General features: G+C 39.7%; 1 protein-coding gene across 1 annotated transcript; it reads right to left on the bottom strand.

Moving 5' to 3' along the window:
• Nucleotides 1–31,917: 31,917 nt before the first annotated feature.
• On the bottom strand, nt 31,918–133,868 carry SUCLG2 (succinate-CoA ligase GDP-forming subunit beta). Its single transcript, XM_054281196.1, has 11 exons — nt 133,659–133,868; nt 113,444–113,585; nt 88,493–88,592; nt 88,273–88,363; nt 83,141–83,293; nt 82,088–82,177; nt 79,576–79,672; nt 76,118–76,279; nt 74,586–74,728; nt 41,142–41,262; nt 31,918–33,855 (listed from the first exon to the last, which is right to left on the bottom strand). Exons 1-11 carry the CDS (start codon nt 133,866–133,868, stop codon nt 33,740–33,742), a joined length of 1,425 nt encoding a protein of 474 aa, XP_054137171.1. The 3' UTR covers nt 31,918–33,739.
• Between the last annotated feature and the right edge of the window lie 10,311 nt (nt 133,869–144,179).

Below are 144,179 nucleotides of genomic sequence, written 5' to 3'. Positions count from 1 at the left end.
ACAGCTCCCTTCACTGGTTATAGAATATTTTTTCCTCTTTTGTTTTGGATATCCACAGAATAACTGAGGGGAAAATGGTCCCATGGGAATTGGTCTTGAACACTGCTAAAAAATTATCCCAACTGCACAGCCAGCACTCGAGCTGCATGAGGATGAATGGAAGGGCAAAAGTCTCTAATATTCCCTGAAAGTTTTCTGAGGTTTTTATGGAGAAATTCAAGCCCATGTGTCTGCTAAAAAATCCATTGTTGTGAGCAGTTTACCTGACAGAGAAGTTCAAATGCTCTTTTTATTTTGTGACAGGGCAGAAGTATTCACACCCATCAGGTTTACACACAGACAAAATCAATTTCTGCTTTTCTGACAAAACTCCATCACTGTAAAAATGCTCCATTAAATGCCTGGTAATAACATTCTATAGATGTTTTATTGAAAAAACAAGTTTCTCTAAGCCAAACTGCACACAGCATACTGGTAAAAATGGGAAATAAAATGTTCATGCAATGGAAATATGTCCAAACCAGAAAACACTAGTGTAGAAAACACAGAGAAGAGCTCAGTAAATAAGTTTGCTCCAGACTATAAAATTCTAGTGGTAATAAAAAAAAAAAAACTGGTTCAGGTGGTTTGCTGCAATGATATCAGGGAGATTGGCACCAGGAAAATGACCTTTGGTGTTCTTTCTCCTTGAAAGCTGTGCTCCCTTCTCATATTTACTCTGCCAGTAGCTCAGCTCCCAGAGGATCTGTGTCAATATTTTTTGATAAATTTTTGTTAAGAAAAGTCATACAAAAATGTTATCTCAAACCTGCCAGATTTTTTCCACTGAAAGCACACTGGAAATATTTTGTCTCTTTTTAATTGCAAAAATATTTTGGTTTTGGAGAAAAAGCTCCATGTTTTCCACAGGGGAAAACAAACCTATTTTCTAGACAGCTATCCCCCATCAGCTGTGTCTCACCCTCCTGGGAACTGAGCTATAGGAGCACATCAAAGCAGACAAACCCTTCTCTCCAGTTGTAGGAATTGGTTTGGGTATTTTCTCTTACTCTGCTGACAATTTTCAAGCTTCTGTTTTTAGTTTCTTTCTTTATCAGTCTTCGGTTTTTAGTATAAATTGTCCCTGGTCTCCTGGTTTATATTTCATTCACTTCTCCCCAAGGTGGTTATATTGTTGTCTCCTGTGCTGGTCACTGAACCTTGCCTCTTGCATTATTTCTGACCTTCCTGCTGTAGTAAATTCCCACACAACCTTTGGATCCTTGAGACAGAAAACAGAGTGTCTTGAGGAGACTGTCCAGGCTGTCACATTTTGGATTTAGGAATGTGGCAGCCTGGTGATTAAATCCCTGCTCTTGTCCAAGGTCTTCAGCTTTGCCACACTTACCTCTGGGACCCAATTTTAACATTAAGTTACAAAACTCTGAATTATCTCACCACTTAAGGGTTATCATTATCCCACTCCAAATCATGTATATATTTTTTCTTTTCTGGAAAGCCTTTCCTATTCAATTTATCCCAGGAAAACGGGGCAGTTCTTAATAATCAGGCTGGATGCACTGGGAAGTTAAAGATTAAATTCCAGGGGACTGAGCTGGTACTGGTGGCTCTTGAAATCCTGGACGTGGAGCAAAAACTCAGACTCATTCCAAGGCTGTGGAGATTATTCCTCTGGATATTGCACAATGCAGCAGACTGTGCTCCAAGATCCTGTTTATTCAGTGTATAAAATTTACCTCTGGGGGCCCCAGCTGAAGAACAGACAAAAGAATCTTCCCCATAAAATTTTACAGCTGCTGCAAGGGTCCTCCACTAAAAGCCTCCACACTTGTGAAAGGGAGAAGAAAAGGAAAATACCTATCAGTTCCCAGTTCTGAAATGGGAGTATTCACATTTATTTTCTTTCCTTTTATTAAAGACTAATGCTCTTTAGAATAGAGACCACAGTGCCAGGGAGGTCCCTCATGATGTGCGCAAGGGATTGCTAAAAAAATTTGGATTACAGCTGTGAGTAGGATGAGAGAACCAACCCTTGAGTACAACCACCACTGTGCACACCTTGGAATTTGCTCTGGCTGTGGAGGAATTGGCTCTGCCATGCTCAGGAGAATGGAATGGCCCAAGAATGGGGCTGTGGAGCTCTGCCTGGAGCTCAGCCTGAAAGATGATGATATTAACCCCTGTGGGTTAATATAACTGATAATGATGATGATATTAAAGATGATGATATTAACCCCTGTGGGTTAATATAATTGATAATGATGATGATATTAACCCCTGTGGGTTAATATAATTGATAATGATGATGATATTAAAGATGATGATATTAGCTCCTGTGGGTTAATCTAACTGGCATGGCCACTCCCCTGCTGTGCATTCAGCATCACTTTACTGCTCCTAAACCCACATTTAGCTCAGGGTGCTTGCAGGGGCTTTATTCAAGTGGCTGCTCCAGGAAATAAAAGCAAATCTGCAAAATCACAGTGTATAATATATTAGAAATGGAATACAATTCTCAGGGGGATCTTCACTGAGACCAGTGGGATGATTCAGGGGAATATGATGAATGGGTACTGCCCTTTCCTTCTTCCAAATAAACATTTTTGTCCCTCTCCACTGGAGCTGGGCAGCAGATGCAAAATTACAGCACAGAAAAAGAGCATAATTTGGCCATAAAAACGTTGCAATAAGTTGTTATATAACTGAAATGCCACCACCTTTAGTGCATCCACCCACTCATTTTACAACCAGTTAATATTTTTCTGAACTTACATGTTGTATTCTATCCTGCCACCTCTGCAATCTTTTTTGCCTATTTTTCTGCCAAAACCACAAGAATAAAGCTGTCAACATTGCAACTAAGCCATCTTTCTTGTCTGGCAAATTGTCTAGTGGAGACTATAACCTCCTGGCTGCTCCACTGCATAATGTAAGTACCCTATCTTAACAAAACAGAATTTAAATATTCTTTAGATACAAGATATCTGCAGGCTTCTGTGCAGAATCAAGTTAAATATATTTCCGTGACATTTTTTACTTTTCTCCAGTGGGAATGGCACAGGCATTCATATTAAGCTGAACACGTATTGACATGCTTAGAGAGATGTTATATGGCTTCTCAACTGAAATATCTCCAGGTATTTGAACTGCAATAATAAATATGGCCACTCCTGGGGGAAGGAAGAAGCAGCAAGAAAATTCCCCAGAAGAGTGTGATTAAGAACTGGAGCGAGCCTCTGGCATACAGTAGTTATGCTTTGAATGTGATTGGGATTTATGATTTCAATTAATGCTGGAGCACAATTTTAGAAAGTTATTAGCAAGCTCCTGGCTGAAGAGAACACAGTTCATTTGTGCATTCCTCCAGATGAGCTTTATCATTGTGCTGTTTACAAACACCAGGCTGGATCCTCTGAGATGTGTTTTGGGGAGGCACAGATGACTGTGAGGAGCCACATGGACCAAAAATGTGGCCTCATCTGTGGGGTGGTTTTTAGTGGACTGGAAGAGCTGTAATTTTACATTTGAGAGAGCAAAAGAGAGAAACTTATAAGAAAAGAAAGACCAATCTCCTTTTCTTTGCTTTTCCCTGCTGTCCCAAGAAAGGCTCTGGGCTGTGTGTCCATATGATGTGAATCTGCTGGATGTACATCACCAAGGAGCTGGGCACTGCTGAGGTTCACTTACAATTTACAAACCAACCAAGGCCTGATGTGACTCTCTGTGTGAGCCTGTGCTGCATGTATCTATATACATTTACACCTTGGTATTTATATATTGATAAATATAAACATCTCTCAGCTTGCCTTTTTTTTTTTAAATAGACTTTCTTTTCCTCCCCATCTGCCTCCTGATCTCAGAATTTCAATGTCATCTCTATTTGTTGAGGCCCTGTCACCTCAGGCAGGGTCTGCTCGTGGGGATCGCTGTGCACCCACAGAGAGCCCAGGAGCTGCAGTCTGGGTCCTAAACTTGTCCTGGCTCACTGAGCTGAATAGAGCTATTCATAAGGGCAAAGAAAATCAGGTGCAAGCAGCTGAAGGCTTGGAGATTAATGAAGCATTTGGGAGGGAAACAGCAGAGTTTTCTCAAGGCAGTCCTGCTCCAGACAGCTGGGGAGGGGCACAAATGCCCCCAGCAAACACAGAACCTTGTCCTGCCCTGCCCTGGTCACTCACTGTCCCCTGTTTCAGTCACACCTCTTCTACAAAAAGTAGTAAAAGTCCCTTGTTCACTTCTGTCAGGTACTAACAAATATTTATTCATGCCTCATTACGTAGCTAGGTCAGTGTAAATACTTTGGTTTCTGAGGATGGCAACAATCATTCTTTCTCAGAAGAAATACCCAAATCTCCATTTAGACTGGGTGTTACATAAATCCTCTCTGTCTGGGTTGAAGAAGGAGTGCAAGGGACAGCAGAATTACACCTCCTCGTTTTGCTGTTGCCAGCACTGCAGTATTTCAGACAGAGCAGTTTTCTGTGAGAAGCATTTTCCCTTTCATTTCAAAGAGCAGCATTTCAAAGCCTGGTGCCAGGCTTGAACCAACCCTGTGGCTGCCAGCACATCTCACAGCCACTCTGGCAAAGCAATATGTGCCAGTGAGGAGAAAATCTCACTGATGCTCAGGCCCCACTCTGTCACAACAATGGAGTAATTAACTTCTGAAACCAACCTTTCAATCCATGCATAACAGGAGCAGGAGAAACCTTGCACCTGCATTTTCTGCTGTGTCCCTGAACCAAGACATGCAAGTGGTTTAAACTGTGGTAATTAAGATTAAACTACAGAACACACAGCTGATCTGTGTAAAAGAGATTCTGCTTCACAGTAATATGTTACTGGTGATTCCTGTCAAGGCTGTGGGAGGTAAAATCTCTGAAAAGCAATCACTTCCTTAGAAAGGTTGGCATTGTGAGAAGCATAGCAGAGAACCCACCTTTTGAAGTTCTGCTCTCAGTGGACGTCACGTGTGTCTTGCAGCTCAGCAAGGCTCCTGGACACAGCCTTCACAATTCTGGGATCTCCACTGAGGCTGTGAGCATGGAGCAAGAGGGAAAGAGGCCAAAGGCAGCTCTGTTTCCTTCAGGAGTCTCTGTGCCAGCTGCCTCCCACCCACAGCAATGAGAGACCCAAGACAAAGGTTTTGGAGTAAGTTGGGAAATTTCTGAAGCATTTCAGGGGTGTCTTTGGTTTTACCCAACAGAATCATTGGAAATAGAAAGGAAAATGAAAACCACCGCTTGTGGGTGCTCTAAAAGCCGATGTTAATCCTCCATAGCCTCCAGCACGTTCTTACTATTACTCCATATTATGTTTTACAGTTTCAGAAAATTGTGAGTAAAATGTTTTTTGGCTTGTTTGCTTTTCCATACGTCAAAGGCAAAGCTTTCCCCTTTGCTTCCATTGAATCTAAAACTGACAAGGCTGCTCTTCTTTAACAAATCATAAAGCACCTTATTCTGCCAAGACATCTTTGTTTGTGCACCAGCCACATCAAATGCAGTTAGTGCAGGGCTGGGAATACTGTTTATTAGTTAACCACAGCTGCAGAACTAGCAGATGGAGCAGAGCACATTTTTGTTGAAGATCACAAAAGTAATGACTACTGTTCTTTTCTTTTTCATTTTTAATCTGTCATTGCTTCACAATGGAGTTGCAGATTTCACAGAGACTTCACCTTCTAACTTCTTCGTTAGAGACTTCACAGACTGGTACAGAAGCCACAGTATCCATTACATTTAATTATTCCCCCATTTGTTTAAACAATGAGTGATTTTATTAAATTGAATTATTTTCCTCTGCAGCTTACATGAGAAAGGGGCCGTTGTAATTACAATCAGGTTGGCATTTTAAAGTTATAACATTTGTAAGCTACAGCAAAATCTTCCAAAGCCCTGTAGAAATTGTACATGCATGTTTAAATGCCAACAAAATTTGCTCACATACCACCTTTAAAATTCTTTCTCAGTTCTGTGAGCTGAAACTGAGATCCCAGCTGAGGGGTGACAAATCAAAATGACCAAGAGGGCTGCAAAACCTGCATCCTCTGAGAGCCCCAGAGCAGAGACAGGGATGCAGTGCCAAGGAGGCAGCAGCAGCACTGGGGCTGCTCACTGTAACTCAGAACAACTCCTGCTGGCTTAACTAAAAACAGCAAGAAAAACAATAAACAAGTAAGAATTTTTAGTCTTTTCATTTCTAGCATCCTGTCCAATGAAGCAAGTGCGCTACCATTGGTCTTACTCACCAGGATTTCAGGTCATACCACTTCTCTTATTCTGATGAAAATAAGAACTGCAGAACTGCTCTGACAATGGCTTGCACTGGGGATTTATGGCTTGTGCCACGATTTCATAACCAAGTCTGTCAGTGCTTCAAAGAACAAATCATTTTAGTGTTTTAAGTCTTCAACCAGATGAAGATGTTGAGAAATAAATGCCAAATGCCATCAGCCATTGGAGCTACAGCCAAGGCTGAGTGTCTGTCTGGAGCTGAGGCTTTATAAAACTTGAAGGGAATCAGCCATGGCAAGCAGAGCCACAACAATGACAATAAAATTCTTCACTGCAAGTTTGTCACTCAGCCACTGGACAAGAACCACCAAGATCAGTGGTGGGAGCCATCTCTGTGGGCAACTTTTATTACACTGAGATCTATTTATTACACTGAGGTCTATTTATTACACTGAGATTTATTGCGCTGGTCAGGGGAGGTGAAGATGCCCTAAGCCTCTCTCCCCCAGAATTATCCTAAAATAATAAATAAAACCCTTTCAGCTCACAGCAAGCCTGCAAATGTGTTTCTGCACCAGCTAAATGTCCCTCCATGACAAGAGAAACCTTTGCTGTCCATTTGAAGAAGCTTTAGCCAGCACCAAATAAAGGCCTTTCTCCTCAATAAGAAGATAATGTAAATGCAGATTCCTTCCATAAGGAGCATTTTTCAACCTGAGTGTTTTTCTCTGCTTGAAGGTAGTGGTATCTTGAAGAAAAATGGGAGAGGATTCCCAGACTCAGAATTCCAGGAGCTGCTAGGATTGAGGCTGTGAAACCAAGGCTCTGAATGCACAGAATCAGACCCTGCCAGCAAACTGCTGCTCTGTGCTGTCCTAGGGATGCTCCAGCCCAGCCCAGACAGTCACTTAACCACAGCCAGGATTGCTTTGCTGTGAAAAACAACCTGCCTGCACCTCTGGCCTGCAGTGCATGGCTTATATCCAATATTGATGTGTTATTGATGTGGAGATTCACACCAATGATAGTCATAAAAAAGGTGGATCTTTTATCACCTGATGGGTTTGAAGGCAGAATGAATCCTCCCATCTCTCTGTGCCAGGCTTTCCCCCTCACCATGCTCTGACATTGCAGCTGAGCCAAGTGAGGCACGGAGCACCACAGCTGCCAAAATAATTCATTTTAATTAATTCCACAAACCAAATAAGGCAGCTCCACTTTAAGAGTGGGGGAAATGCTGAGGGTGAAATCCAGCAACCGTGTTCCAAATACTGTTTCCTCTAAACCTCAGGTTTAGAGGTTTAGTCAGGTAGTTTTTGCATCAAATAAACTTTCCTGAGTAGCAGCTGGATCTGCTCTGTAGAACCTGAGGATGGAAAACTCAGTAGAAGGTTGAATCCATTCATCTCTCCAAGATAATTTCTTAGAAAGAAAGATGAAGCTCTCTTAAGCATCCTAAAAGAGGAAAACAGCACTAGGGTCAAAACATTCTTTGAAGACTCCTGGAATTCAGACACAGTGAATTCCTTCTGTTTCTCCTCCTCATGATGACATTTGTCACAGACACACTCAGCCTACATCTCTCTGGATAATAATCTCTGTGGTGTGAATTTGGTTTGCATTCCAGCAACATGTCCTCAGCAGATACGTCCAACCTTGACTAAACCAAAGGAATCCAAAAAAAAAAAAAAATCAGTGGATCTACATCCAACAGATAAAAAATTCTACATTTTTCTTCCCACATGCTGCTTGCAATTGCCACCCACTTTCTAACCTTTCCTGTTTTGAATCAAAAAGAGAACACAGTAGTCAGAGAATCGAATTACAAAATAGTGAAATAAGTCAGAAAGCTGCAAAGCATCAGTCAGAACAGAACATTGTGACACAGGAGATTTTTGATGCCTCATTTTCATGACAAAAAAAGTGCAATCCTAGTGGCACCCAATGTTTTCACAATGCACTGGTGACTGCAATGATGAGTGCTGGGCACTTCACCTGTCCTCAGACTGGACTTCACACCAGTCACACAAAAAGGGCCACAGCAATTCTGCCAGAAGGAAATTCTTCTCTCTGAAATGAGCAGAAAAGGACAAATCCCTTCCACACAAAAATCTGTAAACAATGAACCCAAACCAGTCAGTTTAAAACTATTTGTGTTTTACTTCTGTGTCTAATAGGATCCCAAGTGTTTGTACAAGCTGGGCTTATCACTTTAAAGCATCTTTAACTCAGGAATTCTAGAAATCAATCAAAAACTAACTCAGTCTCTAGGGCAGATAAATCTTAGAGGACATTTATGGAACTCTATGCTCTTGAAATAAAATCATCTTATATATCCACATACCAAAATGGGCCACCATGCATCCACATTTAATGAGGTCTTGGTAGACAAGCTGACAGAGGAATATTTTCCAATTAAGATATTTAGGTGTGTCTTTATCTGATATAGATAAACAGACATCAGATATTTATATCAGGTGTAGTTACAGAGAAACACACACTAGAATTTATTAAATGATCCCACTAAAAGTTTATAACTGCACAGCGTTATGTACATTCCATGCACAGCCTGGACATAAGACATCATCAACACATTCTCTAAAAGTGTCATTTTAAATTTGAAAATAATTACTGGTACTACACTTTATCTGATTTTAAATAATTTAGGACATCAGCTAAACTTCAGTGCACTCTTAAAAGTTATAGCTCCAGTAATTTCCAATTCATAAAAAAAACCAAAAAAAACCCAAAAAAACAGCTGAAGGCTTTATTATGCTTTGGGCTCCCAAATACTAAGACTTACTCCTTGCAGAAGAACCTAAAGGGTCTGGGATGAATAAGAGATATGTCTGATTTATTGACTCAGAGAAGTATTTGTAAAATAGAGTTGCCTGCACTGATTGCAGATATGTCAGATTATTGTTGTCAGAGGCACCCCCAGGCCACCAGGTTAAGAAGGGCAAACATATTTCTAAATTTCCAGATGTATTTCTTAGCACTTATGCATGCTTTTGGCTACTTGGAATTGCTGTCAGGGAAGGGAATCCTTGAAGGAGCAGTGTGGAATTCCACAGAGCCCAAATCAATGGCTCTGGGAAGGGAACCTCTCACAGGATCAGCGCAGATCCTTGGCTGATTTGCTCCTGAAAACCTCCCACAACAGTTTCTCATCTCCTCTAAGCTGGTTTATTGCGTTAGCTGGGAATGTCCCAACAAAGGCAGGAATGATGCATCTGACTCCATGTTCGCTGAAGGATAATTTATTACTTTACAGTACTATATTATATTAAAGAATACTATACTAAACTAAAGAATGCAGAAAGGATACTTACTGAATGCTAAAAAGATAATAATGAAAACTCGTGACTCTTTCCAGAGTCCTGACACAGCTTGGCCCCAACTGGCCAATGAGTGAAAACAACTCACACCAGAATCCAATGGAACAATCACCTGTGGGCAAACAATCTCCAAATACATTCCACATGAGCACAACACAGGAGAAGCAAATGAGATAATATTGTTTTCTTTTTTTTCTGAGGCTTCTCAGCTTCCCAGGAGAAAAATCCTGGGTGAAGGGATTTTTTTCAGAGAATGTGAATGCCACACTGGTTTTGCCTTGTTTTGCTGTACCCACATTCCTGGTTTGCAGGGGATTCAGCAGGAGGATGTGCAGCACTGGGGAGCAGCTCCCACAGCCCTTGAGTGATGCTGCCTCCTCCTCTCTGCTGTGCCTGCCCAGGTCACTCTGAGCACAGTCTGGGAGAGGGGCATGGAGAACAGCACCCAAAACCTTCCACAAAAGACTCAATTTTTAAAGACTCTCACAATAGGCTTTTCCAGAACTCTTGCCAGTGACTCAGCTGGGACCCCCCAAAACTCAGCCCCTCAGAATGACACATAGCCCTGGAGAGTGCATCATACGTGCTCAGGGAAGTCAATGCTCATTGAGGCAATTAAATATCATGCTTTATATTGCTGTCACTTGTAATTTAGTTATGCTGGAAATGAAGAATGAGTTGTCTATGCAATTGCTATCATAAACATCACCGGGTCTGTGTGGAAGGATTCACAATAAAACACTAAGTTGCCATTATCTCAGTGGCAGGTCTGTCCTCTCACAGAGCAGTAAGTAATAACTCTTTCACATTTGCAAAAGAAAGCAATATTTGCACTGCAAGGATGTGTCCTGTTAGTTTGAAAATAATGTCAATAAGGTGCTCTCCTTAGAAACATCTCCAGCATCCAATTGTTTCCCAATCACAATTCATTTACTCAAGGACTGCACTCTGCTAGAGAGCAGGAGTGATCCTGCTCTCATAATTACTGCTCCTATGTGCAAACACTGACAGCACAGAGGCAATTCTGCCTGATTTAGCCAAGTGAAAGGTTAATGCTCCGGAGCTGCAGCCAGAATATTTCTTCCAGCAGGATGACATTCAGTGTGCAATAAAACTTTCTCCCCAGCTCCTGGTGAGCCCTTGTGCCAGGGCTTTGCTGAACATGGTTCAGAGGGACAGCAAGAGCTGGCACACAGGGACAGGAGCCTCCCTGGACCATCCACACCTGACACTGCACAATAAAAACCCCACGAACCTGTGAAAACCTTTAACAGTGCTGATTCTCCTTTTTGTGCTGAAATGTGCCTTCTTGGCACTGCACCAAGAGGGATTTAAGATAAAAATAATTACATTTTATCCACTCCAAGAGGAATTTCAGCCAGAGAGAAGAGATTTTACAATCATTGGTTTGGGTTTTTTTTTTTAATCTGTGGCCTCAAATACAGCACTCTCACAGTAACAAGGCAGTTACTGAACACTGGTTTAGACTTTTCAAGATGCTCCATCGAAGGAAAAGCACTCAAGAGAGTCAAGTTACAAATTTCTTGGTGGACAGTTATTGATCTTGCTCAACTTTTAAGGTCATCATTGGAAGGTACAGGGTATTTATCATGTCTGAAACTTACTAGACAAAAAGCCTAAATTGAATGATTAAAAAAAATAAAAATAACCAAGTTCTTGTGCTGTCCCAGACTAGAAATAAATTGAACCAACAGCTATGGAGACAGTCAGGTTATATATCACACACACATATCATATCTCCCATCTCACCTGGTGCAGGTACAGGGTTATTCACATTCACCCTGGAGCTGCACTCGCACAAGACCCACACTGAATTTCAGATGCTGCCTTCTTAGGAATACAATCCTGTCCTTCGGGAGGTGAAGGATCCTTTGGGATTTCATTCTAACCAAAATTTCTCCAGGCAAGAGGAGATCTGTGGTGCCCCACATGTGATGGTTTGGAGGGGACTGATCTGTAGAGAGCATTTTCCACTCCTCTAAAACCCCTTTGTGTCGTGAGAAGCCAAAAATGGAAAGAGCTCAACCCTCCTCATTCCCAGGCTGCATCTTGAAAGACAGAGGCTAAATCCCATCCTACCTTGGGAAGCTAATTCAGGCTGTTGTAAACCAAAATAAACAAGGGTAGAGGTGTAATATTTTGCTATGTTTATTGAAATTCTCAGCATCTTTCCAAGGAGGTGATGCTCTCCTTTGATAAAAGGCAGCAGTAATTGCAATAGGTGTTAGGTGGCTGTCTGGTGTATCAATTGCTCCATCCTTCTCCAGTGAGACAAAGTGAAGGGAATTGAAGCTGCTAATGATCATGCACATGAATACATTAGGAAACAACCAAGTTAGTCCTCATGTGCATGTGCTGCAGCACAGCTGTGAGCAAAATGAGCTTTTTCTTTTTTTTTTAAACAGTAACCCTATTTACTCTGCCATCAGGCCAGTATTTTTTTATATCATTCTTCCATAGCCACTGATAATTACCTAATATATTTTGTAAACTGCAGCTCTGTTTTCAGAGCAGCAAAGGCACTTAGGCACAGATTGACTCCAATTGGCTTCGCTGGCTGCTCCACAGAGGACCAGCCATCATATGACTTTTAATCTCCTATGAAACAAAATGATTGAAGTGTCAATATCAGCATGAGCCACCATGACGGCCACCCTGATGGAATGGTGCCTCCACAGTGCTCCTAATAATATGTATGCAAGGAATAGATTTTTCTTTATAATGCATGTAATTAGAGTACAGGACAAAATGTTCTGTTCAAATTCATGACATGCACAACTAATAGAGAAGGAGAGAATGAGGCCCTTGGCTATTTATTTGCATGAAAAGGCTCTAATATAGGATATACTTTGGAGAAATTAGTTTTTAATCTAGGTGACTAGATGAGATTTTAACCCTGAACTGGTTTTGAGCTGACCTGGGAGAATTTATGCAGTCATAAATGTGATGCCCTGGAAGCCAGACGGGTGTCACTTTTCCATTAATTTTTGAATATCTTGTGCAGTCAAGGGGAGCAGGAAATCAGTATTTTTAGAAGCTCACCTTATGTGAATTTGCTCTGGTGAGACTGAATAAAAAAAAAAAAAAGCAGATAGAAATTTTAGAAGGAATGTATTCTTTGTAAATTTGGGCGTTGGAGGAGTTAGGTACATTGATTCAGCAGTGATTCCCCCTGCTTGACCTGCATAAAAGCAAAACCCACAGCTGTAGCTTTCCATGAATACATTAAGGAGGGCAAGTTCCTCTCCCAGCACAAGTCTATTACAGACACTATTGCTCTGCAATTTTAACATAACTGATCCAACAAGTCCTTGAAGGAGCATTTCAGACACAACTGCTGCTTAAACGCTGCTCATTTAATGGCTGATACAGGAAATTTGTGGTTTTTACTGTAGATTTTGTATCAGGTCAGGGCACACACCTCTCATCCCCTGGGAAAAAGAAAGTTTGAGCACATCTGAAAGGGACCTGCAGCTCCACCTCATCAAACCTTGATGGATCAGTGCTAACAGCATGAAGTACGGACAACAATAATTTCCACTATGTCAGACCATTAAACAATTGCTCATTCAGCATCTTATTAGCAGCTCTCAGCTTGAGTCAGATCCTGCAAGCTATTTTCATACAAAAACAACCTTTTAAATAATCAGCAGGGACTTGGGAGGCACCCAGTGGTTGCTGGTGGTGTTTGAGGTGTTGGGTGACCCTGGGCATCAGGGCTGGGATTTTCCTTCCCCGTTCCTTTCCTTCCAGCAGAAACTCAGACTCCACCAGTTCTGGAAATTCAGCATCTCACCCTTGGGAGTGCTCAGCACAGTTCTGGCCACCTCTGGAAGCAGCAGCCAAACATTTCAGACAGGGAAGGAGCAAACCCAACGAGCACAGGAGCCTCACAGCGGTGAAGGACATGGAGACACAAATTATTTCTGTAAAAGTCATCACATTAATTAGGGAGAACGCATAATTTCCTTCTGGTTTTAGGCTTTGAGGAGGGCAGAGAAGAAAGAACCTTTGATGAGCGGGGAAAGGCAAGGACAAAGCGATTTTTGGTGGCTTTTTGAATGAGCAGGTCACAGCAGCAGGGGCAGTCAGGGTTTCTGTGAGCACTGCAAGGTGGGAGCAGGCCAGGGCCATTGTGGACTTTGCCTCAGGCTTGGGCAGTTTCAAAGCCAATCTATCCACAAATTTCTGTGCTAATTGCTAAATCTACTCTTCTGGGGGAAGCCCAGCTTCCAGTGTGCCATTACTAAAAAGTAATAAAGTTTTTTCAATATTTGTCTCTTACTGAAAACTCTGCCAAGTCAAGTTCTGCTGGAAGCTCATGTAAATGAATGTTTTCACAAATGACTGTCCAGAAAACTGTGTTAATTCTCATTCACTTTCCCATCTTTATCTTGCAGCAATGCCAAGAGCTTTTGTAAACATACATATTTTTTATCTTGGAAAATAAAAGCTAATAAAGATAACAGGTAATTAGAGAAAATAATGCAATGATTGATTCCATATAACATCAGACAAGGAAGGTGAGTCCTGAAAGCATTTTATCTTTCTTGAGGAATTGAGTCAAGTCTTACATAAGAAAATAAACCCATACAAAGAACCTCAAAAATGACCATGAAAGAAAGATAAAAACTCTTCTCTGATATTTTATCTGAGCATGCGTGAAGAGAAGGAATAATATTTCAATATTCAATAATATCAAAGGAGTAATATTTCAATATTTGATAAATACTGAAACTATGTGAGTTCAGAGGGAAAAAATAATGGGAAAATAAAAAGAAAAAAGGAAAATACCTGTATTATATGTTCTTCAGGCACTGTGAGACCTATGAGTGCCCAGAGCAAGACTGACTTACTTATTCCAGAGAGCCCCTTGAAGCAGCATCCAGCTCTTCACACTGCTTTCCTGGAGTTCAGCTTTTATAACAGGCAACCCTTGAAAACTCAGTGCAGCTGAGTTTCATCACCTGGGAACCCAGAGCTGACATCAGAAAAAGGGGCCTCGTTACCAGGTCCTTTACATCTTTATATCTGGTGCCTGTGTGTTCCCAGCTCAGTGCTCACCCTCTGCTGCTCTGGAGAAGAAACGTAAAAAACCCAACAAAGTAATTTTGTGAGCAAATCCACATTGTGCAGAAACTGGTGGGCATTCCCCTCTGATCCTGGATGGAGGAAAAATCCCTCCTGATTGCTGTGAAACCCAGAGGCAGCAGCTCAGTGAGCAGCTCCAGGGCTCTCCTGGGTGCTGAGCACATCTGCACAGCACCTGGCACATCTGTAATTTCCTGCAGTGATCATGCCTCGGCTGCTTGACACAGCTGGATTTTTTGTTTTGTGTTTCTGTTCTGTAATTCTATAATCTTGGCTGTTGAAAATGGGAAATGCAGGCAGAAATGCTTTTAGGGAATGGTAATGAGGGGCCATAAACACAAGTTCATACTTTTCTTGCATCCCCAGCTTCCTTCATGGGCTAATTACTATTCAGGCTCATGTTTTGCTTTCTGAGCAGTTGGGAAACTTGTTGGAAGGTGTGTGCTGAAGCTACACTGTCTCATTATGCTACTTGCTTCCTCAGTTGGAAAAATCATCTCTGACAAGCCACTTTCCTGGGTGCAGAGCTCAAAAGATGCCAAGAGGCTTGGGGCTCGATGAAAGGTATTTGATGTCAATTGCATTTGACATATGCAGGTTTGATATGTTCCTGGCTTCTAAGTGATGCCAAAAATGCAGTTTATGAGAATAATGTGAAGGCAGAGGACAGAGATCTAACCTCCTCCAGATAATTGCTCTGAGTTGTTGCAAGGTGACCTTCATCCCCACACAGACAGCTTGTTGGTGAGAGTGCAAAAACATTTATCTCTCCCAATCTTCCATGGGCACATCAAAACCAGCCTGTGCTGCTAAATAAGCATCTCTGACCCTGTGTCTGCTGGGCAGCTGGGGAGATGGTGGCCTCTATCCAGGCACAAAGGGAGCTGTCCTCTGGCTTCCCAAGCAGTTACTGCCTGGGTGGCTTCTTAGTCCCCTTGCTAAGACCAAACATTTGGTTTGTAAGGAGAGAAACCTGCAGTATGAAACATTCCAGAGGTGTAAATCCAGCTCTCCTGGCTGCCTTGTCCTTCTGTCAGCAGCTGTCTGGGGTCTGGGCACTGACAAACAGGGGCTGATGGCCAGCACAGATCCCTTGTCCTCAAAAAGGCAGGGAAGGAGGCTGTGAGAGGTGGATCCTGCAGAGCTCCACTCCTGAGTGCAGCCCCTTTCAGAGGGCTGATTGCCCCAGCTGAGCCCTGAATTGCACCATGATGTGGTTGTCACAGACATCTTTCATGGAAAATCCTTTCCTTAGGATTTTTCCTCCTGAGAAGCTGGGAGGCCTCAGGAACAAAATGTAAACAATGGTTATCTGCTGCTGTGGAATGCAACAGGTGCATCTGGGATTGGTCTCATGTGGTTGTTTCTAATTAATGGCCAATCACAGTCAGCTGGCTCAGGCTCTCTGTCCAACACACAAGCCTTTGTTATTCATTCTTTCTTTTTCTATTCTTAGCCAGCCTTCTGATGAAATCCTTTCTTCTCTTCTTTTAGTATAGTTTTAATATAATAAATATGATAAAATAATAAATCAAGCCTTCTGAAACATGGAGTCAGATCCTCAAATCTCCCCTCATCCTAAGACCCCTGTGAACACCATCACAGACACCTGTAAAGGCTGGGGAGCACACAGAATCTTCCTGCCTGAACATCTGGATATTTCCACAGAATTTTGCTCCAAGGTAAACAAGAGCTTTTCATACCATGCTCCCAAATGTAGAAATCAACAGGAAAAACCAACAGGAAAAAATCAACAGGCAAAACAAGCTTCCCTTTTACTGATGCATTTCCCTTGGTGTCAAAGCAGCACAGAGCCCCAAGTCAGGAATATCAATGATGTCCTGTGTGGGCTGGGCAGCACTGACAGCCCCAGAGCTCCCCATCAGCACCAGGAGGGCAGAGAGAGGGAGTCTGTGCCTGCCTCTGCTCACTGAGCATTTCCATGGGTGTTTTCCTGCTTCCAGCACTCCAGGAGTGACCTCACCTCTCCCCAGATCTCATCAGCTGCAGTTTGTTCTCAGCAAATTGCTTTGCTGCTTAATGAGGGCGATTTCCGTGCTTGCTTAGATTCTGCATCTCTTACTGTTGGGGGCCAAAATGAAATCTGCCCTTCCTTTGGGAAGAATAGCTCCTGTACCTCCTCTGGGAAGAACATTTTCTGTCCTCCAGCTGTCCCTGCTCTCACAGAGCTGCCTGCTGGAAGCCCATCTTGCCCTAGTGAGATGCCCAGAAAACACACAGACAGTTCAGAGATCTCTTTGAAGCCTAGCTCACTCCAGAACTTTGGAAAACTGCTGCCCTAAATCTCACAGCTGGAGTCTGGCTGTGGCTGGGATGCACCCACAGCTGCTTTTTAAAGCAAAGTGTAAATACCAGAGCACACTTCAGAATCCAGCCCTGTACATGCCAGAAGTGGTACTGCATTCCAGGGATATTCTGCTAAAATCTCCAGAGCAGGAAATTGCTATTTTCTACAATAAAATTCAAAATTCTGGCCTCTTTTTGCAAGCTGCAGTTCCCAGCTATTCCAATCCATTTCTTTTACCCATCATTGCAGTATTTTACTGAGAGTGTGTGCACTTGTAAATGCTACACATCATCCAACTGCTCAGGTTTGGTTTGGGCTAGAAATTACATGTGCACATAATAAGCCATAATCCTGGCTTGAGAGCTGCAGACAGATCAATGGTAGGGTACAAAACTCCACAGTGGAACTGCTGCAGACATTTTATTTATTTCACACAGATCCTCCAGGAGCTCCCCAGCTGGAAATGCAAACATCAAACCTCAGGATGACTTTTGAAAACACAGGCCAAAGAGAATGAGCAATTTGCCAAAGACACAGAGGGAATTTTCAGAGCACCAAGAATGGCAGCAAGATATCTGAAGAGAAATTTAAAATGCTTGTCCCAAAACTCTCCCTGGTACAACACTACACTGCTGATTCTCTGCTTTCTTTCTCAGGTATCTCACCCCAGCTTCTTCAATATCTTTTAATAACATTAAAAAGAATGCAGGTGCTTCTATTTATGAGTAGGAAACTTTCTTAGAAGTTCACAAGAACAAAAAAAGGCAATGTGTGTTCCCAGGCACAGTAAGATTTCTGAGCAAGCCTTTTTTATTATTCAATTTAAGCCCAAGTAAAATATATAGCTGTTTCAGATTTGGTTCCTCTCTGAAACCTGCCTTGTAGAACAATGTTTCTCTCCCCCTGTAATTCTGACTCCACAACACCAGTTTTATTTGCCAGGCCTGGCAAACAATGATCTATCCATCCATGTCATGCATATTATGTCAAATTTATGACGACAGCTTTCCAGCATATTTCCAGTCAAGGTTTCATTCTTCTTACAGATTCTGCAAATGAGCAACAGTTTTAGTTACAAATGCCTCCCCATGAGGCAGCACTCCTGACAATGGAACAGAACTTACTGTATTTCTTGCAGAATTGTGACACCCGTACAACCAATCATTGTGGCACACTGCTGAGGAGCACGGTTTTGCTCTGTGGTTGATATATTCCCAACTCGAAATGAACAGGAGGGATCCTGGGAGTCATTCAAGCCTTGATTAGCACTTGGCTGGGTCACTCATACATCTTCATGTCCAGACAGGAGAAGACAACCCAAAGAATCAGCCAAGGCCCTGAACCTTGGGAGAGGTTTGACCACAGGACAAAGGATGGTTGTGGAAATATGAATATCAAGCATGCATGGAGCAAACCATGGGGCAGAGAGAGCTGCAAGGTGCTCCTGACAAATGGTGGCAGTGCTAATGAGCGTCTGGATTAAAGATTCTGTTCGCTTTTTGTTGGAAAGCACTCAGAGCTTTACTAGCTCTGGCCCAGCAAAGCTTTAGCACCTGCTTAGAGTGAGGCTCAGACTCATGTGCAGGTAGATAAATGAACTGGGGTTCATTTGGGCAGGAATATGCCCTGTGTGGTTCTTCCCAGCTGGGGAAGCACCCAGATGTCGCAGACATCTTTTGTGAAAAATCTTTTCTTGGGATTTTTCTCCCTTCTGAGAAGCTGGGGCCTCAGAGACAGAATGTAAACAATGGTTGTCTGCTGCTGTGGAATGCAACAGGTGGATTTTTGACTGGCCCCTCTTGGATGTTTATAATTAAGGGCCAGTCAAGGCCGAGTGATCCTGGACAGAGTCTGAGAGAGCTGCCTTTTGTTATTCATTCTTTTCTATTCTTAGCTTAGCTAACTTCTGAGGAAACCTTTCCTTCTATTTCTTTTTAGTATAGTTATAATGTAATACATATATCATAAAATAATAAATCAAGTCTTCTGAACATGGAGTCAACATTCTCGTCTCTTCCCTCATCCAAGAACCCCTGTGACCACTGTCACACCCAGTGGAACATTATTTTCAAAGAGGAAATTAAATTCAGTCTCCACTTAAGAATTTTCAGCTACGAACACTGCGGCAACCAGCTCTGAGCTGCACCAGGAGTAAAACAACTGTCACAGCATCCCCACACAACACTTACAGTCTTCTCCTCCCTGCTCACAGCACTTTTCCCATCCATGCTCTCAGCTCTCCTTTGGTTTTTCCTGCAGAGGAGCCTGGAGCAGCCCTGGCCTCTCCTCTCTGCTCTGTCCAGGCACCAGGCAAGGGGAGAAATGCTTGGGAAAAGCTGGTTTTGCTTTTGCTGAAGATTTCCCAATCCTTTCAACACTGCAAACCTCCATGCAAATTGTCACAACCCTGGAATTTCTGTTGGCAGAGGTGGAACAGGGGGCTGGATGCTTGGGAGCATTATTGCCCAGCCCAGTCTGTGCTGCTCTGCCAATCTGTGTGTCATGAAGAGCCCAGAAATGCTGCAGGATCAGCATCAGAGCCAGAGAAGAGGATTCATGTGATTAGTCATAAATGGAGCGAGAAAAACTCATTCTGGAGTTTAGAGGAGTTCTGCTGGAGAACTTGCAAGTGCAAAGATATTGAGCATCCAATAGCTATTTAGCCTAGTGTGCCAACATTATTCTGCTTTGGAAGTTTATACCAGCAACTGAAAAAAGCTAGATTTAAAGGGCTGTCAGAGAAAATGAAAAGGCTTCACAGCTCGAAAGGTCTGAAGAAAATAAATGCAACCACTAAGGGTATTTTTTAAATCATGGGAAAATGACATTGAATAAGCTAACAATGGTGAATTTCATACAGCAGTAAATAGGAATATCACTCTTCAGCCATGGGATTTACAAAAGAAACCAATGTCATTTGGCAGATAGCAAAGTGAGGTACAAAGAAATAAAAAGAGGTTTTGTCCTGGTACTCCAGGAGGCCAGCTGGGAGCCAGGAACAAAGGGCAGGTGTGGACAGCACCCCAGTGCCTTCCCATGGGCAGCACTGCCCATCCACACAGCTTTGTGGCTGCTGCTGGTGCTCAGGAGCACTGCAGAGCTCAGGGCTGAGGGGACTGAAGGGGCTGAGCCCCTCCCCTGCCCTGGCATGGGCTGAGCCCTGAGCTCTGGTGCCCCTCCAGGGGAGCCCTTGTGTGACGGTGTTCACAGGGGTCTTAGGTTGAGGGAAGAGATGAGGATCTGACTCCATGTTTCAGAAGGCTTGATTTATTATTTTATTATATGTATTACATTAAAACTATACTAAAAGAATAGAAGAAAACGTTTCTCAGAAGGCTAGCTAAGCTAAGAATAGAAAGGAATGAATAACAAAGGTTTGTGGCTCGGACAGAGAGTCCGAGCCAGCTGACTGTGATTGGCCATTAATTAGAAACAACCACATGAGACCAATCCCAGATGCACCTGTTGCATTCCACAGCAGCAGGTAACCATTGTTTACATTTTGTTCCTGAGGCCTCCCAGCTTCTCAGGAGGAAAAAATCCTAAGGAAAGGATGTTTAATAAAAGATGTCTGTGGACACCCTCCCTGCTCAGAGCCATCTGCAGGAGCAGCCACACAGGGGCTGGCAGTGACTAACCCAGCCACAGGGCAGCACTGAATTTATCTCCCAAATCCCAGCCCTGCCAGGACCTGGAGCAGATGTTCAGCTCCCTGGGAGGGTCACTGAGCCCTGTGGATGTGCTTCGAGGGGTGCCAGAGCACACGGTGTGGGCACATGTCACAGACATCTTTTATGGAAAATCCTTTCCTTAGGATTTTTCCTCCTGAGAAGCTGAGAAGCCTCAGGAACAAAATGTAAACAATGGTTATCTGCTGCTGTGGAATGCAACAGGTGCATCTGTGATTGGTCTCATGTGGTTGTTTCTAATTAATGGCCAATCACAGTCAGCTGGCTCGGACAAAGAGCTGAGCCACAAACCTTTGTTATCATTCTTGGCTATTCTATTCTTAGCTGGCCTTCTGATGAAATCCTTTTCTTCTATTCTTTCAGTATAGTTTTAATGTAATATATATCATAAAATAATAAATCAGCCTTCTGAAACATGGAGTCAGATCCCCATCTCTTCCCCAATCAAAAACCCCTGTGAACACGGTCACAGGCGCAGCCTAAACTGTGAATGGGAATCCCACAGGTGAGATCAGGGTGCAGCTCACCAGAACCAGCTCTCCAGCAAAAACAGCACCAGGGTCTAATCCTAGAACCTAAAGAGTGCTGGGTGACAGTTCTGAGAACGAGATCCAGGGGTGCAAGGTGCTCTCCCAGGCTGGTGTGAGCCACAAACTCCTCTGCAGGTCCCCATTACGATACAGCTGGAAGTAGGGGAAAGTCAAATAAACCCCTCCTGAGCTACAAAACCCCATCAGCACCTATCCCTGGCTGCTCAGGGAGCACAGCTGCTCCCTTCCATCCCTGCCCACAGCACAGCACACGCTGAAGCGCTGTCCTGCTGTGGGATGTGTTTGCAGAGCTGGGCCTGCATTGATCACATCCGTGGGTAAACAACCTTGTTTTTCACCAAGCACAGGATGCACGGATGCAGAGATGCAGCCTGGGAGCTAGAGGGGTTTGCAGCCAGCAAATTCAAGGAATAACTCAGTATAAAATTAAAAACAAACAAAAAAAAAAAGTAAATAAGGAAAGAAAAATGTTGACTCCACCTCTCTCTGAAATTCCTTGGAACCCAACAGCTTCTTGTCCAATCAAGGACACAGAGCAGCTTCCAAAATGTAACATCACATGTTGAGTACAGTTCATGCATCCAAAGTATTTTTATCAAAGCAGAAAAACAGCAGCAAAAAATTCCAGGAAAAAAACCACCAGGCATTGGCTCTACCACAGGAAAATTCAGGTTTTGTCACATGAATCAATCAAACCAGGACAATACTCCTTTGACTTCAGTATAAACTGCTATTTCCTAACTTTCAGTGAATAACTTCCATTCCAAATGGTCATTTATCTTCAAGAGCAAAAATAAGTCTTCAACCACAGTACTTCAAGTGCAGATTATTTTCCTCAGAGGGGAAAAAACACCAAGTCCCTTTTCCAGTCACCTGTGAGTAAAATATTTTTTCCAATTCCAGAAAGGACTCTACTGAGCAGAAAGCTACCTGTGCTGCCAGATCATGGATTTCAGGTGGTTTAAGGCTGGGTTTTTTGGTTTTGGTTGGTTGGTATTTTTTGTTTGGTTGCTTTTTTGGGCTTTTTGTGTTGTGTTTGATTTTGTGGTCTTTAAATGTGGTGGGACATATCTAATTAAAAACCCCATTAATGGAAAATTCAATAATTCCAGGGTCAAGAATGACTATTAATTTGCTGAATATAACTGGCATAATTTAAAATACTCTCAATTTCTGAAACAATGGAGAATTCTTAGCCCTTCACAGGATTTGCCTCTAACGGTTTTTTGTTGTTTGGGTTTTCTTTTTATTTCTCCAGATTTTCACATTTTTGGATATTTCCAAGACTAACAAAAATTTCCCAGAGTATGAGAGCTACAGGAAATCAAGGCCAAGGAAAATCCATTAAATCCATGTTTTCATATAGACTTTTTTTTCCTTCAGCTTCAGTGAAAGCAGCAGATTGACCTCTCACTTTAACAACCATGGAGTATTTAAGAGACCATCAGGAATTTAACAAGCCAAGTGCTTTATTTATCCCATAATTAAAAGCTGCCCTTCCCAGAGGGCACTCCCTTGAACACATAATTTTTTTCAAAATACATGTCAAGATGTTATTTTCTCTTAAATCCCCTTTAAACTGTCCCTGGGTGCAATTCTCTCACACTCTGGGGAAAGGATGTAGCTGTGTTTTGGTTATCCCTTGTTACACCAAAATTGCAATGTGCTTAAACAGCAGAACACTGTGATTTTCTGTTTCACATAGAAATTGGAACCTGTGCTATTGGAAGTTAAAACCACAGCATTATGGACAAGAGCTTGGCTGACTTTTTTTCCTGTTGGTGCCACCTCATCTTTTCTCTTGTGGAGATGAGGAAAATACGGAGATCAGAAAAAAAAATCCAAAAAAAGTAAAAAGAGAGGAAAAAAAAATCTCAGGTTTCTTGAAATAGATTCTGCCTTGCTTTGGGCTGGTTTTGATTGGCTTCTGTATAATTAGCTGTTGCTCACAGTTTCTGTGATAATTGCACTCTCTATTAATTGAGCATATATTGTACTCCATGCAGTCAGCAAGTGATGAAGCTGTCAGTATTTTGTTAGCTATTACACTGCCTGATTCTTATGGGCTGTTTGATATTAGTAACAAATTAGCCAATTTATACGTCATAAATAAGATTCAAAAGCCCTGCTTTATCAGCTGGAGAGAAAAATACTGTTATCTTGGTTGACAAAATGCTTGTACTAAGATTCCAAGTGCCTTTTGGCAGGAATTCATCAGAGCAGATGTATTCCTTCTATCAGGCACCATTTGGTTCAATTATTCTTAATGTTTAATGGCAGAATAATTGAACCAAATGGTAATATATACCCCCATAAAATACTTTCATCAAATGCTTTAATTGCTGGATCTCTATAACTGCAGTGTCTGAGTGCTTTATTCTGCTTATTGACACCTGACAGACCATGATGTAAATACATTACTTTAATAAATCTCTTGACGAGCTTTACCAGAGTGAGCACTAAACCCATGCAAACAGGTTCTGCACTGGTAAATGGGCTAGGGAACTGGAACAAACAGGGGGGAAAGCAAAGTGCCCCAAAGCTGTTTCCTCTCCATCCCAGGCACCCTGAGCAGCCAGGAGGAAGGCTGAGGGTGGCCATGCCTGGTCTGTGCTTTCAAACCCTGTTCCAGACATCTTCCCCCTTGCTAGGGAGCATCCTGGTCCAAATGGTAAAGCAATTCCTTGTTTTCCACTTACCAGGCTTGTGCTCAAACAGTTCTTCCTTGGGCTGACTCTCCCAACACCCACAGGAGTTGTGACAGCACTAACCTGGGGTCTGACCCACACTCCATGGAATTGGCAGAGGCTGAGGATGGGGATGATGGCTCCACACACTCTGGAATGCCTGGACAAAAGCAGCAGGAGGATGGGGTGATGCAGGGCCAGGGGAGAAGCTGCAGGGAGAGGGTGGGTGGCTGTTTGCTCTCCCTGCTGGATGCAGGGAATAAATCTGGAACTGAGGGGTGATCGTAACAGCAAGGAATGGGGAAGATTTACAAAGCAGAGGGGGATCTCTGGCCCCCCAAGGCACTGCCTGGCTCTAGTGTTGCATTTTTGGCTACTGCTGGGTACAATGGTGGTCACTGATCAGGGTTTCTCACTGCCAGGCAAGGATGCAACAATCCAGGTACTGTGCACCCAGAAATGGCCAGGAGACAGTGAGGAGATGAAGCCACCTTCTCCCTGCTCCTGGGAAATTCCCAGAATCAATATCAACAGAATATCAATAGCAACAGAATATCAATAGCAACAGAATTCAGTATTAAGCTGAGGTAAGGAAAAGCACAGAAACACCTGCCAGTGTTGCAGATCCATGTCCTGCTCTCCACACCACCAAGATCAGTGCAGGTTCTGGACCAGGACACGCTTGTGCAGGCAGGTGCCATCCCAGTGTGTGCCAGAACAGAGTGCCCAGGAGGACAGAGCAGCAGAGAAAAACAAGAGAAGTGAGTCCCTCCCTGCCCAAAGAAAGAGCCCCACTCTGCTGAGACACCTGCTTTAACTGCACACACTGAGCAAACACAAACACCTGCAAAATCCCCTGTGCAGAATTCTGCTGGGATTCTGAGAGGATTAAACAGAGCAGAAGGAATGGGGAAGAGATGCATTTTGAAAGCTTCTCAATTAATTTCTAATTGCTGGCACCCAGCCAGGCTGGAGATGCAGGGAAGGGAGGGGAACCAAGGGGCCACAGCAGTTGCTCCCAGCCCAGAGTGCCCCCAGTGCCAGCAGATCAGAAACACCAAGGACAGCCTTCACCCTGCACTCCTATTTGTGCTTTAGGCCTGAGAAGTCAAACATTACACTATTATGGATGCATTCACTATTCTGTTTTTATCAGTCTGGGGTTTTTTTTAGTCTTTCAGGGTAAAGAATTGAATGAAGATTCAAGGGGTGAAGTCTGTGGAAAAACCCTACCCACTGAAGTTTCATCATGCTATGGCATTTATGTACACTACAATAAAAAGCCCCTTCCAGTGCCTGAAGGAGGATACAGGAAATATATATAGGACTATTCATCAGGAAGTGTAGGTTTTAAACAGAAAGATGGTAAATTCAGACCAGATATTGGGAAGAAATTGTTCCCTGTGAGGGTGGTGAGGCCCTGGCACAGGGTGTCCAGAGAAGCTGTGGCTGCCCCATCCCTGGAAGTGTCCAAGGCCAGGCTGGATGGGGTTTGGAGCAGCCTGGGACCGTGAAAGGTGGTTGGCAGGGAAGGTTTGGCTGGATGATCTTTGAAGGCCCTTTCCAAGCCAAATCATTTTGTGATTCCGTGAATGGGAATTATTGCAAGCCATTAAAGCAGCACCTGCTCTTGAATTGCCAAATAAATGTTTAATTGTGAGTCACATATCCTGAATTAGGGATGGGGATCCTGGGACATCACAGAGACACTGCCCTGCTCTGCCCTGAAGGCTGGGAGTGATACAGGCACTTTCTGAACCACCTGCCTTTAATACCCATCTTAACACAGTGTGTGTGTGGTGCTGGCACACAGAACAGACAGCAGAACAAAAGGAACCCCACACAAATCCTGCAAACGTGGGCTCTCCTGCTGTTACTGCATTTTCAGATCTTTGAATGATCTGGAAACAACCGGGGAAGAACTTAAGCTGTGATGTGAAAAAAGCTCAAGCTGAATGGTGAAACCTGGAAATCAATGATTAGAAGGAGGCTCTGGCAGAGCCCTCTGTGTCCTTTCAAAGGGAGCCCTTTTCAAGGAACAGCCTCATGACATGGAGATGGGAACTTCCCAACCTGAAAATCCAATGCAGCTGCAATGCAGAACAAGCCAGGTTCAGCAGATGGAGCATGGCAGTGAGAACCCTTCAGGATTGAGGGCAGAAATTTCTGCAATGAATATAATCCAGATGATAGTGGGGAAAAAAAAAATCGAGATAGCTTCTGTTAAGGAAATCAATAGGATTGAAGCTCCAGGAGTTGGGAACATGGAGAGCTGACAGTCACTGCTCTGCTGTTGCCCTGCACAGTTTTGCCCTGATGGGGAAGCACTCAGCATTGTGGACATTGGAATGAGAGCAGCAGTGTCCTGCTCTCACCATGGAAAACACAGGAAAAAAGATTAATTCTTTTGCAAGTGACATTCTGCACCTCTGAGAACATTTCCTTTCTGCTCTGAGTGCTCTCTGAAGCGATGTAAGGACTGACTGACAGATGTTCAGTGGACAAGCTGTGGAAGTGTGTTATGTCAAGCATTCCAACAGGGCTACAAGACAATGGGGATGGAAAATTAAATGCAAAATAATGTATTGCTTCATTTTCCCTGTGTTTTGCACACACTTGTTTAGAGCACATCTCAAAAGGGATTAACATCTTTGGATGACATTCCTCCTGCTGCACAATATGGGAAAATCACTTGGGAAAGCAGCAGAAAAAGCCTCTGGCACTGAGGGCTTTCCAGCACTTCAGGAATACAAGATCTAGGCTGAGCAGTGCTAATCAATGAAGCTGAACTTCAGTGAATGGACAGCATTAAGAAATTCCAAGAGAAATAATGGGAGTTTGTCTGACTTTGTATTAATACTGGATTCTTTGGGCAAGCCCTAATAATTTCTGTTGACATCAGAAAGGAATGCCACAACCAGGATTCCTAAAAGGTCCTTTTTCCTATGTCTGCCTCAAAAATGGAAAAAACAAAAGGGCAGAGAGAAAATCACCCCACCAACTTTTCCATTCACTGTAAGGAAAAAAAGGAAGGGACAAAAACCCAGACATCTTCAGGAGCTCCTTGCACAGAGCTGCCAACCCCAAATCACTTCCCTGGCACCCATTCAGGGGCAAGCCAGGACATCACAAGGACCTGTGCAGGGTCAGAGGAGTTCAGGCCTGACAAAGAAAACATTTCCACCTTCCCAGCAAAGTCTGAGCTTGTCTGTGCACGGCTCAGAGGGGCAGACAGGGCTGCTCTGCATTCACCAGGCAAAGCCCAAGGTGGCAGAGGGAGGATGAGCCCTTTGATGCCCAGTGCCAGCACTGCAGGGCTCCTGCTGAAGGGCAGCAGTGTCCCCACAGCTGCAGGGGGTTCTGAGCTCAGCCTGGCTCCCCCCCAGCCCAGGATATTGCAGCAGTGGGGTTCAGCCCCAGTGCTGCCCAAACCCTTTGAATGAGCCCCCTGGTCCCACCCTGCTCAGCCACAAGGTCAGTTTGGCCGAGCAGGCAGGTGGAGCAGGGCAAAAATGCCATTTGTGCTCCCTCCAGGGTCAGGGCTTTAATGGAAGCTCAGGGAGGGAGAGTTATTACAGGGATTGAGCTTTGAGTGCTGCCCATGTTCAGCCTCAGAGCCAAGCAGAGCAGTGCCCCTGACCCAAGTGTCTTTTCCTGACCCCCTTTACTGACCTGAAACAAAGGAGCAGCATCCCTCCTAAGGACTTGCTGCAATGCCCTTTCTTGCCTGCTGATTTCTGTGTCTGTTTTGGAGCAGCAGTTGGCACCCAGCTCTAAAGAGGCTGCCACATGCAATTACAGAGAGGAGGTCTTGAAGGACACAGTACTGAAGCAGAGAGACATTTGAAATAAACTTAAAGGAAACAGCTTTGTTTAGCTTTGTGCCCTTTGGCTGCCCTGTAATTCTTTATGTTGATTATAATAGAAAGATCAAATTTCTCATTTTCTCACCTCTGTATCTAGAGAAATGCAAAATTTCTTTCACTTGATCTCTCAGAGCCCTCCTTTCCCAGATTTGCTTACCAATACTTTGTCACTGTCACCTCCTTGATGATGACCTGCTTGTATTCATCCATGCATTCACAAGAGTTGCTCTGATAAATAAAAAGGTCCCAGTTTCCAAATCTGCACATCCCAACAGCACTTAATTCAGGGAGCAACCCATTTCTGTCAGTTGCTTCCTTCTGTCCAGGCTTGGCTATCTCTGTTGGATTTCATTAAAAATTAGCATGGATTTAATTGTGGATTGAGGGCCAGGATATTCCCTGGCCCATTCAAAGATATTCCATATTTGATATTCCATTCAAAGATATTCCCATCTTTGAAAACATAAGGAGGTCCAGAATGAGGCATCTTCTGTACCAGGGAATATTATCCTCAGGGCATTGCTGTGACTTTCTCCTCCTTGATGATGTGTGAGGAGTCCAAGGGCACAAGGAGGGCAGATGTGGGAAACCATCCCAATTCCAGTGTGAAGACTTTCCTTGCAGGCAGAGGGAGGTACAGCAGACAGGGGAAGCAGAGCCCTTCCCAAGGCCAGAGAGGATCCTCCTGCCATCCCCATCCCCAGCCAGCCCTGGAAGCTCTGCTTTTCTGCCCATCGAGGCCACCTTGTGCTTATGAAAGGATTTGTGGCAGGGGGAGCTCAGTGGCAGCAGCCTGTGCCTATCCACACTCCAGAATGGACACAGGTCCTGTCTCCAGCCTCACACTCACCCAATTCACACAGAAACCCTTTTCCCTCTTCAGTGCCTCAGTCCTGCAGCACAGGAATGGCTCAGGACATGGGGAGCAGCACAGGCTGTGCCATGGTCACCGTCACTGCCCAGCATCCACCAACACAGACAGAACAGAAACGTAAAAGGCCAAATCCACATTATGCACTAGAGATTCTTCTGCAATCTGCTACCAGGTCTTGGATAAGTCAAATCTTACCTCACAGCAGTTATCTCTGAGGAGTAACATGCAATAATCCATGTATACTTTTATTTTTAATCTTTAGCTGGTACTTTGTGAGACTGAACAAAGACAGAGACGTGTTGAGGATTCTACCAAGGGTGCATCTGTCTCCAGATGAAAGGATCCTGACATCAAGCTGACTGCAGCTGGGCTGGGAAAAGTTTTAAATCACTGAGATCAACACAAGTTTTGCACCAAAGTACAAATACACATGGCATGATTTCCTCTGGGTGACAGGCAAATCCTGTTATTCTACTTATGAATGGGCCTCATTAAGTAGGAAAAAAAATTGTTGGTGCAACCTGTTCCTTTTTAAATTGAACATATTAAAGTTGATAGATACCCCTAATTCTCTGCTCAGCCTTTTATGTGTTGCAATAACACTGCTCCCATTGTTAGGGAAAGTCTTGAGTTTGCATAATTTGCTTTTCATTTCCCTGGCAGCTGCAGATCATTCTTGGTAACTAAATTAAAAACAGTTTCTTTCAAGAATCCACCTGATCTGTCCTTCTTTTTCCTCCCTGTACCTACAAGTTAGGGAGGAAAAAAAAGGAAAACAAAGCCTTCCCAACAAGCATTAAATCCTATCAAATCAGGCTGGAAGGTCACCTCATCCATCCCTCTTCCCTGAGGCAAAAATCAACTCTCCTTAAGCCATTCCTGACAGATGCTCACCTAACTCTAAAAAACATCCATTGATGATTTCACAGCCCATCCCTTGGCTTACCTCATGCCTACAGGTCTGACCTCAATGTCCCTACAACAGCCAAAGCTCCTCAGGGCTTGTCCTGTCCCCACTGAACTCAGGGAGGTTATTTCTCCTTGCAGAAGAGTTCTTCTCACTTTGGAACAGACCTTAAGATGGGTGCCAAGCTTTCCCAGGCTTTTCACTCCTCTCATTTATTCCAAATATCTCTGTCTACTGTGATAGTGTTCACAGGGCTCCGAGGATGAGGGAAGAGATGAGGATCTGACTCCACGCTTCAGAATGCTTGATTTATTATTTTATTATATATATTATATTAAAATTATACTAAAAGAATAGAAGAAAGGATTTCATCAGAAGCCTAGCTAAGAATAGAAAAAGAAAGAAGAATGATAACAAAGGCTTGTGTGTCAGACAGAGAGTCCGAGTCAGCTGACTGTGATTGGCCATTAATTAGAAACAACCACATGAGACCAAAGATGCACCTGTTGCCTTCCACAGCAGCAGATAACCATTGTTTACATTTTGTTCCTGAGGCCTCAGCTTCTCAAGAGGAAAAAATCCTAAGGAAAGAATTTTTCAGAAAATATCATGGCTACAGTCTACAGCCATCAAAAGCTTAGCCCTGTTCCAGAGCCAGCACTCCAGAGCAGACAAGTCAAACACTCCCGAGCCCATTCCTGTTCCTGCTGTAACTCCTGTCCCACAGAAGTGAGTGCATCCCAGCCTGGCTGTCACCTGCCCCCTGCCCTGGTGCCAGCCAGGCTGGGCAGAGCATGCCCAGCTCCCAGTGAGCAGCTGGATGCTCACACAGCCCCAGGACACCCAGCCCAGCCACACCACCCCAGCAAAACCCAGGGCTGGGCTCAGCCAGCAATGAGGACAGCACAGAGCAGTGAGGAAACACAGGAAACCCAGGAATGTGGGGAGAAGTGGGGGAAAATCCCAGAAAGTTTAGAAAAGGAAGGGGAAAGAAGCTGGGTGATAAATTGAAATGTGCCATGACCTTCTGTCCTCCACTTTGGCCGTGCTAGAGCTGACCTTGACTGCAAGAGACACTACAGCTTCCTGAAAGGCAAAAGAAAAAAAGGAATGAAAAAGAATGAATGGAAAGGCAAAAAGAAAAACAAGGAGTGAAATCTCACCAGCAGCTGAGGCTTGCAGCAGCACTGAGAACTGGCATTCCACATGTCATGTAGCACAGCCCTGAGCCTTGGAGGCTTGGGGGTTTCTGTAAGGTGACAGTTCTTGCTCTAGGACACAGCCTGGCCACTGCCTGGCTCTGTGCTCAGATTTCCTGGCTCTTCCAGCCCAGCAAGGCTGCTCAGCCCCGGGGTTTGGGCCACCCTCAGTGCACCCAGCCAGCCCTGGGCTCAGCTCCCTGAGCCACAAGAACCAGAGGATGCTCCTGCAGGTGCCTGAGGCCCCAGGCAGGGCCAGCTCAGAGGGCAGGGCAGGGCAGGAGCACTGCCTGGCACCTCCTCTCCTCTGTGAGTGATCTGCAGGGCCGTGCTGTTCCAATCACAGCTGCTCTGCCCCACGGGCAGGCACAGCCCTGACAAACAGGACACCAAGTGCCCCTTAAGGACATTCCTGCAGCACTCCCAGCTGTTACACTTCTGCTGGGAGGATTTAAAGGTATCTTGTTAAAGATGTAGCACAGTGTCAGCATTAACGGTTTCCTCTTGTTTTGCCTTGCAAAGTGTCCCGTCCTACGGAGTTTTATTAATACAGGTTGAAAATTCCAGATTTAAAAGCTAATTAAATCGCACTTAAAGCTTTCACAGAGGGGATTAGCTGGAACTTACCCACTGCTTATGCTGCTGTTTGGTTTGTGTGGGGAAAATACAACTAAAAACACCTTTCCCAGGGAGACCAAACCCAACTTTGCACGTTTGCACACAGAGAGAAATAATCCATAAAAATAAAACAAACCAGTTCACACCACCACAGTGAGCTTCTGGTTACAGCCAGTGCACAGTGCCTGTGAAATACCAAACCTTCAAAGATACCAATCCAGAGCTCAGAGAAATTTCCATTTTACATCTGAAAAATTAAAATTATACTGTACCAGTCTGTATATGGCTTAAGAGGAATAAAACTTGTATGTACTGTCATTGGCCTACATATAAGAAAAGATATAAAGATAAAATTATCTACGTTTCTAGATAAAAAGCAAATATGTTGAAGTATAGCATATCACCCAATTGAAACTAAATTCCAATGAATTTGATTTCACTCACCTGTCACAAAATGCTGGATGGAAGAGCACAGGCAAATTAAACATTTTTCTATTTTACAGAAATGACAAATTCCATAAGCATGTTCATTTTTACATTTATTTGACAAAATAGCGTACACAGTATTAATCTTTGCAAAACAGTAATTGTGTATGCACAGTGGATGGTTTTGAAACCAGAGTTAGGGGCAGTGTGTAACAACATTGCACAAACAGTTCTTCCACAGAATCTTAACTTTCCAGTATTAAAATATATAAAATAGAGTGTGACTCTTATTTGTTGTGGTGAGGTAAACATTTCTTCCTTCAGAGCAGTGTGGCTTTGATGCACCTCCAGGAAAGCTGCTAAGGATACCCTTCTCCTTCATTCTGCCAATAACTACAGACCTACAGGCATATTTATTGCTCTTCTAATGGTCACATGTTTTTTCCTTGAGCAATATGTAGAGAAAGGAATGGAGAAGGAAAAACCTGCAGGAATTGATGATAGCAACCCATCTGCACTATTTGTGTCAGGAGCCAAAGATTAGTGAAGATAATTCATTTTGAATGTAACAGTTTTAATGGAAATGTCAAGAAAAATTTATTTACATTTTTCTAAGCAGAACACGGTATTGATTAGAGCTGCTCAAAAAAATCCCAATTAGGAATTTATTTCACAAATTTTTATATCTCTGCCCATTTACAAGACCAGATCATAATATCCCCTCATTTGTTCACTGTTCAAATTTATTGATGATTTTCAGCACATAATTCCTGGGCAGAGCGAGATTTCCACAAAGTTCTTTAGTTACACAAGATCTTTAATATTGCCTTCTGCTCCCTGAATGAATGATTTGTGTAACTAACAGCTTGAATTTTGACTGCTACAAAAGAGAATATAATCAAAATGAATCTTGGTCAATATCTGAGTCCTGAAACTTAAGGGTTTTTTTTTCTTATACATATTGTTACTGATGCCTGAGAAGTCAAAAACTTAAAAAATTGAAAAGTTCATTTGTGTTTTATTCCCAATAAATTTGAAATGGTTGTTGGAAGGCAAATCAGATGAAGAATTCTCCATGCTCCTGAAATAAAACTGCTTCAGTTTCTCATCTTTAAAACCTCACAGCAGTGACATTCTCACAAAAGAGGTTATTTTAAAAAGTTAGCAGCCATTTCCTTAGTGGCAGAAACATCCTCCTGGAGCCCCCTGGATGGCACAGCTACACCTGGAAATACAGCAGGGCATTTCCAAAGACCAGAAAATAAATGAATCACATTTCAGTGGTTTACAGGCACAGTAAGAGTGGGAGATCCTTTCACTATCAACTTCTCAGTCCCTTTTCCTATTGTGAGGTATCCATTGGCATCAACAAAAGAGAATCATCTTAAGGCAAAACCAGCGATTTCCAAAAAAAGAAAATAAACATCATTCATTTGAATAAAAAATAGGATTGTAAGCACAACTTTTTACATTATTGCAAAAGTCCATAAAAAATATAAAGCCACAGTTAGTTTTCTGACTCTTTACAATATAAAAAGACAAATGAAAATATTGTGAAATAGGTGACCTAAAAGTGATTAAAGAACAATTCTGTTGCCAGAAGTCAATTATTACTTATTTTGTCTTGTCATGAGTTTATCAGTGACAATTTGGGAAGGAGAGACAAAAAAGAACTTTAGGGAGTGAAGTACTACTTCTTACAGTTGTGACTAACAAAATTACCAAAATTAAACAAAGACATACAAACTTTTGAAGATTGTAGCTGCAAAATTTCTGAAGGCCAACTTGCAAGCTGTGGCCTGGGTTGGCCAGGTATCTCCAGTTAAATCCTGATCTCTGCTTGGGAGAGCTCCATGAATCCTCTTGGACAACAGCAGGAATGACACCTTGTGGAACACAAGTTTTCCATGAGAAGAACCTTCAAGGTGTTATTTTTTGGCCACACTTGCCACTGCCTTCTTTGCTGCATCCTCCAGGTCACTGGCAGACGTGATGGGGAGTCCACTTTCACTCAGAATCCTCTGGGCTTCCTGGACATTTGTTCCTAAAAAAGAACAATTATTGACTACAATTATTGACTATAATTAGTAATTAATATTAATGAATAAATGAACACCTCCTGGCATACCTCTGAAAAATCAGGTAATGCCTCAAACTACAGATCATTTCAGTTTAGCAGCAGATCAAATGAGTGCCTTAGACTGAGCTGAGGAGAAGGAGCTTCCTAATTCCTAATTGTGACAGACAGTGCAACCTGAAAATGGCATTTGTGTGCACAAGAGAGGCTTGGTGGAGATGAGAGGGGCAGTGCAGCATCCCCCAGAGCCAGCACGGACACCCAGCAAGAGCTCTGGGGAATGGACCCCGTGCCAGGCTCTTTTAAAGGCATTTATTAGCCACAACCAGCTACAGGTAATCAGTGAGTCAACAGTAACTGAAATTCACCTGTGATAACTGAAAGCTGCCAAATGAGCTGTTGAAAGGCAAAGATTTGGGTAATCCTGAATATTTAACCAGGTGTAAGCTGCTCCTGAATATGCTGCTGCATTTTTACTAAAAACAGGGAATACAAAGGTCCCTGAAGTAATCCAGCATGACACCAATCCCTCCTCTGCTGCTGCACTAAATTTTTATAATCATAGAAACATTTAGGTTGGGAAAGACCCTTAAGATCTTTAAATATGACTAGAAACCCAGCACTGCCAAGTCCACCAATAAACCATGTCCCTGAGTGCCACGTCCATCTCACCTCAAGGAGAAAATATGATTACACAGCACAAGGGCTGCAGTTTGTATGGAAAAACTCAATTTTAGTCAACAGACTAATGCAAAGGAAAGGAAAAAATCCAAAGCTGAAAAAGATATTTCAGGAAAATACATTTTCTCCACTTCCCTTGTCTAAAAGACAAGATCACCTTCCCATTTGCTCTATCTCATTCTTTTTGGAAAACTGAGACTAACAGAAAATCTGAATTCTCCAGAGTTTCTGCAGCAAAGCCAAGTGACACTTTTGATCACTGCTGTTCTCTGCACCACAGAAGAACCTGGAGTCAGACATCCTACTGAGGAAGCAGAATCCACCCTTTGGGGTCACACACTCGTCACAAGCACCCTGGGCTGGACCTCTTTAGAATCATTTCTGTCCTCCCCCATGTCATGTTCCTTGCTCTTTCGCCACGCCAAAATGCTTAATTACTTTGTAATTCCTCGACCTAGCAGAATGAATTTTAATTCTATTTGGAGCTATACGCTAATTATACCCTTAATTATTAACCAAGCAAGAAGCATTCTCTTTACTGTGCAACTTCCAGAATGCTCATTTTAAAGGATGATTTTTCAATTTTTTTTTTTTTTTTTTTTTTTTTTGCAGACTTCATAAAACATCTGAAATGGTACCACAGAAGCAGAGCCATTTCAAAAGCCTGTTTCATCAGCATGCTCAAGAAATCAGGATTGCCGCTCCTGGAGTTGAAAGGGAGCAAAGGCATCCCTGTCACAGCACTTGGTGATGGGAGAGGCAGGATCAGGAAGAGGAATGTGGGACCCCTCTGCTCCCTCTGCAAAGGCTCTGGCAGAGCTGCAGGGTTTGTGTAGGAAGGTCAAAGGCATCTGAAATCTTTGACAGAAGGGGGATTTGGTTGCTTAGTAACATCCAGAACTGTACAGAACTTTTTATACAGAAAAAAAAAATATTATGGGGAAAAAAAGAGCATAATAGTTGATTTTTGTTCAAGTATCCTATATAATATAATGTGGAGGCTGCTACTTGTCAGCCCAGCACTGCACAGGGAAGGCAGGAGCCATTCCCAAGGTTCTGTTCTCTTTGGAGTCACTCACATTTTTACACTGATTCCCAAAAGGTTTTGCTATTTATTTAGATACAAGTGTGATAAACATTCAAAACAGTCAAGAATGTACTGATCTCTCAAGCAGGATTCTACAAGACAAAGTGTTATGAGGAGAAAAAATGGAAAGAGGGAAATTTTCCTGGAAATTTTCCCACACAGAAAAAAAATTGTGGTTTTTGTGATAACCATGCATTTAAAACTAACTTTTGTTCTGCACTAAGTGGCCAATATTAATTTACTAACGGGTCAGAGAGGGAACAATACATTGGATCTGTTCTGCACTGCATTGATTGCTCTCCACAGCCCTTGTCTAACATGTATTACAAAATCAATACAAAACACAAGCCCCTGAGAAGGGAGGGGGAGTTTATGCAGGGAAATGAAATGATGAAAGCTGAAAAAAAAAAAAATCTCACTGCAGACAAAAGTGTATGAGTACATTTTGCATTTCTTAAATAAAACACTTTTATAGGCAGGCCATACAACTAACCACACTTTTCAGCAAGCACTTCCTTTGTTATAATTCTATTTTTTTTGTGATAGCCTTTTATCTCATTGTGATTAAGTATTTTGGCTATGTGGAGAATATGGAAATTATAATGAGCCTGCTAAAAGCAGAGGTAAAAGATTTAAAATTAAACATTCCAAAAACACTGGAAACATTTAGGAATCTACAAAGAACACCACCTTGTTGCAACAGATGTTAAAATAAACAAATAAAGAATCCCACTCTTCCAGCATTAACCTCCTGCCACTGGATGGTGTCAGAGAACTGTGAACAGAATCCCATATCCAGGGATATCAGAATATCTGCCCTTCCCTTACCCTGCAGCCAACTGAGAAAATTCACAGGGCTGGAGGCTGTGGGGCTTTTGCTGTTGCTGGGTTTTATTGTTTGGGGGTTTTGTGTGTGTGTGTGTGTTTGTTTTGTTTTTTTTTTTAACTGGATTCTATGAAGAGAATGGTTTTCTAATTAGAAGTTTTTGTCTTCTGACATATATTACTGTCAACAACACTCCCCAGAAAACCTGGAAAGATGTAATTTTATCAGCATGCACCTTCAGGACTTGTAATCTAAACATCCTCCTGCTGGAAACCTGGCTTCTGGAACAATCTCTGAGTCTGTGTCAATGCAATCTCACATTTCCACTTCTGTGGACCTGAAATCTCGGCTACCGGTAGCAAAGCAAATGTACTCAACTCATTATCAAAAAAATCCTAATAATAAATGTTCTAAGCATGTCCCTACCAGTGGTAAGGTTACACCAGCACTCACTGGGAGAGGCTGGATGAAAATCAAACCAATAAAACACAACCACATGCAGGATTTGGGCTATGTTCCCTTACTCACTTGGCCTGCCATAAACCCATCAGGAACTGGCTAAATGGTCACTGCTTAATGCTGATGCTTAGAGAGGATGCAGGATTCTGCAGTGCCAGAATCTGGCTTTTCAGGTAAAAAAGGGATAAGACACAGATATATACATTTGTTATGTGCTAATAAATAGATGAATAATATAAAAAATACTCTGATTGACCCAAAACATTCTGCTATGACAAAAAAAAATCACAATATGCAGAATGTCAATTATTATTAGTGACATGAGCACAATTATATACATTTGCTATGTGCTAACAAATAGATGAATAATATAAAAAATACTCTGATTGACCCAAAACATTCTGCTGTGACAAAAAAGTCACAATATGCAGAATGTCAATGATTACTAGTGACATGAGCAGGTTGTGCCCATGGTACAGGATCCCTAGCAAGGGTCCAGCTTGGCCATGCTGCACTGCTGAGTGCACTGAGCCACAGGGATCTCCCCCAGCAGGGACCCAGGCAATGAATGCACTCCTGTCTCCCCCCAGCCTGGAAAACTGGGGCCTCTCAGATCCCAAAGACAGAATTGGAGAATCAGGTTTGAGATTCATCACCAGTAAACCCTCTTCAACAACATTTGATTTGAGGTTTGGCTGGTGCCAAGCTCTAATTAGTGACCTTTAGGTAGGGAACATACAAAGTTTTGGGGCTCACACCTGTTGGCTCTGCAGTCAAGAATAAACCAACTTCCACTGCCTATCTGTAAATGACAATTAAACTCTATTTTATCCACTCCATTTGCCCTCTCCTGCCTTAAACTTTCCCCAAAGAATATTTAACCTCTCCCTCTGCCTCATGTTTGCATCCTAACAGGGAAGGGCACATTTAAATTTGTGCTGAATGTTTAAACCCAAGATGTCTGCATAGGTTGATCTGAATGAAGCTATAAGTGTGACTTTGCAAAGTCCCATTCTTCTCTCTTGACAGGCAATTTGGGATACTAAAAATGAAAAAATCAGGCACACATACTAAACTATATCTACAAACAAGATACACAAGCTGGTGCAAAATTTCACTTGTGTGTAAAAGATTTCTGAAGATACTAGAATATCTCAGATTCTGAAGAACACACAAGGTCACTGATCACATGAATGGAAAATATAAAAAAAAAATGCATTCAGACATGTGAATAGAAAGCAACTTGTTTTTATCTGAATTTCAACATATTAAGTATGATGATTCCTCCCAGTCCTTCCTGTCCTATGACCAGAGAAGGAGAGAATTCATTTTCTGAAAGAGAGAGGATGCGAAATTTCCAGCATAGGAAGCAGATATCTAATTCACAATTCTTTTTTATTCTTCCCTCTTTTCATCTAACTCTGAGCTACATAAACGAGAAGCAAGGCTTGGCTTCCCTTCAGCACTCCTAGGCAGTTTTCACAAAACTTAAGTGAAGAGTATTACATTTTAAAGGGAAAAAAATCCTGCACAAACCCAGCAGCAGTTACTTTTCTATCTGTAAAAGATGAAATCTGGAATATTTGGATTCTCCATTTGTCCATGAGCTTTTTAAACATTAATCCTGTGTCTCAGCTGGTGAGTTCTTTACTGATAAGGCAAGCAAACATATGTAATTATAAAGTTACCATTTTCAAAGAGGAGAGTAATCCTTTCTTTATCCACTGGTAAAACGGCTTGTAATTATTATACAGCTGAGAACAAAGATTTGTCCACAGAATCCTACTAAATCAAGACAGATTTGACTGATTAAAACTCCAGTCATCAGGACACTTGTAGTACAGTGCATGTGGGCAAAGAGACTTTAGAGTGCAGGTCACAAATCTGTTAGATTGATGGGAATAATCACAAACCTTCTGCTGGGAAAATGTTCAAAATGGAAACCCAAAAGAGTGCTTGTTCCTTTTTCTCCTTTTGAACTGTAAAATGTAATCAGTGATGTTTTAAAAAGTCTTGGGTAGTCTTATTACTTCTACAGTGCTCATTATTAATTCAAAATCCTTATAAGTTGAAATAAACTGGTGTGAGTTCAAAGAACAATGAGGATGGTAAGGGATCCAGAGGGATTGATTTCTGAGGGAAGATTAAAAGGACCAAACACACATGGATTGCTTGGTTAAGTGATTAAGGAGGCAGAGAAAACTGCAGTGACTTGCTAACAGCTCCAAAATACAACATCTGAAGGTTATAAACATCACAGCTCTTTGTATAGGATGAACATGAGGAATATGAGGAGGAATTAAAAAAAATGAGATAAAGATTATGCAAAAGTGGGAGTTTGCTGTATTATTCTGGGAGAGAACTTCCTAAAGAAAACGTGGTACTGCCATTTCCAGAGTCAGCAACCAGCCTGGGAGAACCATTATCACAGCTCTAGTGAAGAGTGAGCAGCCCTGGGAAGATGGTAACCCAAAGATGTTTGCATTTAAGTCTGTATTTGACACTCCGGAGATTCAGCTTTGATCTCTGTGGGTGGAGCAGCAAATGACTGAAAGGTCACAGGCACCTCTGCAGGGCTTTCACTCCTCTGTACAATCATGGAATTATCAAAATTACAGGAGAAAGGCCAAGCAAACACAGTGGCAGACCCAGCAGCCTGCAGTTTAAAATGACCAAGTTGCTCTTCGTGTTTCTTGTATAACAGTTTCAAATATCACAACAGAAACATCTTGTTCACAGGAAAAACTAATGGCTTTGGCAATACCTTCACTTAAAAAGCAGCACTTACAACAGCTGAGAAGTCTCACAGATCTGACAGATAAACTTTTTCCCAGCTGTGAAAGACAGGAAAAGTTTTTTTTGCTATGACAAAAAGTGAAACAGCATTGCCTAGAGCTGATAAACAATGAGATTTTATATAATGAAACTTTTCTGCTTCCAAGCAACAACCATCAGTCTCCTTCATCCATATTAAACTTTTTACTCAGTCTCTAAAGGTGTTGACTGGTGCTACACCATCCAAAGAAAATTTTCACAATTTGTTTCTGAAATCCATTTTAGTATTTAAAGTTCCAGCAGAATCCATGCCAGCACGTGCAGTGCAGCATGAGAATGAGGGAGGGGAAGGCTCTGCTTGCTCCTGAAACACAAAAGGAGCATCCCCCTAAGCCAAGGGCTCCCTGGGCACTCTGCGTCCTCACGAATCCTGGGGAGGGCAATTTTTGGAAAGTAAAAAGCCTGATGTACTCAGAACATGTTTTCCTCTCCCCATCACAGTGTGAAAACCACCTCAGTATTGCATCTCATGTCCATAAAGGGATGCATTTCCTCCTCTCATCACCACTGCAGAGTGACAGGACATTTTATGCTCTTTACACACACACAAACATGAATATGGATGGCTTTGAGTGAGAGGCCTTAAAACCCATCCAGAAATCCCTCTGTTTTCCAAACCTACTTGGCCAGAATGAAATATTTTCAGCTTGCCAGGGCTGTGTGCTGATTGCAATCAAGGCACTTTTCACTCAGTGGCAGAAGACTCTCCCTCCTTCAGGGCACTTCTCAGAAATCACAGGCAGAACCCCACACCCACTGCCATTAAAGCCTGGAACTGCCAAAGAGTGCTTGTCCTCCCTTCTCTATGGCTCTTTTGTTTCTTGTGAAACAATGCTGGATGCACTAAACAAAAAATATTCCTTACCATTACCAAATCTTCTGGTTTTTATTGGATTTTAGCTGGATTGGGGTTTGGGCAGAAGAACACATTACATCAATTTCTCCCTCAAAAATACTGTTTCTAACATTTTTCTTTTAATTGACACTGGTGTAAATTAAAAAAACCTGTATTTTGCTGCAGGTTTAGCAATAATGGAATTGCATTCAGTAAAAAAAAAAAAAAGAAAAAAGGAAATACCTCCCAGTAAACATAAACTTGCATCAAAATAATTCCTATTTGCATTGCAAATCTTACAGGCAAACTCATAACGCGTCCATTGCAAAATTTCATTGCTTCCAGTACCATCAGGGTCCATAAATGCAGAAATATGAGTTTATTGACTTCAGGTTGTGCTATGGCTGAGGAATTGGACATATTGTGTGGGAGTAATATGTAAAATAATTTCTTCTTTAGGAGAAGAAGAAATTCTGAGTGAATTACCGAGACCCTGAGGGATGATTTTGTGTGAATCCAGCAGCACTCACCTTCCAGCCTGACCACCAGAGGCACTTTCAGCTCGAGCTCTTGGCAGGCTTTGGTGATACCACTGGCTATGATGGCACAGTTCACAATCCCACCAAATATGTTCACAAGGATTGCTTCAACCTGTAGGAAACAAACCAAGGAGGAATTGAGTGGAGGTATGTTTAAGTTTTGACTTTGTTTTTTAAATTAACACAGGTAAAAGATCCAAACCAGGATACCAATCCCTCTCTGTCAGGCAGATTCTGATTTATGGAAAGTACAAGCTTCACCTCTGCACTCAGAGAACTTGAGTCTGAGTCTATTATTGGTCCTGTATACAGCAGTGATTAATTGTCTTGGTCTAAAATGGCATGGTAATTAATGTCATAATTAAAGTATTTACAAAAAAAAAAGGGGAATTTCTACCTGTAAATATAAATTAAAAGACCTTATACAAGCTGTAGTTTGATTATTTTTAAAATGTATTGAACAATCATCAGAGGTTGGAGCTCAGAAAACACAGGGCATTGATGTGTGATGTACATGCAATGAAATATTCATGTGGACACTTCACTAAACAATCTGGATCTTCACTTTATCACAAGCACGACAGAGGAAAAGGTAATAAACTTGCCCTGACTTGATAAAGAGGAGTAAAAATCCCTTCTAATTAACAAGGAGAGACATGTAATGAAGAGCATTCATTACAACAGGTTAACTGATAACCTCAAAAAACTGCTATTCATCAGTTTCTGGAAACTGCAATTTCTCCACCCGATTCACAATTAAATTGTCCTTCACAACACACAAGACATTAATACACAAAAGATATAAATATGATTTCTTTCCACTTGGTTAGGCAGCAGAACATGAACCCAAGCCCATACTCCAGGCTCCCAAGCATGCCTTATCACCTTGAGGACACCCCAGGGATGCAGCCCTGCTGCTCCTCACCCACCCTGGGGCTAACCCACAACATTTGGGGTGCTCCACAAGAAGCTTCTCTGGGTGTCACAAACGAGCTTTGCCAGAACTGTGTTGACTTAAAACCTGAGAGGACAAAGGAGGGATTAGGTGTGAAGGAATGAAATATCACTGCACTGCACTGGTGCAGGGTGTCAGCTGCAATTATCTCAGCTCACTGCACCACAGGAAGGGATTCACCCTGCCCAGCCCCAGCCAGGCTCATGCCAGCACCAGGAAAACTCCCTGAGGCCACCCACGTTTATAGCTCTGCACAATCAGGTTCTACACCTCTCCACAGACAAAATGTGACAATTCTCTCCTGTGATGTGCACTCACACACAGCTCAGCACTGGTAGCAATACTGCCATCCACAGTGCAACAGGAAAACACCACATCCCAACAAATGCTTAACTTCCCATAGGACAGGGACACCTTTCACTAGACCAGGTTGATCAAAAGATGATCCAGTGCATTTTGAGTTCATGGAGCCTGTGTATGGCTCATGGCATGGCTTCCTCATCCCAGGCAGAGTACAGGCACCAGAAGGAAATTCATAACCCAGTCAAACAAGAACATACAATTCAATTGATTTTGTAACTCTTCCTTATACTCACATTAAATGCATGCATTTACCAGTTAAGGGTTTTGTGGATTTTCAGTTGGTGATGACATTGCAGTCATTCATTTCACCTTTGCGTTACAAAACCTTTTACTCTGCAGAAGCTACAAAGAGTAAAACCCTAAAAGACCCCTTCTCTGCCTGGTTCCCACTGCTTGTGCACACACAAACATTCCTGGTGTCAGCAAGTAAAACCTAAGAGGAAAAGCAAAGCCCTTCCAGCTCTTATCCCATTAACCCTTATGGCAGAGGTGTCTCTATGCAAAACACTTTGGTGTTAGAGGACCCTGGTGATGGATTCTAACAGAGGGACACACCACAGACAGCACTCCACCCTTCCTAATACATCCTCCTAATTCAGGGACATTGCAGCAGACATGTGACAGATCAACTTAACCAAGTGTGTTTACATTAGTGGAGATAAGGAGGAGGATTTTATGCCCACTACAGATATTTTAATTCCTAGCACAGACTTTTTCATTTAGGGATCTGCTTTTCAGCTTTCAAGCTGAATTCTAATCATGTCTTCTAATCCATTGGCAGCAAGAGGGAAAAAAAATCAAGGAAATTAGATGCAGCTTGGATAATTGATGTTTGTGTGCTTGGCTTTAATAAAAATACACTGTTAAATTAGAGAGGGGTCTAAAAGGATTCAATCAATAAGAAACTGAATCAGGTAGGGAATTCGATCTTGGGTTTTATCCTAATCTCCCAAATAAGCCAGAAGATCAGTTCCAATGATGCTGAGATTCACTTTAACTCTGCTGAAATCTGTGAACATTGTTTATATATGCTTCTGTAGCCTGACTAGATCCTGCATTTCCAGCTGAAAGAACTTCAGCATTCAGACACAGTGGATGGATGAAGGGGTTTTCAGTGTTTCATGTGCACTGTCTCTGAATTACTTAAGGCTGTGAGAAAAATAAACCTCCTGTAGTATATCAGAACCATTAGATACCCACATGCTCAGCATCTAATGCCTGTGGACTATCAGACATATCAAGGAGAGGGCAAACTGTCTGCATACAAGACAGGTTACTAAACAGCATCACTATTCTAGTAACTATTTTTACCTACCAGAATGCCTTATGTTTTTTTCTATTCCAGCAACATTGCTAAGGAAACAAATTCACTGCCAGGCATTTGTTTCTTCCCTCATCCCTCCAACAGAATAAACACTAGTGGAAGGATGATATCAGATCACTCAAACATGTCCCAGACTGGGGGATGCTCACACTGCTGGGTGCTGGGACACAAGCAATGAAGATCCAGATGCATCCCCAGCCCAGGGAGGGACAGTAAAGGCGCTGTCACCTACAGCTGGAGCCAGACATCCAGTACTGCAAATCCAGAAGCCTGACAATCACTGTCATGTACAACTTTCATATTCCCATTCTGATTTTCAGAGATGTTCTCTCATATCCCAAGGAATCCCAGTTAAAGAAGGGCATTGATTTTTAAGAGGTAAATATCAACATTAAGAAAAACCCAAACTATTGGGTAAAATGGGATACATAGTTCTTCACTTTGAGTCTAATATAGTGCATTTAATCCTTCCTACTAGTCCACTGGTGTTTAATATTCATTCATTCATAGTTTATCAAACTTGTTTCAATGTGAAAGAAGCAGATTATATTCAATTCTCAATACAAAGTAATAAAATGCCCACAGTTGTGTCTTCACTTTTTATCCTTCTGCTCCAACAGATAAGTCAGATGCAAACATTTTTATGTATCTCTGTATTATTACAGCTTGGACCACAGGTCAAATGTAACTTTTTCTTATTTGGTTTTCAAATATTACTCTAATCCTCTATCTTTTTATATCAGAGAACATTTATGGTTCTTTTGAAAATAAAGATTAAGCTTTCTGTATCTGAGCAGTATGAAAGATTTACAAACACAAAAACATTTGCTTAAAACACCCACTAGAGGACAGTGCAATTCAATGTGGAAAAGGGATATAAAATCTCTTTGGAGAGGAGAGCAGGGTTATTTTTTCTACTTAAAGCCAAACAACATGATTTAACTTCATAAAAATTATGCAGAATATCATTCTGTCTCTTTGGGATGGAACTTTGAAAGTCTGAAAGTGAGAAGTTTAAAAAGGTTGAATCAACAAACAGCAAAGCAGGAAAGCTTGCAGTCAGGTTAAGAAATACTGACACAATGCAATTTTGAATGTCTTGCACTATTCTAAATCAGGTCCAGGTTTATAATTCACTGCCAATGCACCCTGTTGCCCTGGAAGGAAAGGAACTCTGATGAACCTCTAAAACACAATTCAGATTTTTCTGTCTGGGGCACCCCAGCTGCTAGGTAGAAAAAGCAGATTAAGGATTTTGCCCAAAGCTAATTTTTGGTCTGTACTCAAGAGGCTCCTGAGCAATGCAAATATCCCTGAGAGCAAACACCTGGTTCTGCCACATCCACTGGTGTTTGTGGAGCCCCATTCTTGGATGGCAGGTGAGAGGGCAGTGCCTGGCTGGCACTGGGGGAAGCTTTTTGAAATGCATCTCCTTTAGTGCCATGCTCAGAGTCCCAAATTCCACATTTCTGCAAAGTCAAAGCTTTGTAGGCTCAGTTTCTGGCGTGCTGAAACAGCCACCTACAGTTTTCAGTCCTTCCTGCTTATAGCAAATCCAGGATCTAGAACAGCACAGGAATTTGTTGGCTTTTGCTGGTTTGAAAACAATTCAGCAACAATCCTCTGCCACCTGAGCAGACTCCAGGGGCATGAAAACCAGGCAGGCCAGGAGGGTTTGGTGCAGGGAGAGCTCTGGTGCTCTCCAATACCAAGGATACCCCCCAGAATGGACCACCAGGAACATCCCTGCTGTGGGATTTTGTCTCAATTCTCTGTAGCACTGACACAAAAATAAAAATTAAGGGATCAGAGCTCATTAATGGAATGAGATGAAACGATGAGTGGCAAATTACACATCAGAGTACCACAGTGGAAACAGTCCCCAGAGACTCTCCTTCATTGCTTTGCCCAGCTCCAAGTACTGCACGTTTTGGGAACAGAAATATTCCAATTCCATGCACACAGCTTCCTTCAAATTCCAAAATATCATGGCAGGAACCTCCATTTCAATGAATTTCAGGGAGGAGTCTCACACCAAGCCAGTTTTGGGAAGGTTTCCTCAGCTGCAGGACACACAGTCTGCTCCCTGAGCCCTGGCACAATCACATCCATCACAATAATCCATCATCCCTTGGTCTGGGACCAACTTGAGATGAATTTAGGAAGCTGCAAACCATCCCCTGCCTCCTGTGCCTGTGCTCCCACCTGGCCAGGCCTCAGTCAGGTCCTGCCCAGAAGCCACATCCCCCAGGTTAATGCAGAGCAGAGCTAATTAATGTTCTTCCACTGACAGGAAGCACAACCAGCCCCTAATATAATCCTTATTTATGATAATAAGTGAAAAGAATAAAGAGAAGGAAAATAAAAGGTTGAGACCACAAAGTACCATTCTGAAGTATACTTGAGAATAAAGACAATAGCCTTTAGAACTGTTTGTGGGACATAATGCAGCAGGCAGTTGATGGAAAAATTGTATTTTTGGTGCAAATATGGCAGGATAACTTTTCTACCAGATCATGAGTATTTGGAACAAATTTGTTCTGACTCTCATTTAAATATCTGAGCTTCAATGTGATGAACCTCTGGATGAGCAGAGCAGACTTCAGAACAACCCAGGGAAGACAACTACCTACACAACCACATTGCAAGACTGAAATAAGCACACATCACCAGCTCTTGTGTGTCAGATGAGAGCACAGCATTTCACATTGCTTTTAAATTCCCCTTTGTGCACCCAGAACTAAGGGCAGCTGCACGTTTGGGCCTGATCTGGGGGATATTAATCCAGCAGAACCAAGATGCACCCACACCACCCCTCTTTAGGCACAAGCAGTGCACACAGGTCATTAAATACTCAGGGAACTCCTATTGACTGCTCCATGTTAGCATGGTAAGTTACAGACACCCTCCAAAGCCACTCATCCAAGGCAGTTTATACAGCAGCATGACTGCAAGTAGTTCCTCCACAACAGCAAAGTCTATAAAAATTGATCCAATATTTGCTGAATTTTGCCTCTGCACTTCAGATTAATTTCTCAGAGGCACATCATACACTTTCTCTAATGTTTTCACTGTCTGAAGTTTCAATTAGATTTTTGCTAAGCAATAATCAGCTTTCTGAAGAATAATGCAGCATTGCTGAAGCATGTGACACAGGAGGTAGCAAGGTGTCCCTGTTATTCCAACAACATGTTCTGCCCTGGGGTGCCTCTGCACAGTTTCATCATCCTTTATGGGGTGTTAAAAGGCAAAAAGGTCAGACAAGTTTAAATGATTTGAACTAGCTGCAATATTCCTCAAAAGAGGGAGCACCTGGAGAGAGGATATATGGATATATATGATGGATATACAGATAAATGGATATCATAGATATATGATGAAATGGAGCTGGTGCAGGACACAATCCTCAGCCAGATGAGTTGTTCAGAGAGTAAGTCACAGTGGATGGTGTGCTGTGCTGTGTGGCACAAACCTGGCAAATTACCAAAGCCAATGCTGTTAAATGGCACAATCACAAATATCCACAAAGAGGCCTGACTGAACAGAACTGCTCATTTGATCACTTTCTGTGCAAGATTTTCTGTTTAATTCAACAGCCAGTTAAAAATGAATGCATTACCAGTTTGGAGACATCTCAAAGTGTGCCTTCTCTCTTCCTTCTGGTTTGACTTTCTCCTAAGTCCAGCTAGAATGTGCCTTGCTCCAAACAGAGTGTTACTTCATAATTCAGGCAAGGAAAACACCAAAACCAAACCACCAAAATACAAAGCTCCACTAAGATCTGAAATCTTGATGTGAATAATATTTGAGGTCCACTAATGAAATTTATTTCCTGAAACAGAAAGTCAACAGAACCTATCCTTATTTCCCCTTTAGAAATAGCCTTAGAAATAAAAATACTATGTTTATTTGGAGTATGAAAGTACTACCTAAAAGTGCCCATCACATGGAAGGGAGAAGGGAGATTAAGAACAGTTATCCTTGTGCTCTGGAAAGACTTGGGATCTTCCTTTTTGTTACCTGAGAAACATCCTTCACTTCTACTCCCCATGCAGAAGAGAATGAAATGCTACAGAAGCTACTATCTAGGTCAGGTTGCATTTCTTAGTGAGACAATGGAAACTTTCAAAAAGGAATCCTGTACTTCAAGAAGCTTAATTAAAGTGCAAAAATGCATTGTCATGGGTACTGAAGTGCACACACAGAACTGAAATCTCCGAATAATTAAAACATGTTATTTTACAGTAACATTGAAGTCATCAAAAACGTGAATTGCTGTCCTCATTAGGTTCCAAATTACTACCAAATAAAAATCAGCTCACTTTTAACATGCAGTAAACCAAAGCAGAACTAGTAAAACTCAGAAAGGCACTTAGAAGAGTGATAAAGACACTGGACAAGATTTGTATTCAGAGTATTATAAATAAATCACAAGTTTCCATTTTAGCAGAGGAAACAGAAGGAGAATTCAGAGCCAAGCCTGCAACTAGCAAGGGAAAAAGGGAACCAGGTGCAATCATTTTGTACTTGCCTCCAGGTAGTTTTATTTCTTAGTCCTTAATTGTTGAAATGAGCCAGTGAAGATACAAAAGGGGTCCTTTTACTGTTATTTTCAGATACAGCATACAGCCACAGTTAGAAATGCTGCCACAGGATATTGGTTATGTCAAAAGCTTGCATGAGTTGAGAATATAGAGCACCAAATTCCTGGAAAGAAAACAACCAAAGACTTGCAAAAACAAGAGTATCAAAGATCACTAGGAAGCCTCCTCAGACACTTGTCCTCCTCCTGAGTTCCTCTTTACCTGCCTCTGGCTGCTGCTGGAGAAAACAGATCAGATCAAGACAGGTCCAAATCTTACTCAATGCAGTTGCACTCTTCCAGAAAAGCACAGCTTACATTTCTTTAATATATCTAAGGAACCCTTTTCCAAATTAAATCACAAAATAGTTAGTGTCAGTGTCATATGTCTCTTTGTCAGTATCACTGATTACAAAACTGTCTGATCTCAGCAGTTACCACATAGCATCAGGAATTTGGCACTGGACAAATGATTTGTGATTTTGATTACTTCTCCTTTTATTTTAATACAATTAATTCCTTGCTCTTTCCTATCCTTATGAGGATCAGATCCCAGTCAGAAGGTGGGAACAGAAATTAATGCCTATGATCTTGTCCACATGTGGAACAAGCTTAAGAGCTCATGTGTCCTCTTCCTCTTGCTTCACCCAACCTCAGGTGCTCAACCAGAGAGGGAAGAGCTTGTTCCTGAGACAACACCAAGCTCCACATGAACACAGCCCAAGTAGAATTAGGAAATTCTCCTGCCACCTTGCTAAACTCATCCTGGAACATTCCCTGCCCACCCAGCAGCTCAGGATTTCCTAGTGATCACCAGCAGGACTCGCTGCCACCTCAACATCAGTGAGAATTTTTGTTCCAGAAATGCCTCTTCCAAAGGCTGGAATTATATATTAAACATTCAGCTCTGAACAGGACTGCTGTAAGACAGAGAATGATCTTTATCTTCTGCAAGGTTTATATAAAGGAATTTAAACTAAAAAAAAAAAAAAAATTGCCCGTTTAAAAATTAATGAGCAGTAATAACATCCCCACAAATAGGATGCAAAGCTAAGAACTGGATTATTGCAAAATGGGATGACTCAGGAGTTGACAAAGGGGTTCAACATACATTTTTGGACTGTCTTGCTATTTGCAAAATCATAAAATGCAACTTAACATTTTTTTCATTATAGCAAAGGGGAAAAGATTGGCCTGAATCTTTGACAAGTAAAAATCAGTGATGTCACTTCAGTCTTCCTAATAATTTAATCTACTGCCTTCATCTTTACTAAACTTTTTCCACCTATTTTCTGTATTAAGAAGGGAATCACCTTCAGAGAAATAATTATTCGATAATAATCTCCCATCCACTTTTCACAAGTTTATCAAAGTATCTTGTAATAAAACCAGAACTGAATGTTTTAGCCACAAACCCAAAGTGATATAATCAGCAAATCTGAACTGTGAAAGAAGTTATAGAGCTACATTAAGAAACAGATGGAGTGAGCCTAAAACAATCACAGATAAGCCAGCATAAAGGAACTTAACTTTAGATTAATCAAGGTTGAGATGCTCAAGGCAACCATGGGGAGTCAGGCACATTAAAATTAACAGGAGACACATGTAAATCACAGGCTGCTTCTTATATCTCACCCCAGCTCTGTACAGAACAACACATGGAATTGTAGGTGTCCCTGTTAACCATATTCCCTTCTTTACAAGTGATTTTGCACTATGGTCAAGGAAAATATCTATCTCAAAAAATGGCTCTCCTAAACTTGTTAACTTCAATGAGAATTGGAAAAAGCTTATGAGGATTTAAAACTCCCACATTAAATTGCAAAAAAATGTCAGAACAAGCCTCAAATGTATGCTCTCATAACACTTGAAACTAAGCATGATAAAACAAACAAATAGCCAGCACATACTCAGTTATACAACCAACCACATTTCACACAGCCAAAAGCTGTCACTTTGCTTCAGTAGCACCTTTTCTAAATTCAGATTTTCTGCTGGGTATCGGCAACTTGAACACAGTTCCTTGGTGTAGGATTCCAAAGATACAAAGAGGCAACTCACAAATAAAAATTAATTCAGAACCTTAATATGGTGCAAAATTCAATGGCAATATTTAATGCTAAGCACACAAGTCAGCAGAGTCTCATACCTTTTAATCTCAAAATCAGATAAGCAAGTACATCCAAAGCAGATTACTTATTCAACTATTTGAGAGCATAAAAGTGAAGTTGCACATTTATATCTTCACATGGTGACTTTTTTTTTTTTTAATTTCCTCCTGGATGATTCACAAAAAGGAAAAATTCCCATTATTAGAATGTATTTCCTCACCTGAGAAACATGCCTTGTTTGCCAATACACACAGTACCAAGGCAAACTTGTGATCTGGGCTAAGCTGTAGAAGGGAACTCAAAATCCATATTTCAAAAGAAAACAATGGAAATGGTTATAACCAAGGAAATTATAGCAGAATACAGTTTAATGCATGCATTGCATGTACTTTTTGTTAATTACTTTTTAAGCACTTATGCAGTAGTGGCTAAAGAGGAATTACATAAAAGGGAGATTACATAAAAACATTTCCAAGTGGGTGTTTCATGCTGAGCCACAGTCTGTAATAGCAGTGCTGATTAACCAGGACAGCCTTGGCTTCATTTCCAAGGCCTTCAATGGCCCAGCAGAATCTCACTCATAGAATGGCTTGGGTTGGAAGGGAACCTGAGGGGGATCTCATTTCCCCTCATTCCATGGGCAGGGACACCTGCCACTGTCCCAGGGTGCTCCCAGCCCTGTCCAACCTGGCCTTGGGCACTGCCAGGCAACCAGGGGCAGCCACCTCACTGGGAACAGGTTATTTCTTCTCACCACCCTCACTGGGAACAGGTTATTTCTTCTATCTGATCTCAAAGCATCATCTCTCAGTTTAAAGCCATTCCCTGCATCCTGTCCCTCCATCCCTCATCCCAAGTCCCTCTCCAGCTCTCTTGGAGCCCCTTTGGGCACTGGAAGGTGCTCTGAGATCTCCCTGGAGTCTCCTCCTCTCCAGGTTGAACAACTCCAGCTCTCTCAGTCTGTCTTCACAGCAAGGATGCTCTAGCACTCAGATCCTCTTTGTGCCCCTCCTCTGGTCCTTCCCACCTTTTATTTTTTCAAGCACCAACAGCACAGATTCCTGCCTAGATTCTGTCTGGCCAGGTGATGACTGAACTGCTTTGCTACAGGTCCCTGTTCCAGATGTCCTTTTTTGCATGGAAAATGCATTTGTGTGAGACGTCAGCCCAAAGAGTTCTACCACACTTTGACGACCCAACACATAGTCAAGGAACTTGAACTGAAAAAGAGTTTCCTGAATTTGTTATTTGAATTGATAAAGCCATCTCCCAATGAAGTGTGGACACACTACAAACCTCAAGCTGAGCACTCTTCAAAGCCAAGATACCCTGCAGCACTCTCGACAGCTCTCACCTCAGTGACACCTTCGAGTGTTTACACAGAGCAAACAAAAGGACTCTGCTTTACTTCTGCCTAATTAAAATGTTTTAAAAGAATTTAATTATAAAATGCCAAACTGCACAAATGCAAAGATCTTTCCTACAGAGAATTAGTGATGAATTGAATGATTTTTTTTTTAATCAAACTGTTGGCAAGCGGTGTGGGTTTCCTGTTTGTAAACAACCATATGAATGCTAAACATATTTATTCACAACTTGACACGAAATACAGCTCTGTAATTAATCATTTCCATATCTAAGTCAGAAAAAATAAACCCCCAAACTTGTACCCCCTCTTATTATGAAATAGTCAGCTACACATAAATGAATAATTATCTGAATTATCAACTATCTACAGATGTGCAGCTCTTTTCAGCCCAGACAATGGCATTCCCCTGATGCAAACTGCTAATCCCACACACATTCTCTTATTCTTTGTTTAAAGTGAGAAAATCTCCTTACTTATTAAAGACACTCAATCATGGGCTATTAAAGCTATTGTTTCAGGTTATCTATTAATTGCAGGCTCCCCTGTCTATATTCACTGCTAAGATGCCACCCCTCTTATAAATTGAAAAATGCCTGCCTGAGTAGGTAAAATGTCAAAGGCTATGGGTTAAGACTAATTCTGAAAAATGAGGTAACTCTTAAGCTGTGAAAAGTTGTCACTGGAATTAACTGCTTGAAATCCTGTCTTATTTTGACAGGCTGAGTTTCAGATATAAAAAATACTCAGTAGAACTTATTTAATTCAGCCTTAAATAATTTGCAAGAATATTTGTTTTCTATAGCAACAAGATGTTTAGATCTGAAAGGCTGTATGATTGCACTCCCTGTAAGACCTGACTTTAATCTTCTCAAATGCCAACAATTAGCAGTCAATATGAAGACAGAGGAAACCATATTGCTCATGGGAAAAGACTAAATTCTTTGTGGGAATATTATATTAATCCAAAATAGATCAGAAATGTAATCTGCTGCTTGAATAGGGTTCTGAATATAATGGTAGTATTTGTATGCTTTTTTCTCCACTTAATAGAAAAAATAAATGTACAAGACCATTACAAGCTCAGTACATTCAAATAGAATAAAAGTCATATGCAGTCATAGTGACCAAGTGACATCTTTGACAGGCAAAAAACTGCAGGTAAAATAAAAAACAGAAAGCTACAACACACACAATGCAGGACATGGAAGATGTGCCAAGACCTAGACTAGAATAGTATGATGCCACCTACTTCTAAAAGATCTTTTTCATCATAGTGAACCTGGAACTAACAAAGCACCACATTTCTTATAGACTTAATGTGAGATTGCTCTACTGTATTAAGTTAATACAGTAACTTAAGAATCGATGATTTTGTTTAGATACCTCTAACTCATGTACAGCATTGCCTTGGTGTGATGGGAAGAGAAGTGGGAAGGGTGGAGAAACAATTTAGCTTTATAATCCATGAAGGCAACAAGAATGATTCTTGAAAAACAACAGATAATAAAACATTCATTATCAAAGTTTCACTTTGTTGTTTGTCTTCAGTGTCTGCAGCTGACAGATACATTCATTTATAATCCTCTGCCAGTTACAAACTGGCAAATGCTTTTGAATTAGTCCCTTGACTTGAGCCTACAAATTTAATTGTTTCCACAAACAACTGGGCAATGTTTCAAGACTTTGCTTCAAGACACCCAAAAAGTCCCATATCACACCTAACAGAAAAACCAGCAGCCTGTTCCTTGGCATTTCCTGGAATGCTGGTTCTGTTCAGAATTAAACACAACCTGGATGAAAAATTTAAGAAGTATTAAAAGTAACATATCAAGAAAATCTCTTTGCCCTAAAAACTTCTGACTACTCTCAAATTAGAAGCATCTCTGAATGTCCAAGGACTTTTATTAAGTAGTCAAAAAAATATGTGTATTTAAATCTGTTCTACTGTATGTAATTCACCAGAAACACTTTAAACAGAGTGAAAACTGCTTTCATATCAATGAAGAAAAATGCTCCCCTCAGTTTTGTTACAAAACTAAGAGTGAAACACTACTGAAACTGCATAAAGAAAAATTTATACTTAAAAGAAAAAAAAAATCAACAAATTAAAGCCAAGGTAAATGGTACAGCGATTACTGCATTGCTCCTTTCATTTGGGACTATTCTGATCATATAAAAATAGATTGTTCACAAAATCTTCTGTGAGCACATGATCAAAGCTATCTCAGAAACACAATGATTACCAGTCACAACTCCAGGCAACACATGTCTGCAGACAAAATTGATGTAAATCAGAAATGAGAAGCACGGGAAAAATGTGATGGGTCCTTGTTGCAACAGTCAGTACATCTCTCATAATACATACATAAATACTCAAATAATTTATAGCCAATATTTCTTTTTTTTTTTTCAACCAGATTACAAACCCCAAATATTTGATTAACAATGTATCAAGAGGCCTTGGAATTCAGAATTAAAGAATGAACTGTCAGCAAATTATGGCCCCTCATGCATTATGACTGAAATGCACAAGCATTTGTACAGGTCCCTTCGCAAGAGGGTGCCAAAGGAGTAACTCAGTGTGCAAGAAAGAGCTTTGCCAGAGATTAAGAGCAAGACAGGCTGGGTGAAGTGAACGTCTAAATTGCCAAGGCAAGCCCAAGGACATGGCAGTTAATGTCAATGACAGTTGACTGTCATAGGATGTTTGGATTCTTGGTCTAAATACTGACACCTCACACTGGCTATTGTTTTTTGCACTAACTCACAAAGAGCCCTCATTCAATGTCATGACCTCAGTTATTTTCTGGCCTGGACTTCAGGTTTCTATAAAATCTCCCTTCCTGCAAAACAACTATGGTTCAGTTAATCACCATCATAGCCAGACTCTATTATTACCTGCTAGGCTTTGATTACCTGGACTTCAGCAAATCCAATATCCCTGATTTTCTCTTATGGCTGCAGCTGTGAAAATGACTTCTGGAGAACACTGGAAGTGGCAGAAAATGCCAAAGTGGTTCTACACTGAGAGCTTGCTGCTCTCCCTCTGGTATAACATTCACACACAAGTTACAAAGCTTGAAATAATTGTCTGCTCTCCAGGCCTTGAAATCAAAACCCAGCAAGTCTTTCTTGTGTCTGCCCAAAGCCTTCCACTCCACCCAACAATGAGGAATTACAACCCTACTTCATGCCCCACATTTTTTATTTGACAAATGTATTTCACCCATGTAATGGCAGAGCTGTGAATGCTCACAGTTAATAATGCTTCATCTGAGGAACCAACTGGAATTCTTTCAAACATTTTATAGCCAAACAAACACAAACAAGATTTACTTATTGTTAAATCCTCAGTCAGGATCTACATTTAGATACAGCCATTGGTAGGCAGGACAAACTATTTTAAAGCATAGAGTAATGCAATAGTTTAACCTGTATCTTGTTGAATGTGGATGTCACCAGGATGTTTGGGTTTTTATTTCACTCACTGAAGTGAGTTATTTTCAGGCCTTCCCATCTATGACAAGCATTTGTAAGCATTCTTCTAAAAGCATGTTGGTCCATTCAAAAAAAAAGCAAAAAAAAAAATGCACAGACACTGTTCAACATTGCACACAGCTGCAAATGGTAAAGACTTAAATGTGTACAAACCCTCAAAGAAACAAAAGCCATTGTATTGATTTCTGGATAGCTATTTTGGTTTTCCCAATTATGAAAAAGCTACAGGTAGCAGTTTTCAGTATAATGTGATGCTGCAGTTGTCGCCTGCTTCTCATTAATTTTTCATTCCTACAAGAACAAGTCTTTCCTGGGAGCACTAAGTGTCAGTGCAAGTCTGTTTCATTCACTTTTCAACACCAGACACATATTTATTCCTAAGTTTTCAATTCCATTGCATAGCTTGCTATGCAACTTGCACACATCAACCCCAGCAGCAGACAGCTTTTCACCAAAAACTTGTAACTTGACATATACCTTGTCTTGCCTTAGGCTTAAATTGATTAATTCATCTTTCACTTGAGGAAAAGTCCCCCATTTAAAATGTTTTAGTAGGAAAAGGCAGATTTTACAAACTGAACCAGAAAAAGGACTTTTAGCATCTTTGTCACACTTTAAATTTGATGGTATGCACAGCTGTTAAGGAAGCCTTTACCTTAATTTTGCTGTCGCTATCTACAAGAAGTTTCTGCTTTACAGATACTCCTTCCTGTGCAAAATATGAGGGCTACAAAGCAATGGTTGTCTCACTCTTTTCTCCTCTTAGAATTCAATTTAAGTCTCACATCCTCAGATTTTTGGAAAGAAAATGGAGTCAGAGGAGCTACTCAGAATATCAAAAACTCACTTAAGAAACTCATTCTAATACACCACTGAATGGAACACCACAGAAAAACTTGTGACAGGAGACAGCTAATACTTCAGAAGGTAAAAACATACTACAATAGGTTAACTGTTGCATTTATAAATTGGAAAATGCCTGGAAAAGCTTCTAGGAATATGTGTGGCATCTGCCTTAACTAATGATGAAGACTGGGAATTTCTTCTAAAAAAGACATATGCTAATTCAAACACAGAACTCTGACCTCAAGGCAGGGATTTTTGGTCTAATGTTTATGGGAAGTCAGACTAGATGATCTTAAAGGTCTTTTCTAATTTTCCAATCTGTCTCAAGGAGCACATAACAGATTTGGGGTTGTATAACCTCCATGTACAACATTTTTGACGTATTACTGACATGAATTTGTTTTAACTTTAGAGTAACAGGGCAGCTGATCATCAAAATATCCATCAGCTGCTCCCTTGACAGCTCATTTTGATGGCAGGACACAAGATAAGAGCAGGGAAAAGAAATTAAGAATACATGGAAAGCTGTGCTGAATGAGCAAAGACAGGAACAACCCCTTACCCCAACTATTTTGTTCATGAATTTGCTCAGTTAACCCTAACAAAGATAAAGATGAGCTGATTTTCATCTGACATTTCCCCTTGAACAGCACAAACACTCCCCATGTGTAGAATTTGGGACAAAAAGCGCATAAATCAGTGCATTTGGGAGGTTGATGGAAAGAATAATTTCCAGGTTAGACTGCAAAAGTGCATCCACTCTTTGAGGTGTCACTGTTTTCTGTCCTGCAGCTGAAGGCAAGGAATTGGGAAAGCAGCAGGACTGCCAGCTTGATTTTCACTTGTATTTGAGGCACACAGGCCACTCTGAGCCCTTTTCAACCACAGAGCAAAGCTGACTTGCAGCAAATGAAATGCTACATCAAGTTGTTCTGTGAAGAACTGCTGAGAATAACACTGCTGAGCACTTAAATCAAGGAAAGGCACATCCTTTGGCAGGGAAACAAGACACAGGCATGTACCTACCATGTGCCTGAACAGGGGAAGGGGCTGCAGAACAAAGGGTTTCAATGGAAGCCACAGCACCTCCTTTAAACATGAAAACAATGTTGGAAGCTCCATTACATGGCCAGTTCTCTGACCACCCAGCTGTACACACCCTACAGTCACATTTCTACAACTGTATTTATCCTGATGTTATGAATTTTACAGCTGAATTAGTGAGTAAAATAAAAGCAACCTCAGCAGTGAAAATTCAAAACAATTATTAATCCTGTAGACTAATAATATTAGTGACCATCCACCTACAATGGCATATGATAAGAGAGCTACTAAACCATTCCAACCATATATTTTAGAAGTCTGTGTAATCCTTCCTCTCTCCCACTCCTCAAATATTTATTTTCCATACAATAATGACCTCAGTATTCCAGGCAGCCTTTGAAGATTAATGACCAGTGGAGGTTAATGGTCCTCAGCTATTCTTCAAACCATCAACTCCTCCCAGCCAGTCATTAATCCACAAGAAATGCCTTAATGCTTCACTTATTACTGCTTAAGCATCAAGCCTGTAAATTTTCAGGGCATTAAATCTCCAAAAGTAACCTTTTTATCTTCACAGACCTCTATTTCAACAAAGCAGACAGATGAGATGAAAGTGACTTTGTTTTACAGGGATTCTCCTCAACTCTACCAAAGAATAGCATTTTTTTTGTGTTTATTTGCATCTATTTGTTTTGAGCACTAAAAAATAACATCTCCTTTCCTGTCAAAATATGGACACCAAACCTCCTTCAGCCAACATGACTCTGACACCTCCTTAAACTGCTGTTCTCCCTCAGCTCAGCCCAGCAGGGACCACAGTGGAGGATGTGGCATTGCACAACTCAGGTCACACAACCTGGTTTTTAACACAAAAAAAACCCACTTTTCTCTGCCATTTATTAGTCTTTTAAAATGTCATGACAAATTATTTGCTTTATTGTTCCTGAATGTCAACAGAATAAGCCATCAAAAATGGCAAAGAAAATCAAGTCTTTCTTTAAATAGTGATACCATCAAACACACCATCAATCACACAATCTATATCCATTCAGAATCAATTATACAAAAGTATCTAATTTAGACACATTTGATCTAGGTAGCCCATCAATCATCTAAAGGGTAGCCTTTCTTCACCCTTCTCTTTACCTTTCTCTCATTCTTTTAAATGGACATCAAGTTTAAAGTTCTTTCCTTATTGTAACGCTCTAGTTAATAAGATGTGTTTTACAAAGTGCTCACAACTCCGATGTTCACCAGAAAATGAAAAATTCTTTGTAGGATTCAGTGTCATATGACAAACACAGCAAGATTTCATTATTCCTCAATCATTTTCTTTGAGGAAAACACCACACCACAACAGAGTCAGAAAAATGTTGACACTAAATTTAGAAAAAGACCAGACATAATATCAGACTATTATCATGCTCATTTATATTGGCACTCAACGAGAATTAGTTGTGAAGGCAGCAGGGCTGGCTGTCAAATGTGAGCAAATTGACAAGCTATTAAAGTGCCAACTGGAGGGATTCAATTAGAATATTTACTCCAGCACCAGAAAAGCCTTGCTTTTAAGATAAGGCAGAAATGTGGTGTGTGCTGACCGGGAAATAGATAGAAAATTAACAGGCATAGACAGAAATGTATCACTTCCTTTCTGCTGTAAAAGCTACAAACAAGGAGATTAACTTGAAAATATTAACTCTAAAAAAGGTAGTATCCAACACAAATCAAAGGAAAACAGTGTGGGCAAGTCTGTGTCATGGTTCTGTCCCAGAGAATGACAGCTCTGATCTCCTCCAGGCTACTTTGGGATCCCAGTCTTGGGATCGGCCTTGGACACGGATGCTTTGACACTGACTTTTCTCCCAATTACTGAATAAATTTCAGGAAGAGCTGGGGAGTTTTTAACAATCTTTTAAGACAAAAGAACACAAAAAAACATAACCCAAACCTCACAAAACCCGAAAAACCACAACACAAACCTCACAACACAGACCTCACAACCCAAACCTGACAAAACCTCACCCAGACACATCTTCCCAGAATATTCTGAGTTGTAAGGGACCCACATGGATCATCAAGTCCAACTCAAGTGAATATTGACATTAAATGACACCATTCCCATTTCCTTACTCATCTTCTCAGAGTCTCTGCTTCCTCCACCAGCCAGGGGTTGAACAGAGATGGACCTGGTTGCCACTTCCCACCAGGGAGGTGGATTTGGCTCTGTGTTCAGAAGGGCCACTGCAAACCAGGGGCTGGAAGGACAATCCATAAATGAGGAATGGAAAGATGTCAGGAATGAAAATTCCCACATGGGAAAGGATGAAGACTCAGAAGAAGATGGAGGAACTGTACAAGTAACTCCTGCAGAAATTTGGGCATACTGAGAGAACACATTTGAAGCCAGATCCTGTTTCCAGATGCACATCTGGAATTACACCACAGCCTATGGAAACAGCATTTACCACCTGCCATCTTCTGTGCATGCAACCAGATCACTAATCCAACCCCAAAAATACCTGCAAGGAGTTCCAGTTACTCACTTGACAGACCATGAAATATCTTTCCTTTTTCAGCCTACTTACTTTTAAAGCTTTCCAGAGAGATGGTTTGTACTTTATTTCAAATATAACGTGATTTTTGGCAGGACTCTGCAAACAGAAATGCAGATTGAGTCAGGGAAAAACCTACTCAGCAGACTCCTTGCCTCATCAGGAAGGGCACACACCGAGCTAATTTCAGGATCAAAGTCTCACCCTATTGCTCCTGCTGATAGGATTTGGGTTTTTGGTGGTTTTTTTTTGGATGATCTTCACTTCTCTTTGTTTTTAAAAATGATTAATTCCAGTTCTACTAAGATTAAATAATTATCTCTCTCCTTCATGTTTACACCTTTTATACACTTCAAAATGCTCAGCATGTTCTTCCTCCCAGGGAGTATAATTTTTTACCACTTTCCCTATAACCCTTTCACCTCCTGCCTCCATTATTTTTGATGTTTTCTTTGATTTATTCAGACACAGAAGTTTGACAGGGGAACAAAACGAAGGCATTTATGCCAGGTCCAATTTATCAAAATCTACACAAGAATGGTTTCAAAAGATAGGAAATAAAAGTTTTCCCTTTTCACATATTTACAAAATGCAATCAAAATTTAAGAAATCCTTTAAATATATTTAAAAGGAAAATAAGAGAGAACACTTTTATTGTAGCTCAGGATAGGAAAGATACACTGGAGCTTTAAAAACTCTGGACTGGAGAATACCAGCAAGATAAGGGAAGTTTGCTTGAAACTGTTATGATAACAATGTGTATGAAGCATGCATGGAAAACTGGTATGTGTGATAGGAAAAAAAAAGGAATAAAAATTAACAGATGGTGTGGGAGCCTCTAAAGGTTTCACTGCTGTGAGCTTGAAGTGACAACATCTCTACCAGGTGCCAGAGATAGGAATGTCCTACATGGATTTTCCCCCATGAGTGACAATAACCATAAAGATAGAGCATCTGCACCATCACATTCTATTTCCTGCCATTTATTTGATTTTGGCTTTTTGATACTGGTCTTTGGAGGAAATCAGTTTCTGTGGAAACAATTTTGTCACTGATGCAGCAGGTGAAAAGTTGTGTCAGTGCTAAGTTAGGTTTTGCACCATTTTGAAATCTGAAGGGTGGTTGGGTAAAAAAACAACCTCGACTGTACTGAAATGTGTGTTCTGTCTGAGGCTGCACCAACTGCCCAGGGGACAATCAGTGCTCAATCACTGCATTGCATCCAACAATGGAGAAATCTGCTCCCTTCACTCTGCAGGCAGCCAGCAGCTGAGGAAGAACACTAACTCAAAAATCTCAAACTCCAGCAGAATTTGGACCTTTCAGACAGTCTGAAATCCTTTCCAAGGGAAGGATTCTGTCCTAGCATCCCACATTATGCAAGAGAGGAATCCTGCCTTCAGCAAGTTCTTTGCCTTGATCCTAATTCTCAAAACACAGATCATCCCTGTCACACATATTCCTGATGGTTTTTCTAAGCTGAATGAAACTACTCCAGTTTTTCCTGAAAGCTGACACAGCTCCTCCTGTCTTCCTAGAAGGATTTTCCCAAGAGTGCTGCTACAGAGCTGTTGTGACCACAGGAACTGTGTTGTGTTAGAATGAATCACAGGATGGGTTGGAAGGAACCTTAAAACTCATCTCATTTCTAAATGAAGAACTAAATAGATATTAAGGATCTAATATGATTTTAGTAGATTAATGCAAACCAGGACTAACACTCCAGTACCAGGGGATTTATAAATAAGAGAAATATCTCACTGAGGAGAGAATCAGACCTTGACTGCTCATGGAAATAAAACTTTTTATCTTTCTATGGCAGTTTTGAAATTTCATCTCCAACTTTGAAAATAGGAATTTCAAAATTATTCTCAGTTAAATCCACAGAAAGCACTGACCTTCAGTATCTGTAATGTTCAAAGGAAAAGACACTTGCACTTCTGATTGACAGATCCATTGCAAACACAGTCTCAGCAGCTCCAGTGTTGAGTGTTGAGAAATGCAACCTGAGCATCTACAGCTCTCTCATTCTAACTTACTGAAGCAGCTTTTCCTTGTCAGGGGAATTGCACAATTCAAGATTCAGATAACAGCAATCAGGAAACCACTCTCATGTATGAAGTGATCTTAAGCATTGGAGTGACAAAATAAAGCAAATCTTCCTATAAAACTCCATCTCAATAGGAAAGTGCCAGCTTTCAATTAAAATCTTGAATTATCCTTTGTATTTACTACCTGGAGAATCCATAAGCAACTTAGTTAAAATACTTATACTGAAAAAGCCCCTTGCACTTCAAAATAAACTTCAAGCTGAAAATTGGGCAAACCTGAACTCAATGGCTATGCAAGTGTTGTTGCAATAGATAAATTCATTTTGTTCATTCTGAAGAACAGCTTTCTACCACAGAAATTCTTCCTGGGACAGACCTTCCTTGGATCTTTCCAGCCTGAGACTCCACAGCTGATTCCTGGAAGCCTTGACATGCCAGCCCTGCACAGACCCTGCAGCACTAACACAAGAGAAAACCAAAGCACACAAATGCCACAGCCCCTGTCCTGTGCTCCTCAGAGCAATCTCCAAACTAACCCAAATGAGCAAAAAAAATTCCAAGTTTTCTTAAAAGCATAAGATTAAGAAAAAAAAAACTTGATATTACCTGCCCCCATTTATTTTAAAAGAAAAGTACTCAAAAATACTCACAGAATTGCCTTAAAACCTCTCTAGAAGTGGAAAATACTGCTACAGCTTTAAGTGCTTTTGCCTCCAACCCTTCCAGACCCTCTGCTATCTAAAATGCTAGATAATGCCTCAGTGGGTTACCAAGTTAAACCCCCTGGTTCAGGGCTAAAAAGCTCTTGAATACATGAGCAAGATCAAAGCAGGTGAGCTCAATAAACTGTGCAGTCCCTGTTTAGGGACTAGAGGAGCATCACTTCCCCAGCATGTTGGAAGTAATTTTCTCTGGTGACATGCTATGTTTTGTCTTACTGAACATTTAACCTCTAGATCTGGACAGCACACATTTGGCACCAGCACATTTCTTTAGGGAACACCAGAGTGGTTACTTCAAGTGACAGTTTTCTAATTATTCTGTCAAGCATCAATCTGTGAAGTTCCCAGTTCCTCACCACCCTGATTGACAGGGCAATCAGCACTTTACTTAAAGCCTCCAGAGCTGTTCTGGCCTGACAAATGCTTTAAAAAAAAAAATAACCAGCCCAACCAATCCCTCCTCCCCAGTGTGAAAATGGAGTGGAATATTTGACTTCCAAAACAAATCCCCACTTTTTGCAAATACAATTCCCCAAAGTAACAAAAAAATTGCATTAGCATATAAAATGCACCTCCAGAGAAGGAAGAGCTGACCAAAACAGTATTTACTTTTATATTACAATAATTCATTTGTGGCATTTTATTGTGGAGCAAATCAGTGATGAAAGTACATCAAAAACAGAGAAGGAACTGAGACAGCACAATCATTTTCACTGAAGTTTTCCTTCTCTACTCTTAAGAGAGGGAAAAGAGCCTCACCTTTGAAGCACTTTTAGCTTGATTCAAGCTCCCCTGATTTCTGATAAACATCATCATCCTCTGCTGAGGGTGGCATTGTGACTCTGGGCCCTTACAGCACTTCTGACTGTAAGAACTGAGAAACTGAGGGACTTGGTGAGTGATAAACAATTACCCCTGCTACAAATTCAGGGAATAAAAGCTATTTAGTAGTCATGACCACAATTTCCTAAATACCACAAAAGTGCTTCATGCTCTTTATCCACCATGTAATTAAATTCAACACCAGGGCTGAGATTTTGACCAAGAAATTGGCACCAGAATTACACAGGGTTTGATTTATATGCCAGGATGCTGCACCTGAGAATTCAGTAGTGGAGTTGCTCTTGGCTTGGTGGGACAATCTTGTGTTGGTGTTGTTCAACTTCACACAAAGGGAAGCTCTCTCACTGCACAGAACTGCAGCAAAATGCCAATAATTCTTTCTACTGGAATCAAACTTGTGCCAGATTTTCTCCTTTGGTATGAAATGGTAAATGATGAATAATGGAAATTTGGTGGTCAGCTTTTTATGGTGAGCACTCTGGAGTGCTGTGTGGTAAAATACACTGAACTCAAAAAGACAGAAATATAAATGAAATACCATATCAGGTGTCAAACAAAGGGTGGAAGAGGGCAGGACATTTTATCCCTAATAAGAGCTGCAGAAAATCTCTATATTTAATTTTTTTTTTTAGGACAGTAAATATGAAAATATATTCTCACAAAAAAAAATTTTTTTTATTTCCTTGGATTAAAAAAAAAAATCCCAACAGTTCTTGCTAGAAGGGAATGACAGAGCTGACCTAATGTCAGAGTAAGTTTTTTGCCTCACACTGCAGTGGTCAATAAGGTCAGGGGCAAGGCTGAACCCATCTGCTTTTCTTATGGAAGTTCAACAGATGTTCAGCATTGCTAAAAGAGTTACAGGAATGCTGCTGATATGTCGACACCATCCTTGCTCTAATTGTTTTTATCTTTTCAGTTCAATTACTTCCACAGTTTGTATGACTAAGTGAAAACAAAAATGTATTTGAGATTCCCTCAAAGTAAAACACACAAAAATCCCAGAACAACTGTGCAGAGCCCCATGGAAGTTTTGATTAAAGGCAAATCCTTCACAATTCAGAGAGCACATACTCAATCAATGGTTGAAGAGAAAAACCTCCAGGGAGCAGCAGGAACTAAACAATTCTGATAAGGTTTCTGTGACTTTTCAGCAAATAGTAATTTGCTCCTTTATATTTCTTCAATGAGAAGTCGAGCATTGCCGTCCCAAACCTTTAAATCAAATGATTTGTTGGGCATCAGGCATTCAACTTGCAACACCCCCTACAAAATATTGACTCTGCACATTCATTCATTTCTACCCAATAACTGATTCTTCTTTTTTTTGCCTGTTACAGACCCATAACAGTATTCTGGGAGGTTGACTTAATCAAGATTTAGTTGAGAAAAAAGAAATCCTCAGCATTTTCAAGTTTTAATCTTGTCTAGATTAAAACTTGCACCACATAAGCATGTATATAATCTATTTTCTTAATGAGATGTTTCTCCTCTTTTCCCAGGTTATCGCTATTAATTCCAAATCCACCATTCAGAAATGCCATCCACAGTTTATACAAAGGTTCCTGCTTTAATCACAGGCTTGGCATCACTGTCACAGGACAGAGTTTTACGCACACTTTTGCTGAACAACCTTCTCAGCAGGGCCCTGTCTGAAGGTGCAGATTTCATTCCCTTTTTCTGGTGAAGTGAATGCTGACTTTCCTGGTCAGCTCACCTGTCAGCCACCCAGAAATCCAATTTTCTGGCACTGATAGCAGGATTGCTGTATTTCCTGCACTGAGGCACTGCAGAGTTATTTGGGGGAGGATGGCAGAGGATGGTGGGAGCCACATCAGCTTCAGCTCCTCTGCCCTGAGCAGGTTTTTTGCAGCAAGGGAGGCTCCTTCTCCCCCACGCTCCCAGGGAATGAACATCTGGTGCTCTGCAGCTCTTTGGTTACTCAGGCTTACCCTTAAATAATTAGAAATGGTTTCTAAAGTACAGCAGCAGCCAGCACTGCATACAAAACAGGCTCTGGAAATGTTGTGTCAGAGCAGCAGTGGGGTAGAGATCTGCAGATTTACTCATCTTCACCACAGCAAGCAGCATGTAAAAATTCAAAAGGAAGTTCTCTTTTCCCTCTACTTATTTGATGAGTAAAATATGTATGCAAATGAAAAAGAATACAAAAGGCATTGCAGAAGATTCAAGGTGCAAATGGTTTTGTAAAAGCAGTCAAATGTCTTCTAAATCCATTTGGAATAGCTGCAGTAGTACAATACCTGCTCCATCCCAGCCAGAAAGAAGAAATTATACGGCAATTTGAAACAAGTAAGGCTACCTTATTCCTAATCAGCTCCTTTAATTGCTTGGGAAAAAAAGAATCTTTAAAATGTTTGGTATTTTTCTGCTGGAAAATAAATCCCTACTTTATTTTTTAACTCTATCTAGCCTCTATTCCAGGTCAGCCTTCACCAGGCATCACCTGCACACACCCCAGACTAAAACCAGGAAAATTTGGCCACTGGCAGATGGAAATGGAAGAACTTCAGCTTCAGACTGCTATCAGAGGTAGGAGCACCAAAATAAATAAACTGTTCACTTTTCACACCACTCTAAAGAGAACACCTGACTTTAGAGACTGCTGATGGTGAAAGGCACAAAAACTGCAACATCTTTTGAGAAACAGGACTAAGTTTATCTTCCTATGAGAGGGTAGCTTTTTATTAGAAGATGAAACTAAACCTGGAGCAAAAAGACCAAGACTACTCATTTGTGGTAGACATGGACTTGATTTGCCAACTACTTAAGCACATGATCAGCTTTAAATAGACTCATTTATTTCAGCTTTATCAACCCACTCAGAATAATAGATAATAAAATATTAAAACTTGAAACAGGTTTGAATTCTTGTTGAATTTGAGCACGAATATGAAGCTGTGAAATAATTCAATCCTACCTGAAGCAAAACAGAGATTCAAGAGAAATAGCATTAGTCCTCTTTAATTAAGCTGCATTTCAAACAATTTTTGTCTTTTACAAAACTTTTCCATCACCCTATGATACCCTTCAAAAAAAAGAAGTATCTTTACTCTAAAAATTATGGCAATATCAGGCCCTTCCGTCATTAAAAGATAATTTTATGATGAGAAAACACTTGTTAATTTTGTCATGCTTTACCATTTTTTCCCCAAATTGAGTCTTATCAGTAAGAAAAATAAGAAGTCCTATCTACCTGTGCTCCATCCATCCAGGGTGCTTCTGCAATGATAAGTAAAACCAGTTGTTATTTATTTCACTATCACAAGAGTGTGCCTAACCCAGCACAAATGGCTGAAAGCTCCTACCTGAGATACACATTTCATCATCTGGGCCAGTTTGTCAAGAACAGATGGAGGCAAGGTGATTAAATTTCTTCATTTTGATTGAAAGAACAAACACATTCCTAGACTGCCATAACACCCACTTAAAAATAATGAGAATTAAAATGTGATTTTCTCTACAGGGGAGTTTAAGTAAGGACACCTACAACTTTTCTTTTAATGTACTATTTCCTACCTGTATTATCAGATTATTTGTCTTTCATTCTCCTGTATGTGTGCTAGATGGAGGATCTAAAATAGATCCTTAATAAATTACTCATCTCACCAAGATGAATTACCAAATTGACTTTCCCAAAATATCTTCTCTTTTTATCTTCACTAATTGCGAAATGAGTCATATAAATTTTCAAAATTTCATCAATTTGGAAATCCCAGTGAAGGATTAAACACTTTTGTGATGTATTTTACTGGGCAATCCCAAGCCATGCAGGTTTTCTTGCACACCCTGGACATGCCATCAGGCCCTTGGCAGTGAGAGGTGCTGGGAGGGTGCTCAGGATGGAGATTCAGTGCCTGAATCCATCACCTTCCAGCTCAGGGCCTGCTTTGGAGTGAGATGGTGACACCAGGCTCTGGCATTACAAGAAACAGGTCCCATAACCATTCCCATGTCCTTCCCAAACACTTCCCACCACAGGCTCAGCCCTCCCAGCTCACCAGTGAAGACCTCAGAAAAATCCACATTCTCCAACCCTGAGCACTAAGACCAAAGGCAATAACAAAATCCTCTCTCACTTGGATCACTAACCCAGCACACCTCCAAACAAGCTGGGAAATGCAGCAAGCCTTGCCCAGAGAGCAGCTCTCTCAGGAGGGTGATGCCATTTCTGCTCCAAGGAAATGGAAATGCCTGCTCTTCTTTTCCTGCTTTATAAGAGACAATGTAGCCATGATATTTTCTGAAAAATCCCTTAATATTTTTTCTCCTGAGAAGCTGAGAGGCCTCAGGAACAAATGTAAACAATGGTTATCTGCTGCTGTGGAATGCAACAGGTGGATCTGTGATTGGCCCATGTTGATGTTTCTATTAATGGCCAATCACAGTCAGCTGGCTCGGATTCTCCGTCCGAGATACAAGCTTTTGTTATCATTCTTCTTCTTTTTCTATTCTTAGCTAGGCTTCCGATGAAATCCTTTCTTCTATTCTTTTAGTATAGTTTTAATATAATATATATGATAAAATAATAAATCAGCCTTCTGAAACATGGAGTCAGATCCTCATCTCTTCCCTCATCCTGGGACTCCTGTGAGCACCGTCAGAATACAACACTCCAGAGAGGATAATTAGCACACAAACACTCCAAGTTCCATCCAAACCCACCAGCTCAGTTTGTGTCGTGGTTCTTCCACAAATTTGCCAGCATTTACCATTTATGAAAACATTCCTGCCACAAAGGAAGCAATTACAAAATCACTACAAGTTTTCCTCTTGCTTAGGAATTTTATTTTCATATCCAGTTTTTAGGATTCATTATAGCCTACTATAAAATGCCAAAAGGCATTCAACTTGTCAGTGCCCATAAATAATGACAGATTCATGTTCAAGTATATTTACATATCAATTACTTAGGACTCAATACTACACATGCTCTTGAAAAATATTTTACTTTTGGTTATAAATCAAGACAATTCAATTATGCATTTTAAATGCATAATTGTCCTCTCATTTTCATAAATATTGTCAATATGCTATCAGTCTGTAAAAGTGCCTCAGTGAAATGAAAGAATGACTTTTCAATATTTTAAGTGTTTTAAAAGATGAATAGTCATTTCATATTAATTCTGCAATACTGAAAAGGCACATTAGAAAAGAATCTTTGCTATAGTTCTATCAGTCTGTATTTTCTCACCAATGCAGAGCTAATAAAAAATGTGGGGAAATTCCTAAATTACTCTTATAAACTCAAAACGTACAGTATCTTTAAGAGAACCATGACCTGCTCAATTGTCTAAAGGCAAAATACTTGTACAAATTTCTGAGACAAAAACCACAATATGCTTTTGTGAACTTTATGCACCTTTTCAAGACATTTCCGTGCCCTAATAGGTATTTTGTACCCCCACAAACTGTCATTTTGTGAGAATAATCTTAAACTTTCAGAGTCAAGACATCATTGCTCTTACAGAATTATCAGTCACAGTTTTACACCTTTATGTTTATGTTTCCTCTCTGAAACACAGAAAGGAAGCTCCAGACCATTCGCTGGCTCCAAGGCAGGATCAACTCTCCCTGAAATTTCCTGGATAATTGCTTGTTTAGCTAGCCTTTAAAACCTTGTGGTGCTGGATAGTGTCTAAATTCCCAAAATAAACTGCTGTAGGACTCAAATACCTTTTTTGGCTGCAGTATTTTGAGAACAGCTACCCTGTACAGCCACATTTCTTTGCTGCTCTTAACCCTTATTTCCTGCCTGAGGCAGTCACTGACCTGTACCACCAGGCAGATTGCTCAGGTTAACTGCAGGCTCCTTCACCTTTGTGTGTCTGATTCCTCTTTCAACCCCTGAATTATTTGTATATTTTAAATCAGAGAAAAGGTTGCTCTCTAGCTACCTGTTTATTCCCCCTCAAGACAAATGGCCCCTCTATTGTGCTAATAGGAGATAATAATAAGATGATGTAGCAAGATCCAGATTCCAAAAATTATGTGGAATTTTTCAATGATTGATTAGACAACATCCTACAGAAATGTCAAAATTTCTAGCAAAAAATACAACAGGTTAATTTATTATGATTTTCTTTTTAAAAATTTAATATTGTACTTCTACAAAACCAGTGCTGAGCACTAAACTGCCTGGAGGAGGGGGCTCAGTAATAAGCAGTGAGCATCAGTGATAACTTTTATGATTTTCATAGCACTTAACTTCTTTACCAAACTATTTAGTTTTTGATCAATCTTTGTAGATGGCAGATGAGGGGGTTAACAGAGCACATCTGCTCTGTGCTGAACAGTGCAGAGCAGTGCAGCACACAGGCATTGTGCACTGGAGCAGCTCCTCAGCCACAGAGTTTGGAGTCCCCAAACCACAGCATGATGCTTCACCTTCTTCTTTACACAAGGTGTAAAGAATTTCCATGCTGTGCAAAGAAGAGCTGGCTAATGAAGTGTGTAAAGGGTGCATGGTATGTGAATAAGAAAGCAAAGAGATTCCTAATGAGGCTGTAAGAACAGGGTTCTGAAATGACACAAAATCTGACAATTTAAACAAATTCAGTGCTAACACTCTATTTTATGTCTGCAACTGTATCTTACATTTTCCTTTTTTCTCCAAAATTATATGCCCATGACACATGCTGCATGTGTGATAGGGAAGGTTATCTGTTCCTACTGATTTATGTGTTTGTATTATTGTAACACTGAGAAATCCACTGCTGACAATCAGTGAAATGCAGCAAACTGCCCACAGCCAGCGTATGCTCTAAGCATGAGGAATTCCCTATCACAGAAATGTGGCATTTGGAATTCTTGCATTTTTAAAGCTTTCCCCTTGAGCAGGTCATTGTTCAAAGCTGCAGAGTGAGAGCAAACAGTCCAGAACCACCCAAATACAGTTACTACACCCCAATCTGCCTGAATGATTTCAGATGTTTTGAATGGTCTGAGCTGAGCTAGCTCACTCAATTTTAAATTAATTACCCAAAATAAAGACCAAATTCATTACACATGGCAATTTTATTTTTATTTCTGAAATCTAAGAAAAGAATATCCCAAATTTTCCCTCTTAGTATAATGTTATCCCTTCTGTTGCCACGTAACAGACTGCAAATGTTAAGACAGTTAATGCTAAAAATCCCTGAAGCCAAAAGGATAAGCTGGTGATAAAAATGTCTTGTATAATAAGGATGTATAAACTGTATTATTTTCACACCAAACACAGCTGGGAAAGAAGTGAATTGCAAAGTTATGGTTTAATGATATCCTCTTTCAGAATTCTGGTCACTCTCTCAGGTGCCTGGAAAATAAAACCCCAAAACCTCTGCCTGACACACAGCAGTGAAACACATCAGTGCCAATTATGTGTGGGCACAGAGATACATCTGAACATGAACAGGTAAAGCAAGGTGACAGGAATGATTGTCTAGTCCATATAATTAAGACAATAATCTGAATTTGGACTAGATGATTGCTTAAGAAAAAAAAAATGAAGTCTTGTGTGGGTTTGATATTAATTATTCCCTGGATATGAGCTAACAGATGTCAATATGGAATAGTTTCTCCTGAGAAACGTTTGTCTTTCTGTCAATACTACTTTGCCTAAATAACAAGCCAACAGTTGTCAACATCGATTGCTTTGGTGAGTCTTTAGTCATATCATCAATGACAGGCTTCAAAAAGGCAACTTTAGTGGGAAAAGGAGAAAAAGAACAACAAACCATGTTGGCCTTTAGCTGCCTGTGTTTCAGTGACACTTTCTAATAGGACTCCACTGCCAAGATCAGGACTAGAGTGTGCTGATGGTAAAATAAACCTGCTTACAGCTAAGTTGGCTTTTGTGTGAGTTTGTGAGGCCAGATTCTGGTAGCAGGGTGGCTTCTGTGAGCAGCTGCCAGGAGCTTCCCATGTCTGATGGAGCCATCAGCTCTGCAATGGAGCCTGAGCCCATCAGGGACAGTGGCATCACCTCTGGGATAACAGAGTTAAGAAGGGCAAGGAAAACTGCAAAACAGCAGCTGGAGAGAGGACTGAGAATAGGAGAGGAACAGCCCTGCAGTGAAGGAGGAAGGGCAGGAACTGCCCCAGGTGCCAGGGCCAAGATTCCTCTGCAGCCCACGGAGATCCAGGAAAGAGCAGATACTTCTTTCAGCTTTAGCCTTTCCAAAAAACCTTGCTGAATCCTACAAAGAGTCATCATATGGTAACCAGGTCTTCAGCATGAACAAAAACAAGCACCTGTGGAGCTTGACAAGGATGTGAGAGTGCTCACAGATGAGAACTTTGTGGGGATGCCTGGAGCAGGAATTCACACATGCAAGGGAAAGCCAGGCACCACCCAGAACCTCAGAAACACCAAAGGCAACAACCACTTCCACTTCACTGTGGGACAAAGGGGGATAAATGAAGCTCCTGCAGTGTCTCCCAGCAGCCTGAACTGCCAGAATTGAGCCATCTTTCCCTTTCCTGCTAGTATCTAAAAACAGGGAAGACTGTACATTTTCTACCAGAGCAGATGCACAGCGCCAACTTATAGAAATAAGACAGGCAGGAAGAAGGAAAAGAAAAAAGAAAGAAAAAAAGCAATTGGAATTTAGACAGTGAATAGAAAGGAATTCAGAACCATTGCAATGACCTGTCTAACCTAGGAAGTATTGGATATGGCAGACAGCAAACAAGACCAGCAGAGTGTAAAAAGGGTCACTGGCTCCAGGGACAGCATTTCCATCCAAAAGCCAGTGGATCACCTTTTGCAACAAAACCCCATACAATATTTTCTTTTTCCCCAAGAATTATAGACACTGACAGCTGACAGATTAAACCAGCAGCAAACCAACCCAGATCTTCACTTTTCCCAAAAAACAATATCCTCTGTTTCACTAAATCAAATCATGGCTTACCTTGATTTGTTTATTTTCTTTGTCTGAGGGAGAGGAAGGGTTGTGTGGTTTTTTGGTTTGTTTGTTTGGGTTTTTTTGTCATTTTAAAGACAACTAAAGAGGGAGAAAAAGATCTTTTTCAGAGTGCAGTTGAACCTTTCCTTCTGGAAGATTTCATCTTCTCCAATGTCCTTAACTCTGCCAGCACAATTAAAAACCAGCAATTCTCCATATTACAGCCCTGAGAACTTTTTTTTTTGTTTATTTCTTTAGTCTCCAGACATTTGGATATTTACAAAAATTAACTGAACCTCAAGTTCCCAAGAACAAATTTTTATCTTATCAAACCAGATGGGAATCAAGTTAAAGGCCACAGGGAAATGACTGACCAGATACAACCTGTAAATGCTGCATTAGCTACAGAGACTCTTGGGACTGAAACCCTACCATTAGTTAAGAAAAGAGAGGATTCATCCAATTTTCTGATTATATATTAGTGAGCTAATGGACATGGTGTATCAGGAGAAGAAATAACAGACATTTGCTGTATTTTCTGAACAGAATGAAATAAAGCATGAAATGTTTTGCCTTCTGCATCTTCAGCCAGTCAATGCCAGGAATGGCACAGCCCCAGCATAAATGCTTAATTCAGGTCCTTTCCATGTTCCCTTTTGCTTTCTCTCAGTAGCAGAGCTCCCCTAACCCTGGTGCATGCAGTTGGAAATAGTTAAGCAGTAACATATAATCAGAATGGGTAATAGAAGGATATAACACAAGTCAAATGTTGGGCACGCAGATGTTCTATAGCTGAGAGCTGCTAGAATGCCTTTTTGTTTTAAAATTGTTTAAACTCAGTCAGCTTCATCACCAAAATTAATACCTGCTGTTTGTGCTGCAGCAGACAGTACAAACTACTTAGCACAGTGATAATCACCAGCTAAGTTGTGTATCTGAGACCTTACTGCACCTGCTTCTCTACCACTAACACAAGTTTCAGAACTAAATTACATCTCAGGCAAACCCAGATCATCACACCAAGCAAACACTGCAGAACAACTCAAACAACTCAAACAACAAACACTTGAGAAATCAAGGAACCAGGTACTTATAAAATATGCAGGGAGAGTTGCAACTGCAAAGAGCTTACAGTATAAAGTTGACCTGTGCTTATTTTGTACTGTAAATTTTCTTCCTAATTTTGCCTTGAAATGTTGCTGCAAACAATACCCACCTCTATTTGAAAAGCCACAGCATTTTGTCACTTTCTGCTGCACAGAGCATACAATTAGAGCAATGTAATTGTCACAGGAAGGTGGCCTTTAGAAGCCAATATCACATCACAATGAACATGAGGAAAATGACTGGAATCACAGCAAACATGAGATAAAGGGGATGAAGCCAGATCCACAAAAGAAGCAATATGTTGAAATAGGGGCTTCAGCTGTGATGCTTACGTGCAGGAGATGGGAAAGATGATCAAAGCCCTCCAACAGATTCCTGTTAGTAAAAATATCAGCAGCAAGGAAGCGCTGGCTGCACACAAAAGCAGAGCTGCACGTTGGCAGGATGGGCAGCTGGCACTGCTCCAGAGCCCACGCCTGATCAATATTCTCTCAGCAGATACTCCAGTTCTGCCTGCAGAGGAGACCAGTGACCTCAACACACATCTCTAGAAATAACTTCTACTCAGTACACACAGACTAATGTCTTCTTCTCTTGTTCAAAAGAGAAAAGAGCAACTGCAGCTCCATCTGCAAAAGGAAGTGTCAGAACGTTCCAGCCTGGGAATGTTAATTAAATACAGATTATCCTGCAGTGCAGAGTCAGATATTTTAGAAACCTTGAGTTTAAAAGAGTACAAATCACCCCTTGGAATTAGCTATTTACTTAATTTTCCCATTTTTCTCCTCAGTCTATTGTAGTACTACATTATTAGGAATGCTATTTTAAGCATCTACGTCTCACAAATTCCATTTCAGGAGTGAGGTGCCTTGAGTTCAGCACTGCAATCCAGCATTAGCACACCTGCACTCCTGTGCTGAACTGCCTTGAGAAAGCTCCCACTCACAACTCACCAGCAAACCTGAGTATGCATCAGGAGCTGAAAAATCTGTCCAATGGTTCATATTGAATTGATTTTCCTCCCAGATCAGCCTATTAGGAACTCACCCTCAGTATTCCCACCTTGATCTGGGTTTTTCTGTGAACTATTCATGGTCCTGCTCAGCCCTGTTGCTGCACAGGGAAGCTCCCAGTCCAAACCCAACATTTTTACCTTGGGATCAGCAGTCAGCAGTTTGAATGCTTGATAGACTTGTGCTTCCTTCACACCTCCACCCAGATCCAAGAAGTTGGCTGGCTTTCCACCATTCAGGGATATTATATCACAGGTTGCCATTGCCAGTCCAGCTCCATTGACTGTAATTGCAAACATCAAAGTGCTTATAATTCACACAGATAAGATTTGTGAAAAGGCTTCAAATGTATCAGCACAACCCCAGAACATGGCTCAAAATGTTACACAGCTATTTCTAAATACTAGTAGCTATCCAAGGACATCCAATGCAACAAATAATTCAAAATCTGGTGCAAACACACCAACATAAAGTTTTTTTAGGGCTTAGATGTTCACCTTCCTTTAAGCATGTATGAGCACTGGAATAATAATTGTGGCAATGCAGAACCTTCTGATTTTATTAAAGAGACATAAAAACTTCTTGAAACAGTGAAGGACAAATTGACTCTTTAAGCTCCCCTCCCATCACTCTGATAGCAGTGGATGTTTTGTATTACTGCATCACAGATAACTCATTTTGGGGACAGACCTCAGATGTTCCTGAAACATCTTATTTCAGATTTGCACTGGTCTAGAAGCATTTCCATGGATAGGAAGATCTAAACTGGGAAAAGCGATGAGAATTATGTGTCCCCTTTATGTTGCTCCTATTGGACAAATGCTCCTGCGTCAACCAGAATACAGACCACTACAAACATGGCATAATGTTGGCAATTATTATTTGGGTTTTGGGATCTTTTGGTTGTTTTTCAAATTGAGATTGAAGTCTCACTGCCACTTACTGAATCAACTGCAACACATGATCAGAATCTCGTAGATTTGCCAATATATCTCAGCCAATGTAAATGCTGGGCATTTTCTCACCAAGTAAAAAAAATTACCTACTTCAATTAGATTAATAATAAAATATTGCATTGGCTAAAAGAATTTGTACAAAATAAAATTATTTAGAGCACAGCTGATTTTTCTACTTATCTCTTCTAAACAGCAGAGTAATTTCTGTTCTATAGAAACTTTAGGAAAATAAAAAATTGCCATTTCTAAGCAGATCCTTTAGCAGCCAGCTTTCCTTAAAGGGAAATAGAGTTTAATATTCAATTGTAACTGGGAATGTCACCTTTATAAAAACATATTTTTCAAGTGCCTTTTGACTAACACACTCTTATTTTTTTAAATTAATGATTAGGTTTTGATGACTTTTCTTATTTTGTTTTAATTACTGGAAAGACCAATTACATCAGATTACAAAGCCAGAAATTGAGTTTTTAAGGCTTAGCCTGCCTTCTCTCTGACAGCACTGCTTGTGTGCTCTGGCCATCAGCACAGTTTGCACACAATTTTAGTTTCATTCCTGCAAGAACTTGTGGAAGGACAGAAAAACTGCAGAAACACTCAGTAAAACAAACTGAAATTCTGTAAAGGGTGACCTGAATGTCAGATGTAAACAAAGTCTCTACACTGAACAAGCATAAATTTGTTTTCAAATGTCTTTTGGATGTATTTGTTCTTACCAAAGCAAGCAATGTTTCCATCCAGTCCTATATATTTTAAGTCATATTTGGCAGCTTCATTCTCTATGGGCTCATTTTCAGACTTGTCATCCATGGCAAATATTTCTCTTTGCCTAAATTCTGCGTTGTCATCAAAGTTTATCTTGGCATCGAAGCAAACAACTGGAGGAGAGAATAAAACAACATTCAGGAATTTAGAGTTTACAGTTAGCCAGAGCTCCTGAAATACTGCAGATCCTCCAGCAGAGAGGGGAGGCTGCTTTGGGAATTTGGGAATGATGCTGCCGCCAGCACAGGAGCAGCTGAACTTCCAGCACTGGGTCCAGTAGGAAAGGACAGGTTCTCCATAAATCCTCTGCTGAGAAAAGGCACAACAAGATCTCCACAGCACACAGGAAGGTTTTCTGTGTTTGCTGCAAACAAAGATCTTGTATGTTAGGAGGGCAGTTTTTGTCATTTGGACAGGTGGGCTGCAGCAATGACACAGGAGAGTTTACTTTCCATATTTTGAAACAATAACAGATATAACAGGCAACACCAACCCAAAGCCATGCAGTCATTCAGAGATGAGCAAAACAAAATGCTTTCCTTAGCCATATTTTGACATTCCTGATGTTATTAACTATACATGCATTATTTCATTAAAGAGCTTAAAAACTCTGAAACCAAATATATTAAAAATGACCAAAACATTACTTTTAAATAAAGAAAATTAGGAAAGTAAATACAAACCTTCTCATTGATATCAACATCCACTATGGTTACAAAAACAAATTAAGAAGTTGCTAAATCTGACTACATGAAATAAAAGATACAAAGAACTGGGCCAGCAGGCCCAGTATTCCCATAAACACAGCAGCAGCAGAAATGCCTGTAGAGTGCTATTTGCCTATTTTCTGACTCATTATTTCTATGGGTTTGCATAGGCAAATGCCTCATTAGATTAAAATGTTCTAAGCAAATGTAAGACTCTATACTTATCATATTACTATGCAAGTAATTTCCCTTGTACTATGTTCAGATTATAATTACTGACTTAAGTATAATTGATTTCTCAAGACAAACCAATCAAATCTAAGTGCTTTTAAATGCTGTGTCCACAAAAATCTAATAGTTTTCCTATCTGCTGGTGTTTTTTATTCACATTGCCACTGGGACATGCCCATGGTACTGTGCACGTGTTCTTGAGCATTGCACACATCTGGAGGTCAATGACAATTAAGAAGACAATTTTAGTCTGGTGGAAATGTAACTCTGTTCAACATATAGTTTCTCAACTTAGGAAAAAATAGCTAAGGAAACAGCAAATAAAACACTTACACAAGTAGGAGAGTCTCAGCTGTATATCTTGATTTGCATTGGGTTTTGGTTTTTTGATGTTGATTTAAAAAAAAAAAATTAATATTTGACTTGTAACTGATAACAGATTAAATTACAGCTATCAAATTCCACTTTGGTGACTGCAGTTTCAGAAATTATTCATGAGTGTACATAATAAATCTCTTGGAAGAGTCCAGATCTTACCTGGTCAATCATCATGTGGGAATGTGCAAAAGCAGAAATATCTGCAATTTCTAATATGCTTCAAATGCTGCTTTAATTTATTTTTTAGCAATGAAATAAGACATTTTTTCCTTTTCAAGCTTTCAGGTGCCCAAATTTGCTAAATCCACTCAAAGCTACAGTACAACTGCAGTTTCAGAGTTGTTTACATTACACCCAAACATCCTCCATGTCACATCAATAGAAACTCATTTCTACAGAACATTCATCTTTAACAAAGGCCATGCTGTACAAAGTAGAAGCAAAAACATGTATTAATATTTATCAAACCATTTTCACTATCTAAAGCACATTGTTATATGTATGATAGACTATACAAATGGATTTTTCTTCCAAACAAATATCAAACAATGCTCCAACACATATTCATGAAGTACTGTTGTTTTAGTTAGCAGTGTAGGATTTTTGTCATCTGCCAATTCAACAGTTTACACTGAGAGGAAACAAAACAAAAACAAATAAACAACAAAAAAAAGGGGAAGTTCCAGGCTTCTGACCCATTAGTGTTAACAAATAATTTGCTAGGATATTAAACAAGGAAATACATACAACCTGATGGAAATCCACACAAGTGATGAACACAAAACACAGCAAGAAGTAAATCCATCTTATCCATTACTTTGACAAGAATCATGGGCTTCATACAGAGACTTCTATTTTGTCATTAGGAAGAGCTGCATTAAGCTACTCAAATGTTCTTCCATTTGTTTTATCTTTATTCTTCTTTAAAGACATTTCAGATGGAGAAACTGCTAGCAAAAAAGGAATAAGCACAGGAAGACTCCTGTGCATTTCTGTGAGCAGAGCTTGAAACCCACTCTATTTCTGCTCCTCAGCTTCCTGGATGCAAACCACATGGGGAAAAACCTCGGAGAAAACAGCACAAAGACTCTTACCATGCCTCAGATTAAGCCCTGCTCACTAAATATGCACGGTCATTCCAGGAGAGCTAACTTGGTAACTCATCCAAATCTGTATTTCCACAGAGTCACCTCCAGCAAGGATGCAAGGTGAGTGCCACCATGGCCCTTTCCAATCTTTAAGGGCCACATTTTATTTCTTCTCATACTTTCTGCCCTCTCCCTCACTTGTCTCTTCTTGCACACCAATTTCTCCTCTTGGTACCCACCAAACAAGCTTCAGCACCTCAGTGAAATGGAACAGCGAGGAGGTAACTGTGATCCCCCTGGATCAGCCTTACCCTTATTTCAATGTTCTACAGGTACCTTTAGCTCCTCTGCTCTTCACCTTTGTCCAAGTTACTTGGACAAAAATACCAACTGGAAGGAAAGGTTTCAGCTGGAATACCAACTGTTACAATGAGGTGAGAGCTAATTCAGCTCCTCAGTTTTACCCTACACCTCCTCAGCCCTGTAGTCATGGTGCAGGAAGATCAATGACCCTTCTTCTTCCCAAAGGATGTGGCCAAGTGTCTGTTTCAGCTGAAATTTGTCCTGTGCTCTAGTAGACTGCAAGTCATGCACTTTAAAGTTTTAATTATCCCTATGAATGCAGACATAAAAGAACAAGTTTCTTTCCACACAATCTCAGTAATTCTAGCAGCATCAACATACACACAAAAAAAACCCCCAAAAAAACCTCTACAGAACAAAACCAAGAAAACCCCAACTTTGACCATGAACAGAAGAGCAGAAAATGTTCCTGTCTCTCACCAAGCAGAACATGTAGAAGCCAATACTTCCAGTATTTGGATGAAACAACAAAAGGTATTGAAATACAAAATCTGCCAAGGGAATATTTATGAATATTGTTTAAATTACATTACAAAATGAAATAAATGCAAAGCTGCTGCTACATCCTTCTATGCAATTTAATTTATAGTTTGCATTAATAAAGAATTATAATGCATTCATTTGTTTCCTTCAGTTTCTTACCTTGCCCTTCTGGAGTTTCACCAAAGGGATTGACTTCAACCTGAGTGGCATCAATTTCCAAGAAAAGATTATACAGCTTCTTAATTTGATCCGCTGCCTAAATGTGATCAAATGATTTACAATTACCACACAGAAAAATAAGAGTTCATGTTCGCAAGGCAAAGGTAGACCATTATCGATTATTTTTAAAGTATTACATTGCACAGTAATTCTAGATAATTACTGCTTTTATTTCTGTTTTCTTAACCATATTCATACAGTCACTTGTGCTGTTACAGTGCAGGATTATGATACTGTGTAAGATTTAGTAAATGTGCATTTAAAGACTATACAAACTGGAGATTTTGTACAAAATAGACAGTGCAATTACTATGAAAAGTTTAATTTGGGAAGTGACTGAAGGCACCAGCATAATGAAATGTTCTCTGGTACACCAAGATCTGAGTTGCATTCTCATTAATCAGTCTAAAGTCACCAACCACAAAGTAGTTTGTGCTCTCTGGTGACTTCAAAAAAAAATATCTATTTCTCCTTCCTATGTCAGTCTGAAATTCTTTTCTTGAAGAACTCACATCTGAAGCCTGCTTGTTTACTCATTACATGACACTCTTGCTCATTCCCTACTACTCCTCACCATCTATCCCCATGCCTGATTCCATGGCTGAAAATATCACCACTGACTACTAATTTCCAAGTCTTTTGTTCTTTCAATATTTTTCCACTAATAGAACTACTTAAAAACAGCAACATGAATGTGTATTAAAAAATCCCTCTGGTTCATTACACACTGTGAACCTATTAGCTGAAATAAGTTTGCAGATGAAGTGCACTAATAAAAAACCACTCAATTTTTTCCCTCTCATTAATGATTAGCTAACTGAAGTACACAACCCAAAAAATACTTGGGACCTCTCCTGATAAGTGAAATGAATTAGAACAAAGAAAGCATAAGTCAGATTTCCCCTATGAGGTCAGTCATGAAAAAGAAAACATTACAAGTGGAAAGACTCAACCCCAATCCCAGTTCTGCCCAGAGAGGTTGTGGAGTCCCCATTCCTGGAAGTGTTCCAGCCTAGGCTGGATGGGGTTTGAGTGACCTGATCTAGGGGAAGGTGCCTCTGCCCAGGGCAGGGTGGTTGAAACTGGATGTTCTTTAAGGTCCCTTCCAACCTACATTAATCTGTGATAAGATTCTTTAAGACTCACAGTTGGGAAGCAGCACAAATTCCTTTGGAAGCCTGCCCTCCTCAAGAGTTATCACAGCATTCTCAGTGGGTTTGACCCTAAAAAACCCATCAGTTGTAAATGTGCAGCAGCTTCCTTGGCACAAACCCTCAGGCTGACAAACGCCCCAAGAGCACAGGGGGAGCTCTCAGCAGTGACACTGGGGAGGCAGCACCACCATGACCCCACACTGGCTCTGGGCCACCTGGAAAGCTGCTGCTGCTGCTGCAGTGCTCCCTGCAATGGCACCAGAACACCAGAATCACTTCACTTTTATTAAAGGCTGCTCCATCTTTCAGCACCTCTCTGAATCAGGCAGCTTAATGTCAACGCTTCCCTTTCTCAGGGTCTGTAAGAACTGAGCCTCTTCAAGCAGAAAATCCCAGCCTAGAACTAGAGAATGTATAAGTAAATACCAGGATTTGTCTGGATAAAAAGGATGTCCCTGTGCTTCAGTAAATTCCTTTTAGTTGACTACATGAGGGAAGAAATGCATTCCAGCAGCATTATTTAAATGTGTTGTTTAAAAGTCCATACATATTTGCTGTTAATTATTAAGTACCAGAACTCTTCAAGGGTTGAAAGGTTCTACATAATCATTCCTCCTCATTATATATACAGCTAAATCTTCAAATGTGTGTTAATCAACTTAATCATTATGCATTTGTTAATTGCATGTTAGGATAGAAAAGAATTAAAACTGCTGAATTAAAAATAAAGGACTTCTACAAAAATGAGTTTCATAATGCAGTAAAAACCAGGCCAGCTTAAATGAGCTCTTTTCTCTTCTGTCCAAAATGATGAACATAGGCAAATATATATATTCAAAATATATATGTACAGAAAAGAGATACTGAAAATGCAACATGCTGGCAGCCTTTTGTTTTTGAGTTGAAGAATAAAAAAAATTTAAAAGGTTCCAATCACAAAGCCAGATACACTTTTATTTCTCCTTATTTTAAGGGCTAATTTTCAAAACCAGCTCTACCCATGCCATTTACAGAGCTCCAGTGGAATTCCAGTGAAAACAAAGGAATCCCACATGGGGAAACAGCATGCTGCCATCAACTGCTATAAAGAGAAGGGACTCACACTTTAAAACCAGAAGGAGCTTATTCAAAATGCTAAAGCCTAATGACAATTACATAGAGCAATTTAGTATTTAGAATGTCAAAATTATTCCGATTTAATGGACACTTGGCCTTTCCAAGTGGCCTTTCCTATTGGAAAACATTTAAAAATGTTTTAAATGCCCTCAGCCTAAAGCCAGGGAGGGGAGTCAAGTTACCTGCTGCTGCAAAGGTCCTTGGAATCCCAAATTTTTTGCCATCTGCAATGCCTGATGATCCTTTATGCCTTCAAAAATATCTATTTCCTCCTGCAACAGTAACATGCATGAATATAACTAAATATTCAATCAGAATGGAGGGTTATAGCTTCAAAAGGAAAACACTTAGTGTACATGTGCAAATTAGTAATTAAAGCCTGGCTGTTTGCCAAGGCTCCCTGAGACTGAGGCTATAGCAGCTGCCTATAGGGGATGTTATAATTACCACACTGACTATGAAACAGTCCTTCCAAAAAATATATAATTCTTCAGGGTGGCATGCTGACAGGAGAATGTGACACCAGTTTTCACTTTTAATTACTGTACAGATGGCATTGACGAATATTTAGTCTGTTAATTTTTATGACATATTCTGGAATATTTTCAAGGCAATGAGTGTCACTGGCCAGTAACACCGTGAAGTTTATATTATTTTTTTAAGTGCACATTAAATATTTTTACAATTTTTTGAATAATTATACTTGATAGTATCAATTATTTTCTCAGCTGAATAGCTTGTCTACTCATTATCATGCCACAGTAACTTAAAAAATACTTCAGTGTAGTCATCATTAAGAAAGCAATTACAACAGTTGTATTTCAGATGCAAAAGTCTTGCAGGTACAAAAAAATAATTAACAACTCTGTCAATTAGAGAAAAACAGCCACAGAAACAATAAGTGCATTGGCACCAACCCACCTGTGAAAAAACAGTGTACCTTCCTGAAAGTAAAATTCACTCATAAAACATTTCAGATATTAAGTTTAACATATCACATAACAGCCAGGTTTAAGATCTTTTTCTAATTGAAAAATTCTAGTAAAATCAGATGTTAAATATGCTTCATTTACTAGATGACAGGTATGATCCTGTATTTGATGAAACACTATTTTTATGGTTCTTCTTGTCTCCTTTTTACAGGGAAGAAGGAAAAATGGGAGGAGAAAGGGGGGAAAATATTCTTTTGGATAACTGACAGAGAAAAATGTTATTGCAGAACATTATTCCAGTACCTTAAAGATAAGTTCTGGGCTAGTTACTGCAACTTCTTCTATGTCCACACCACCCTGTGGACTGCCAACCATGACAGGTCCATTGCAGGCTCTGTCCATCAGAATTGCAAAGTATGTTTCCCTGGAAATATCCAATGCTTCTGCAACCATCACCTAAAATGCAGAGAGGGAAGAAAAGAAAACATTGATGCTTCTGACTGGTCTTTCTGCTTTGCCTTAAAATGCAGCAGTTTGATACTTGCTACCCTGAAGAGAAACACTGGTTTCACTGCTTTTACTGCACTGCTACAACCCTGTGACCTATTTCCCTGTTTCAATTTGAAAGTGAAGTAGCCACCTCTGCAATTTAATTAGAATTACATTCTTCCTTAAGAGAGCTTCTAATTCCCATCTTTCAATGGAAGTGGTGGAAATCAGGAAAATCACTTCCCAAGTATTAAAATAATTAAGAAGGATTAAATGGCAACATCTTTCTAGCAAGGTCTGTTTCTGAAGTGACAGTTTTGAACAATGACTGCAGACAATGATCGTCACTGAATAAACCACAAGGAGAAATTCATTCTCTCAGTCAGCAAATCCAAGAGGCATTTTTGTACCTGCAGCCCTAAAACTCTGCCTACCTGGCACAAGGTCCTCCATCAAATGAGTATTTCTGGGTTTTCACAGTTCAAGGACTATAAACAAGAAAGATGCAGCGTACTTTCACCCAAGTCACATTTCTGACAGTCTGTTCCAGAGTACATAAGAAAGAATGTAGGGACTTTCTGCCAGGCAGTAGGTATTAGAGGAGAAAAAATTGTAAGAAACAAGAAATCAAATAAAGCCATCACTGCTCAGAATTGAGGGAAAGATGAAATTTCTTTATGGTGTTTTTGACTTGGAAGAAATTTGCTTTATAGTAATTTTGTTTCCTTCTACTTTTACCTCACTTTATTCACACAACATAGGGGGGGATGTAAAGGAACAGTTCAAATAAACAACTGTTCAAAAGGAAACTTAAGAAAGCAGGGTGAAGGAGAGAACCAAGAATGCAGAAAACTAGTGTACTACTTAAAAGCATCTGCCTATTTTAGTCTACTACAGAGTGATGCTAAAAGACAACTTCAGAGACATAGCTTGGCTACCTGCCAAGCTTTGTCAAATTAACAAGCAAGGGTAGGGAAAGCATCCTTGATTTGCTACTATTTTTACCTGCATCCATGTTTTCCCCTTCTTACATATCCTGCATCAATGTATCTGAAAAATGTGAGTCAGTTGCTTTAGACATAAGTCAGATAAAACCAACTGGTCCTACTGGATCTTGTCAGAGCTGTTCAGTTTCCACAGAGCTCAGGGTCAGGGCCAGACTTGGGATGGGAATACACTCCACAAGTTTTGAGGAATACATTTGCAGGCACAGCAGGTGGAACTAACATTATTAAATCAGGTATTTTCAACTGAGACTTCCAGCCTGAGTGATTGTCCTCACTATTGCTAATTAACAATGTCAACATCATTGGATACTTCTCTGCCTTAATTCACAAAGCTACTGAGAGTCTACTTTGCAGTAGGAAACCTTAGCGCAAAAATTGTCAGATTGTGAAATATCACTAATTCCTCCCAACAAAATAACTTTCCTTCACCATCCTCCCTGTTTGATGCAGAGCAAAGCCAAGGAAATTAGTGTTCCAGATCTTTAAATATCATTTAAGTCTACCTATCACTCACACAACAGAACTAATGCAAACACATTGATGAACAGTTAAGAACAGTGAAATTGAATCTACAGACTGTTGACTCTTCTCACATTTTGTCTGTTTTGCTTTTGATAAAGAATATGACACATCATTATCTGTTTACCATATCATATTTATATTTAAAATGTCCTGGGGAAAAATCAGTTTTCATTAAAACTTCCTGACAACTTTAAGCTTTGCTTCTCTGTAACAAATCTTTACCTAAAAGTTTAAGTCACACATCTAATGTCATGAGGGTAACTGTAACAGCTTTTCTCAAACAGAATCAAATATGCAAAATGTTCATTCTGTTATTGCTTGGAGAGAAAAACACAGGTAGTGAATTCTCAGGTTGTCATGATAAGAGAAGACTGTCATCACAGATAGCCAGGCTCTCCAAATTCCAAATGCCATAAGAGGATTTTATGTAAACTCACAAAACAGGTTCCAAGTTATGAGGGAATTGAAGAGATTGCTATTAATTTGAGAAACATCAATCTGAACAGGCACAAACACACTTTAAATTCTGCAGCAGGTGCACAAGCTGAGAAAGAAAGCTGAAACCATCATTTTCTGTTTCATAATTATTCTAATTGTAGAAAATTTCTACCTTTTATACCTTCCTTACAAATAGATGTAAAACGTACACGACTTCCACTCCCTGACTTGACACTAGCTCATTTCTTGTCTCACAGAAAGTGACATAATAAATATTTTCCTTCTGAAAAATGCTTATTACCTATTTTTTTTAAACATAGGAGTATTTTAAACCACTCAAACGTCCAGAACACTGAAAAGTTTAAAAAGCCCAAATCCTTTTCTTCCTGAAATGCAATTTTCCTTAAGTACATGTAGAACACAAACTCTTCCATACATGCAGAGAGAAAGTACGTGCCTTGAAATAGAAAAATGCCAGTGATTTGTTCTCACCTTCCCCACTGCCCTTAGCAAGCCCAAAGAGCCTGCCTGGCATTTTCAGTGCATTACAATCCACTGCGTTAAATGATATCTCAGACTTAGCTAAATTTATATGTTTAATAATATTATTGTAGTTTGCCCCTTGATTAAAATGTCAGTGTTTGATTTTGTAGTCCTGACACCACAAACCTGAGTGCCTCAGCTCCTCTAACTACATTTAATATCCCAACCTGAGCTAGCTTTGTAAATGAGAAATTCTTTTAAAACAGACATAATTCTGCTGGGAAACAGATTTTTGATGAAGTAGTGCATAATTTTAAACATGCTTTCTCCACTGTCTAATAAGCATAACATTGGACAAATTGAATTAATTTAAAGCAGGGTGTATGCTCTTAGCATTAATTACTAAGAATCAAGAACTTAATACCAAAAAATATAAAACATAGTAGTTAAAAGCCAACATACTTTTAAAAGCCAACTCTGTAATCAGGATGAAAGCCTATGAGTAAATCATCAGCTTCTCCCAGTGAAAAGCAACACATTGGTGTATCATGGATCAGCATTAAAATACCAGTTTCCCTGGAGCTCTATAGCAAAGCAAAAATACACAGTCTCTCAAGGCTGTGCACAGTCCTGTACCACCAAAATAAATATCTGAAGCTCAGTAGTGCAAATTTCACCTCAAACTTCACCTCTGCCCCAGCTGCTTGGTCCTGCCCACTGTTCATTCACACAAACATGTGGAGGGGGAGAAAGGAACCACAGGTTAAATATTCTATAGCTACATGGCACAAAAGTCATCCTAATACAAATCCTTTGAATAATCCACGTCAAAACTGCCCCCCATACCCATTTCCTTCTTCCATTTCAACCAATTCCAAAGAAAATTAGATGTTTCTGTTTCAGAACTGAATCTGTCAATGATGAACAGGCTTGCACTCTGACAAAAAAGTAGAATTTCTGTATGGATGTATTCAAGTCAGGCCAACTAGGGCAAAAGAATAAAAACAAAGAATTTATAAAGGAAAGCTGCTTTTACAGTACTAATTTTCCCAAGCAGAGTGCCTTAATATGGAAAAGGTACATCCTGTCTTATATCCTTAGCATTATCAGGATCTCTGACAGACCTGCCTTAATGGTAATACTGAGCCTCCTATTTTAATATATAGTATTTCTTTTTAAGAACAGCTCTGAGGAGTGGATGGAAATCTGCTCTCCTTGCTCCCCAAGAGAAGAACTGCCTGAACACCTTCCTCCACCCTCATTAGACAGGATCTTTCCAGACAGGTGTTCCTTCCCCTTCTATGCTAATACACCAAGCTGTTCACAGGATATTAAATGTGAGCTGCAGCTCCTTCGGCTCATGCCAAATTATTTCCTGGCATCAGACAGAGTGAGGCTCTTGACTACTTACCTGTATGAGGATTCTTGCTCAGTCAAACAAAGCAAGAGGTAAAAACAGATACAGCAGCTAGGCAATTGCCAGGATTTCCTGACTCAAAGAATTTTACTAATTTGAAGGAGACTCTTGCTGAATCTTTGTTTCTCTTATTTAGGCCAATACGGAGCAAATAATTTATGCTGAAGTGAATCCTGGTGCCTTGCAGAAAGCACCATCATTGGAAAATGAATTCCCATGGTTATCTGGTACCTCAACCACTACCATGAACATATTTTAGTCTGTATCTGCAACAAGTAGAAAAATCTACTGTTCAGACACTTTTTTCAATTGAGAAAAAATCTCATGCAAACCTTTCAATACTTAAAGAGGGCATACAATAAAGATAAGGACAAACTTTTTAATAGGGCCTGTTGCAATAAGTCAAGGTGGTTCTAAAGAAGACAGATTTTGACTACACATAGGAAAGAATTTTTTTACAATGAGGGTGGTGAGGCACTGGAACAGGTTGCCCAGGGCAGGGTGGATGCCCCATCCCTGGAAACGTTCAAGGCCAGGTTGGATGGGGCTCTGAACAGCCTGATCTGGCTGCAGATGCATCTGCTCATTGCAGGGGGTTGGACTAAAGGAATTTTAAGGGTTCCTTTCAACTCAAACCATTTTGTGATTCATCTGTCACTCTGTGAAGACTTACACAGACCTGAGGGTGAGTGAAGTACAGACAATATTATTACTAAAAGGAACCATGTATCTACTGTTTCTGTAAGCAGAATGTCAGTAAGTGTGTACAGCTAATGCTATAGTGCAGCTGTATCACCATTTAGAAATTATTTGTTGGGAGATAAGCCTATGACAAACGATTCCTTTCAATACTCATTGAGAAAACAATTTATTTTTCCATCGGTGGGTATGGCAAAATTGATGAACAAAATATATACACAAACTGAAGAAGTAACATTTTCTTTTTTTTTTAATCAATTAGATGTAATCAATCAGGAATTGGAGAAGGATTGGAAAAAATCTATGTTGTACATCCCAGCTTATTAATGTAAAATTGCAGCTGAACATAGTTTTCAACTTTCAAGAGGCCAAAATCTTACCTTTTTAACTGTCACACCATCCTTTGGAGTTTGCTTGGTTGACAGATTGTACCCAATCATCTGTTTAGCAAGCTGTTCAACAGTCTTAGGGCTACAAACAAAGCAAAATGTTAGTTTACTGAAAAATATTAAAAGAAACAGTCCATAGCTATTGTAAACAGCCTAAATATTATACAAGAAGCAATTTATTTATGTAGTTTTTCCAATTGAAAGTACTTACTCTTTAGTTAGATGAACTCCTCCTTTCAATCCACTATTGAAAATACCTTTCCCTCTCCCTCCAGCCAGAATCTGTGCCTTCAGAACAATTTCCTTTGCCTCTATAAAGAAAAACACATTGCAATTCTGTGGTTTGTCAATTATTGAGCTTGTTAGTATGAGATCAAAAAGCATTTCCAGATTGGACTCTTAAACCAACAAGAAATTGTTTATAACTAGTGAGCAACAAAAGAAGAGTAAATTCATCACTTCTATAAAGCAACCTTGCCAAAAAAGAATTGCTCAAGGAATTTAAAGGATACACAGCTTATCAGAGGGATAAATAAGTCATTGTGGAGATCAGAACCAAGCTGTTAATGCTCCATGGCCTGCACAACAAACCACACACAACCAGCCCAGCTCCATGGCTCACACACTGGCACGGTTTTTAAACATAAATCAGACCATATTTTGTCTTGAATACACAACAAAACAATACTCATCAAGGGAAATAAATTACATTCCTTGCTCTGAACAAATGGAAGGAAATGCATGGATGTGGTTCTTAAAGGAGAAATCCCAATGTCCAAAGGGCAGGTGAGTGCAGAGCAGGGGCAGGAGCTGTGAAATGAAAACATTTCATCTGTCTGTGAGGCATCACCTGGACCTCTGGCAATTTGAGTGTAACAGGCTCAGTAACACAAAAGAGCAGCAAGACAGTGACAAAAGCAACGGCACCATATCCTACATTCCAAACAAAAGCAATCCTGACATCCTCACAGAGTCAAACAGGGGAAAAAAAGGGAAAAGGAAACAACCAACCAAACCAAACCATCACTCATCATCTCTGCAGCTCCAGATCACAGCAAATTTCTGTACCATGAACACCTCCCAGATGTCTTTAGGATGTTTATTAACACCAACCACTGCCACTTTGCACATTCATCATAACAGTGCTGGCTGCTTTGCAAAATCCTAATATTACCAGATCACCAAGTGTGCCTGGAAAAGGGTCATTGTTACCCTCTCCTGCAGTCTGTGGAAATCTCTGATTTCAGTGGTGTTTGGATGAGGTCACACATCAGACAATATTTTTTCTAAGTATCAAGAAAACATGAGAATTTGTTGTTAAATTGACAAATTTAGTGTTTAATTGGCACAGAGGATACAGATACTTTCAATCAAACACATACAGGCTTTCTAGGCTGTAAAAACATTTTAAAGATTATTAAATATAAGTTTAGAGGTGCAGCAATTTCTGGTGCAGGCAAGCTCTGACACAGCATCATTCCAAAGTGCCTGTATAAAAAATTTCAGCAGCTACAAAAAGAAAAATTGAACCTTAGAATAGGAGAAATATTATGAAACAAATATTCTATTTAACACCGGTATTATACTTTAACATAGTAGTAGTTACTATTACTATTATTATTAATAATTATTTTTAACACAGATATTGTAAGAAATGCTTAATTTCTAAGCTTCTGGAGGCTAAAATTTCTCCACATGCTTATCCATTCAGTAACATTTGACATATATCACTCTGAACTTTAAAAGCATTCTCCTTGAAAATATTTCATGCATTCCAATATATTCATGTTCTGGGCTCCCTATTACTCATGCCACTGCAGGGCAGATAACAAGGAAATTTAAATGCAACAAAAAGTTTTATCTAAAATGTTTCGTAAGCACACAAATTAAGATAAATTAAAACTATAAATCACTCTTCAACCTGCACAAGCAAACTCTAAAAATCACAGTAGCTGCTGTGATAAAGAATCTAATATGCTATTGTTAAGAGATGCTGTATGCGTTTAATTAAATCAATTTTAGCTTCCAGCCATCCTGAAAATGTGAGCTTTGATTGTCAGTGATGGGTGGTATCAGTTCTGGGAGTGATCATCACCCTCATTCCCAACCTTCCATGAGCACCAATTATCTCCACCGGGCTCCAACAAATGAAGCTAGAGAAAGGAATTAATGTGTGCATTTTTATAATCCACCAGAGGACTATCAAGGCAATAGAGTAACTTCAGAAAAACAGCTATCAAACCCATCAACAAACAGACATGAAAGTGAGCACAGCCACGTAAAGATTAGACCTGAAGAACAAATCAATGCAGCAGCTCAGCAGAGCACAGTACAGCAGGTTCTTCATGCCCTACAGGAAACCAACAGGAAGCAGTTTAATTCCATAATTATTTGCCCAAACTCTCTAAAATTAAATAAACCGTCCAGATCTCATTTTACAGTAACTAGGCTTGATCATTCAGTACTTACCAAGTTGATTCACTCCTTAATGTCACCATCTTATCTAAAGAGTTGATTTCTAGAAATGCTCACACAAAGTTTTTGTTTGTTCCTGCCTGAATTCCCTAATTATGTTATGAAAGACTATGCCACAACAAAAATGTGGGGTTAGCTAGAATATTTGAAGTAATTCACCTTCACCTCCAGGTTTAAGGAGAAAAATATAAAAAACATACCTTAAGTCAGTATTAAACTCATTAAAACCAGAAAGGTGTAACTAATTTCTATTAATACCCTTCCAAACTGTTCTAGTAACACTGGAAAAAATGTTTAAGCAGAATTCTGTAGTTACACCTAAAGGACTTGAAGAAAACCTCTCACAAACAACATGCCTTTACACCACCTTTAAGTACAGTACAAGATTTTCAACAGCATTAAGGCTTCAACCAACTTCTGTGTATGACCATTGACTGACCAGCCTGGTGCAAATTAAAACACAAAAACAAACACAAAAACTCCAAAGAAAACCAAATAACAAACCAGCCTGCTTCTTAAGTGTGCATAGGTGGATTTTTAGTCACAGATTTATAATTTTTTTTTATCATTAGAAACAATACAAAAACCCGACAGCTTTGAAGTGTCACTAATTTAGCAACAAATAGCTGCAAACTGCTCCATGCAGATTAATGACACATTGCTGGTAACAGCATGTGTTCTTCACTAATTATAACCTGAATACATTAATATCTCAGACTGAGCAGCTCTCTTATTTGCCTTTTTTACGTTAATCTATGGAAAAAGAGAGAGGTGCAGGTGTGCTGTTAGAGATGGGTTTAAGGGCTGGACTGGGCAGTATTGGGTTAAATGGGTGGATTTGGTGATCTTAGCATCATTTCCAAGCAAAGTGATTCCATGATTTCCAAAGAATCCTTTAAAGAAATGGAACTAAAATACAGCTGGTCCCTAAGTCATATGTCAATAAATAAGCAAGACTTTGACTCCTCAGAAGAATACTCAGAATTCAAAATTTGAGAACTGGGTCTGGCTCTATGTATCTAAAAAAATTTAACCTCAGGAAAAAAGCCTTGAGTACTTATTTTTCTATAATAAATTCAGTTATTTCAGCAGGGCAGAATAGAACACTGAGGGACAAAGAGCCTCTACATGGCATCCAACAAAACCTCTCCTTCCCTCAGCCAGCACTGTGAATACAAACAGCAGTGATACTCCTTGCAATTGGAATAAGCTCAGTGCTGTAATGAAAGCCTATTTAAAATCAATAAAATCAGTCCTGCTTTTGGGAGCTATGATTACTCTGGTCCACTGGTACTGCTTGCAGCAAAAATGAACAGCTTGTTCTCAGCCCACTGCTGTGTATATTTAACTACTGAATTCTTGATCGTGAAACAATATAGTGAGAAGCAGAGTTCTGCTGGTTTTATCTTATGCTAATTTATTACCTGTGAACAACTTTCCATTATTATTGATACGACTGTGTGGCTGCAAATTAGGCATGTTAACAATTACATTAAAATGTGCTGTAGCTTATCAAAAATAAACTGCTGTAAAGAACACAAGATGTATGGGAACAGCTCCCCTGCTCATGAACAAAAGGCTTTCTACCAGAGGGAACTCAGGACTGCTTTGACAAGACCTCCCACACTACAGAATTAGAGCTTGGAACAAAGGGAGGAGGTCTCACACGAATTCCTAATCAAATTTCTGTCTCACCATGAGATTTTCAGGGGTCTGCCTTCTCTATCTGCAGGGACTCTGTATAAATTAATTACTGTCTGCGCCTTCTTTAAAAATGCAGAACGCATTCCACCATGACATCAGTGTGTTTTTACCCCGGTGTAAGGCAGCAGGGCTCAGATGGGTTCACTGCAAACCCCTGACTGCAATGTAAGCACTGCAGCAGCAGCAGAGAGTCCCTGGAATGTGCCCTGATCTCTCTCAGAATGAGCTCAGCACACATTGCAAAGAAGAGAGCAACCCACAGTCACAGGAGCTGCACAACGCAAAGTCAGGACAGTCTTGAGTTCTACAGATTCTACTAACAAGCTACAAAATGGCAAACTATCTTCCTACACAAGGTCTTTTAAGGCTAAACTATCCAATTAAACAATGACACCTAAATTATTTTCATTTTTAACCCAGTAACTAAGCTTAGTTTCCACATTGAACACTGAATCTTAAATTTATTATAATAACTTTTCACATTTGGGTCTCTTTACACCAGCTTGGTCTGAAATCTGAGACAGCTTTTCCCAAGTATTGCTGCCACTTCCACTGCTGCCCATCTCCTGAGAGCTGCAGGGATGCAGCATCCAAGGCAGCTCCCAGGCTCTGCCAAGTGAGCAGATTGAGATGAAAAAGAAGCTGTCCACAAGGCACCTCCCACACCTACAAAACTATTGTGCTTAAAGGCCTTTTGAATGAAGATAAACAATGATTTTCCCCCTCCTTTAATTTTAATTTAAACTCTCTTCCTCTGTTATTTTCATCCTTCTGCTCCATAACACCAAAAAGAATTATGTTCTTACAAGCCCACTCTCTACAACCTTTGGTTTGCAGACTAGTTTAGAATTAAAGTTAAATAAATCATCCTTTTTATAATTCCATACTTTTGAATATATTGTATATTTATTGCTAGATTATAGGCCTCATTAAAATCTATAATGATAAATTTGTCAGTCTCTTGATTCTGTCACTACTGTTATTAATTGCTTTCATAGCCATTACTACACACTTCACCGGTGATAAAAATTTTAAGGCTAGATAAAATCAGCTAAGCTAACGCTCACTCTCAATATTGCAGCCTTAAACCCTCTCAGAGTAAAAGTAATCAAGTATTCACACATCCTACATGTAAGTTAAACCTGATAAATTGCTTATACAGCAAAGGGAGCCTCACTAGATCCAGCAGCACCACTATAATGCATGGAAAAATATGCACACTAAGGCAGGGATCCAGAAGAAACAGTTCTCATATTGAAACTGCTCATTGTATGTGCTTGATTCAAACTCCATGGGATATCTCACTCCTGATATTTTTCAGCCTTTAACAGCTTCTTTTTTCAACCTAACTTCTCATTATTTTTTACATAAATTTCCTCTGTAATAGACAAAGGGCTTAGAAAAATGGCTATTTTCACATTTGCTTATAAACTTGAGAGCAGATGTGGTTTGAAACTCAACCAGGAAAGGAACAAGTTTGTTCTTTTGTGGAAGAGCACTGGAGTTCACTGACAAGAGAGAAAAAAAGCTTTCTGCCCGCTCTAAAGCAACATCCATTCTATGGGCAAAACAGAGAAAGGCAGTTTCTGAAACCTGCAGTCATCCTGGCATCCTGCAGCATATAAATAGTAAATACTGAACAAAAATAGAAAAATCCATGCAAAGGGAACCAGGGTTCTTTTTTCATTATACCCAGTAGGTCCATTCTTGCTACTTTTAGACTTCAAAATATCCTTTATGTTATGCCCAAGCCAATGTTATTGTTCTCCTCTTCAGATGTTTTCATTTTAAGAGGCTGCAAAAGCAAGCAAAGACTTTTCCTTCTGTATTAGTCACAATCCCTATGATCTGACAATACCACCACGGAAGCTTCTCAGGATACTCTGTTAAGCACTGAGAAACCTGGGCATGCAAAATCATGTGCTTTCCTTGTAAGTATTAAATACATGAATAAATCACAAGACTTGATTTCTAAAACTTTCATTCAAAAATTTGTCAGTTTGAACAGATTCTTATCAAGACATTTCTCTCTATCTTTCTCATTTCCTTAAATAACAAAAAAAATTTTAAAAAAATTAAAAATTACCTTTTAAAGCTTACAAGGATTTGAAGTTTTCCTTGCCAAAATAACATGCAAACCCTTTTCTGCCTCCCCAGTAAAATACATTTTAAAGTTAGCAGACTCAGGCAGATCAACTGTGCCTTAAATTCTTGACTGAATAGCATAACACAATTTGTTTTAATACAGTTCAGGGAACAGGCTCTGTGCAATCTGTAGTGTTGAAGTTAAGCAGCCATTAGGAACAAACACTGTTCTCTCCCCTTGCTGCAACAATACACACACCTGCTTTCCTGGAACGTGTTCAAAATTTCATTCTTTCTGATTATATGTAAGGCAAAAAAAGACACAAAGCCTTCTCTGAACTGATTCTAATTCTTTTATCCATTATTGAACTGCAGAGATGATTTTGAAAAAAATTGTATGAAGTGTAGAATACATAAACCAAGGCACACATATTAGTTTTTCTCACACTTCACTTTCAATCATAAAGGAGTTGTTGTAGTTGGAGATAGTCTCAAAAATGGAGCATGAAATAAAAAAGGTAAGCAAGACAGCTGGGAGTTCACATGGTAAAAAAGCAAGTTAATATGAATTTTTAATATGAATTGTAGAATCACAATGTTTTGGCTTGGAAAGGACCTTAAAGCCCATCTTGTTCCAACCCCTGCCATGGCAGGGACACTTTCCACCATCCCAGGCTGCTCCAAACCCTGTCCATCCTGGCCTTGGACACTTGCAGGGATGGGGCACCACTTGTTCCAATGCATCACCTCCCTGATGGTAAGGAATTCTTTCCTGATACAAAATCTAAACTTTCTCTCTTTCATATCTGAAAATATGCAGAGAATAAAGACAACTGCAATGTTACCACCACTACTTCAGAAGTGCTAACAAATCCATAATGTGACAGGTGAACCCTGTTCAAGCAGAGACTTGATAATCAGCCCTTTGCCAAGCACAGTTTTTCCACACAGGCCTGCTATGCCCAGAAGGATCCTTAAAAATAAGCATTAAAATGAAAGCCAAAGCTTAAAGAAATGTGGAGGACATCACAGAGTGAAGGCTGGAAAACCAAGAGCTTTAGGAAGTGAGAGGAACAGGCCACAGGCTCAGAGGGAGAAATCTCAGTGTGCATCAGCCTTAGACCCAGTTTCTGCAAGGCTGCCAACACTAGGCCAGGACTAAATTCCTTCAAAGGGTTTCATCATCTCTTGCTGCCTTGTAAAAGCCGGGACAAAGTGACCTGACAGGTGCCCATGTGCATGCACTGCCCCACTTGAAGGCACCTCACCTCTTTACTCACCACCACAGTGGTCATTTCTCCTCTTCACAACAATTTATAGATTCCTTCATCTATCAGGTAGTTATCTGCTTAATTCTAAGCACACACTGATGCCAGCTTGGCATTTGGGTGCCTGCATAAATATTTCCCTCAGTGGGACTTTGACACATTTCAAGAAGAACTTCTTAATGAAGCTCCAAACCTAAATCTCTTCTACAGTTTGCATTTTTACCCAAAGCAATGAAAATACTGAACAGCTCTCAGCTGAAAATTTACACTTTTAGCAAAATTAACATTTCTCTCCCAGAGACAGTTCTGGTTATACAATTCTGCTCTAACTCTTAGCCTTGTATCCCTTAGCTTTTGTTTCATTGTGAAGGGTTGCATTAGGTACCACACATTTTGGTCTTCAGACCATAAATAAATCAATCCACATCAAAAACTAGAAATGTACAAAAGAATAGCAAATCTGGCAGTATTTTGATCTGAGCCAAGCCCAGTAGGATTGAAATGTCCTCCAGTAGCCTGATTCATTATCCAACTTATTCAATGGAATTAAGTACAAAGTTTTCAATATATTACTGAAATAATTTATTGAACCTCTGAAGAGAACCATGCTAGACTGGTCATTATCCGAGAAACATCTGGCTGGGAAAATTATCACATTGAAGAATTTATGTCTGCCTCAGTAGTGCTGAAGAAAGTTGAAAAGTATTACTTTGGAGCTGTTATTCTACATATGCCCTCAACTCCTTGCCCTGATTTTGAAGCAAGACACTGATTTGCCAACCCCTGCCAAAACTAACCCCCCAAAATACCTGACTTCCACCTCCCATAACCTCCTCTTGTTTTTGTTTACTTATCACATATGTGAAATAGAAGCAATTGCCAAAATAATCTAATACTGGAAAAAGGTTAAGAGCAGACCTAATAAAAGAATCTTTAATATATAATTCAATATTTCAGACTTAATTACTCCATAAAAAGGCCATCTCAGTGATCAATGATACACTGGTTAATTTAGATTCGGTGCTGAAAAAAAATTGTTTAGAACATAGTTTCAAACCTGTATTACCTGAACAAAGTTCTTTTTACAGCTTTATAAAATTACCTAACCTATACAATTCCTTCTCACACATAGAGCCAAGACATTCAACATAAACCCACCCAGAACACATCCCTAACACTGCATCCCTGCCAATACTAATTAGTCTTCTAAGAAAAAAATATTTTGGCTATTTTTTCTAGATTTCTTTTTAGTTGTAATTTTTTTTAATAGTATCACATCATATACAGACACTTTTCTAAAAAGGCTGAGGTTGTGATGCATTCTTTTTTCACACCATTGTATTAAGAGCCTTCAATTTTGAATGTTTGGTGGAAGCAAGATAATGCAAACTTCAGAGTTTCAGCTCTCTGTTAGGACAGGTTGAGAGAGAAAAAAATTAGGTTTAAAGTATTCCCATTACTTTTTGAATGTTAAGCCACAAAAAAAAGCACAGAACTTTGAACAATTTAGTTGGGTGGACCAAACAAGTTTCTACTTGAAAGATGAAAATAAAAAATGAGACAAGAGATTTTTATCCTGTGATAAGTCTTTATTTCATAAACCATCTAGAAGAAAATATTAATTATTTCAAACACATGGTAAAGCAACTGTGAAAATACATGTTGTATTCTTGATTTTCACCAGTAGCTTGTTAGCTGAGCCATTCATGACCATGCCCAGTACCAACACATGCAGCTTTTTGGCTTGGCCTCTCTCTGCCACTTCATTTTCTCAGTGGTTTTATAAGGATTTGCTTTTTATTACATGCAGCTACAACATGATCTGTATGAGGACACTGGACAAGCTGTTAGCTCCATTAAGTTAATAATAGATTTTTGAGTGTGATTTCCTATTAATTTCATTTTCCTCATTCCACAAGAAGCCAAAATTTCAGACAGCCATATGGTGCTTCATAAACAACAATTAAAAGTTATTTTCTAATTTTTAGGCGCTAAAAAAAAGCCCATAAAAATACATATGCTTGGAATGATATAAAGGAAATTATGCTTTGGAATATTTGCACATGTCTAGGATGCTCCAAGCACTTCCTCAGCCTTTTTCCCATTCACACACTTCTGGTCCCTGCCAGCCACTGGAGGTTACAATTAATCACACCGCACGCCTCAAAGATCACAATTAAGATTTTTCTTCTAGAAAACAAACCTAAACAAACCTACATGTATCTAAACCATTCCTATTTTCTTCTGGTGCATTTCTTTAACACAATCTATTTTTTCTTTGTCTGTACAAATTCCTTTGTTTCACAAGGAAAGACTTTTTCAAATTAATCACAAAAGTAGCTTTTGTGATATTAATAGATTTTTCTTCAAAGTAAATCAGATGCAAAGCCTCTGGACTACAGTTTTAAAGCCAAGTATTCTGGATATATGAGAAATGAAATCTGATAATGCACATAATAATTTTCTTTTGCTTTATTACCACTGATCTGAAACTGAACATCTACAATCACATCTTTCCTTTCAATTGACTAACACCAAAGTGATTTTCTGACATCACCTTGGCTGGTTTCTGCAGAACCAAGTCTGCATTTGTAAAAGGAATTTTGAAACATCAGCAACTAAGTTGAGAGTAGGTCCTACTCACCTGCAGCCTGTGGAAAGGTTGAAATATCAACAGTTTCCTGAGTTTTCAGCATAGGAAACATTAGGAGGCATAACAAAACCCCAGTATGTTACAAACAATGGCCTGAGTAAAAGGAAATTCTCCACCCTCCAGGGCAGCCTGTGTGGAACCCCATGGCCAAGCTAGATGACAAAAGAAGGCATGAAGGTCCCCCACCCTGAGGGCAAAGCACTGTCACTGCGCTTGTAACCCAGAAACAAAGCTGCAGGGGGACAAGGGGCCTGGCAGCAGAGAGGAACACCAGGATGTTGGTGTGAAATCAAGTAACTTCCCCCAGGACTGGGCTGTTCCACAGCTCTGTCCAGGGCAGCCCTGGAGGGAAGCTCCACCAGCGGTGCAGGAGAGGTGTTGATAGAGAGAACAAGACATCCAAGGCTCTGACCTTGGCCAACCTGGTCAGCCACTGTGCTCCATGCAATAAGCTTTTCATAAAGCTGCCCCAGACCAGTGAAAGAAGAAGCAGGACAACAAATAAAAATGAAAATGAAGAGTGCATTGCTTTCAGCAGAGAGCTGAAACCAAGCTCTGCTCTCCTGTCTAAGAAGGGAAGTGATAAAGCACCACGATGACACTTCCATGGCACTGCAGACTGAGCAGGTGGAGCTGCCAGTTTTCTGTTGACACCTCACAGGAACTCTCCTGTTACACAATTAATTAATGAATAGACAAAGAAAGAAAAATCTTGCAAATGAGCACAGTTACAAAATCAGGCACATTTCATTACTATCATAATAATTTTCCTACATGGCTTCTTACCACTCACCTAATTCAGAGCACTTTGTTATCATAAATCAAGATTTAACTGCACAATAAACAAGTTGCAAGCAGTTTGAAGTGCCTCCAAATCTACACAGGTCAAACATACAGACCTATTTTTATTGATTATGTAATATTGACATGAACCTTACAAAGCTATTACACAGGCACACAAATTTAAGGCCTTAAATCAATGGATTTGCTTTCAAAACTTTCCTTGGACATACCTGATGAGAATAGGGAGGTCTTGGAGCTAATCAGTGCTTGAGGAACAAAATTATAGCCCCGAACTTTATAAATCACTGATCATTTGTGCCATTCATCTGTCTAAAGGTTCTGCTTTTCAAATGCCACAGTGCAGAGTGCCCTTCCTTGCAAACACTCCCAAAAGTCCCAGGGCTGCCAGCTACAGTTGCTGCTTTTGGAACTTGGGACCATCTGTGTTTGAAAAGAGCACTCTGTACATAGTTATTTGCATCCCTACCATGCCAAGACATGCCAAACACAGAGTCCCAAATGTAAATGCATTCTGCCTGCATGGGTAAAGACCCAACACACTGATGTACAACATGCAGACAAAAATATTTTCCTGCAAAGGGTGTGCCTTGAGTTGGATGCAGCCTATTTTGTACTTGTAATATCCACTGAATTTAGTATGGTTAGAAAATTGATGTCTACACAATAATTCTCACAAAGAAGTGAAAATACATTAAAATCAAATACTTTTATAACTGTTTTCAACTTCTTACATTTATGCAAAAGATAATTAATACACTTCATAAAAGCTATTCAAGCTATTTTTCAGTTTGTGTGTTTTAAAGTTTTCACACTCCTCCTTTCTGTTTTTCCTGCTGACACTTTAATCTCCTCCTCTTGTAAATATGAGCTTATAACAATAAATCATGATTTATTTATTAAAGATATAAACAGGAATCAATACAAAGCAGGAAAGCCAATCTCCATAAAGTTTCCCTCCACACTGACTGAAATTAGTTTTCCTATGAAGATTCAAATATGCATCTGGTTGGCATTTAGGCAAGAATGAAGATATTTTCTCTCTTGCATTACATAACATGCTAAACAAAAATAGAACAAAGTACTGGCTTTGGCCAGTTCCAGTGAAGTAAAATCAATGACAATTCTTCAAAACATAAGTATTGTGCAATGAAGAACCTGACACATCTGAGAACTGTTGCCTAAATTAGCACCAAAGAGCTCCACAAAGCGTAATATAAAGTGGGGTTCTTTACTTTTATATTCAGGTCACTTTTAGTCACATACAAAAAAACCCACCCTTGATTCTTCTGTAAATATATTCTGCTTGGGAAAATGCCTGTATGAAGCACACCAGGGAACAGGAGTGCAAGCAGCCCACATCACCTTGCCCTTTGTTTGGATTGTCAGTTTTTCCTTTTGATCTTTCTTTGCAGTTGAGGAACCAAAAATTGATTTTCCCAGCTGAACGACGGTAGAAAAAGGACAATGTTTTATTTAAGATCCTTCTTGCCTGCACATAAGCCTATTTCTTTCTTTATATACAAAAGAAACTGGTTTTCTGTTCTTATAAAAAAATATTTCCAAGTGGGCAACGGTCTTAGCGTACTGACTTTGGATTCATAACAAAAAAGGGGGGAAGGTGTTTAAAAACCCAAATACTGGCCTCCTGCAGAGAAGCCCACACATCCCAGGAACCTTCCAGAGGCACAGAAGCTTCAGGGAAGCAGGTCACACTTGTTAGGTGTCTGCAGAAACCTAAGCCATGAGCAACGTTACACTCAAAACCTTGTTTGCAGGCAAAGAGAAAGCACGATTTACATATTTAGACACATAGAAAGCCAGGAATATATTGTAAATATACCCATGATCTCAACAATGTAGTCGCCTTTTTTTTTAAATTCCAGATTTACTTGTTACAGAACAGGAATAAATGCTTATATGCAGGGGAAATAGTCTATAATAGAGAAGTTAAAATTGTTACACAACTATTTCCTAATTGCTACCTCTTTTCCTGGGGTTATGCTCATCCTTCCACTGAACTTCTGGGTCTGTGGAGAGTTTCATTCTGGTCTAGGGCTGTTCTTCGCTGGAGTTCTTTGTTGGGAGGAATAGGATATTTTTGATGGCTCCTTCTTCCTCACTCTTAAAATAAGCTCTTTCTTCCCACTGAGTTTACTGTATACAGTGAACTGTATACAGTAGGGACATTAGATAGCAGAGACACATTTTAACCCACTGTGAGACCAAAATTATTGAATTTACTAATTAATTTCTTTGATTGCTGTCACAGCTTGTATTACAGAATAATGTGTTGATATTGGCAGAAACCAACATTCCCTAACACCAGGTGTTATTGGTACTCCTGGACCACAAATTTCCTGAGTTACATACACAAATTCTTCTGAAGTCCTTGAAGAAATCTGAGCTTACAAACTGCTGACCTGCTCTTGAACCTCACAGGAAAGCTGAGGACACACAAATGCCCACAGAGAAGCACAAGAAGCTCCTGTCAATTCCAGGTTTCCCAGTGCTTCCCTTGACTCCTCCAGTCTTTTTAATCTCTTTTTTTCCTGTGCACTTAGAAGCGTTCACACAGCTTTGTCCAAGTGTTTCATTTGAATCAATTCAGCACCTGACCTGACAGTTCAGAGCAGTTTTCTGGACAGCACAGCAAATTCTGTGTAATTATGATCCAACAGGCTGCACTGAGGCCAACCAGTTGAAACCTAAGGAATGCAATCTCTGATTCTCCTTAAGATATATGATCAGCTTTTAGAGCTTGGAAAGAACAGGGAGGGTACATAAGACAACCAAATTCTAGTATTCAACAGGGCACTCTGCAGTTAGCTAAAGACAGAGAGCAGTACATACATTCAATTACTGATGGCACTGTCCTGATTAATTAGAAGCCTCCATGCCTTCCTCACATCCCAGCCCTTTCCCAGTCCTTTGAGGGAATACAAACATGACAGATTGGCATTGGTCTCTCAAGCTCCAATCACCACCTCAGCAGCAAAGATATAACTATATACATTAAACTTCATGTTTTACAGGTTTCATAACATTAAATTTGCCTAGAAAAATGAATATAAAAGCAAGAGAGAGCTTTTGGTTTGGCAGTCAGCATTTGCAGGAAAGGATGTATCTCAACATGAAGTGGAAACCAGCAAAGCTGTTTCATTTAGGCTTCCTGCAAGTTGAGCTCTGTGGGGATTTTGAAGGCATGTATTATGCCTGGAAATTGAACTCTAGATATCTTAATGAAATTGCACAGTCTAAACACCACAATGAGTGAGCAATCATATCAAAGAACTAGGAGCTTTCCCAATTACTCACATATAAACGGAACTTTTCTGGGTAAAAAATGTAGAATTGGAATTAAACACCAGGTTTGTTGGCAAAGAAAGAGAATGTGTAGCTGATTTAAGTGCCTTGAACCCATGTTGAAGCTACAAAGGGACTGACACAACAGGTGAGTGAGCACATCTCAAATGGTCACACTCTCCATGCACGGTGCTCTTCAGCACCTTCTCAGCCCCAGACAAGCAGGACCATGGATCAAATGTGTGTCAAACCTGTCAGCAGCAGATGTGACCACATCTGTACAGCAGCTCTATAACCCTGGGCAGCTGAGGGTGTGGGATCAGTCAGTCTGCCATTGAAATGACAGGGATGTGACCTAAGCACCATCCCAACGTCCCCTCCTACGAATCCTCAAAAACAGATGCTCTGTGTCATCCTGACAACTGGTTAATATTTCATTAACTCAAGGTCAGCAAGCTGCTTTGGCACATCACAAAGCCCACTTCTCAGCTTCTGCAGAGTCATGGAATCGTGTCTGCCTGGCTTACAAATCACATGAGGTAACAGCTGAAAATAAACCTACAGGAGATTACTCCTCCTCTCTGTGCTGCTGAAAAAGAGCTCCAGATTTTACTGAAGCATCAGATATACAATAGGGCAATCTTTATTTAAAGGCAACATCTTTGCATGATGTTTTGTTCATGCTTCTGTCATTTCTTACCTTCCAACCTTCTCACTCCAAAATTAAGCCCAGAATTGGTATCTAAGGCAGTATAAATCACATTTGTATAAACTGTGGTCACAGTTTACTCTCAGAAAGCCTCTTGAAGTATAACTTAATAGTATGCAAAAGAAGAAGGTTCTAAATAGCTAAAACAATTCATAGAGACAAAAGAAAATATAGTTATCATGCCCTACCTGCTGTTAACTGCACTAATTGCATCCTTTCTGCACAACTGAAAATTCTGACATTGAGCCATCTTCAGTGATATGCAACTCGTGTTCAATTACCCCTGAACCTTGGCCCTTAAAAGTCTCTCTCTAGTATTTCATTTGACTGCTTTATTTTGTTTCCTTAGCAGCAGAGAGATTTCTGAAGGAATGCTCACTCCAGTCTGTGGATGTCCAGACCTCTCACTATTTACAGGACTCTGAACATCAGAAACTCAACGTAAAACTCAGCCATAAATCAGAACCCATAAATCAAAATTGTGAAAATGGTCACAAAGCTGCATAAGCCCAACAACTCAGGAGTCTCATCTTGTAAACCAACAACATAAAATATGAAAATACATGAAATTTTTTCATTTTAAAATTATCAAATAACTTTTCCATAGAAACATCTTTAAGCACCTAACTTAGCTTCTTATGGATAAAAAAAACCCAACTAAATAAATACTATCTGTATATGCACTTCATATAGGAATGTGACTCAGAAGATAAAACAAGCAAGTTATTTATAGTATAAATTAATCATCATATTTAAATGGCAAATTACTTCATGGCATGAGACATAAGCCTGTATTTAATTGGGGGGGAAGATTGCATAAGAATAGTTTTTCCTAAGATAGTCAAATTTGCAGCAATCAGTCTCAAGTCTCTCTTGTTCCACTTTTCTTCCAAAATACCCAAGCAAAACCTGTATTATACTGAAGGCAAGATGTGGAAAAGTAAAGAAAATCTAGCACACTGAACATGTAATGAGCTAAACCCAAAACCAGGGTACAGGATTTATCTGTGGGAACAAGAACAAGAGGGGGTGCTGGGCATGCAGACATGGCATCAGCACTTTCATGAATGATCTGCAGTGGGGACAAAGCACAACACACCAAGATCAGGAAAGCTACTGCTAACCTGTGCAGGTGAATAACTGGAGGAATAGAGGGGTCAAAGCCTTGGTAGGAGGAGAGGGAAGTGCAGTGCAGCAGAGGTGAACCTTCCCAGTGACTTTATATTGTTAACTGTTTATACAGCAAACTCTTCTTGGTTGCCTTTCTCTTCTCTTTCTCCAAAACCCCCAGGGCTGTTCTTAAGTATTTAGAACAATAGATAAATTTAAGATTTATAGCCTGAAGTTTAGCCATATTCATCTTACTCAGGTGAGCAGTCCAACTAAGCCCAGGGGAGGTGCAAGAAAAATGTTTCCCTTCATAATGATGCACAGAACAAAAGCTGACTTTAACTGCAGGACCAGGGAGAGTGTGCCACACAGAGGTAAAATTGTCAACTTCAGATTTTTCTTAATAAAACAAAAATCACTTAAAATAAGAGCATAGCTAACTTCTGGAACTACCCTGAACATGATTCTGACTAAATATTTTTTTGTGGTGACATTCTCAAGGGTTAGAGCATCATTTAAAATATACTATGATGCAGAGAGTCAGATAATATCTCCCAGCTGAATCCAGCAGGGTTACAAAGACACATTTTGTATTCATAAATGTGTTGAAATATTTTACTTTTCTTGAACTGCAAATATTTGAAGAAATGTAGATAAACATATTTTAAATTCACAGCACTTTCTCAAATATGAAGTAGCAGATTAACAAAATGTCAGAACATCCTTGGCTTCAAAAACTGCTCCACCATTTTAGGTAGAGATTATCTACCAAAAAAAAAATAATAATCACACCCTCTTATGATCATACTTCTCAACTGTTGATATATTCAACTTGTAAATTACTCCCATCTTTAAAGATAAAACAAGCTCTTGCAAGTCATCCTAACCTTTGCAAAATACCAGTTAATATTACCTCATTGACTGGAAGAGGCTGAGGAGGAAACAGGGGATGGGAATCATGGTATGGGGGCTGGATGCTGAGTGTTCTCTGAGCTTCACAAGAATTAAAAAGTCAGTTGTGAGAGATTCCTGGCTTGATTCCAAGCCATGTGCTTTTATAGCAAATGTACAAGTTAATATCCTTACTTGTCAATCCAGCCCATCCTAAACCACCACCTGCTGCATAAAGACAAAATGTGTAATAAATTTAACAGAAACAATTAGCAGGTTTTTTTAAAAAAAAGCAACTTTCCCAAATAAATTATACATAAAAAGTAGATAACCAACAACAGCATCTTCCTGCTGTACCCTGTGTCACCTGGGGCACACTACAGGAGATGAGGAAAATCATGACAATATCAATCATAAACTATCCTGTTTTAGGGCTGCCATCATTCCTTCTTAGATTTTATTCAACATGATTGCGCTACTTGTCCTTCTACTGAGAAGTTTAAATGAAAAACAGGCATGAGCATCAATTTTGTACTTGAGAGCCCTATACATGGGATTATCCACTGGGATTGATCACATAGAAGATGCAGCAGCACACCACAGAGTAACAAACAAGGAAAAAAAGAAAGAAAACAAGAGAAGAATGAAACTTGTTTTCAGTAATCAGGCCCTGAACATTTAGAAGTTGATGGGCATCTAGAGAGTATGGAAGAAGTGATTTCTCTCCTTTACACAGCTGCTAGTACTAGAGAGAAAACATTTTTGTTTAGTATTTCGTACCTTATACATAAAGTGTGTCTAATGGTTCTGATTTTATGCATAAAAAAATGAAAATTTCATGCAGCTGCTTCTCAATTACGCATCTGGTTATTGTTCTGCAGCTGCAAAACTACCTTGAAGAACCATAAAATATGGTGTGACAAGAGTGGAATAAATACCAGCAGTCATCTTGTACCCTCCTTGTAAAACTTCGCATTTTTCACCACATGATAAAATTCCTGAATCAAGAACTATAACTTCTGTTGTCTCCTTCTTTTATGAACAAAAATCCAGTAGTGTACTTAACACAACTGAAATTTCCAAAAGCCCACACTCTGTGGTACACAGAGGCTATATTATGTTTTGAATTCAGTACCCCATTTCTAGAATACTTTTGACTTTGTGTTTTACTTTCAAGCAGCTATTTTGGTAATTTGATCAGAAATCCAACACAGAGAACAATAAGTCAGCTCAACATTAGTGTCAAACATCTGAAATGAGATTTTGATTTGTTAGCCCCCAAGCCATTACTCATATTACTATAAATCTATTGAATATGAAGACATTTGGTGACAAAGAATGGTTATAAAATATCCACCTAATGTAAGCAGTCTCAAGCTTGCATTTACTGACTCACACTCAGCATGTAATTCTCTAACGAAGGGAATAGATACAAAAAACAAAACAATTTGTTTTTCATAACAAAATAACATTTCAAAGTAAGTAATTCTGTAATTCCTCTGGAGGCAGAGGGTCTTGCAAAGTATGTTCATTTCTAAAATATTAAAAAAGCCACAATTTTTAAGTTAACTTGAAACAAAAAGGTTCAGCTTGAAACAAAACAATACCCAGTGGTGAGCTTTGATAAAATCTCTTATTAACTTTCTTTGGAAAAGAATAAAACTCAAGCTCCCAGTTAGAGAAGATGGAAGTTTCTTTACCTGTTTTTTCTGGCACACAGGATGCAATACATGTGGCCATTACCAACAAATGCATGTGTGCTTCCACAGCTGCCTGGATTCCACAGAAAACACAGAGGTGCCAAGGCTTTATGTGAAAAAACATTGGTGGAATGAGAGAAGCAGGAAGGCAAAGGCAGAGAGCCCTCCCAGGGTGTGCCAAGGATGCTGCACTGCTTAAACACTGCTGCGCATAAAAGTTTTCCAATTCTGTGCCACCTCTGTGAAGCAGTGTCTCAGCATGAGACACAAAGGGAGGAGGGAAGAATAGGCAGGATTACAAGATTCAAACCCAACCAACCCAGACAAATACAGAGGAGAAAACAGCACAACTTTAGGGCTCCTGTCCAGGGGAAAGGTCCTGCAGCACCAACATTCACTGAGTGTGAAACCCTCAAAGGAAATCTTCATTCCACCTTGACTGCGCCTTGTGCAGTTCAGCTTCCAAGACAGATTAAGCTAAAATCCCAAAAAGCAATGTATGAGAAAATCAAGAATGTCCATAAAAATAACCACAATGCAGAGGTGCTTTATTCCTGCTTTGTTCTGTAGCTGTATCACAGCAAATTCCCCAGGACCTTCTAACAAACTCCCTAGCACAGCACATTTGGTGAACAAAACCCTGTAACACCTTTCCTGGCTCCTCTGATTTTCCAGGACTGATCTTTTTCATCCAGTAGATGAGGTAAATAAATTGGGTCACTGACATATTGATTACCAAGCTTCTTACAAAGGATTACTTTAACTGCAGCAAACAACATGTTGCCTTCATAATTTTTACTCTACTTAATTATTTTCATCATTTTCAGACACAAATAAGAATATTAAAGTTGTTTGCACAACTTTGATACTTGGGGATTTTTTCCAAAAATCAAATCATTGCAACATGGACAAACGTAGGAAACAAACTATTATTTGCAATATTATTTGATAATATTTAAATATCATATAAACCATGGTTAGCATGATCATACACACAAAAATTACCTTCTGTGATTGCCAAGCCAAGCAAATGTGGGTCTGAGCAAAGCACTTCAGCAAGCAAAAAACCACTATGCACAAAAATGGCTTTTAGCAGCACACAACTGCTAAATATGTGCTCTAACGATGCTAAATACGGTAACAACTGACTGTTTAGCACAAAAAAAAGGAAAAAAAAAGGAAGAGGATTTTTCCAATCAGACCTCATAAGGTGGGAGAAGGGTTGAGAAGAAGAGAGCAAATGAGCACAGGGAGGAGAAGGCTCTGAGAAACAACAGGGAACTGAACAAGGGACAGAAAGAGAGTAAAACCACAGACATTGACAAATTTTGTGGAGTTTTGAATTAATGCATTCAAGGGATGCCTATGAATGCTGCAAATAATGGAGCATTAACAGGTATTTTCTATCATTGAGAAATGGCTTGGAAAGTGCAGATTCACTCTAATTTTAAATTTCATTCCTCTGACAAGGCAAAATCCATTAAGTGGAACAAAGAAATATTCATGTTCTGTAACACTGAACGTGGTCCAAGACAGCTCATCCAGCACCAGTTTTCTATTAAATTTAAAAGATTGTTTTCTAAATACTTACCCATGTGAGAATAGGATCATATTAGTCAATAACTTACAGCGTTATTTTGCCTGAAAAGAACAGTTTCAGAAAGCCATAATTTAAGTCTAAGGAACTTTAATAAAAGCTGTCAGAGAAAATAAGAGGACTTGTGGGAGAGCTGTTCCTCACCAGCAAGCAAAGTTCTGTGTACAGTTCCCTGGAATGCTACTGCAGCAACACATAACTTTTTCAATATATGCAGAAAAGGATTACCTGAGTGGCTTCAAAAAATAACTAGTTATAACATGAGGGTTTTTGAGAAATAACTCATCATGTCAGGTGAAAAATTATTACTTCACACAGTGATGCATAGACTGGAAAGAAAGATGAAAATCATAGAAATGCTGAAAGAAGCAATTCTGCTACCTATCCTGATGGACAGAAACAGAGAGGAAATTAAATCATATAAGCAACTCCATGATGACAGTAAAAAAAGATCAGCTAAGTAGCCAAGTTTCTCAAATAAAATTTTATATAGGGGCCACTCTGTCCAGGATACTCACAGAAAAGCTCTTCCTGGTATAACAAAAAAGGACTTGAAATCACATTTCAAATATCCTCAGAAACATCAGGTTCAAGGAGGTTTTTAATTTTCCCAGCATAAAAGCTTAAATTCAATGCAGACAGCATTATCACCAACAAATTGTTCATGATCTACACAAAAACGACAACACCAGCCTAAAGGTCAATTTTTGATCCCTTCTAAACGTAAATTGCTTTCAAGTGGTTTTCACAACTAGTACTAGAGAGGTGAATTTTCAGATAAGAGATCTAAAACAGCATCTAAAAAATGCAGCCTTCCCTTTAAATTAAAAAGCCATGGAGAGAAAAAAACTTCAGGAGCTGACATAGGAAGGAGCCTGGTGCTCACACGACCAAGAACTCTTTCAATATTCTAAAAAATGGTGAATAATAGGTGACAGGTAAATGACCTCATGAAAAGATGCTTCAATAAACCTTTTCTGTTCTTTATAAAATACATGTTTACCTCTCCAGCCTGATAGAAAAAGCACACCTTCAGTCCAAAGCTGAATTTTATGAGTTCCCTCATGCATAAGCAATAGAAACAGGACATGCAGAGGCTATATTTTGTTTTATTATTTTTTTTAAGAAGAGTGAATAAAAACCTTGCTCTGAATTGAACTGCATTTCTCTGTGATAGAGTGTGAACACTGCACCTGACTGATTCCTAAATGTAATGAAACACTCTAAGTGGCAACAGGCAGCATTCTATTGCTTTTGTTAAAATTCAGAAAAAGAAACACGTGCCAAGTTCCCGGCATCGATTTAGGACTGTCAGCAGTGCCAGCCACCTCTGTGCTCTCCACTGACTCAAAGAGCCAAATGACAGTGCACAGCAGCCCCCTCCAGCAGAATTACAGCCCCTCTCAGCTCTGCCCACCTCCTGGCTGCAAATGATGGGTCCCTTAATAACTTCTCCATCAGGCAGAGCACAAAGAGCAGAACACGAGACTCAAGGGCTTGTGCTGGAGGAGCCCAGAGCAAACGATGCCCTGAAATGATGCACAGGGCACAGATTTTCCTTCCAGAAATGATGCACAGCGCAGGCAGTGGCAATGCACACACAGCCTACATAAGGATTATTTCCTTAGGTATTGGTGCTACAGTACAAGGAAAAGAAAGAGCAAGTAAGGAAATGCCTTCTCTGGTAAACAAGCCCTAAATTAAATGAGAATTAGATCAGAAGACTTGTGGGTTAACATAAAAATAGCCACATGAGCTTATACTTCAGACAAAAACTTGGCTCCCAAGTATTTTTTTTTCTATTAAATAGTTGCACTGGAATTGTAAGTACTTGTTTACAAATTAAGTTTCTTCAGAAAGCAGATCAAGCAACACTGTACCGTCCAGCAAAATGAGACATCTTTCCTTCCTCTTTTGAAAAACAAGGAATTTTAACACAAACCAGAAAACTATTGTGACTGAATTTCTTGGCACTCTGTAAATATTGCCTTCTCTACAAAAGTTACACTGGGAAATTGCTTAGCACATAGAAGGCAATGAATTCCTTGAGGCTTAATTCTGTATTGTGTACAACTTCTTTTGAAGTCAATATTAGTGATGTCATGTTAATTTTTTTACATCTGCCATTTTTATCTTAGAAGGGGAAAAAAAATCCTTTAGTTCCATTAAAAATTCCTTGTAGAACTGTCTTTTGTACAGTTGGTAAGTTTTGAAAGTATCTGAGAAAAATTAACATCCAGCGTATATATTAATAAAAATAGAGAGAAACAGAGGAAATGAGCAGAGTGTAACAAAACTGCTGATACTGGATAAAGGCAAACCCTTTCAAGAAGACATGCATTAACACCTTCCTGACAAGTGAAGACAGCAGGAAAAAATCATCTCATCTCATCTCTTTCCATTGCATCAACAGGAAATCCAACAATAGCAAAGCTGGTGAGCACAGGCCCTGCAGCAGTAAAGACAGCTCTGTCAAGCACAAAACAGTTGGTGAAATTGTGAAATTAAATTGTGAATTCCAAACTTTATGCAGATTTCCATGCCAGAAATTCCTATCTCCCCTTACCTGTACCCCTTTATCACACACACAGACCCATATGAGTGATGTAATGCTGTAAGATTAAAAAGGAAAATTCTTGTTTTCTGCATTTCTTGTACTCCTGAGGGCTATAGAAAGAAATTCCTTTCACAAGAAGAATACTGAACCTTTGACTTTCAAGTTTTGAGAACTTTATGCTATCTTTAAAATATGCTGACAAGCACCTTTTCTTGTTTGAAGAAGTCAAAGTGAAGGATAGCTGCAACGTGGCACACAGCACCTGAAACAGGAGATTTTTGAGAAGGACTTGGCAGGGGAGGTTGGCCTCTCCCCATATTTTACTGCAGAATGCCAGTCTATCAACAACATCCCCAAACTACCTTCACTGGTTATTTTATTTCATAATATTTCATGCCTCCTGTAGGCTGAATTTTCCTGTTTTCCCATATATTTTTACTTTGTGTGGTTGCATATTCAGTTGCAAATTGTGCAGATAACCCTGAGTGACAGAGCCAATATTAAGCTGAGGGATCACAAAGAACATAAACCTGGCAAAATCTTGGAACAACAATGACCACAGCAGCAAAACTGATGTTCTTGATTCTTAGTTTTCAAAGTGCATGTTAGAAGTACAAGGACAGCACAGCACCAGAATGATAACGAGGATGTTGTTAATTATTAAGTGGATCAATGGAGTGTCAGTCATTCCAACATGAAATAGATTCCACACCATAAACCACAATTCTTTCACGCTCAGTAGTGCACCATGGCTGAATGCAACTACATCAAATGAAAAAAGGCATCACTTTCTGAAGTGCTAGCAAGCCCACACAATTAAAATAAAATTTACCTGATAAAGTTGCATGAGCAAACGTTTTTTAGTTCTGGATTTTACTTTTGCTTATTTAAACACTGTTTGTTTGTTTTTAACAGACAGATATTTCTGTGATTTGCAAAGCAAGCAAGCTACAGAGGTTATTTAAAATAAACCCAGCATCATAAAACAGAGAAGGTTCACTGCCTTTAATGGAGTAATTTATATCTCCAAATAGTCACAGAGATCAAGAACAGCAATAGTTATTGGACAGGCCAATCCATTTATGAGTTCAATCATGAAGAGGAGAGTTTAAGTGCTGTAGGACTGGTGATAAACCTGCCACAGCTTCAGTTAGCATGCCTTGATTTTCTCAGATTCCAGACATGAGGAAACACTCCAATTTCATGTGCTTTGCTTTATGTCCCACTTTGCCATTTTGTACTGCTAAATGCCCATAACACTTGCATTTCATTTTTTGTTCCGGATATATTTTCAAATATACTGATTGTCATAAGAAGGTTTTGATCACTGAAGAATGTATCACCTTAATGAAGTTCTAGAGATTGAACAAGCCATTATGCTAATGCTACTCAGCTACTTGAGCTCTGATGAGATCTTGGATATGAGTAAGTTGTGTTAATTTACCTTCCAGTGTGCAAAATTGAAATGCATTTAACTAAGTGGCCTGTGCATTATGTAAAGCACAAACCAAAAAACCTTCCTGTTACTACACAATTAGGCGGCAATAATGTCTGGCCTCTGGCATTTTGATATTTGATGTATTAACAAAAGCTGAATGAAAAGAGGAAAACTGTGCAACTTTAAAAAATAGAAAAATTATTTCAGTTAGAACAGATTGACAAAGTACTTTAACACTTTATTTTGAGAGAGAAAAGCTATTACAGAAATTCATTTCTGACCCACATTATGATCTTTTGTTCATCACACCATAATGAGGATGTTGTCAGAGAAACAACACAAAGCTCCAGAAGCAGGTCTTGTCTTCAAGCCACTGTCACGTCCTTTTGTGATGGTAACTCTACTCACCTTTTCTATTTCTTCATTTGGACACACACATTTACAAATATCTAAGTATCTTGTAAAATGGAGAGGCCACAACCTTTTTTTTCCTTTGCTTTTTAACAGAGCAAATTTTTGTTTGAAAACAGCTTGTTACACAAGTTCATTTATTTCAGATCCTTAAGTTATATCAAGTATACAAAAAAATTTCCTCCCACAACTATTCATGACATTCTGAATTATAACAATGTTAATTAAAGAATTCACTTTACATGCTGCATGCAAAACATTTGAGAAATAAAGTTCTAAGTACTGCCACTAAAAACTTGTTCATATATAAAATTGAGCATATACTTATGGTCTGGATGAAATATCAAAGCTTTCCAGTAAGCATGAATTTAAAGACTGCTTAAACTTATTAGAAAACAATTTATTTTCCAGATTGCTACCCAGTGAAGCAGAGTTCTCCCATTATCAGTCAACTTACTCAGTCTCTGAGCAGCCTCCAGGGCATCATTTGCAGAATCAGCTACAAAGAATCTCTGAACTGTAACCCCATGGTCTGCCATTATTTTTTTGCTTTGGTACTCCTGCAGGTTGAGCCATCGTCTGGGGGTTAATTGAACAGCCTAGAAACAACAAGAGGGGAAAATAACATAATGCTCATTAAGAAGAGTTCATGAGACAGCCCACTGAGCTCCTCCACCTTATGGTTATCTCAAACCAGCAATTAAACACCACCTAGAGAAAAGGTAAAATACTTATTGATTTACCTAAGTGCCTTTTCTGAACATTTGTGCATCCCAAGTGCTCTGAAACCCATAGATATTTTTTAAAAGCTACACAAGGCTCACTTGGCCAGACAAAATGTCTTGCATTTAATATCAAGGCAAATTTGGCTTGAACTCCAAAGTCTATTTATGTTTCAATTGTTTTCCTCTGCTATAAAAGTAGTAACAGACTCTTACATTAAAACAAATTCAGTTTCATGTTAAATATCCTTCTTATACAACATTTCACCTAATCCTTCCCTATAAAATGATTTCCACTGATTCTGTGCATTTGTCGAAGTATATCTGAGAAGAAAAACAAGTGACATGGTATTAGCATTATTCTGTAAGGAACTATACACTAATACATTTATTTTCAGTGGTCTGCTATCTCTGGTTTGTTCACTGTGCTTCTAAGCAGCAGGACACTAGCACAACCACATCAGCCATGCCAGGCCAACAACAGCTGGTTATAATAATTATAATAATGAGAATAATTAGAGTAATTCCCTCCTTGTTCCCAACACGCCAGTTTAGATGCCCCTGTGGGAATATAAACACATCTACACCCCATGGGTACAAAGATCTTAGACACGCAAAGACATCACACTTGCTTGTCCTGGCAGGAATCCTTGAAACACTACAGAAGTCAGAGGATCTTTACTGAATGGTTTTGATAAAGAACACATTCTCTACACAGGATGAATTGATTCACACAAAAGCAATAATTAGGGGCTGGAGCTGACTCCTGGCAATGTTATAATGGCAAAGGTGGAGCTGGCTCCTGGCAATGGTATAATTCCATTTTGTGCCAGCCAAAGATGCCTTTCCCACATGGAGAGACAAAGTGCTGTCCCCCTGGCAGCCAGCCACAATCAGTTCTTGGTTTCTCCTGAAGTAAGGAACACAGCATGCAAGCCAGTGCTATGTATTTAGAAATGTTGGACAAAGAGGATTATTTACTATACTTTCACCTCTAACAGCATGATAAAAAATTTATCAACCTAATGCAACTTTATACTGAAAACAAAACCTCTCTGTGCTAAAGTCTTTCAGTAACACACCCTCTCACAACACTCAAGGTTTACAGGCTGAGTTGTCTCAAAAGCAAACTCCCATCTGTTCTATTCTCTTTGAAACACAGCACAAAAGATCGATGCATAAAGAAAACACAACCCCATCTTCTACAGTATATAACTGCATGTTTTCTGTAAAAGTGACTCCCACTGAACTTAAACAGTTACAAATAGCTCAGGATGACATTTTAAACCCTTTTATGCATAACCTGATTAACATATTTTAGAGGAACAAAATGGCATTGTCAGTTTGCTCTATGGCTATCTCTAATTCTACACATCATACAGACACCTCACATGATTTATATTCCTCCATGCTATTCATGGATGATATGTTATTACAGTTATGCAATACTTCAAAGGTAGGGTCAAAATTTAAAGTCCCTTTCATAATTGTTGACATTTAATTTGTTTCCCTATTATAAATTCTCTTCTAGGTTCTAACAATTATCACTTCAGGATCATTCCCAGAAAGGGATTAACACTAGGGGCAGGAGGGACCCTTTTAATTTATCTAAAAAATTCTACAGCTCAGTAATATTGCTAGTCTGAATTATAAAACCAGTGATCAAAATTTTATCAAGTCTTCAGAACAGCTTTTATTAATAACTTAGGAAAAGAAACCAGTTTCCAATATAAGTATTACTAAGCTGATCTAAATCAAATAAATAAGAAGGAAAATGTTAAAAAAAAATTATTTCTGGGAAAGATTTTTGTGGCTGCTGCTGGATGGGAACTGCAGTGACCTCTGTTCCCAAACACCCTCTCAGCACCTCACAGGTGCTTTTGGGATCCAACAGCTTTAAAACTCAAAATATAACTCAAAACATCCCACAGAGATATTTCACTGATGAGATGCTGAAAATCTTATTAAATATGCATAAAGTGCAGACATATTTAAGCACAGGGACACATCTTCTCTTACAAAAATTGGACAATTAAGATATTACAAAATATTTCTTTCCTAAATTATGAATTAGACCACAGTAAGGACAGAGAAAGGAAATAAAAGAATAATTCCTCTGAAAAGGGTCAAAGCAGTCCTAGGGGTGATGAGACAAAGGTGTGCTCAACAACTGCTGGCACAGAAAAACAAAGCCTACAAACTCCAGCTTAGTGAGCACACCCCCTGCTATATCACATAATTCTAAGAGGGATCATCTTACTGAGCGTCAACTGAGGACTTTCAATCAAGTCTTTGCACAAAAGACAAACTCCTGGTTGTGAATGAACTGCTTAATGAAATTAATAAGTATCTCAAGTCTGTACCAGAAGCTCTGAAGAGCAAGGAACATGAAAAACTTGCTTTGAAGCACTTGCAGGATACCCACCATATGTCATGGGGACAGCAGGAAAACTAAAGCAGTTACAAGAGACGAAACAAAGCACAAGCTTTGAATCTGTAAAGGTGACTGCTCTTTCAAGACTATCTTGAAAAATCAAAACAGCCGTGGACATGCATTTTAGGGTGAAGACAAAAAAAAGGTGACCATGAAATCTCAGAAACATGAGATGCTGCTTTGAACTAATTTCCAGCCCAAGATGCTTTGGCTACAATAAACCTGTATCTGAATTTATACAAGAACCTTGAATCCCTACCCTCCAAATACATTTATACCAAGCATTCTCAAAAATCTCAGATGAGCTTCAAATGGCCTAAATTGTTGGGCATCATAAACTTTTATGCATTCTACAGATAAATCCACATGTGAGACTGACAGTAAGATGCTAATGCACAAAGGTACAGCCCCAAAACTCTAGAGAAAAACCTACAAATGTTTGAGAGAAAGCTATTTCCCATAATCTTCTACAGGCAGCCTCAATTCAACCCTTCCCCTTGAAAGTTGTTACAAGGGGACTTTAATCCAGCACACAATACAACTCTGCCATCACATCATTGTTTTACTCATTTTCCTGTTCTACAGCTGTTCCATTGCTTGCAGCAGCATCAAACAGCACTCTTAGATTCGCCAGTTCAGTTCCAGCTCTCAGCAAAGACACACTAAAGAATTAGACGGTAAATCAGCATCAGAAAAATAATCCCAATGTGAAAAAGGAATGGGGAGAGCAGCTGAAGAAAACTTACAGCACAGGAAAGCAGAGTCTAGCTTTTAGTAATTTCTGTTAATTATCCTCATTACCTTTTATTTCCATCTTATCCCTCCTCAAATATTTTTATCTCCTCACACATTGGTCAGAAAACATATCAGAAAACACCAGAGATGTTTCAGATCTTTCCATGAAGCTCTGTCCCAGCTGACACCCAGTGTTTTCCACAAGTTCAAGCTGTATCTGTGTTTCATCTCTCTCTTTATTGCAAGATTGGGCTGCAGTACAAGGAGTAGATCCTGTCCCACCAGCCTGGGAAGAAGAGACTGGAAATTGTGTGTGGATTTTAGTAAACCCTGACTCCCTGTGTGACATCTCATCTTTCATCTTTATAAGATGACAGACAAAAAACCAGAAAATTTTCCACTGGTGGCATTTCTCTGTTATCCTTTCATATGGGAACATTGGGTTGTGTATGTATGTACACACTGAAGATGCAGAGTGGATCTTATCTGAGATTCAGATCTGCCTGGTAAATCAAAAGGTGTTGTTTATTTTCAAACCACAAATAAGGTTTAAGAATAAATCAGTTTGTGAAATGAAGAAAACATTACTAGCAGTACACAGAAAATAAAAAGCTGTTATTTAAAATAATAAAGCTTTAAAGAGGATTTAAAATCATCCTAATAAGATATTTCTTAAGATTAAATTTCTAATGAAAGTGCTTATCAAAGAGATTAGTACATTTAAATAGAGCTCTTTTACAACTGATAACATTTCCTGAGAGCCTGACAACATCAAAAATCCCAAAACTCAAGTAAGTGGAACAAAAGGCCTCAACTGAGCAGTAACATGAAGTGAGATGAAGACAGAATTATTGATTCAAGTACAACTTTCAAACCAGATTTTCTCCTGCTGGCTAGAATTATTTGGCATTTTCCAAAAGCACAAAGTATTGCTTGGGTTTCACCTCTAATCTCCCTTCCCTTCTCAATCTCCAATATTTTTGTTACCAGTCAGAATCACATTAATGTAGACCAAAAGTATACAGAGTGAGGAGGACTTAGAAAATTACTATTACTGGGAATTGTGTATTTTGTTCCGAACAAGCTTTCTGTCCAAAGTTCCTTCTTTATATAAGCAGAGACCATATTTAGTCCCACAGCATGATTAAATGAATGGCACACACATCAAGAAATCAAATATTTCTTTTTGCTCATCTTAACAAGGTCAGGTATTGCAGAATTGTATCTGTGGTTTATTGACTACTGGTAGAAAAATAATTGATTCTTCACAAAACCTGAATAACCTCTTATTTACCACCTTTTTGTTTGGTGGTTTTTTTTTTAATAAATTGCTAAAGGCTCTGCACAAATAATGTATTTGATTTGCAATCAAATTGATTGATTTGATTGGTTATTTTTCCACTATTCCATTTCCCAATTCTTTAGCTGTCACATGACAAGAAAAAAATTGCATTATTAAAAAAAACCAAAACCACCAAAAACCAAAAAAAACCCACCAAAAACAAAACACCAAATTCCCCCCCAAAAACCCCCAAACAGATTTAGAAAACACTGCAACAGAGACATCGTTGTTATATATGCAGCATTAACTGCTGTGATGTAAAACATCTTTCAGATGACCCAGGAGGGATCTTTTGAGTGCTTACTTTTGGAAAAAGAAAACACACACACATAAAACCAGAAGAAACTGTCTTAACACATTCATCAAGAAGTTTGCAAGTTGCATGTTAACTACTTCAGCAAAACTCTGCTTGAAAAGAAATGTTAACAAATGTTCCATGTAAGCACCAAACAGGAGCAGCATCAGTAAATCCAAACTTCATCAGATTATGCCACTGATTATTTCTTACCTGAAGCTCTATGCTCAGGATAAGGTTTTCTCATTCTTTGGCCTCCCTGGTGAAATATCCAAGGCTGACTTTTTAAAATGGAATAAACAGAGTTGAAAGAATCACTTAAGTCTGTCCTTTAACAAGAATATGAAGAAGCTGTCAAAAGGACTAACTGAAAGGTCAAGTCTGACAAACAATTGAAGATTCAAATTATACCCTCTATTACAACTGAGGCCTCCTGGTCTTAAAAAAATTAAAATTTAAAAAAATTTAGTGCCATTTCATGCCTAATCTCGTGTAAAAACTACCTTGGCTAATCATCCACAATCAAATATTTCACCTTATCAAGTCCAGAGTTCATGTGTAGATCATTTCCCTAAAAAAAAGCCCTAAATATAAATACTTATTTTCTCTTGGTAAGACTCTACTTTTATAAAATGCCAAATGATTCTAGCTTGGGGAAGAGAATCCAGTGTTAATCAACACTATTAAAAAAAACAAAACCACCACAAAGCAAATTTCTAGGATAATTGAACATCCCTTGACACACCTATACAATTTGAGCAGCTCTACTGTTTTCATTAGCATAGCTGAATGCATTTTATTGCATCACTGCTGAAAGGAAGACACACTCTAACATCCAACATTCCCTTTTCATTTACAGCATTAATGGAAGCCAGTATTAGCATCACAAAACAAAGATGGACTTTTAAAAGCACCTGGCAGGAAAGTTGGGCAAATAAATGCCCACTTCTTTCTTCTCCCTCTGTTGCTCCACAGAAGCCAGCTGTAACTGTGCTCATTGATCCTGTGCCAGCTCTAGCAACACAAATTAGCTCTGCATGAATGCAAATTATATGTCAAATATATAAAGTATCAGGTTTTGTAAACTTGGACTTTTTTGTAATGGTTATATTGGAAATAAGTCAATTGGGAAGAAAAATAGCGGCAGTTTTGAGGAGGTGAGATGTATTCTGTATCTGAAATTAAAAGGAGATGTATTTAGTGTATGTGATCAAAAATAAATGTCTGTCACCAAAATAATCTATTTGCTTAGCCAACACATTCTACAGCATTCCAGTTTATTCAATTTGTGCACTCTGCCCTATAATACAATTCCAAGCACATATGAAGGAAAGCAGATACACAAAGATGACAGTAATGAAAGAGCAGACCATTCATCAATGTGAGGCATAAACCTTTATTATATTTATTGACATACAGTCTCTGTAATTGACAAAGATGTAGAAGTTTCTCTCAAAAAGAAACCATCAGAAATAAACTAAACTGAATACCCTCATATAAACCACTGCAGATACAGACACATTTTATTAGGTCACGTATTTAAAATATACCACATAGGCCACTGAAAACAAACTAAAGCACTTATTTCAGTTTGCTGGCACTGCCCACAAAATGAGTAAGTTAACTCAAGAAGAAACAAAAATGGAGCAAAATGGCACCACATTAAACAGAAGTTTACCACAAATGTAGTCACAGAATGCAAAAATATGCTCTGTAGGGAAAGCTTTGAAGAATATAAACTGGAAAGAGGTAAGGCTGATGGGCTTTAAGGTGTCCCATGAGGCACAGCACACATTCCCTTCAGAGATGGCCAACACTGCAAACCTGGGGGCACATTAGGGACAACAGGACAGAAAATGTCCTTCCCAACTAATGCCCTGCTGGCTGCCACAAACCAGCAATTTTCACCTTCCAAAGCAGGAGCTAGCATCCAGGTCATGCTGTTTAAAAGCCACAGAGGGAAGAGTGTTCCATGCCCATCCCAAATTGCCTGCTTTGGCTGGGATGCCATATGGCAGCGAGGTCCCTTTGGTGCCAGCAGCTCCAGCAGCCTCATCCAACACTGAGATTATGATCAAAGCCTCACTCTAGACCTCTGTGATATATTTATGAGGGATAAAATTGCTTCTGTGAGCTAGTTTAGGAAGAAGCCTTGCATATTTCTCTGACAAAAAACAGTTTCCATACTTTTGTTCACTGCAGTCTGGAATTGCTTATTTTTTAGTCTGTATTAAAGCACCATAAGCAGACCAGGCCTTAAACAAGAGCATTTGGGTTTAAATCTACAGGTACAGCTGAAGACCTTTTAACTTTCCATTACTTATTCCTAAAAATGGGAATTCATTTGAACTGATAAAAACCCACACACAAACTCTAGTTAACAGCTACAGGCCTTTGAGTTCCATATTTATTCCTGAAAATATAGCACACGAAATACCCTGAACAGTAAAATACACAGAAAAAAATTACCTATCACATTCCCCAGTTTTCTAAAGGCTAAAGCATTTTGATCAATAAACTGCAGGGTAATTTACTGTTTTATAGCAATAAACCATATATTCACTTTTCAGAACAAGTGAGATCTGTCCATGCAACAAAGGTTTATGAAACCTAACTTCAAATAAAATAAAAAACACACATGAAGTATGGCCCTACCTTTTTGTTTAGTAAATCTAGACTGCCTGTTCTAGTGGATAATTGCTACTATTCCTAACATCTATGACTCTTTGAAACAAGATGTGTTAAATAACTAAATGGTTCTCTCCATATACTGACAAAATATAGAAAAAAGAAATGGGGGCTGTTCATAAAAGGAGCTCACAGTTACTGTAATTATTAGGATTGCTATTGTTAAATTGTTTAAAAAATGGGACTCAAAGAGTTGAGAGGGTGGTCAAGAGCTTGGAAAGCATAAATTTTAAGAATTCCAAGTTGAACAACTTCAGAGGAGTGAAACAAGCCACCACCTCTGCTCAGTAGCTCTCGTTCCTGAAAATGAGACTGCACAGTGCAAACCAAGGGGAAGACAGTACCAAACTCCTTGCTCAAGAGCATTTATCCTTCCAAAGCAACTACTCACATTCACTGCAATTCACTGTCCAGAACAGCAACACTCCAGAAGAACTTCAGACATCTAGTTTGAAACAATCACAGGATTGTTTTTATTACTGCATTAGGTGTTTGTGTCACCATTTAGTTCTAGTCGAGGCAATCAAAACAAGTGCTTAGTTAAATCCTGCCCTCAATACCTTCCCACAGTTCAAGGACAAGCCAATTTCTCTTGTCACACATTGCAAGATTATTTTTAAGAGGAGCTGCTGCAAACCAGAGAGAGGAATCAGAGTGCATCACAGCAGAAAAATGGCGACAAACATGAAAGAAACAAAGAGCTTTGTTAAACTAGTAAAATGTCAATTTTAGGGAAGGAATGTATTTTAACTGAGAAGCTAAACAAGGTATATTAAGGGATCTCATCCTTTTTAGTTAAGAGAAACCACTTTTCTCCCATCATCAGGCAGCACTGATTATTTTAATAAAACCTAATAAAGCAAGGATTACCAACCACAGATTACCTACCTGTAGATAACAAAGCACACTAAACCAATTGATGCCAGTTGACATCACTCATCTGTTGAAAAAGAGGCAGTCACCAATTACTAACAGAACAATAATTTGTTTGTTTAATGAATATGCTAATTTACTGAGCTCTCATTAGACAGATACTCAGGCAATATCGATGAGTTCCATAAGGCATTATAAAGTACGGCTGAATTATTTCAAAACAAATTAAAGCAGAAAATATTGTACACTGTTTAATGGAATAATAAAAGCCTGCTAGCAAGTGAATCCTCTGGGTGAGCCCTCTGAAAAAGGCCCAAGTTAAAACCATGACCCACCATCCATGTTTGGTGTGGTCCCTGGAGAGGCTTCATCTGCCTGAAATGTACCTGAAGGCCCTTCAATGAATACAACAGCTTTTTATTCTCTCAATTTTGTCTGGTTTTAGGTAGTCCCAACAAGGCATCAGTAGCATTAGGTGTTTAGGTCCCTCAGCAGGGACACTGGAGAACTTTGCATTTTCCACACAATCACCTTCAGCACCTCTGTTACCAATAAATCCTAAGTAAAAGCTGGTTCATCTGCATTTAGTGCAATGCTACACAGCCCTGGAAACAAAAGCAGTGATTAAATTTTCAATTCATAGTTCATTTTGCTTGTGTTGCGGCTGCATTTATTTTCTCTTTTTTCTCTCTTAATAATTTTAAGTTCCTAAATTAAGAAGGAAATAGAAATTGGTTTTTCACTCAAGAAAGGAATCACTACAAGCCACATCTGTCAATTTGTAATCATTTATTCATAAACAATTTAAATGAGAAACAATATTAAGTTCTCCTTCAAATTTCAGTTTTACCAAAGGAGTTTTATTTCAATAATACCAGAGAAATGAACAGAAATTTCTATCAAATAAACACCTATAAAATATCCTCTACATAAGATGGCCATATAAGCCACATTTCTGCTTTTTAAAAAGAAAATACAAAGTTAGACACAAGGGACTGCAGCAGGGAACACTTTTAGGCAGAGTAGGAAGGTCTGACATTTTTGTGTAATACAAGACAGTTCAAAGTAGCAAGATCCTGCAGAAACCAATTATAAAAAGAACAGTTTCAGCCTCAACCTGAACAGCCTACCCAGAATGTTAAAATTAACCTGGGAAAGTGAATGATTTAACTAAAGAAATAAGCCCACTGGATTTGACCCCAAAGTCAAGTCATGAATCAAACTCCCTCACTCTCCCCCGATTTGCTCACTGAAGTGGGAGAACCTTCCCAAAACTCGCTCACTAGCTGAACTGCCAACTTTCCAAGGTAATTGAATCTAAAAATATGTGGCTCTAGTAAAGGTTTTTCACATTAAAATTAAAATACCACCATTACTGGGGGGGGTTTATACATTTCATTTACTACCTACTGCCTCAAAATTAATTCATTAATTAATATATGAAATATTCATGAGGATTTACCTCTTCCATCTTTAAAACAATATTCCCTTCCACTAAAAGATATATTAAACTACAATGACATATTAATCAATATTTATTAGGAAACATATATTGATACCTCAACATCCCTTTTTATTTTTGACTCAGTGCTTTCTTTTCTCGCTCAGTGGTAGAATCCCTCAGCTGGGAAAGTGGAACATCAGGAGTGTCCCCATCAGTTCTGAAGTAGCTGGATGCTGGGGAGGCTTTCTTTGCTTTATTTATCTCTTTCACTAAAGCACACCTAAATTTTTCCACAGTAGCTCTAACAGCAAACAGCACAATTTTGCTGTGCTTTACCAAATACCACAGAAACAGAAAAGGATTTCAGAAGACAGCACCCATCTCATTCACAATTCTGAAATTTAGATTACCAAACCATATAGACTGGATTAAGAAAACAGAAGAGTGTCTATTCATTAACCTTTCCCTTTAAACAAAACCATAGCAATATGCACATGAAAACCACAAAGTTTTAGAAACATCTCAGTTATGTCTTGTGTATTTCACAGTATTGCAGATGAAATTGTAAGGATAGTAAATGTACTCAGCGTGGAAGTGGGACTGAAAATCCTGATTGCACTCTGAACAAAATGTAGTGACTCCCTTACCAATTCTCCTGAATGTTCCTGCTTGCTGTCTACTGCAAGAAACCCTTTTTTACCTAAAGGGTTTCTGAATGCCTGCCCTATTGTGTTCTTTTGACTTGATCTTGTGCCCCTCCTTGTCCTTCCAGAATCAGTCTGATTGCAAACTGATTATCCCAGGCTTTACCTCTGCCCTCTCCTGGACATGATGAGCGTGGAGTGATGTTCTTCCACTGCAGAGTTCGGTCATTAGCTCCAGAAAACACAAATGAAATTACACAATCCTCTTCCAATGTGCTTTTATATCTTCCAGTGTGCCTATATATGTACAAACTCAGCTTTCTGATTTATCCTTCTGTTTACTTCTCATGCAAGGAAGCAGACACAAGAATGAACTTGAAGCAAGTCCTTCACTCATTGCAGATTTAAAGTCTCCAGTAACAATTACACTTTATAGACTTACTTACAGCTTGCTTACACTCAGGGATTTTGACAGCTATTCTGTAAATACACTCTCCTACCCACTAAGCTCCATTGTAAACTACCAGGAACATGCACAGGGTCACACTTGAGCTCCTTCTGTCATTCTTACTCTCCTTATCTCACAAAACCAGAATCTGAGCCCACATCCTTGTGCTCTACAAGGCAGATCCTAGCAGCCACCACCTGGATGATCCTTTTGGGTGTCTGCATGTATGGGTTTGTGAGGACTGGTATGGGTTTGTGAGGACCACAGTCCTCAAAATTAAAAGATGAGAGGGTTGGAAGAGTGTTCTTTTGAACAGCAAGACCCTGACCTCTCTTCTCCATTTCCCACACCTTGTTCAGCAGTTGTTTCAGTCAGACTGACCTCCAAATAGAGCAGGACATCACTAAACCCCTGACATCTGCATCCTGCTGCCCACACAGGAGAGTATTCAGGACTCTATCTATATGCAATCAGCAAAATAAAATTTCTGCAAATTAAGTGACAGCACCCTTGTGACCCTGAGAAGTTTTTTGGGATGCATTTTGCTTAGTGTGGACAGGCTGCCTGAGCAGGGCTGAGCATACCCCAAGCCATGAACCTTCACCTGAACATTGAACCATTCACAGTTTCCAAAAACCCTCACACAGGGCAGGTTCCTCATTCTGTGGGATTACATGAAAACTGTCTGGTTCAAACAACATGCAGAAGGTCACCTCACAAACAGGATGTCACAAAACAAAGCTGGCAACCCAAACACCAAGCTGCCAATCCACCCAAGGACCCAAACAATACCCTCTGTCCTTCCTGCAGAAATTGCTGGCAAAATATTTTTTCCTTGCATTTTTAAACCAAATTTCAGCCTAATAAAACAGAATTACATGTGCCCAAAGATCAAGCATGTCTACAGAAGCTTTACACCTCTGGAACTGATTTTTAGAGCCTTTGCTTGGGCAAAGGAAGAATATGAACTCCCAGATTCAATTTCTGCTTTTGTCAATGTTCTCACCATCAGAAGTTCTGCTTTGCATTAGTAATTAATTTTAGTCAAATTATGTTCATTTTGCTTATTTTGTACTTCAAAGCTTTAAGAGAAGCATACTTTCCTGACCTAAAAAGTAAGGCTTTGAAGTATCTGATGAAAATAAACTCACTACCATACACAACTGCATAATCAGTTGCAGAAAATACTGTAACACATTCCCTGCCTTGGCAAATGAAAGAAGATTGCTGGTGATATGCACAACACATTCAAAAAGTGAAATAAGCCATCTTCTCTACGTATTTTAAGTATCTTGAGGGGAAATTTTATATTTTTGTTCTGATCATAAAAATGTTTAATTTCCTAATTTTTTACAAGATTAAAATGATATTTTGATGCAGCTATGAAGAAATGCTCTAAACAGTAAACATAACCAGAAAAAAAGCTAAAACTATTGTACCACCAAACATGAGACTAAGTAGCCACTACCAATATTTTCTTTCTTGCATGCAAATTCAGCTTTCTAAATTGTTACAAAACCCAAAGCATATTCAATAAGATTAAAAGAAACATTTCTGCATTCATATCTCAAGCAATCATATCTATCAAAGAAGTGTTTCACGCCTACCATACCCTGGAAGAATGCTTTTTCAAGTGTTAGAAGTCACTGATATTTTAAGAAAAACACCGATAAAATGCCAATTTAGACAGTTTGAGCTCCATTTTTCATCACAGAGAAGGAAATATGAAACATAATCACAGCTTTTTTGTTCCAGTTCTTTAATATTGAAGTCAAATCAATTGGATAATTTCCACGCTACCTGACTATGTCATCACAGAATATGACTTTGAGCACTAAGCAACATTACACTTCCAAGCAACAAAAATGCAAATGCCCACGGTAGTAAAATAAAGAAATACAGAAAAGTATCTACAGAAGCAGTTTCACTGCATGCCTAAGTCATATCTGGTTTATTAAACCAGTGCAGAATGGTCTATACCAATTTCTTTCCTGGAAGCAGTAAGAAAAGACTGGCACCTGTTTTTTGTTTCAATCTGATTATTGTTAATAAGTCTTGGTTTTAATTAGACCACTTGACTTGGACTGACATGAAGCCAAACATTAAAAATATTTTTTCCTTCCTTTGCTGGTAATTTCTTTATTAATATTTTCCACTGTTTATACCTAATTATATAAATTCACTCTGCTGCCATTCTCAAATTTTAAAGCAAGCTTAGGACACTACAAGAAGCATCACTTCATCATCCTCAAAGACTTTGACCTAAAGCAGATTTTTACATTCCTGACTGTATGGAGGGAGAGAAAGGCAAACTTTAATCCAATGAAACTGCACTTCCAAGCCCAAAGGATGATGGCACTGGATGTTGGCAATGGGTGATGCCAACTCCAATGGTTAAGGAAACTGGGTTGTGCCCAGCCTTGTGTCCTATTGCAGCCCATGCTATATCCAGAAATAAACAACATTAGAATAAACAACAGCCACTGTTCTTCCCTCAGCTTCTCCCCAGAGGGGGCTGCCAGGGCCTGACCAGTTCTTGCTCCCACATGTGAGGTCCAGCAGGGTCTCCTGTTGTCAGCTCCTCACACAGCTGCATTTGGAAGTTATCAAAGCTCTCCAGAAACCTCCTGGAACTCCTGATATGTTCCCAGCTGTGCTGTCCCTCCAGGAGGACCTGGAGGGGAATGAAGTCCTCCTGGTCCTTGCTGATGCAGGTGCCTGCAGCAGAAATGCACAGCAGCCCTGTCAGAGATGTTGGGGTGCCCCCAAATCCTGACCTGTGGGTTCCAGCTGGGTCATCAACCCTCCCTAGATGGAGCTCCAGCACTCCAGCTGCTCTGGATTCATGTTCACTCATGTCACATCATGGTTAAAGCAAGCTCTAAATAGCTGTTCCTCTACTTCCAAAATTTATGGTGTTACTTTAGACTATTTTAATCGGAGCCATTTAACTGAAAAACAAATCTAGACTGAAACTCTGCATGAAAGAATTCAATTAAATAGATTCTCTGTTTCCAATGTGTTTGGAGTGACAGAACTGAAGACAGTAGAAAATTTAAGGGAAATACATTTTTATGCCATCTTCAAACCTTAGCAAGTACTGTCTTTACAATAAAAAGGATATGGTTTCTTATAATAGGCCTTTCATCTTTAATTATCATGAATAGCTCTATGTTTTACCTATACCCATCAGTGTTATGTACAACTGGCACATAGAACTCCTCCAATAATTGGAATTTCCCTGACGTTTTCATACCAATACTCTGTATGAACAACTTTTTTTTTTACACAAGGCAGTAACTGCTTTCTTGGCTGACATGAAATTAGCAGATGTCAAATTAAACTGTCCTTTTGTCCACAGATCCTTCAGAGAAAGATATCAAAAGATAATGAAGTGTTCCATTAGTAATCTGTGGCTGGTTTTTAATTTGCAGTTTCATATTTTTCAGTCAAAAGTCTCAGACAAGCAGGCAAACCTACCAAACATGATCAAAACTCTTGTTTAATTTTTCACTCCTCCTGACAATTCTCACAAAACTTTTGCATCTCATGAAGAATTTAAGTGGACAAGAGTTAAGACATCAAAGGTACAGCACAGTACAAGTGATTTTCTCTCCTCCTGACACAAACTGAAGCTGATTCTCACAGTTTACATTGCTCAGACTCCAACCCAACCCAGACTGTGATTCTACAAGACACAAATTAAAGACAAAACAGGGTAGACAGAAATTGATCTGTCACTAAGTACTACCCATGTGCAAGGTAAGTAAGCACAAATGAATAATAATGTATCACAAAACATGCTTAAAAGTCTTTTCTTAAATGAAAGTCTTTGAGTTAAACATCCCAACCCACATTCAAGCCCAATGGGGTTGTGAGTGCCTAAAGCTTTATGATTTTGGACTCAAAGCTTCCAAACATGCAGATCATCACAGAATCAAAATAAAATTTAATTCAACTTTGGGATACAGACTCTTATAGTTTAGGGAAACCCATGAGCAATTAGAAAGAGACCAGAGAGAGGACAGGAAGAAAAAAGCCCATGGGTAAATCTGCTCAAAGCAGCACCTTTTAAGCAAAACTAAACTTGCATTTATTGAATATATTTGTGCTATCAGTATAAGTTGTTTACTGAAGAATTAAAAAAGATGTTCCAACAAGTAAGTGGAAAAACAGCAAGTCTTTAAATTCCTTCACAGTTAACATTTAGCCATTAATTATACAAAAACATCACCATCAGCATAACAGCACAAACAAACTCCAACACCAATCTAGGGGTTTGGTTTTCATTACCACATTAAAGGATGGCTTCAGCTTGCAGTTCAGAATCTGTTTTAAGTCTCACTTGTACAACAAAGAATTCAGCAGCACAGCAAAACTCCACTATTAAGGGATTTTTCACAATAGTCAATCTTAACCCCCTCCTATTTGTTTCATATCCATTCCTGCTGTTATCTAGTTAAAATAAAATCAACAGCTACAAATCATGGATCAATGTTTAATAACCAGTTGCAAAGCTTCTGTCATATGCACTTGGACAGGTAATATGACTTCTCTGTCCTGTGTTTTATTAAAGTGCTATGGAAGAAATAAGCTGAGTCACAGATGGCTAGAAACTGCTTTTAGAGTATTAGAGGAGGAAATTTTCTGGAGAAAACCCTCAGAGTATGTGCTCAAAGCTACACATGATAGTCACAGTCACAAATATGCACAGAAAAGTTGGACTGGCCAAGGCAATAATGAGCTGAGCTACTCACTACAGGTGTGGCCAACAAAAATTATCAGTTGAGGTTAAATCACTTTGGAACAAGTGAGTCCCCAAAACAGGGAGGGAGACAACCTCATCTCTATACATTAAATGAGGACATTGCCCATTTTTGTGAAAATGAACCTTCCAAACAAGAGAAAGGATAAAATAGTACAGAAATCAACTACTTCTAAGAAACAACAATACCCCAACTGTGTCTAAACCTTCATCTCACTTCTCTGTATTCCCAAAAGAACCTCAGCAGCTTCACACATTTCAGATAAAATCCCTGCTGGCAGTCATCAGCCAGATAGACCAAATGAAAGGTGACTTTAAAAAATTAAACAAAAAAAAGGAAAACTACCACATACACTGACATTTCCAGAGAAAAACAGGAGGAAACAATCACTCAGATAACTGTAAAGAAAACACAGTTTGCCTATTGACACTTTATCTAGTTCCTCAGGAGGCAGATCAATGAAAAAAACCCACTTGCTTTTATATTAAAAAAACTTCATCCAATGCTAAACATACCCAAGGAATGTAAGGAGGCTCTGGGTAAACTGGTTGGGAGTTCAGATGGAGGGTCAGGAAGGATTTATTCAGAGCCATGTTTAAGACCACAGGTGTGGCTAATTCTCCATCTAATGTCATATTCATGAAGGCTCTCCTTACCTAATTAGCCTCATCCCCTGATTATAGCTCCATGAGGTACAAAGGAAGGTAAATCAACGCAGCAAAGTGCAGCTTTTCTGCTTTAAGACAGAGCTGTGATATCTGTGTCAGAGCCAGATTGCTCCCAGGGTAGAAGTTCCACTAGCAGAAAACTAACTGGGGGGAAAAAATTAAAAAAAAAAATCACAGTCTGAGGTTATATTTATGTTTTCATTTCCTTTTTCATCTCAAAATAGGATTCAATAACCATGTGTTTAATGGAACTGCCGGGGAGGAGTGGGCCAAACATCTGCTCCACTTTGGCATTTCAGTTTTGTCTAGAGTTTGAAGAGGGCTTTCCTGTCATTTGGATGAGGTGCCTGTAGGAAAAGCTGTTTGTGAAAGTCTGTAGGCTCATGTATTTCCTGCATGTAAATGTAAAACCTTGAAAATATAGCAAAACTGCCAACGAGGAAAAGCCAAATAGGGAAGCAGTCCAAAGAAATTTTCAAGAACACCAAAGAATTCAAGAAAAAGAAGAATTCAACATTGAGGTAGCTCCTAAAGCCATGAATTGAAAAGTTTTTTTCAGTTTTGTGTCACGTGGAGCATCAGCTATCACAGCTGATAGCTTCTTGGAAAAGGCAGAACTTTCTCTGTTCAACATTAGTGAGGTTTTACAGATATACAAGTCTAGGAACTGAAGGCATCTGCAGTGAGCAACCTTGCAGTTCCCTGTTTGTAAGTTCTATAGATTCCAGCAGATTTTAGAACAGAAATCTTGTTTAATTCCATCTTCCCCTCCTTCCTTTATTTTTTTTTTTTTTATATTTTCTACTCATGTGCAATCTGGATGCATTCTGGCAGGACTGAGGCCCATTCTGAAGGCTGGGATAGGGCTCATAATGCACCAACCAACCTGCTCACCCTATTAGAGCACTGGAGAGTTACCTTAAGCACTTTTTTTTTTTTATGATTCTGATTTAATTGTCCCTCATTTATATTCATCGCTGAATTTCACTGCATCTGAAGCTATTTTGAATACACAGCATTCTCCCAAAGGGCCCAATCCAACTCCCATTCAAATAAACAGCCTTCAATGGAGCCTATTTGTTGCCAGCCAACAAGATTGAATTCTGCTGCCGAGTGGTCCCCCAGAGCGTTTGTCACAGCTCTTCACAAACATTGCTCCAGCAAGAGCAGGCCTGGATGCTCCTGTCCACATGCACTGCACACAACTCAAACCTATCTTTTATCTTCTTGAAACATTTGGTAGGATTTGAAACTCCAGCTGCACAAAGAATCGAATCTACCAAGAATATAAACAGCAAAAGGAATAATAAAAAAAGTTTAACAGCTAAAAAAGTAAAGCAAAACAATGATAAAATAATTTCAGATTATAGAATCAACTACCATTTACTCTGCCCCTAAAATGAAGCTACACAGGAAAATGTGTGCAGATTACAATGACAGCATATAACCAAATTTCACAGCTACAGTTTTGAAATAATAAGAAATTTTGCAACAAAGTGTAGAAACATCACTCCAACAGTAAGCCACAAGGGCTATGAGGAAAGATTCTAAATCTCACACGGGGTTATCAAAACAACAAAGTTGGAGACTGGTATTTCTTGATCACATTCACACCATATGGAAGACCCTCATCTGTGAAAGAAACACTGTGATGGGCTTTGAGGACAGGTTCATGCTAAATAAAGTAACAGTGTAACTTCTCATCTGAGCAACAGAATGGATGACAGAAATGAGAAACACCTTCAGTGGAAGGGCTCTTACTCTCAAATCCTTTATCCTATTTTGTAGCACAGAAATCCAGACTGGCTGATCAACTCATTTGTAGCTTAAAGTCTGAGACAGTGGAAGATTAGGAGACTGTTTAGATGGGAATTCTATTATGCAACATTGCCAAATTGAAGACCTTTATAAAGGAAAGTGGTTTGCTTTGAAAGTTAAGAACTTGATTTGTTGTTATACAGTATTGATGTGGTTGTTGAAAATAGCCTACTTGGAAAACACAGATCTTGGGAGATGCTCTCAGTATCTGGCAGAGTGCAGAAAGAGAATAACAAAATGTGATTTATAATACAAGCTCAACAGCTCTAGTTCAAAAATAATGCTCAAAAAAGGTGGGGTTTTTTTTAAGTTGGCCACCTTGATATCCTAAGAATACTCTAGAGAATCTGAGCTGATACCCAGTTATTTCAGTGGGACAATTTACAGATTGCCTCCATGCTTTGAGAGATGACAGAATAGACCATAAGCTCCTAATTTCAACCTATATCTCACTGCAGCACCGGATAGAGACAGGGCTTGAAACCAACCAAAGCACCTCAACCAGAACACCTCCTAAGTTCACACCAAATGACTCTTTTCAGACAATGCTCCATACTCCAGCCTTTCCAAGCCCTACAAGAACAGGGACGTTACCTCCAAATTCCTCATTGCAGCATCAGACTCACCAAAGCCTTGATGGCAGGAACACATTTTCAACTATACAGTGCATATTCCCCAAATGTTATGATTTACAGCATTGCCTATTCACACTAAAGAGATAAAATCTGTATATATACAGATAAATGTATGTTTATAGATAACATTGTGTGTGCGTATTCACGCATAACAGTCTTCCTGAAAGAAAGGATGAGAAATGGACATGAAATGGACGAATGCAAAATCAACAAATCAATTGCACTGAGTTCTGTCCCCAGCATTCAAATAGGAAAGTTGGGCATAAAAGACTTCAGATTTACAACCCCCTTCAGGTTAAAAGATAAACCACACAGCCGCAGTTGTGCAACACAAGTTAAGCACCACAGCACCCTTTACCCCCGAGCCCTGCACCTGCAGCCAGGAGCGTTCCCAGCAGCGGCACCTGCGGAGAGAACTGGACACAAACACGTTTTGTTTGCTCCAGGGGATTTTGCCTCGGGGAAAACATTTATGCTCAGAAGTGTGGCCAAAGGAAGATTCCCATGCAGCTGCTCATGATGAAAAAGTAAAATAACAGAGTTGGTTGCCAAAGGCACGAGGGCTGTCCAGAATGTGCGTATCTCGTTTTACCTCGGCAAGGCTGCTGTCGAGGTGAATAATGAACTCCTGCCACACCTCAGAGAGCCCCTGAGCCCTTCCAGGACGCTCATCTACTCTTTCCCACCGCTCTGCTGAGGCTCAGGACCACCGGGAAGCCTGAGCTAGGATGGATTTCCCAGGAGAGCACAGCCAGGGATCCTCACCCCGGCGTGACCTCAGCCAGCCGCACTGAGCCAACCCAACGCGATGCCGCCACCGAAACGCGCTCAGACAGACGCTATCGCTCCGTGCACAGCGTCACCCAGCTCTGCTACTGAAACAATTCAGGGTTCGGGCAGGTGTGGGGGCAGCGAGGCGCTCCCGGCCAGCGTTGGTCTGCCCAGCCCTGAGCCAGCGTCGCCCCGACCCCGCAGGCGCCGGGGCTGCGGGTCGGGCGCATCCTCCGGCCCGAGCATCGCAGCCAGCGGGAGCACCAAGGTCCCTCCCGCTGCCAGACACGGCCGCGGGGAGGCTGCGAGCGGAGCCGCGGCGGCCGCGGGGCTCAGGCGGGCACGGCGAGCGGGGACGGCGGGGCGCGGGGCCGGGCGCGCTCACTCACCGGGAATCGGGCCCGCAGGCGGGCGGATAGCAGCGCCAGGTCCCGCAGCACGGCCCCCGCCTGCCCGGCCAAGGGCGCCGCCATCTTCGCCGCTGTCCCCGCCCTGCCCCGCGCCCCGGGCGGAAGCCCCGGCGGAGGCGGAGAGGGGCCGGGCGGGGCCCGGGCAGAGCCGCGAGGGGCTGCGGGAGGCCGGGACGGTGGGGTCGGCATCTTGGGGAGGGATATAGGCCCCACTGAGGGAGGGTGCGTTATCTCTCTGACTAAGAAACACCGAGGGAGTTGTCCCTGTTCAGCTTCGAGAAGAGACCACCGAGAAGGGACTCCGTTAATGTGTGTAATTGTCTAAAGTTTTCTAGAATATGGACCGGGCTCTGCTCGGTGGTGCGCAGCGATAGGACAAACAGACAATGGACAGGACTGATTCCGAGGAGGTTCTGCCTGAACATGAAGAACTTCCTCGCTGTGCACTGGAACAGATTGCTTAGAGAGGGTGTGGAGCCTGCCTCGCTGGGGATGCTCCAGCGCTGCCTGGACACGATGCTGTGCCCTGTGCTCTGGGATGAGCAGGGAGGCTGGACCAGAGGAGCCACTGCCGTCCCTTCCAGCCCTCCCCAGGAAACTGTGTTTGAGATGAGTGTGCCCAGCACGGCCCGGTTTGGGACTGGGGCCCAGTGCGGTGACCAGAGCAGGAAGGGCCCTGTGGAGAAGGCAGTGCTTGGGAAAGGCCAGGCAGCCATGAGGGGAGTGCCTGGGAGTGTGAGGTGCCAGCCCTGCACTGCTGGAGGCTGTTCCGACTTCTTTTTTCATGACTAAAAGGTCTTTTGGTCTTTGTTAGGAAATACCAAATTAACCCAATCTAATAAATCCCAATAAGGCCTCATGGGATCCAGCTGACTCTTCATAGGCACTTTAATCTGAGCTCCATAAAACTCTCTTCTTAATCTACAGGTAAAATATGTCAGTGTCAGGTTGAATGTTAGGAGGAATTTTTTCACAGAAAGAGTTGTCAGGTGTTACAATCAACTGCCCAGGTAGTGATGGAGTCACCATCCATGGAGGTTTTTAACAAAGGACTGATTTGGCACATGGTGCTCTGCTCTATTTGTCAAGGTGATGATTGGTCACAGGTTAGACTTGAATATCTAAGTGGTTTATTCCAACCTAAACAATTCTGTGAAACCTGTGAGTTAATGCCAAACCTGAGAACACCAAACTCAGGCCCTCTTGGGGGATGGAGCAGAAGAGCAAAGCCCATAAAGCTTTATGTCCATCACATGGACTTAAAATCTGACACGAGTTCACAGTCTGAGAAGAGGTTTCATGAAAGTGAGTCCCAGCAGCCAGAATTTGAAGATTGTTCCATCCATCAGGAATGACTTGGGGGCTAGTGTAGACAGAGGTGTACCAGTCTGAAGCAAACTCAACAGTCAGATGGCCTGGGCTTTGCAGATACAGTTGCTATGTGCCTCAGTTGAGCATTTCCTTGTCTGTTTCTGTTTAGTGCACATTTGAGATAATCCACCTATGAGTAATAGAGATTTAACCAAATAGCTCACACAAATTGTCCATTTACAATCATGGTCTGAAGAAAAAATGCTAAAATTGAGCAGTGGCTGAGATACCCTTGCAATTTTACAACAGTTCATATTAAATTCACCTATATTGAAGCATGCAGAGTTAGAATTATATGGAGGCATTATTTATGCTAAGCATTATTTATTCAGTGGTTTATGATGAAATAGTTGGATAAACACGTAAATCCTCATCTTCCAGTCCAGGATGTGAGTGGGAACAAAGGAAAATGCTCCTGTCAGGGCTTAGAACTTACACTCCCAAACATGTTTTTTAAAAAATCAGGACTGAACAACTCCTTTATTGAAATTTAATCAGCAAATAAATTATATGTCTAATAGAGAAAAAAATCTGCAATTTCATAAAAACTGAGGTGTTAGAAAAGTCTGAAATTGAACACTTTTGTCTTTGTCATGACAATTTAAGTAATGTAAAATGTTTCAATAAAGAATCTGGAGATGCTATTTTTGATAGCATTGAGCAATAATGTATGGTACCAGTATTAACCCAGGTATTACTGTGTGCTTGTTCTTTCATAATATTATGTACTGACTTAGGTATGATGATGGAGGAACTATAATTTCATTTTTAGTTTCATGGCTGTGGTTCAGTAAGCACAGCGTTCCCTATTCATACAGACTATTATGGCTGTCTGCATTAGGTTTATATATATATATAGCAGGTATATAAGCTTTCAGATAATGTCTGTGAATTGCATGCAAGGCTATCATTTAGTGCTGTGAGGAGCATTTTCACTGCTTAATATAAATAATGCAGAACCTGCTTTACTCTATTTTTTTATTGTTTAGATTTAGTGGAAAACCACTGCACAGTGTGCAGTAGTCACCAAGACATATTTCTTTTTGTATCTCTGTTGCAGAACATACCTGACCTTTAAAGCATGAAGAGAAAAGATAGATTCATTGTCTTCACATCCAGTTTTCTTCTTTGTATGTTTGAGCCAAAGCAAATTTAGATGAAATAGGTCTCTGAAGCAATTAGAGCAAGTAAGAGCTGGAATTTTTGGATCATGGAGTACAAGATGTGTTGGTGTGTGAGAGAAGGGACAAACTATGAATTATTGTTGGGGAAAACACTTCAAATGCAGGAATTTGGGAGCAGCTGAGGAGTAGTCTCAACGCACCATCCTCACAAATAAGGAGGGGAGGGAAGTGCAAAATAAGGGATAGAGAGAGAGGCTGGTTTCAAAGGTCATTCCTTCTGGGCTTGCAGACATTCCTCCCTGTATCTCTCATGGATATGCAGCATTTGAGTGTGCTTCTGCTCTGTCTTCCCCAGGATACACAAAAGGCTGGATTGTAGCTAAGTTTTTAGCTGTGGTCTATTTAATGCAAAACAACCAGTAATGGTTTTGCAATTAAGTTTAAAAAAGAACATTGTGTAAGGTTTATACCTCTTTAGAAGTTATCCTTAAGGCTGAATGGTTGGTAGTGTTCAAGTGAAAACATTTAAAGACAAAAGAAATCACCTTATCACCGGTAAAGCACAATTCTAAGTGTTTTTGCAATGACATTGTATATTCATTTTCTTATCTGTGCAGATTACCTCCCAAACCACTGGGGTTTTTTATTTTATAATGTGTTGCTCTAGCTGGGTTTTGGTGGGTTGCAGTTTCATTTCAGGGTACTGGAACCAGTGGGCTGAAAGACATTTCCTCATCTGCACATTGCCTTGCAATTGTCCTTATGTTAACTGCAGAACTTGAGCTTCACATTCACATGGATTTCATAGGGAATAAGTTTACAATAAAGAAGTTTATTTGACAGATACCCCACACACAGCATCCTCAAGAATAACAAGTGAGGGTAATAAAGCAGCAGCAAACTCACTAAAATAATCCCACTGTAGGTGGCTGAGGAACAGGAAACAAGATCATAGGGTGAGTCTGACAGTGCCACTGCAGAGCATGAGTCCTGATGCTCAAGCACCTCTCAGATTATGATGCTCTCCCAATCATTCACTATTTCTCATTCCCTTTCTCTTTTTAAATATTAAATCAAAAAGAAAAATATGTGGTAAGTGGTAAATATATCAATGGGTGGAGGAAGGATAGCAAAGGATTAAAATAACGATGTTTGGGTCTAAAAAGAAGGATGAAAAGAAGAAATGAAAAATAGTGTATTAGAATTATAAATTTTCTCCTAGGTCACTGAGTTCAGTGATTGCACACAGCCACAAATTTCCCATTCATTAGCACATTATTGAAATGTACTGGAAGATATCCTGGAAGGAAGCAGGATGAGGTGGTTTTGGCTTGGTAGGATCAAACATCCTGGTTTCTCTTTCTGTAGTGACATGGGAGCTCTGTGTGCTGCTGCATCCCCAGGCTGTGTTAGTAAATATCAGCCTGCCCTTTTCATTTTCAGATTGCACCTCTGCTGTACATAGTGGAACTTGTGTGTGGCTCAGAATGGAGGAACCAACTGAAGCCTTGGAACAGCATCTTCTGCTCAATGCTGTGGGAAGCCAGGGTGCTGCATTTTAACACTGTGTGATAACTGTGACTTAAAAAGTGAAAGTAAGTGTCTAAAACAGGGAAAACTTTAAATGACATGGAATTAAGAGAAAAAGTACTGGAATAACCAACTTTAAAAAGATTTATAGCAGGAGAGGCAATACCAGGCATAGCAATAGTAACAATAATGCTCCACCTTTTTTGATATCTAACCACCTGACTGTGTAAAACCAGAAATTTCAGGATTTATGACATAAATAATAGGCTGAAAACAACAGAAGTGATGCATCAGTTTACAGGAGAGCTACTGCTACCTCTTGCCAGTGGCCTGCTGTATAATGAGGCAGACAGGGGAGTTCAGGTTTCTCATATAGACTGTAGGTCTATAACACTCAGTTCCAACAATGCTGAGGACCCTGATATTGAAGGTAGAAAGACAATTTTATTGAACTTCTGTCAGAGACCATGCAGGACTGTGAATACAAAAAGTATAAAGATCTGAGCTGTGGGATACAGTGAAAACAACCTCTCAGAGTCTGGACCTCTTTGATAAGATGTCATTGTCATCCTTACAAAAACATTGAATTTTCTAAAAAATGCCATGAATCTAAATTCAGGAAAGAAATGTCCAACAGTCTTAAAAAAAAGGAAGCTAAATTTTCTTGGGGGGAGGAATAGAGGTTAGAGTAGCAGCAAAACAGTGATGTAATGAGAAGACAGCCTCTGTTGTATCTCCTGAGCAACTCAGTTTATTATGTAGAAAAACATTCCAAAAAAGAATTAGATTTATTAAATATGAAGCAAGATCTTGACTAGATCAATAATATTCTGTACATTGTATTTAAAAACATATTTAGCAGCAAGGCATTATATTTAGAAACATTCCTATCAGCAAGCTCTCTGGAGTGCACAGGAAAGTTCCCAGATGAAGAGTTTGCTGAGGCAGTCAAATGTGGAACCTCCACATCCCCCATGGTGGCTGACAGGAATCTGTGAATTCCACATGAGCCATGCAGTAAAGCTCTTTCACTCTTTCCCAGCAGGGCTGCGATTCCCTTATGGAAGAATAAAAGCAAGATGGCACTGCCATAAGAGAAATTAATTGGATGCTGATAGAAAAAGCTTTGCTTTATGGTGTTCTGTGTGTCCTGCACAGTTATCTGCAAACAGGTGAGAATTCTCCAGGAATGAAACCTGGTTATAGCTTGAGACTGTTGAAGGCTGTAGCTGAACAAGCATTGTTTGCCTCTACCACAGGGAGGCTGGGCAAATCAGGAAAGCTATAGGTGTTCCCATCATAGCTAATCCATGTTTTAATTCACAGGTTGCAAAATACCTTGTTGCACCAACCTGTTACAGGGTTTGAAATTGTCTATTGTAATAAATTTCCAAACCTGTAAGGTGAAAGGGCTGCTAATATGTGAGGGGTAATTTTTTCCTGATGAATTTTATGGATTGCAGACGCAGGGAAATTGATTTTTCTGCCAAATAAAGTATTGATCTAAAAGAAGCTTACAATGCTACCTAGTTTGGGGTCATAGGGTACTATTTCTGTGGATTTTGTAGATTGCTTGCTGTGTTTTCCTATTTCAATAAAACCTTTTGTTGTGGAGGCAGGTTTCACTTTCATTACAATTGGTTGGACACCTGCAAGTGGTTCAGTGATCATGGAAGTTTATAAAAACCATAACCTTTCTGAGGAGCCTAACAAAGAAATGCAGCACTGTGTGAAAAAGCTTGTAACAAAACCTGAATGCACCAGAGGAAACTGAACTGCCTAAACATAAAGCAGGGTGACAACAGTTACTATGGCATTTGGTGCATATGCTCACTGCTTTGTTGTCTAGACAGCATATTTGGACATTTACAAGTGTGTAAAATAAAGGAGAATTTTTTTTTTTACCTTACCTGGTGGCAAGAGCAGTTACAGCTGATGGAGCCAGGCTGTCCCCAGCCAAAACTGCAGGCAGACTTCATCTGCACTGCTTTGAAAAGATCTCAGTGCCTCTATATAAAAGTGCCAAAGTTTGTAAATTTTTTCTGGTTTTCCTGTGTTGAATGGTGTCATCTCTCAAACCAGCTATGAGAAGAAGGAGAATACCTAGAAATGCAATCACAGAGATGAGACTGTGCTGATTTTTTTTGTAATCTGTTACATTACAAAATCTAACAAATATTGTATACAATAAATCTACCCTTTAGAATAAAACTACCAGCAGGTAGCAATCTTCCTGCACAAGGGACTGGCAAGGGGTGCTTCCAGGCTCTCTTTTGCTAGTTATTGTGTCAATTACCAGCTAATGTATCAATTCTTCAAAAATATAGTCAAAATGTAAGTTTGTGAAGAAGAAAAAAGACAGTGACTTTCTGAGATCCCTTCAAATAACATGCAGGAAGCCTTTGGGAAATTGATGAAAATATTAAATATAATTGACAACTGATCATACCTGTAGTGGACTGTAGTTTCCCAGCCATATGGCCTAAATACATTAACAGAATTCCAGCTACATTTGTAAGCATCACCTCCCCTACACAGAGGTTTGTAAATCAGCTGCATTAGTATTTTCTTTTGAATGGTGTTTGCGAATTTTATGGAAATTCAAAGAGAAAATGGGCAAAGAGCAAAGTCTGCATCCTCAGGGGACAGTATCTATATGAACAGATGAGCAGGGAGGGTAAAGCCTCATGCTTGCCTTCTATATAGATGCATTTTATCCAGTAAAAGAAGCCCATATCATTTATTGGCTTCATTTCTGTAAAGCTTTCTTTACCCTGTAAGCAGAATAACTCCAAATTGTTTTGCTTATGAAGATTTTTACAACATACAGCTGACTATCTTCATAAACTCTTGGAAATGGACATAGATTATCTATTACCTCACCTTCAAGTCTTATGTGTGTGTACACATATAAACTACATTTTTTTCATCATTTGGAAAATCATAATATAAAGCTTTCTTCTATTAGTAGAGCTAGGAGGAATCAAAAATAACTTCCCCATGGCCTATTCCTTTAATAGCCTCTACAGAAGTACATAGGAATTACCATATTTTTAATTAATATGCATTTGTTATAAAGATCAAAATAGGAGTGCTTTAGCCATCAGCTTGGCTGTAGCAGAGTCTAAAAAAATTCTTTTGCATTCTGCCTCACAAAGAAATTGGAATAAGATTTCTCTAAGCAACAAGTTCTAGTATCCATCTGATTTAGTAAAGTGGCATTTGCAAGCTTAGCTGTTAAATATAGCACTGTCAGGTACAGCTTCTGCTTTGTACATTGTTTGTCCTTAATGAATGTGTTTTGATGATTTTGTTTCTCTAGGAACACTGGGAATGTTTTAGTGCATACAAGTAAATTTGCAATCAAAATTCTACCCCAAGAAGCATTTTTAAGCTACCAATCTGTGCTTCAGAAAATGTTCAATTTTTTCTTTAGAGAGCGAGTGAAGACCAGTTCATTAACAACAAGTGCCATAGGAGGTGTGTGATTTGTTTGGAGAGTCATTTGGGATCAAAATCCTGTGTACTGTGATAAAAATTCAGGGAAACAACAGAAAATATCATGGACAGCTCATTTAATGGCTGTGATCATTTTATGTTTGAGGCAACATGCATCTTTGTGTAGTATCCTGAGCAAATCACTATTTATTCACTTTGGATTTGGCTTCCTTAGATTTTAATGTATATAATGAGTGTTGGGCTATATACTGGAATGAATCCTTTTGTTACTGAAGGCTACATGTGGCTTACTTGATGGAATTCAGAGTAGGATTCATAACAAATAACAGAGTTTGAAGGGATAAATGCTGAGAGTAACCTTCCTTATCTCTGGTTTCTGGGAGCACAGTTATTACAGTGCCTATGGCCCATGGTTCAGCTCTCTGCAAAGGAGAGAACTTCACTACTAATCATCCTGCAGACATTAATGTGAGTGCACAATGTAAGAATGCTCAAGTCTTATTTATAAATGAAAGAATTTAAAAGAGTTTTAATATTGCCCATGAATACTCCCCCAAATTCCAATGAAATTTATATCTATGTGAGAGTTTGTACATGTTTCATTCAATAATTGCATCTAATATTTCCAGCAAGGGAAGAAAAACAGTAATGTATGCCTGGTATGACACATGCCATGTTTCAACTGAGAGCACAACTGTTGCCACCCTATAAAACAGAAAATTATTGCAATTAATTCATTACTTCAGAACAACAAATAACTGAGGAATTTGCAAAATACATCAGTCTTCTGTGACGAAGAGAAGACTTTATTAGGCAGTAATTGTTATGAATTAATCACTTAGCTTTAATGCTAAGTATGATCTTGTGATACAGCATAAAAATATGAGTGCCAGTCAATAAGCAGACAATGAATAGGATGGGGAAAGGGATTCATCTCTTGTCCAGAGTTCCTGGAGAATAGCAATGACTTTTTATTTTAACCTCTCATTGGAAGGAGCAGTGAAGTTCATGCTGTCTTACATCAGAAGCACAGGATTCAGCAGTGGCACTGTGCCTGATGCAAACTTGTCACCACTGTATCCTGCAGAAGTGTCTCATTCTTTTGAGGGCAGTGGAAGTGATAAGTCAAATATTTCTTGCACCATTTCAAGCACAGAAGATACATATACATATATATGTGTGTGTCAGTACATGTGTGTGTGTGTGTGTATATATATATAGATGTATATGTATGTGCAAATATATATATATATGTTTTTAGTGGAGACCTTTAGTGATAGAATATTTGTATTAAAATATATGCTAAATAATATTTAAGATCCTTTTTCACTGGTTTCTGTGACATTAGGAATTTTGCACTACTTTCCTTCCTAATTCCTCAGGCTTCCACCAGTTTATTCAAAATGGTGAGGAAGTTTCAGTATACCCAGTATTCCAGGGATTTCTAACCAGCATGAACAGATTAATTGCACATAGCACAGATCAAATTGCATAGAATTGTTAATGTAGCCCAGTCATGCCCTGTTGCATTTGTGCTGTCAGACTGAACAAGTCTGTCTTAATAACCTGAGAGAGGTTGAGAGAGTGAAAATCAGCTCCATAAAATTCCACCCAAATGAGAAAATCAGTCCTGAATGAACAGTGAGTACAGACCATCAGAAATCATTTTTCTTGATGAGTAGATGGAGAAATGTGTTTTTGAAGGCAGGCTGTTAAGTGTTTGAAAGGTAACTATCAGAGGTCATTTCAGCCTCAGCTGAGTGTCTCTTAGGCTTTAGCTAATACTAAATAGCAAGGTCATAAGGCTTATATGTACAGCTGTGGGCTACAGAGTGAGAGGTGTTTATAAAAAGCTGAAGAAAAGTGACAAAGTCAAAAACCACAAAAAGGACCTTTAAGGACATTGTGCTTATCTGGGAACTGAAAGCCAGGGATTGTTTATGTTGTGTGACATTTTGCTCCATTGTCTATATAGAACCAAATCAGATTTCCTGTTTGTCATGCAATTTCTCCCTGTTTTGTATAGAATGCTGGGTTTGTATGTCTAAAAATCTCCATCATTCTCCATGAAAATAAGATTGTTTTCAACTTAGAAAAAAAAATACACAAAGGAGGCAGCAGGAGAACACAGAAATTGTCCTCCTAGTCAAAAGGCATCAGCACCATGTCCTTATCTTCATGATATACTCCATAGCCATGGAACAAAGATGAAGCAAAAACTCACAGAGAGATTTGATATTCAATTATTTTGTCTCGTTTCTTTCCTTATCTGCCAAAATGTACAGCAGTCACATATGACAACTGTCCTTTACAGACAGGGCTGCCATCCTGACTTCTTCCAGCTCATCCATCATTTCATGGCCACTCTGTTTCAAAGCACTGTGGCTGCAGTGCTGCTGAGACTTCTGCTACTGCAATGACCCCCAAACAACCATCCAGTCTTAGGGCAGTTCCTCTCAATTGTTGAAGTAAGCTGAAATTTTCATCAGGGAGCTTTTGCTTCTCATTTATAAAGAAAAACATGGGCTATTATGGTAATAATACAGAAAGCCTCATTAATTACAGCACACAATAATGAATAAAGTGAGTGTAAAGAAGCCAAGCAGATGGTTCATTATAATCAGGCTTTTTAAACAGTAACCTTCACAGTAGGGAATGCTGTAGGTAAGAGTGCAACTTAACTTTCATTAGAACATTTTTATTTCTGTGTTTAGGACGTAAGTGTATTTGCAGATATGGTTTTTGCTGAAAGTTGAATTATTCTGGAAAGTCTGAGAAAAACAAAAAGCAATACAATTTCTTTCTAATTACAGAGATTATAGAGTGTGAAGTGGGGGAGAAGGGGAAATGCTGTAAAGTTTTTACTGGTTCTGTCATTCCTTCTGCAGTTTTGAAACATACTGTAGAGAAAAAATTTTAAAAAACTTTTTAGGAACAGACAAAAATAGGGGCAGCTGTAGCTCTCTATTTTGGGAGTGTGGAGTTGGGGAAGAGGAGGCTTAGAGAGCATTGCATA

This window comes from Melozone crissalis, unplaced genomic scaffold (assembly GCF_028551555.1).
Source record: "Melozone crissalis strain CALT ecotype California unplaced genomic scaffold, PUWL_Pcris_2 ptg000029l_1, whole genome shotgun sequence".
Lineage (NCBI taxonomy): Eukaryota > Metazoa > Chordata > Aves > Passeriformes > Passerellidae > Melozone > Melozone crissalis.
Note: the sequence above shows the minus strand (reverse complement) of the source record. Positions and strands in the feature narration are given on the sequence as shown.

What these genes read in the sequence shown, in the direction of transcription:
- SUCLG2 (XM_054281196.1), bottom strand. Translation starts at nt 133,868, where the DNA reads ATGCCGACCCCACCGTCCCGGCCTCCCGCAGCCCCTCGCGGCTCTGCC. An exon ending in ATGGTGTGACAGTTAAAAAG is followed by an intron (nt 83,294 to 88,272) that starts GTAAGATTTTGG and finishes TCTGCATTTTAG; the next exon opens with GTGATGGTTGCAGAAGCATT. An exon ending in AAGGACCTTTGCAGCAGCAG is followed by an intron (nt 79,673 to 82,087) that starts GTAACTTGACTC and finishes GATCACATTTAG; the next exon opens with GCAGCGGATCAAATTAAGAA.